The sequence below is a fragment of the Gavia stellata genome, chromosome 3 (assembly GCF_030936135.1).
Source record: "Gavia stellata isolate bGavSte3 chromosome 3, bGavSte3.hap2, whole genome shotgun sequence".
In the NCBI taxonomy this organism is placed as follows: Eukaryota; Metazoa; Chordata; class Aves; order Gaviiformes; family Gaviidae; genus Gavia; species Gavia stellata.
The window spans coordinates 16,322,295-16,466,473 of NC_082596.1; the positions used below are offsets into that span (position 1 = coordinate 16,322,295).

Sequence of the window (144,179 nt, forward strand, 5' to 3'; positions counted from 1 at the left end):
CGCCGTGATCTCCACGCCCCGGGCATGCGCACTGGGGCTGGCCGGCGGGCCCCTGCAGTAGCGGCGCCCGCCGCGGCCTACCGGGAGGTGCAGAGCTGTGTGGCGCCGTCGAGGTACCCAGGCAGCTGCTCCCGGATCTGGATCTTGTTGCGGAGCGCGGCCTGGCAGAAGGTGCCGTCCAGCAGCACCTGGAAGGGCTCGCGGAAGTGGAAGTTGTGCTTGTAGAAGCCCATGTTCTTCTTGGCGTGCTTCTGCCGCGTCAGCTTCATCGCGGCGCCGCCGCCCGCCCGGAACGGCCGGCGGCTCCTCCGGAAGCTGCGCTAGGCCCGACCGCCGCCGCGGAGCGGGGCGGGGCCTGCAGCCGCCCCCCGCCCCCCCGAGGCCTGGGGGAGCTGGGGCTTAGGGGAGCGCGCCGGGTGGTGGCGGCTGCCTGCCCCTCCTGGCGAGGCCTGGGGTTACGCTCTCCCTGAGGGCAGTGCCAGGCGCTGCCCGTGCCAGGCTCCCGTGTGCCTTGTCGGCCAGGCTGGCGTGCGCCGTGCGGTGCCTCCGGTGGGCGACCGGGGCGGGGGAGGGGATGACTCTGCTGCCTGCCCGCCGTGCATGAGGCCTGCAGGGGGTCCCACTCACCCGTCTAGTACTTCACACTGGTTACCTGACAACTAGTTCATTACCCTGCGTTTTGCGGTGCTATGCAAATGGCTCCTGCCATTTGCTGAGATCAGAAATACACAAGGTATTTTTTTTCCTAACTCAGGATAATGATTTAATTACAATTACTGTCCTAGAGGCTTCTTCATCAGCGCAGCTGAATCATCCATCAGCATAGTTTCTTTAGCAAGGTTTATTCAATGCCTGCTTTTATTGTTTGCCTGTATTAGGTACATCAACTTAAGTTCTATATGCACAAAGTTCACAGTGAATTGAATATATTCTACAGATTAATACTCCTTTTTTTCCATGTCAAATAGAAAATTGAATTTCACTGTAGTCCGAGGAAATAGCTGCCATTCAGAAAGCTAGATTGCACAAACTCCTCCCTGTTCGTCAGAAAACCTGAGCACACCAGACATCTGGCAGTTAAGAAACTGAACTTAATGCCTGTATTTTAGGCAGGCAAAGGGTTGTGATATCTTAACATCATCAAAATGATAATTAGAGACATCTGTCTCACTGTGCAGGTACAACGGCAGTCATCTTTCTGCCAGGGACAACTGTATTGCAAGCAAAATTTGCAGCTACCTGCCAGTTAGCCCCCTGTAATCAGTCAGACTGCTCTAAGGTCATTTAAGCAAATACCCACCTGCCATATTGGTCTTTTTGCTCCCAAATAGACATGGGAAACATCTGCTTCCGAGCAAGTTAGTTAATGTTAAGAGAAACTGCATAATAATGCATTCAATTACTATTCTAGAAATTGAAATGTTTAAATGGGAAGATATTTTAAAGTGGCTACAGGTTGAAAAATGGGAAGGACTGGTGACTGAGAGTATTTTCCATGGGATACGACTGTGCTGTTGACAGTATTTTGCTGTCATTAAATCCTTCTTTCCAGCTGTCTTCAGGGCACAGTTGCGTGTGCTCATGAGTATCATGGACGTATAAGGATACATGCCTTATTCTATGAACTAAGTAATAAGTTGAATTCATTGGTCTTTATAAAACTTCAGTCCTGTGGCCAACATATTCCCATACTGGAGTGGTGTCTCAATTCCTCTATCTAACTTCATAGTTTCATTATTTAAATAATTAGACAAAAACACTCGGCAAGACTCCAAAGCAAGACCTTATTAGATGATTTTTTCTTTTTTCTTTTTTTTTTTTTTAGATTAACTGCCCAAAGACAGGCAGTTATTCCTTATTAAGAACACTGCCAGCATGTCTCACAGTGGAACTGCCAGCTAGAATGTGGCATCTGCAATGGTAACAGCTGCTATTACAGAATGGAGTTAAAAAGGAGAAACAAGTAAATGAGAGCTTGAACTAGTCATCATTTTGAACTAAAAGCAAAGTAAGATATAATCCAGAGTGGGGTGTTAAATACCGTTGTGATGAGATACTCCTTCACTATTCATGTGGTAAATAGTATCATCACAGACAAGTTGTAATGCAATTGGTATGGTAAAATACTTTTGGAAGGCTGGCTAGCAGGCAAAACAACAGCACAGACTTCTTCATTGTGCACAAGATAGCATTAATTGTATGATAAATTACTTGCAGTACCATTCTGTAAATTGTATTTCACTTCCATGCAATTCTTTTAAAGTTTCTTTCTAATAAATTTTAAATGTTAAAAGTAATGTCTGTAAGAATACTGTAGCAGTGCAGAGAAGTATAATTTTTTCAACATTTTCTTTGATGTTTTGATAGTATTTTACATGTAATAAAATTCACCATTTTCCTTTTAAGTTCAGTTATTTTACTATTCCCATGAGCAATCTGTAGAATGGATTTTTTTAAAAATAAGCCTAAGGAACTTATGGGAGCTGCTGAATCCAGTGGTGTCTGAGACCTGTGGGTTGCTGCTTCTGGATGGTGAAGTCCATCCATGTACACTTTTTGGACCTGGGAGGGGTCTTAGGCTCACACATATCCTGGACAAGCGTATGTACGCACAAACACACACAGAGGACATATATAATGTAAGTACAGACAGTGAAGTGGACCGCTGCCTGGTCACATGTGAGCCCCCCTCCTCCTCATTTTCCTACCTGTCCCCCTAGATCCACCCTGATCTTTCCTTTCCCTGCCTTTGGCCAATTCTGTGAACATCCCATAGTAAGTTTTGCATAATCCCACAAGCCCCTGCTGATATCCCATAAAAAGTTTTGCAGTCCCCCCCATACACCCCTTAAAATATGTTGTAAAACTCCTGATAATCATGTTTCCCCCATCTTAGCAGTGGCAAAGCTCAGGTTGATCGTCTTCAGGGTGGCTTCCTCGGTAGCTCCTTTAATGGCCTGAAAAGTTCTGCTCTTCACTGTTTTCTTTGTTACCACCTGCTCATTCGGCAATTTTTGTGTGTCTGTGTGTGTTTAATATATCACTTTCCTCCTTATTTCTTACTTCTTTTGTACTGAACAATCCTTAACCAGATGACTTAATGAACCAAATGCTCTCACGTTCTACATACCCTTACAGAAACTGTCTGTAGCACAGCAAAGCTTGTCATAAAGCTCAGAGGAAGATACCTTTTTGAAATTACTTGCTATTATATCTTGAATTGAGAAGTTTTATCAGTTATCTGGCTGCACCACTAAAAGACTTTGAGGGCTTTTTTTTAAGTGACCATTTTATCAAAGAACTAACAAACCACTTGCAGTATCAGTAGATTGCCTACCAGCAGTATCATTGTGGAAGTGAACCTGAGGAGGAGAGTGGAAGGTGTTGAAGCACTACCTTTGTTAACTTGTTTTTCCAAAGACAGGAAACAGAATTCAAAATGAGGAACTTCTTTTTCTGAAACACAAGTTCCTGATCGCTGCCGGACAGGATACTAGGGTACAGTTCTGATCTAACAAAACACTTCCTGTGACTTTATCAATAATATTAATGCCTTGGGGGTAAATATACAGTATTTAGGAAAATAAGGTGTCACACTGAAGGAGACCTTCTGTATAAACAAAGTAAGTTCATACTAAACTCACCAAAGCTGAGCAATGATAGGCGTCGTAGGAAACTCGGCTTTACCCGTTGCACTGCACACAAAACTTGCTTCAGCAGACTATCAGCTCTTTGCAGAGAAGACCATATCTTGGCGTATATGAGTTCAGCTGTTTTTGAGATGCTAGCTAAAGCAGCAGTAGAATTAAATAACATGAAATTGCTGTGACATGGATTACTTGAAGTGAAAGCTGTTCTTTATCGAAAGAGCTTTGATGTTGGCCTAATAAAGATTTTCCTTAATAGCTGGCACTTGGCAAATGCTTGTAGCTTGGCGAGAAAAAGATCTCAGCCCCGATTCTCCCAAACTTGTCCTGTGTCAGACCTTTTTAATCTGAATGTGTTGCTTTTGGGCAGATGTTGTGCTCTGTGGTTATCTGCAATAAGTCTTAGCACCAGACATGCTTAAATATAAAAAATTAACTGATTTACAAAAAAGAAAAGGGTAGGGTTTTCAATTACAGGATTGTAATACATAAACACAGGACAGTAAAACATTATTGGAGTGTGTCTGAAAAAAATTTCCTAGGTGTATTTTAGAATTTTTCTAAGGTATATATAGGCCACAGAATAAGATTCAGCAGCATTTAATATGCTAAATTATATTTGTCAGGATGTTTATTATTCATTGCTGGCTCCTCCTTTCATTGTCTTGAGGCTGGTTTTGAGCTTTTGAATTTTAGCCTTCCTCATATACATTCACCTTTTACAGTACCTATTTTTCTGTTATCTCATGGGAATGCAGCATCTGGATTTATAATAAACATGGCTGTGACAAGACCTGTTTTTTCATTATGGATTGGTACAAACTCAGCAGATGAGAATTTTGTATCTGGTAAAGCTTTCTGCACCTTTCTGGCTGTATTGTTACCAGACTCCTTAGTTAGAAAATTACTTCAGGTTTAAATACCATAACTGCTCATCACAGTATGTCCCACGTTAACTATCTTTTAAATTGTGTATCATAAGAAGCACACATTTAATGTAGAGGTTACAGTATTTAGTTTCACTACATACTGGTGGCTTCCATGGGTGAGAAATAGAATACAATGAATATCTATACAGGCTTTTAAGTGTCTGCTTATAGTAGCAAATACTTTGAGAATGCTCTGGAGAGCAAAGATTTTGCAGGCAACTTCAGCTTTCTTAGTAGAGCTGAAAGAAATTATAGGGCTGAAAATAATCAGTGGGATTCTTGACAGCTTCTCAAATGTTATACCAGCTTTTCTCTGTTTTTTGACCTTGAGCTAAATTCACATGAACGATGAACAAAATCAAATCTTTTGTCTTTCGTCTTTCTGAATAGACGCACTTCACCAATACACATCATTTAGTTTATGCAGCATTTTTGGTTGATGCAGCCCTGTAAGATGTACATGTTAAACAACTGGTTTCATGCTGCTGTAATCCTTTGAGAGCAGCCTTTCCTCTCTGCACTGTTCCTTGAGATCTGCACTGTTAGTTGCCATTCTGCACCACATGTGACAGACTGCAGTATTGGTCCCTCTATATTCGCAGAGCTTGTAGAAGCACTTAAGAGTGATGTAAAAGTGCCATAATCTAGAAAAAAAGGAAGTCTTCGTGGAGTACCCAGGACTGGAATTGTAACTTTGGGGAGTGGGAAGAACACAGAAGGCAGGAAGATCACAGAATCACTAAGGTTGGAAAAGACCTGTAAGATCATCAAGTCCAACCATCAACTAACACCACCATGCCCACTAAACCATGTCCCGCAATGCCACATCCACACTTCCTTGAACATCTCCAGTGGGGGTGACTCCGCCACTTCCCTGGGCAGCTTATTCCAGTGTCTCACCACTCTCTCAGTAAAGACATTTTTCCTAATATCCAGTCTAAACCTCCCCTGGCGCAACTTGAGGCCATTTCCTCTTGTCCTATGACTTGTCACTTGGGAGAAGAGGCCAACACCCACCTCTCCTCAACCTCCTTTCAGCTTCCTCTTCTCCAGTTCCCTCAGCCGCTCCTCATCAGACTTGTGCTCCAGACCCCTCACCAGCTTCGTTGCCCTTCTCTGGACACGCTCCAGCACCTCAATGTCCTTCTTGTAGTGAGGGGCCCAAAATGGAACATTGCCGAACACTGATTATGTGATAGCTGATGTGCTAGGTAGATAGAAGGGGAAGAATGGAGTGATGCTTTACATCTTGTCTCCTATTGTGCCTGTGAAATTATCCATTGCTTCATTTTGAGCAGAACATCCCTCTCCCCCTTTCAGTATTTCTGGTAGAAAGTAAATATATCAGGCCCATTTTAGTTCTTTTAAACAACTACATGGTTTTACTTTGGAGATTACAGGAAGATGGAAGACATAAAACATCCTGGATTTTTGGTGTGCTTACTTCCATTTGTTTCCTCATTTCTTGTTCTCCTTAAAGAAGGTTGTTATCTTCAGCATGTGATAGCTTGCGTGTCATGAAGAATCAGAAGGTGATTATGAAGATGAGGCAGAACAAATTGACATCAAGAGAGAAATTACGTGGGAAGCCTATCTCAGCCAAGAAATTAACTTTATGGCCAAAATTCTGATTTGTGCAAGAGAATTCAGTTCTGTTGCCTGAGATACAACACGTCTCTTTTCACCCTTTCATTGATTTCAGGGAGAAATCAGTTAACTGGGAACAGAGAAGTGGAATCTTTACATTGTGGTGATAAATGATATATACTCTCTATGCTTACATAATTTTCTAACTTGATACTATAGCAAGAGTCTGGCTCTGCTTAGAAACACATAATAATTTTGTGCAAGTAACTTTTCTTTGTTTTACAGGCCAAAAGTAGCACTTAAAGTGTCTCAGTCTTTTTATCAAATACATTTTCCAATAGGCAATTTCATTGTTAATTCCTATGTCACTTTTTTGTTCCTCTTACTTGTACGCTAACGGTTTTGAGGTGCTATATTAAATGATCCATTAATAATAAAAAATAGCTATGAACACCTGGAATGTAAAAAGAGTAGATAAGAATAGAAGGCAACTGAAAACATTTATTGGAAAACAGTTATTGAAAAAAGCAGAGAAACAGTTGAGCAGTGAAAAAAAAAAAAACTTTCCCAAGAAAAGAGCTTATACTTTTTAAATGTTTCCTTAATGCGCAGAAATATCTTACTGTGCTAGGGTCCACGATAGCTGCTCCATTTTTTTTTTACAGTAATGCTTTTACATTTAGTCAAGCAAATACTAAAAGGTTGCTTGTCTAAGAGCATGGCTGAAACCATGCATGGCCTCTGAAACCTCCATTCTTACAGAAAAAAAATTGAATTTTCAAAGCTCACATTCTGGTCCTGTAGTTCCTTTATTGCATTTGATATTTGTCCCTCGGGGTTTCTATGCTGTTGCAGCTCCCACCTTTGCCATTTTTCTATCACTCCTGCACCTTATTACTTTCCATTTCCTATTTCAAATAAAAAAAATCCAATAAACCCAATTTCTTCACTTCAATTCTCTTGAAGAAAATTAGAAAAAATTGTGGAATGGACTTCAGTATTTGCACCAATAACTTCTAAAATCACAATTAGCCTCATGACAAATACTAGTACTTAAAAATTCTTTGGCACAAAATGCCCATGCAGTTACGTAGCCTGATTAATTTTCACATTGATCTCCTCTTTGGAAAGTAGTAAGCATTGGATGAATATCTGACGCTTCAGAAGATCATTATTTATCAGTGAAACAGAATGTTGTAGATGCTGTAGAAATAAGTGTGCAAAGGGTCTGACTTCAGTGACTTGCATCTGGTGAAGCGATCAGTAGTATCTGAACAAAGTGGGTGTAGAGTGCTACCTTATTTGTCAGGGAGAACCTTTGTTAACATCGGTTGATATGCCAGGGGTTATTTAATTTCCTTTAGACTTAAAACGCTGTGGTCAGCAGAACACAAACGTCTGAAACTCCTGAATTACACAGGATTTATACACAATGCTGCTTTCTGAAGCTGTAGTCGGTATTTGAAATTGCCTGCATATGGCATGCAGCATACTGAATATAACTGTAGTTATACAGAATCATTAAGATTGGAAAAGACCTATAAGATCATCAGGTCCAACCATCAACCCAACACCACCATGCCCGCTAGACCATATCCAGCAGTGCTCGGTCTACATGTTTTTTGAATACCTCCAGCGATGGTGACTCCACCACCTGCCTGGGCAGCCTGTTCCAATGCTTGACAACCCTTTCAGTGGAGAAGTTTTTCCTAATACCCAATCTAAACCTCCCCTGATGCAACTTGAGGCCATTTCCTCTTGTCCTATCACTTGTCAGTTGGGAGAAGAGACCAACACCCACCTCTCTGCAACCCCCTTTCAGGTAGTTGTAGAGAGCGATAAGGTCTCCCCTCAGCGTCCTCTTCTCCAGACTGAACAACCCCAGGTCTCTCAACCACTCCTCCTAAGACTTGTGTTCCAGACCCCTCACCAGCTTCGTCGCCCTTCTCTGGACATGCTCCAGCACCTCAATGTCCTTCTTGTAGTGAGGGGCCCAAAACTGAACACAGTATTCGAGGTGCGGCCTCACCAGCGCCAAGTACAGGGGCACGATCACCTCCCTGCTCCTGCGGGCTACACAATTTCTGATACAGGCCTTGTATAACACGTAGTTATAGAAGCATGCACTTGGCAAAACTGCATCTACTGGAGAGACCTGAGGGTCCCTGTTATATCTTCTTCTGACCCCCCTTTTTTTTTTTTTTTGAAACAAAGGAAAGAAAAGAATGAGCATTTAAGAGATCTTGTCTGTCCCATGGCTTCCGAAACTCGATTCACAAGTCTTCTTGCCTTCCTTCTGTTTTCTCCGCACCCTGTAGAGAGGGGAGTGAGCAACAGGCTGGGTGGGTGTTGGCCGGGGTCAACCCACCTCAGATACCATTGACACAGAGGAACCTTCTCATCATAAGGATTTTCACTCTCCATGTGGGATATGCAAGTGGTATGTAAGTGAGAGGCTACTATCAAAACACATGTTGTGAATAAGAAAAGGAGCAGAGACCATGCCATATGTAGAATTACATGGAATAAGCTTTGTACTTGAATGTAGGGATTAAGTACAGCCTTATATTCACTACAGTTCTCCCAAATACAAGCCCTACTTTACAAAGAAAAGATGTCGGATACTTACTTCATTTTTAAGCAATGCACCTGCCTGCTAAAGCAGAGTAGGTAGGTTACATATAACGGCACACTGAAAAAGGTCAGCAATATATTCATATGGAGATGTGCCAGGTGCCTGTGTTTCTTGATGTTTGAAAGTTTAAGCCTGAATACCTCATCTGGTTGAGAACACTGAGCTATTCTGAACTTGAAACTTCTGTGAGAGTGCAATATATTACAAGGCAATTTTAAATCTATTAGGTGAATCCACAAAGTTTTGGAGGTTATTTTACTGGAAACAATTTCTTTTTGTAGGTAATTAATGTTGGTTTAGGCAACTGTAGTTATTAGTGCAACTTTGTATTTGGGGTGCTGCTGTGTCTCCGTGCAAGTACAGACTGCTGTATGTGTATCCTAAGTGATTCTTCCATAGTCCTCTGTACTCTGTGATAATGAAATTAAGGTGTTCATTATGCGTAGAAATATTTGGAATTGCTGAGTGGGTAGGAAGGAAAAACACAGCATCCAGACATGACCCATTTACTAAGTGGTAACAAGTCATTGCAGGTTAGCCAATCTCTGGTAGCTTCTCATGTGCATGGTCTTAGCCTGCAGCATACACAAATATAATTCAAGTTGGTTTTAGCCCTTAAGGTAAAGTCAGTCTGACAATTTGGAAGGGATTACATCTTTGAACCCTTAATCAGATAATTTCCATTTAGCAACACTAGTTCTGCTCATAGCATTGGTACGGCAGTGCTGTAGAGATAAATGACACATCTGAATTCTACCAAGGTTTTTACTTAAGCAGGACTGGGGAATAAAAGGGTTTTGTTTGATTCCAGCTGCCTTTTCATTTAGAGTATCATTTAAAAATGATTAATGGAGTTTGTGCACTACTTGAATTTTCTAAAATATTTTGTGATGGAAGTCTTCTGTTTTGTGGTTTTCCTGAGTAGCTTGGGCAATGTTACTAAAATTTTTCAGTCTGACATTGTTTTTATGACCTCCTTTTCAAGAATTCAGTATGTTCAATGGTGAAAATTTCTATGGCCTCTTGCCTGTGGTGATCTGCTGAGTTCTGTAAAGAAGAAAGCTGATATTTGTGTTTCATTTTTCATGTTAATCATAATTAACAAAATTGACTGAATTATTTTGGCAGTGCATTAAGTAACGTGAGCCCTATGCCAGTCCCTCAAACAGGACTATTTTGAGTGCCCACAGCAACCTCTTTGAACATGCTGATGTTCTGCGCTGTAGCTACTTGTTGGTTTGGGGTTTCTTTTCTTTTTCTTTTAAAATTACATTGAGTTTCTGTTCAAAAACTGATAGGCAGGAGTAATGTGTAACATTTGCCTTATCCCAGGAGTTTTCATTCCTTTTCAGATCCCTAGAGAATTTGCCAGTGGTAAAGCACTGTGCATTTACTGATGGCATGTTTTTTCTATTTAAATACCTTTCACCAGCATCTTTGAAGTAGCCCATGGATCTCCAGCAGTCCATGGACTGGAGTGGAAAACCACTATATTACCACAATACTGTTTCCTAATTTTGGTTTTCTTTAATTAAAGCTATTTGATAATATTTGTAAATTAAAACTGGATATACATGTGTATGTAACAGAAGATTGAAATATTAACTATAGAAAGTGAAATATTAATATGAATAAACATTAATATTGAATCAACCTCTAGGAAAACTTCAAAAGGCAATGCCAGTGGGAGTGCAACATTCAGTCATGGAAACCTGTGAAGGGTAGGACTCAAATTTGCAACACCTACGTGATGGTTGAGCTCATTGGCCACAGCATACTGCCTTGAAACTCTGGGTCGTTATTGCATCAGCCTCCCTACAAACCTATTTTTGAGAACAACGCCCTAATCCCGCTGCACATACACACTTCAGTCTCTTTGGAGCACAAGGCACATTTGATCTCAGTGATGCTGCAATTCTAAACTTCGCCCTTCATCTCCGTTTGAGATTTTTCCCAAAGGGAAATCTAAAGTGGGATTAATCACACCTAACTTTAGACATCTATCGTGAGGTGTTCTTAGCTAAGCGGAGTATCTAGGTCTCTTGTCAGTCAATGCAGATCTAGTCAGTGATATCAGTGGCATTTAGGTTTGGCTGGTGGGGATAATTATTATACTAGATTCTTTGCTTCAGTTTGTTCCAGCCCTGATGCAGGCAGCTGGTAGGGAATACTCTTGTGAAGTTAAGGCCATTTTATAGGAACAGGCAAATGCTGGGTCTGTGTCTGCTGGAAAATGCAGATACATCTTCATATTGGTGTTGGTAAATATGTTCCCCTCCCCCAGTTAGAAATTAGTGTCAACTACATTGTTGAAAAGGTTAATGGTAAATTTTTATGAGGTCACATATCTGACATAGTGTCTGGACAGCTTTGGGGTGTTTGGTGTGTCTACCTTTCACAGCCCACTCCATTTTTCTGAAGAATGTGTAGGGTTTGAAATACTTTGAAAAACAGACAAACAAACATGAGCAGCAAAGAAAAAACAGCAGTTAACTTTTAATACAACACTTAAAGCCCTTCTTGGGAAGCACATGAGAAGTTGATAGTTCAGGGTTTGTATCTAATGTTAAGATTTTCTATCCCCTCTCAGTGCACTGATGACTATTCACCCTCAGGACAGATACTCACCTACCTAACTCCATAGCAGTCTTCTTTTTTAAAGCTAAAATCCAAAGCTTTCAGATCTATTCTCTCTTGGAAGTGCTTCTCCCTCGATATCAAGCTGGTTTATTAGGTGTAAAAGCTCCCCATGAGCAGAGCCTCCCTCAGCCTTGCTGGGAACCCTCACTGCAGCCCACTGGCTGCCCCACGTCTGGCCCAGTGGCATAGCTGTAACTTTACGTGACCGCTAGCATCAGAATCACCCAAGGAAGCCATGGAAGTGCGCAGCCTGAGGTTCCCAGGTTGTCAGAGACGGTTTGCCAGGCACCAGAAAGGCCTCCTCGGCCCCTCTCCCGTCCTATGCCGGGTGAGTTGGGATGGCCACCGGCGCCTTGCTCAAGGCATAGGGTTTCTCCTGCTCCAGATGCGCCTGGGACCACCGTGCCGGCTAGCGAGGCCGAGCGAGGGCCGGTCCGCCCGGCCCGGAGCCGAGGGGTAGCGCCGCCACCGCACCGCCGCCGCAGCTCCCCGCCGCGGCCCCGCGCATGCGCCTCCCTCCGTCGAGTTTCCGCCCGGAGCCGTCTCCCTGCGCGCCGCCGCGGCCTCGCCGCCGCTTCCGGTGTTTCGTTTTTCTCTTTCCGGCCGGTGCGAGGGCAAAGATGGCGTCGCGCAAGGAAGGCTCTGGGGCTGCCGGCAGCGGCTTCGGCGCCTCGAAAGGCAAAGGCAAGGCCGCCGCCACAGGCGACTCGGCCGTCAAGCAAGTGCAGATCGACGGGCTGGTGAGCGGAGGGGCCGGGGCCGCCGCTGGCGGAGGGGCGGGCGGGCGGCTGCGGCCGCGTGGAGCCGCCGGCGGGGCTGGCCCCGTCTGTGGGGTGGTGCCGTGGCCGGGGTGCAGTGTCTGTGCCGGGGCCGGGGTTGCCGTGGCGCCCCGAGGGGCAGGAACGGTTTCATTCTCTTCCCGAACTTCCTAACTCGCGGCCAGGCTCCCCGTGTGCTCATCCCTGGGGAGGGGAGCGACTCCCTCCCTTGTGTAAGTGAAGGCCGGGACAGGGCAGGAATTAATTACTCTTAAGTGTTCCCTTTGCTCCTTCAGCTTCGCTGCCCTTCTGCCCGGGTTTTCTGTTTCCACCTTTTGTAGCTCAGATTGTTGAAAACTACACAGGTATAAGAGATGGTGAGCAAGCACGGTGGGTTTTTCCCTTATCCGTTGTGCTTTTTGCCTTCTCTGTTAGGACTGCTAATGCTTATTGTGTTTTATTAATAAGAAAGAAAAGAAAACTATGGATTGAAGGGGTTTGGAAGAAAATGAAGCCATCCTAATAGAGGCGATCCTTGCAGACCTTAAGTGGAAGAGTGTCTACTGAAGTTGGTTCTTGGCTTTGCTGCTGGATGTTTTTGTGTCAGTTCATGTCTAATACAATTGATATTACTCACAATGACATAAAGTGGGGAAAAAATTAGTTACTTAAACTTCTTAAGGATAGAAGCATTGTTTGTATTTCACTATCTTTCCCAAGTGTCACCAGAACACTGCACAGCTGAAGTGTGAAGGAGAATCAGTATACTGGTAATGAGAAGGAAGATCGTAATTTTGGGGCAAGCTTCAAAGCCTACTTGGCATTTATTAGTGATAGTCCCCAGTCATTATCCTGGAGTTATGCAGTAAATGTTTGGGAAGAGGAAGAATAACTTATTTGCATATAGTGGCTCTTATGAAAGAGAAAATTTGAATTAATTAGAGTATTTCGCAGTATTCTGTTCAACTGCCTGCATATCTGTGGCTTTGGTGCACATAGCATTTTCAAGGAGCAGTGAAAACAGACCAGTCATGAAATGTAGCCCTAAAAATATAGCAACTGACACACTGCTGCTGTTGCAAGCAGGCTAGAGTCAGATGGACAGTGGAGTGTGTGTGGCTTTTTATTAGCAAGTTTGAGGGAACAATGAAAACGGGAATAGTTAAGAGCAGGATACAGGTTGACACTTCTAATTCCATTTCTGTCAGTGTTTACACTGTTTTATCAGTTTTGGACTTAGTAACTATTAAATTTGATTTTTTTTGTTCCTGCTTTAATGAAATAAAAGAGAACAGATGTTTCAAAACTCTTCTTTATCAGATGTGCAATCTACTTTGTGTACTACTGTTCATCCAAATCAACGGTGAGTGGTCCTGCTGGTCTGCTTCTGACAGTCCAAGAAACGCGTATGATTACTTTTAGCTTTATGCTTTTGGTTTTTCCTTGTCCTTGTGTATTCTGATACAGCACAGTGGTGCCTCTTGCACGGAGTCTGTACGGTGGAAGGTGGCTTACTGAAAACGGTGGAAAGCTTTCCCATTTCCAGTTGCAGAAGACATCTCTCAATGGATCTTACACAAACCGTTCTCAGTACAATAACAGTGTGGTTCACAAACTTCCATGACACCTGTGTTGAAGAGAAGTGTTGGCATAAATTTGCTTGCTTTGTAAACAAAGTGGCTCCCATTGCGAGTCCTTTAGAATGTCTTACTGAAATTTTGCTAAAACACTTTTAATATCTTACTGATTTAAATGTCTCATTGTTGCTCTCACAAAGTAGTGAGACTTCATCAGACATCTTGATGATGACCAGGATGATTAAGTGTGAAAACTGGGGACAGATTTTGGTAGGTGTCAGGGAAGTTAGCAATCTCTTTCTTTCCATTGGTGCCTCATCTCTTGGCAGTGGCATAAGTAATCCTTTCAACTGGGACTGCTTTGAAAGCAAAGGCGTGCTATATAGGTTGCTTTTGGGTCTGTGTATGTGAAATAGAAGATGCGTCAGTCTTCTGTATATGTGAGAACGTGAAAATACTTTTAGAAAGCTTGTTATTTCAGAGGAACAGTGAAGTAAAGGAAAATAATGTTAGTAATGAAGAGAAGTTCTAAATGTCAGTATGTTACCTTAAAACATAATACATGATGCAGCAATACCTACTTTTCTGGCCTCCATTTAAATTTGGTACAAGTAGAGCATCCTGTAGTTAACTTCTTTCTTATTTTAACCTGATTAATTCTTTATTTCATTATGTGATGGTGTAATTTGGATTTAGATCGAGTGCAATTTTGTTTCAGGTAACACAATAGTAAATTAAAAAGCACTGCCATGACAGTAGTAAAAGCTAACAATGAAACCTTAACTAATAAGATAGGCTAAATCTGCATAACTTCTTAAAATGTTAGTACTATTAGAATATTCCACAAAAATAATAGCACCAAAATTTAGGAAGATTGAGGGAGAACTGTGTCAGATTGTAGACACTCGATAACTTGATTGAAGTACCTGAATGCTTGTTTGTAAAATGCTTCTGAAATTACATGTGAACATAGATTTCCAATCTTCACAGTTTGACGGAAAGGAGAGGAAAAATACAAGTCTGTACCCTTTTCTATCAGCTTTTCTGCTAGATGGTTACGGTCTTAGTCATCTAATGATACATATGGCTAGTCACCGTATCAGCATGATAATGAGATTCCAAGTATTTTTATTCTGTTTTTGATAGCTTGAATGTGGTTTTGTTTTCCAGTTCATTTTTGAAAGATCTGTAGCAGACAGAAATTATCTATACATACAGATATATTGGAATGTCTCTTGTAAGGCATGATAAGCAAAGGTGGGTGGTATTCTTCATCCAGCTCAGGAATACAAGGAATGACTGCAATATCAAAGAAAATTGACTCTATCCAGTTGCTTTTACAACACAGAAAAAGACACTGATTGCATGTGGGTTCTGAGCCACCAATGTTGAGGACCTTTGTTAAATAAGGCATCTTTGAGGTCATCTTCTGAATAATTGAATGCAATGGGTATTGCAGTTTAGACTATGTGGTGAATAGAAATACAAGATTTCTGTTATTCTTTTAAGACTATATTGTGATTTGCTTTGGGTTTACTTAGTAATAAAGATTAGTATTGGCAGCCTATGCTTGTTCTACAGATCGCTGTGTTTAGTTTATCCCTAGTGAGTGGGTATGTGTAGTCTGTAGAAGAATTTGTACAACTGTAAGGGATAACATGGGTTTGGTTGCATATTATGGAAAGTCCTAATATGTCACTGATTTATGCTGTTATAAAGTGCTTGTGCCGATTCAGCTTGTGTTGGTTCAGCGAACAAAGCATCCCATGCATTTGAGTTTTTACATTGAGCTTTTGTTGATACAGCAGTGTGTCAGAAAAATTGTATGCTTAATGAATAAACATATAGTGAAAGCAGTTTCCAAATGTGGAGGGTTGACCTTGGCTGGATGCCAGGTGCCCACCAAAGCTGCTCTATGGCTCCCCTTCCTCAGCTGGACAGGGGAGAGAAAATGTAAGGAAAGGCTCGTGGGTTGAGATAAGGGCAGGGAGATCACTCCCCAATTACTGTCACAGGCAAAACAGACTCGACTTCGGGGAAATTAGTTTAATTTATTACCAATCAAATCAGAGTAGGGTAATGAGAAATAAAACTAAATCTTAAAAACACTTTTACCCCCCACCCCTCCTTTCTTCCCAGGTTTAACTCACTCCCGAATTCTCTACCTCCTCCTCCCCAGCGGTGCAGGGGGACGGGGAGTAGGGGTTGCGGTCAGTTCATCACACTTTGTCTCTACCACTCCTTCCTCCTCAGGGTGAGGGCTCCTCACACTCTTCCCCTGCTCCAGAGTCGGTCCCTCCCACGGGATACTGTCCTCCACAAACTTCTCCACTGTGAGTCCTTCCCACTGGCTGCAGTTCTTCACAAAATTCTCCAGCATGGGCCCTTTCCATGGGGTGCAGTCCCTCAGGAACAGACTGCTCCATAGTGTGTTCCCCCACAGAGTCACAAGTCCTGCCAGCAAACCTGCTCCAGTGTGGGCTCCTCTCTCCACAGGGTCACAGGTCCTCCCAGGAGCTTGCTCCAGCGCATGCTTCCCACAGGGTCACAGCCTCCTTTGGGCATCCACCTGCTCCAGCGTGGGGTACTCCACAGGCTGCAGGTGGATATCTGCTCCACCATTAACCTCCACAGGCTGCAGGTGGATATCTGCTCCACCATAGACCTCCATGGGCTGCAGGGGCACAGCCTGCCTCACCATGGTCTTCACCACGGGCTGCACCTGGAGCACCTCCTCCCCCTCCTTCTTCACTGACCTTGGTGTCTGCAGAGTTGGTTCTCTCACGTATTCTCGCTCCTCTCTTCTCCGGCTGCTGTTGCGCAGCAACTTTCTCCCCTTCTTAACTCTGTTATCCCAGAGGCGCTACCACCGTTGCTGATGGGCTCGGCCTTGGCCAGCAGTGGGTCCGTCTTGGAGCCAGCTGGCATTGGCTCTGTCGGACATAGGGGAAACTTCCTTCTAGCAGCTTCTCACAGAAGCCACCCCTGTAGCCTCCTTGGCTACCAAAACCTTGCCATGCAAACCCAATACACTAACGTAGGTGGTCTAGTCTTGTTCTTTGCAAGAAATGTTAGAAATCACAGGGTAAAAAATGCCTCCTAAACCTCTTATTTACAATGTGCTTTTTCTTTCAGGAGATACAAACCTTTGTAAGGCTTTATGTACTAAGTTTTTGACTATCCTGAGAAAAAGATGGGAAGATGAGTGCAATACATCACATTCGGTTGTCTTCACTTCCTATTGTGGAAATTTCAACAGTGTAATTTGGATAGAGATTCCATCGTGTTCTCTCCACTCAAGTAGCCTAAAGAAAACTTGTGCTCACAGTAGTAGTGGTCATGTGCAGAGGATATTTCTGTCCTTTTTTTTTTGTAGGGGTGTTTGGCGTTCTATATGGCTATAGTTAAGTAGCCTTTTCATATTTCTACTTTTTTGGAGAGATTAGCATTTATCTGATCACTCAAACTTGTGATGATTATGATTACAAAGAGGTCTATGAATAATCTTAAATACCTTCTGGAGTTCTTAGAAACAGTAATTGTAAATTTTGTCCTGCATGTCCATTTGCAATAATCACAGAAGAACAAATGTTGCTTTTAATGCAAGAAGTGGAAAAACCCTGTGACTGGCTTTCTGCAGCTTGGTTTGCAGTAGTCTTTTGGATGTAAGTAGAGCTCACACCTTCTTAAAGCTGTTTCTCCATTTGGAGTACTGTAAGCTTTTTTACCTTGGGTAAATTGAATTTTTAGAATGTGGCTGAGCTTATTCAAATAGTCTCTTTACTCTGCTCAGCTATATACTTGCATGGGGTCCTTAAGAACTTAATTAGTCAAGAGAGCTGTCTTTCTTAAGTTTAGTAAAATCGCCAGCAACTTTGGAAGTATAGGTGGAAGAACTTAAGTATGAACATGGACGTCATATAAGTTTTAATTCTCCGGGGAACTAGACTAGTAATGCCATTGGCTCAGTGTCTTGTACCATTGGAACCTGTGTATCTGATGCGGTCACCTCAAGCTGTTTTGTAGTTGTGTTTTAAGAGATACAGGATTAAGATCACCTTATGATCATCTTTTGCCATTTGAGAACATGACAGAACTCAGTCATGAAGACTAAAAATTACTTTTTTTTATTATTAGTTCTGGGACTTCCGCATACTCTCACCTGCCTGGTGGTAAATCAGGGCAGCTAGTTCCAGATGTACCAGCTGCATTCACAGTTGATTGCAACTCTGTTTGTCACTTAGAGATTGGAAGAGGTATGGTTGTGACCAGACATCTAGGATGTCTTGTCCCTTGTAGATAATAAAATTTTGTCTCTGTTCACCTTTTCATTGAATGAAAGAATATATAATGTGCTTTTTCTAAGCTTCACATATGGAGGAGAAAGCTCTGGGGTGTGTGTGTGAGGGATACATGGAAGGAAAGAATACCCCTTTTTCCTGCTGAATGGAAAAGTAGCAAGAGATACAAGTGTTGTAATGTGTAGCTTTTACTACACTTGCTGGAGGTCCTTCTGATTTTTTTGTGTAGATAGTGGAGTCCAGGTATGTAACAGAACCATGTTACAGCTTGAACACGTACATATTTCTGACCAAATTCATGGGTCTAGTTTAGACTAGCTTGTGCAGGACTTTGTGAGCCACTTCTTCAATGCTTATAAGCTTGCTAGATTTTCATTTTCACAGTTGAGAGAACTCAAAAGCCACTCTCAGGATCTTCCCCCAAAGGGGTAATAATTATTGCACACTGTCGGAAATAAATGTGAAGCAGTGCCGTAATTTGCTTACCTTTCTCTTTTTTTGCAAGACGTGTTAGTGGACTTTTGTTTGTTTTATTTCTAGAAATTCTTTAGTGGGGGTGAACTTTTTGGAATTCAGCTGCTGAAATAATCAGATTTGGTTCACTGACCTTATATTCTTTTTCTTCAGTAAGGTAAGGTACAATAAATTTCAAACAGAAAGCTGATGGATTTTAGAACATTAGCAGTAGTTATTCATCTGAATGGAAAGAAATTTTCAGGTTAGCTGAATAGACGTGGCAGTTTCACCTACCTGTGCAGCCAAGTGACCTTCTGTGTTAATCTGCAAATAAAGATACTTGTGCCTTGTTTCTTGCAAGAAAGCAAGGAAGGTTTAGGTTGCTGAATGATTGCATTTAGTGATGTCAAAATGAAGAATAAAATCCATAAATTTGCTGTGAACTTTTACAAGGCTGTTGTACCTACACTTATTCGTCTGAGTAGTCTGAATTTGTGAAGTCTGAGTAGTCTGAATTTGTGAAGTTGGGTATAAGTATTAAGATCAGTTTTGCAGAAACAAGGAAAATTAAGTCTGAAGTTCAAACTTCAATTGCATACCTAAAACTTTTGTAGCTGTCTCTAAAAATCACATATCTTCTGGGAGTGTGGTTGGTGATGCTGTATTGTTGATTTATACAGATAGCTATATTGAAAATAACCTTTTTATGGAATCATATGAACAACTGTTTCAGGTTTTTTCATATCTTGGTGTTTGTTTCCTTAAAGCTAATAAACATCATCTTTCCTCTTTTTCATTCTTTGTCCTGTACTTATTTGGGATCTGCATTACACCATGGAGATAATGTAACAAAAAAAAAAATAATTCTGTTTTTGTTCGGTGTTATGGCTGTGTCATGAAACAGTACTCTGTTGTACAGGGTTTCAGATATAAACCCACTTGTGGAATATTGCTGTTTTCTTCAGAATGCTGTTATTTTCTTGTCTTCTAGTGGAAAATTTGAAATGAGAGGGGGTGAAAAGGAAATGCTGTGTTAATTTTGTGCTTATTGGATTAATGATAAAGGTACTTGGATTTCTTGCATCTGCAATTCTAAATAAGAGCCATTAGAATAATAGAAGAGAGTGTAATGAGCAAACCTGATTAGTTGCATTTCCTGGTATTTATTACCTCTTAAATTGTAAGTTTTTTTCTGAAATTACTGTTCTACTGATGCATTTTTTTATTTGGCCTTTTTTACATATGTGCTAGGCTCTAGCCTTTAACTGTATGAGCGTCAGCTGTTTGCTCTATAGTACCTTTGCATCCTTTCTCTCACACAACAAAGTGAGTAAATGAGGCAAAGAGGACAGAGAAACTCTGGTACTAAAGTAACTGTGCTGTAACCATGAGAGCAGATGGAGTAAGTTAGTTTGTTGTAGTTAAAAAGTCTTGTCTTCCAGTTTGCTGCATTATTACAATGTAAGTTTGCAGGGCAACCTTGTTTCATGTTTGTGGTAACTCTTCAGCATTTGCTTTTCCAATATTAGTGTAGTTTTCAGCAAAGTAATCATATGTATGATAACATTATTTAGGCTCAGTATTACAGTGCTTTACTGGAGGTAGCAGGTTGATGGCTGTTTGTGAGACTTCGGTTGTTTTTCTTCATTTACAGGCTGGTTTTCCATTGTTACGTAGCTTCATCTTGTAAACTTGTACTCTTGGGTAAGCTTATTCCTGGGATACACAAAAGTTTAATTTTGTATAAGGAAGCAGCATGCAGTTTCTCCAGTTTTTGAATTGTCTACTGTTGGAAGTACCAGGAAATGGTGTAGTCCTAATAAGAGATTCTGAATTTCCATCAAAGCTTGGAGACTTTTCTAGAATGCTTTTGTAGTGAAACTTCTAACCCTACTCAACTGTCTAAGATTGTACTTAGCAAAGGGCTCCTCTGCATATTTCTGCAGTTCTTGCCATTTTAGTGGTGATACCAGGCAAGACATAAAACTGTAAAAGCAGAGATGAATTTGTCTATCACTCGGAAACGTAAGATCAGATCGGATGAGTAACGTTTTTACCGGATGAGTGCGAAAGCTTATGTAATATGGAAATTGAACTAATATTCAAAAACAGTTACTCCATGTGGTGGGCTGTGGGTCCTGTCTGACCACTAGCATGCAGATAATGGATATATGGAAACTTCTTCTGGGAAAATAACAGCTGTGGGTTGGGAGATGGGGATCTTTTAGCAAGGCAAGTGTGCTGGCTGCTAGGCCAAATAAGTGGTTTTTATTAATCAAGTTTGCCTTCACAGTAGTCACAAGGAAGTTTGTTGTTATTGGGAAGCTGTTTCATTCTTTGCAAATCCTCTGCATGAGGATATTATAGGAAGGAGAGTAAAAGTAAAGGAAAATAATTCCTTATTTGACTAAATTCTTAAGCACCAATATATTTTTTTTTTCTTTTTTAAATCCTAACCTCTTGAATTTATGTGTGCATTCAGAAAATTGTATCCAGTAATGCTTTTGGAGAACACAGTGTTGACAGGCTGAATAAGGTTTTCTTACACATTACTCTTGCACAAGAATATAACTGCAGCCTTAAGAACATGCTAAAGTATTAATATGCACGTTGCTCTTTTTATTTCATTAATGGGAATGATGTTTCCTTTTTTATTAAACCACTGTATATGAATTCTTTTTACACTTATGCCCATCGCACAGAGATTTTACATATTGTAGAAAGTAGCAAAAAGTTATGTGTGCTTCTCAAAACAGCTATAGGTTTCTAGTCCTTTATCTTCATAGCTGCTAATGTGGAAAACCTTAATACTAGTAACAAATTGCCATTCTGTAGTTAATGGATATTGCTAGAGCTTTCAACAGAAGCCTTTATGGATAGCAATGGGTGAGGCATACCTGAATCTTTAGGCCATCAAACTCTGAGATGAGGGTTAGAGGCCAAGATTATCTTCTAATGCCAGGTAATATTTGTCTGAGCTGCTTAATTCTATGAAGTCTTTGAATATATATTTAGGTGCATGTTTTAAAGTTTGTGTAGAACTTAAGCTAAACCTTAAGATATCCTTGTCAATTTATTTAAATTAAATATAAACATACATTCACCAAAACATAAATATGTCAAGAAAATGGTTAGAAATTGTAGGCCTGTCTGCACTTCTATTTGCACCAGTGTGGCTATAGTGTGGATGTTTCTCTGGTGTTAGATATGACTGATTTACTTAAAAGATTGTTAGTGTAAGCTTCATTACATCATCCTTGATCCAGTGGTGATGTAGTGTGCCTAATGATTTGTATTCTCATCTATGGTATGTAGAGGGTTTTTTATTACTTTTTTTAACATAGATAAAAGCTTGTGAGTCTACCTTTTTAAAACAATTACCAGTCATTTTTGTCCTAAACGTATGTGATATCATATCCCCAGCTGTTGATAGGGAAGGCCTAGTTAGCTTCTTGTGTGAGAAGCTCTTTAGGATGGTTTGTCTGATCATAGTAAATAAAACAAAATGATATTGTGTTTATTGAAAATCAGTTTTTGATACTTATCTTGTACGTGTTCTTTTAAGCACTTTTTTGTTTTTAAATGATAGATTTTGACCATCTTGGGAGGAAAACAATCTATTTCTGTAGTATGTGAGTACCTCTCATCTAAAGTTGGTAATAACAGTGAAGCCTATATTGAACTGCCTAAAAACCTTTGACGTTTTCTCAAGTTGTGAAGATTGTGCTTTTCCTAGCTTTTCTTATGGTTTCTTCCCCTATCCTTTACCCTTTTTGAAGACTTGGCAAAAATGCCCAGACTGTGTGTTCTGCTTACTGTTCGCAGTACAGTTTCTTGACATTGCAGAGCTGTAGAATGGGATTTTAGGATATAACGTCCTTCAGGCTGTATTATGTTTTATGTGTCCTCCAAAAGAGTTTGAATGGAATTTTAAGTTGAAGTTTAATTTCTTTGACTTTTCCTTGTCCTGTTTCCCTAAAAACTTAGATCAGATTAAGCTGACACTGAGAGTTAGTGTGTGAATTGAATACTAGCTTGATGTGCTCCTGGATACCTTGAACCACGGAGAAGACATAAGCATTTTGTATTATTTGGGTGATATCTATATACTTTTGATTAATCTTCAGGGACAATGAGTTGCATGGGTATAACCCAGAGGGGAACTTCTGACACACAGTCCGTGCTTACATGCAGAAGAGAAAGCATTGATGTGTATTAGCAATTTGAAAGGGGAAGAACCTCCTTGGAATATAAGACTTCACTGGCACTTCACTAAGCCTGAAAAATGGGAAGTTCTGAGACATCACACTGCATTGGCTTTCTCACCCCTTCTTCCCCCGTCTGGCTTCAGCAGGACAGTTTATAGCACTCTGTGGAAAATGTCCCACAGTGTCTGACTTACTGGATTTTATGAGTTAGCTTTGTCTGTTACCAGAGTAATAGTGGTACAAATCAAAGTTGTAGAGAGTTGAATGAACTGTGCCAAGAATATTACCTGGTTTCTGTGTTCTTTATGCCTCTTTTTACCTTGGCATGTTTCTATTTAAAGCAAAATTAAAAAGATCCATTTGTTGGTTTTTCTTTTTTTGTTGTTTTGCTAACCTAGGGTTCCTTCAGTTCTGGGTCTATGAGTGGTTTCTTCTAGCATGGAAGACTTTTTTTAATTTTTTCTTAAATTATAAACTCTTGTTCTTTCTATTGATTTCATTCTTAAATATAGACACTATCCTTTTGAGATTTCTTAACCTGAAACAGGTAAAGTTCCCACATCGTGGTGGTCTGAGGATTAAAATTTCAGTGTGTCTTGTTAATGGATAGCAGGTATACTTGCTAACAGAGCACAAAATAAATGATTTGTAGGAGTCCATTGGTGCACCCAGCATGTACTAAGTGTCATGGTAAGCATACTCTAGTGAGGCATTTAAAATTAGAACATCTGGTATCAATTCATACCGTGAAACTAGTGTGCTGACAAAAGGAGTTAATCTAAATGTGGAGGTGGTATAAGTGTGTTGAGCAGTGTTACACTTCAAGACTTGAAAGGGAAAATATTATTTCAAAACAGCCTTTTTTTGCTGTGTGCAAAGAGAAGTAATGTGTTGCCCTTTATACTACTGTCATTAACAGTTAAACTTCTCATTATTTTTTTGTTCCTGTTATGTCTGTATCAAACTGGTCTCTTGCCTTGTAATTATGTATGCATAGATGTTGAAACCAGTAAGTCATGCTCTTGTGATACCTGTTTGGCTGTGTTAATACTAAGGAAGAGAATATTTCCACCAAATATCTTTCAAATAATTTACTACATTTTAGTGATTAAAATGTTATTTCAGAAACAAATGAGATAATAAGCATTACCTTTGTGTCTTATTTAGGTGTTAAATTTGATTCAGGTATCTACGAGTGGGGAGGTGACAATTGCTGGCTTTGTTGCTGAGACAATGCATTATGTCCTCTTGCACACTGAAACATTGTTAAATATTCTCCTTTGGTTTTCAGTTTATCATAACAAATTTAGACCTTTGCACCTGACCTGCAGCATGGTATAGTTGAGGGAAACACACAAGATACAGCAGGCCACTGGCAGAAAAACAGCAGGTACAGATACTGAAAGGCCCTTTGTGGTATGTATAAAATGAACATCTTTTATGCCCTATTATGGCTTCAGACTTTTTCTTCTACCTTTCAGATAAATCTTACAGACCTTATGAGAGGCCTTGTAAGAAGAGGAACAAGGCTTTAGTTGTTTCTAGTCTTTGAAAGAAGATAATGTATTTTCACCTTATTGTTGCTGTAGTCCTTTTTTATTAATCTTTCTTTGCCAGAGACATTTTTTGGATATGACTACTTTGTGTGTTATTTTTCCATATTTACACACATGCTCAAAATACATTCTCAATGATGGTACAGTTTTGAGCATGCTGTTCTTTCATATTTTTTTAATCTTCAGGCAGTGTTAAGATTGCAGAGATGTGGTACCTGCTTTAACAACAATCCTTACCAGTTACATTATGTTACTGCATGTTAAATGGTATCATCTTAATAGAAAGTAAATACATTGTTGATTTAATAAACTGGAAAATTTCATGCCTGTGTAGTAAGAATTCTTGTTAGTATTTTGTAAGATTATCCGATAGTCTAAAATCAAGAATGCAAAACAAAGACAATGTGACTGGTTTAACTTTGATAATGTCTTTTGTAACACGCATACACAAGGTTATTTAGGCATAAATGTGGAAATATTCTTGAATGACTTGTATGTGGATGCTTATTTAAGATAAGCATTTCATTCACTTTTTTTTTTGCTTAATCTAATTTTAAAGTTAATAGAGAGGCTTATTTACTCACTAGAGTTTGAAGATGCATCTGAATTTTGCTGTGTGCATGGAATAACAGGCTGATTCTCTTTTATAGATATTTGGTCTTTTACTGGAAAAGGAGGGTTAGGATGTTGCTTTGAGCATATAAAGCTTGTCAGTCTCTGCTTTTGTTCTGCTTAAATATTGTATCCTGTTTTGCAGTCCATTTGCTGCACATCCTCCCTGTTCCATGGAGCCCCATATCTGTGCAATAGCCAATATACATACCTATTTGTGTTAAGCAAGTGTCGTGCCCATTTGGTGTTTAGGATCGTAGTTGGAGGTGTAAGTTACCACTTGTCAATATTTGTTTTTTTAATGCATACCGGAGGAAAATAAGCAATCTCATTGACAAAATTCTTCATTAACATAGGGATGAGTTTTGAGCACTTAAGATTCAGGTTTTTTTTTACTATTACATTATTATCAGTGCAAAAAATTAACTGTCTTAAAGCTCTTTAAACTTTAGTTGACATATCGGGTACTTACTGCAGCCATCATATAATGTTTTGGGAACAATCTGAAAGGCATACTGCCTTATCCATTGGCACTCCCAGTGATAAAATTAGAATGATTGTTTTTAATCTCACTGTCACAGTAGCATTTATTAGAAATGGAGCCCTTCTGGAAGTGGTTTTCACATGGCCGTGTTCAGATGGTGATGCAAAGGCAAGTCTTAGCTCTGTTTAAAAGATGGGGATGCTGAAGCTTACCAGCAATAACTGACTTTCATGTTTTCCCTCAATTCTATACTTTAAGTCAGCAGGAAAACTGAGACTCAGACCAGGCTTGGTTCTCTGGATTGCACTACCTGTTACTAGGAGGATCTGTCTCTGTTGCAGCCCCTTAGCGCATAACCAAGCATTTGCCAGAAAGGATAAGTGCTTGAATGTGGAAAAAATTGTTGCACAAAACATTATAAATTATTAAAATGACATTGAAGTCATGTCCAGTAGGGATTTTCCTGGTTACTTGGAAGCATCTGTTGAATGCATATGGAAGTCATGATTTTAAGACACACCCTTAAATAGCATATATATTCCAGTTCTGTTGTGCAGGGTATGGTCTTTGAAAAAGATCAGTAGTTGCAGATCAGACCCCACTCCCTCCTCCCCATCTAGTTCTGCCCTATTTTACTAATTTTTGAAGGTCAAATAGATATGGGTAACTGTCTTGCAGTTTTTCTTCAGCTTCAAAGTGATAAGAGTTTGGCACAATCTGATTTAAAAATAGGCTGTTAAATAAAATATGCTACTGCTGCTTTCGGCTGTCATCCCTAAATCTTTCTATAGGAAGCTGCTAGAAGTTGATGCTGAAGAGAAAACCTTTTACTTGCAGATAAACTACTAGCTCAATGAGCAATATGAGTATTTGAACAACGGTGATTCACTAATGCACAAAACATACGTATCGACTGTGTGTTGAAGTGTAAGGCTCTAGTGTATCTAGCGGAAAATGTTGAAATTGTGCCTGCCTTTACTGCTTCTATATAATTTCCATATGTTGTGCTCTAAAGGAGTATGATCATCAGCTTTCATTCTTGAAATGAAGGTTAGGTATTGAATTCATTAAAAATAATAAATATAAATTGTATTGGCAATTTCTGTAAAATTGCCTAAAGTACTAAATGTTTTCAGAGGATTTGAGTTTGGTGAGATTTGTGAAATAGGAGAAATAATACACTAAGTAGTCCTGGGGAAATGTTCCATCCCACTTGTAACTAGCAGAATTTTGGATGTTAATGTTATTACAGCCCTATCGCTGCCTCCTAACAGTGTGCTAATAACATCTAATGCCCTGCTGCTTGTACGATTGAAGTCCTGGGGCTGCCTTATAGAAATGTTTCTACAAGGAAGTGATTCTGCAGTGCCTATGGCCCTGATGGTTTCCATGGGAATGAGCATGAATCCATGTACTGTGAAATGTGTTATGAAACTTTGTATTGCGGAGAAATACATTATACCAGTGTGTGAACAGGGCAATGGAGAATTTAAATGCATAAGTGTAATTGTGCTTTTTTACTTATGTTGAGGCAGTATTTAAAGTGTACTAATGGCTTGTGAAGAACCATGGAGATGGTTGCTAACCTGAACTGTTGTGCAGTTTAAAAAAACCCAAATGAACATGTAGTGGGACAAAAATCAGGAAGAGATTGGTCTATTTGGTAAAGCACACCTTGATTAACATTTGATATTTTTCTATGTTTTAATAAATTTTCTTTTCTCCACTGTTTAATGACTTTTTGCTTCGGTGCACTGCGGTTTGTGTTTAACTTCTTCCCTTTGCAAGAACAAGCAGCTCGCTTGGACATGAGTAAATAAATGACTTAAATAGATGTTTCATGGTACCTAGAAGACGTTAGTTGCTTAACATGTTCCTGACAGAGTCAAGGGAAACCACAGCCTATGAAAAACCAACAGGCCTCTAACCAAAACCCAGTAATCTCCCCTTCTAATGTTATATTTGTACAGAAACAGGCTTAGTGTCTGTACTGTTTCAGTTCTTAAGGCTAAATTCCACCTACCTATTTATGTCAGTAGCAAAATCTTTTTCATTTCATATTTAGGTAAGATATTTACCAGTTTTAGTTCTAGGTATTAACTAATGGTTTGTTTCATGTTCTGTGTCTGCTTTTATATAAAATCAGTGATTTTTATAATTTGGAGTAGCTTTTTTTAATAGGCTTTATGTTTTTTTAAAATCCTTACAGTTTTTGAAGTGTCCCAGTAATAGAATGAGTGAGAAGCTAACCCATGTGTACAGCAGCTGGGTGTGTTTCCAGTAAATACAACAACGTATGTGTCAATCACTTGGCAGTGTCCGTAGTGAGGCTAGACTTGCACTCTGTGAATGACAACCTTCGCTGGAAGACTGGGACTGTTGGGAGGTGCAGGAAGGCTGTATCACTGTAGAGGAAGGCCCTGTTCTTGTTAGGCTGGGTTTCCCTCTTGCTTGAAGGGAAGTTCTAGAGCTCTTGAATTGCAGCAGTTTGGAAGTAGTTCCTCTTAAAAAGAGAAATACCAAAACAACTGAAAGAGTGGATACTTAATAAGTGTTTTATAGGGGGCGTTACCTGGCAGTGGTTTAAGCTTTGCATTCAGTTTGCGTTGAACGTATTGCTGAGATACACATAATCTGTGTAACAGTTACAGAAACTGAAAAATGAACTGAATGTCTACTTTTTCTAGACTGAGCTTCAGGGTAAGCAAGGTGCAGCTTTTCCAGCCATGCCCCAAAGAGTGCACATAACCAGTTAACATTCAGCAAGGAGCGATAAAATGCTTCTCAGCCTGTTACTGGCTTCGAGTTGTGCTTTGAGTCAGCAGTGTACTGAGATAAAGAGGCAAGGTATATTCTGTCTAGCTTAATGCTATTTATGGATGTTATTGCCGCCTTTGTCCTGTTGGAAAAAAAAAACCCAACACAGGAAAGTGTTGAGTTAGATGGCTATAAGGACCTTATGAGGCAGGAGGTAATATGGAAAACCATCGAGATCCCTGTAATTACAGGGTGATATAGTTCCTAAACCAAGTAAGGTGACAGAAAGTACTGATGTTAAATCAATAATCTGTTATGATTTGGGTAGTTTTCTTTAGTCTAACGTACGTATTGTGGAGCTGCACTCCTTTTTGAAGATTACTGATGTTCCCTTTTGTAGTTAAATTATCTGAAATCTTGAGGTTTACAAACTAAGCAGGTGGTATGGTACCAACTGATGTAAAAAGTCACCCAGGGAAAAAAAAGCTTTGGATGCTTTTTATATGCTTCCTACTACTCAAAAGTATTCAAATAGTAGAGGAGCATGTAACATTCCCCCCCTGCCCCCCCCCCCCCCCCCCAAAAAAAAAAAAAAAAACCAAAAAAGCCCTACAGTTCAAGATGGAGTATTCTGCATTCAGTTTAACATGGATTTCCAAAACTATTTGGTACTGAGGACCTACATGAGACAAAACCAACAGAATCCTATGATTTATAATTTCTGTGTGAAAATATATGTACTATCCCCTGCTTGAGGACCACCTCGGATCAATATGCATTGTTCATAATAGTTGAATTCAGGCTCAGCTCCAGGAAACTTCCACACTCATGTCCAAAAGAGATTTTGATATTTGTACCTGATTGAGTTGGTATGAAATGGCATGCATCATTCTGTTATGCCTCCCATATAATTACTGGTTTTAAGCCCCAAATTTCTGTCAAGTTCAGAAATAAGATTTTAACATCTGGTGTTTATTAGCTGTTGAGTGACGTAAAATGTAAGCTTACTATTCCAAGAACTGTATTTTCAAAGGCTGTGTAAATGTTGGTGTTAGGGCTCTAGCCAGTCAAGATAAAGGTAGAACACTGTGGGGCATTTGAGGCCTTCTGTCCAAAGGACGATTATTATATTTCTTCGAACAGTGCGGGCTAAGACTTGTTATTTCTGAACTTGATGTTCAGAAATAACATTTTTTTTAAGTTACCTTGGTTTTCAGGTCTACTCAGTCTGTCCTTTTGACCGTAGATTTTGAACGATATGTTCAGATTAAGTATCTTTCTGATTACTTGTCCGGGAATTAAAATGCCTTTTTTTTCTGGCCACCAATCATAGGATTGAAGATATCTGTCAAAACAATTAGCTTAAGATGTTGAAGGTCTGAATGGAAAATAATAATTTTTTTTTTTTTTTTTTACTTCTCCTATGATAAAATTGGTCTAACAGTTGTAAGAGCTTTTATTACAAAGTTAAGCATGAGGGAGAAAAGAACAAATGCTTAGACATCGATCATGTCAGGAATGCTCAAAAAATCAGCAGTGTTAAATAAGAGAATCTAAAAAAATTAAAAAATCTCTCCAGATGATATAGAATATGCATTTAAGTGAATTCAGGGTTTGATTTTCAGTAGAGATTGTCATATTTCTCAAGATTACTATAACATGGAAAATTCAGTTTCACCTCTAATATTCAGTTCATCTCATGGCATGACTTCATATCCAACACCTAAAAGATTAGAGTATCAACCTGTTGATTTTGTGCTTTTGATGCGGTATCTGTCAGATAGTGCTTTCTAGAACATGTTTCTGTGGACTGCACTGATTAAGTTGGAATTTTTTATTTGTGTATGTAAACATCTGTCTCCTTAATCATCTGGAGGAGTTATGTGTATTAGACATATATTTTCTTACTCTTAACCGTTGCAGTGGTATCTTTAATTTTGCTTTAGAGTTCCTTTTCTCCTGGCAGGAAAGTTGAGAGACTTTGTTACCATCTTATCAAGTGGTGCTATAGCCAGGAGACAAATCAGCTCAAGGCAAGTTTTTGCTTGGTCAGCTTCCAGACCTTGTCTTACTTATCTGTAGCGTGTTTAAAAAAACAAAACAAAAAAAAGCAGCAAAAAAAAACCCCACCCAAAAAACCCACAACCAAACCCCAACAAAAAAACCCCAACAAAAAATAACAACAAAAAACTAAACAAAAAAACCCCACCCTCATCTGGAACTATTAAAAAAAATGTTAAAATTGCCCATGTTTCGCTCTATCTTGCTCTAATTTTCTCTTTTTTTTTTTTTCCAAGTCCTTGTTTAAAACCAAAGCCATTCCGTGCTTACCTGAGGATTTCAGAACTCTTTAATTAAATTTAATTTCTGTGTGGGTAGTTGGTTAAGTTTCAGTACAACGCAGGTTGTAGATTTGCTTTTGGTGTAGTGCCTGCTGGGGAAGCAGGCAGGGCCACTAAATTAGTGTAAAATTCAGTATGTCTTCATTTGGATATTATTAAACACGTGAACTAACTATTTTTCCGGAGGTGCCACATATGCATTTAATGTGTGTCAGGTAGATGTCTTAATTTTAGGCATCTCTGATTTTAGCACAATTCAAACTCAATTACATGTGTTGTTTCTAGTCATGATAGTTGAGATCTATCCATTTACAAAAATAGATTAATGATTCTCTCTTGAACTTTTGTCTATGCTAGGATTTTAAGTAAAATTGCTCATACTGTAATGCTTAAATGTAAAAGTTCATGGTTTGAGTTTTAAGAATTCATATGGAGAAGGTTCCATATGTGATACGGATGTATTCAAAATGTATCAGACACTATTAGCGGTAATAGCTTTAAAGACTCTTTTGCCAAGCTAAATATTGATCACAGTTTCACTAGTGTTAAATATTGAGAGGATGTGGGTGTTGTGGCACCTTCCACATTTGATGCCCACATTTGAAAACAGCTACATAACACAGCGTTATTTACACTCTCTCTCCCTCCTCTCCCCAGATGCTGGCAATTGGTGCTGGTGGTTCTGCCGACAGAGCTTTCTTGGGTGGGAAAAAATGTTAAGCATTCAAAAAGATTTAAATACTTGATTTAAGACTGTAAATCAGCTTGTTACATCGTGTATCCAGTGGGCTAACAGAAGCGCTCTCTTGTTTGATACTGCATCTATAAGACACAGCACAGGTACTGGAAATCTGGTTTCAACGTGGTGACTTTCAGCTCTCTGGAACACATTCATAAATGAATCTCCAGGGCTTTGATTTGCTGTTGTCTCTCTTTAGGGAAATACAGAAATGTGCATCTTGGTATATTCATGTCCTTAGAGCGGAATCTTCCCAGGACCCTCCAAAGGCTTACGATACTTCAGCTGACGGTTCGTGTTATAGGTATTTCTGTAATGAGATACAAACTTTTGAAATTAACAACTGTGATGTCAGGATGTAGCCATAGTTAAAATTTGGCATTATACTCCTACAGCTAAAATATGTATCTTTGAAGTTTTTAATAGTTTTAGAATGGTTCTTTTTTGTAGTATGACTTCATTGTTAATGTTTTGAGCAGTGCTTTGAAGATTTGAAGATTAGAAGCACTGCTGAACTGCAAGCTTTTTTTTTTTGTTAATTGAGGATTAATGACCATTAAAATCTGAGAAGTGGCTACTCCAAATGATTAAATTGCTTTGGTATTTTGAACACTAAATTTACAAGGCTAAGGGACTCTTGAGTTTTATTTAGTAGTTATTTGTATATCCTTTTCTAAAGAGTCTTTCTGTACCTAAATATTTCTTACATACTAATTGTATTTACTAAATCAAGCTGCATACAGTTATTGACTTGTGTGTTCAGAGGTATCAGAATTTAGAAGTCTGATTTTTTAATTTTTTCTTTTAACAGTAAGTCAAATTACTTGATACATTTTCTGGTTGAGTACATAGCCTTTCCTGGTTGGCCAGCTGCATTACTTAAATAACAGTAACAGTTGTAATGTGGTTTGGTTACTCTTAATTTCACATAGCAGTGGTACAGCAGTGAAGGGTCTAAGGGTATTTAAAAACAATTATAGTTTGTACAAAGAGGCAACATCTCTTATTAGATTAATAGGTGGATAGGAATTGTAAATAGCGTTTGGAAAGTGAATCAGCATTAGATGAAAGATGGGTTATACTGGTGTTCGTTTAGATTCCTCTAGGATATTTTTTCTGTGTCATTTGGAAAAATTGATTTGTATGTCTCAGTGTGTTGTGTTACTTGCATTATTTATATTAACACTTCTTACATTTGTTTTCAAACCAATAAAACTATTCAGATTCTGTTCAGATGCTTCATAAACATAACATCTTTTTTTAGGAAATGTCTAGATACAAGTTAGTGTTAATTTTTTTTTGTGTGTGTGGTTTACTCAATATGAAGTATTGGTTTGCGCAGTCAAATTGGGAAATGTCATGGCATTGTCATTTGTGTAGTGATCAGCTCTTCCTGCTGTATCTAGACTAGCAAACAAATGGAAACGACATTTTTAATGTTTGAAACTGGTCTTGTTATCACTAGAGAAAAAGTTCTACTTTACATTTGAAGGTCTGTTTTTAGTATTGAAACACAAGTTCCAGTGCGTGTTTCCCTCTTGGTCATATGGTAGTATTTTGATGGCAGGTTTTTCAATCCAAGTTTAAGAGCCTGCTATACTAAGACTTGTGTCTTATGTGCTATAAAACTCTCCAGAACAAAGAACAAAATGAAAACAAGAATCATGTGTCATTGGATGCATTTCTCAGACTTGTTCATTTATCTTTTTATAAATGATTTCGGTAGCTAATGCATTTTCCAGTGCAGTCATAAACCTGAACTTTTGCAGCTTGCTAATGGGTGTGAAATTTAGAGTAGTGAGTTCATGACCTTCTCTGCTACCTTTCTCAGACTCCGTTAGAAAACAAGCTTGTAGGTAGGCCTAAACTGGGGTCTGTAGCTCCCTGGATAATACCTGCTGTGGTCTTCAGGCTGGAGATGGAAAACTGCAGACTTGTGTATGTTATTACTTCATTGTGTACTGGTGTATTTGGTTAGCATTTGAGTTTTGAACTCCTAGTTTTATCTCCCTGAAAAATCATTGATACTCGATGACAGCCCACGTTCTTTTCATTTGCGGCTGCTTTCTGTGAGCAATTATCATCAGAAATGCTGCGATTAAAATTGGCATCGTATCACACATGCTCCTGGAATGGAATCAACAGGCAAACAGGATTCACTGTAACAGGGACAGTCAGTGTGCATAGAAGACTCAAGAGCAAATGAGGAGAGAAATACTGAAAAAGGTGAAGCTTACAAGTCTATAAAGATGTTGAGAATAGTTATGCAGTATGCAGAGACCATGCTGTGCTCTAATCTGTCTAGTTAGTTATGGATTCCTTGAGTGTAGAAGACAGAGCTTATGGCAAAAACATGATAAACTTTAACTTCACACTAAATGGAAGTAGAGTGTTATTTATATGCTGGCTCTGTGGTAGAAGGCATCCATTTTCTACATCTAGGCGATCTCGAACTGGTGTTTGCTGTACTGCTTTCAGAATTGTTAAATTCTACTTTGCTGCCCGCTGATCTTAATTTCCTTACTGCTTTCCCATGAAATGAGATTTGTATAGTCAAAGTATCTCTTTATCTCTCTGCTTTGTAGACCTGTTTTAACAAATTGGATAAAAAGGTATGGCCTCAAAGGACTTGAGGGACAGATGTAAATGTGTATTGGGGTGAAACACTGTTATCTAACTGTGATTGAGAGGCTTCAGTGGGAGTGTATCTGGATGCAAGAGAAAGCAGAAGTGAGTGGTGTTGTGAATAAACAAAGAATCAGTGGCTGTTAGTCCTGTTTGATACTTATATCCAACTTAGTTGGAAAAAGGTATTTTCCATTCTCCTTCCACCTCACAAGCAGGCTGTATATGAAGCTCTTGTTTACCCATTTTACCCCAGGAAGGCAATGTCTTTGTAAAGAATTTCTTCTCTAGTCACCTTTTTCTTCCATTTAACCTATATTGTGGCACTTCAATTCATTAAAGGTGTTTTTAAAATTGTGACATAAAGTTCTGCTAAACAGCCAAGGAGAAAGCTAGGGGCAAATATATGTTTCTGATGTGTAAATATGAGCTTAACTTTTTGGTTTTTTTTCCCCCTGTAGAATGTTCACTAAATACCAGTATTTGTACAAAATCTGTTCTCGGGGTGGTTGAGCTGAAATCCATTACACTAGTCTGTTTGCCAACAGACATTAAAGTACTATTGCTTTAACGACAACATAGTCATCAGACATTTTCTGGTGCATTTTGCTTGGATGGATTAGGAGTTAGTGAAATCAAACTCACTTGTGCAGGACAAAGTATAAGTTCTTTCAAGTCTGTGATTATGGTTAGTGTCTTATCTTGTTCTGGTTCTTGTTAAGGATAAAATTTTACTTAAGTGGCAAATGATTGACGATTTTTGAATGTTTTTTTTCATACTGTTCCAATTTACAGTATCAACTCATAAGAATTATTGATCGTGGAATTCAGATTTAGGGAAGGAAGTAAGAATTACATTATTAAAAATAGGATGAGTAATTTGTGCTCCTTTGTTTCTTTCTTTTATAATTTATTATTCTTAAATATCATATGACATATCATTTACAAAATATAAATTACATTTTCATCTGAAGTAAAACTGCAATTTGATGCATTTTGTGCCTTTTAAAAATTTCCTACCAGTTTCTGCATAGTTACTTTCAAGGTGTTTTGATAGTTTCTTATGCAATGTTTCCCTTAGGAGGGAGCTTATTGTCCCTACAAGATAGCTTTTAACAGTTACAGCAACAATGCAAAGTAAAAAAGATTAATATTTCATTTTAGAAGGGTGTTTCAGAAAATTGGTTTAGAACTGCATTTTGACCGTTCATTTAATGGTCTTTTTTTTCATTCTCTTGTAATATTAGGATGGCCTCCAGTTCTTATATTAAAATTGCTGGTGTTCAAGCCAGTAGCTCACTTTGGTTTGCAGCTCCAATTTATGCAACACTTCAACAATTTAAAAATTCTAAATGTATAGTTTGAGGACAAAAAACCCATTGCCTAATACGATTTTCATGTCTTTGTGTTCTAGGTTGTGTTAAAGATCATTAAACATTACCAAGAAGAAGGACAGGGGAATGAAGTCGTCCAGGGAGTGCTGCTGGGTCTTGTGGTGGATGACAGACTTGAAATCACAAATTGCTTCCCTTTCCCTCAGCATACAGAAGATGATGCAGACTTCGATGAAGGTAATGGTTATAGTTTTGCAAAACTTGAGGTAAAAAAAAATAATAAATCCATATGTGCAAAAAAGGATTTTTATATTTTCCTCCACAGTGACAGGAAGTTTGTATGTGATCAAAGAGTGTTTTTATTTGACTTGAGGTATTAATGGGTTACTTGCACTGCTATCCTGCATATCCAACTGAAATCTTGTCTATGTAAGGAAAGTTATAGGGATAAGTACTGTATTATATGGACGCACTTATTTTAGAGTAAGACTGTCCACACAGGAAGTTACATAAGTTTCCAGTCTAATTCATATAGACTCCAAAGCTTTTCATGAAAACGGCTGTGTATTATGTGTATGTATAGATACATGTACATATAGAATCACAGAATGACACAGAATCACTAAGGTTGGAAAAGACCTGTAAGATCATCAAGTCCAACCTTTAAAAAAAAAAAAAAAAAAAAAAAAACCAAAACACCACAAAAAACAAACCACAACACACCAAAAACCAACCCACCCAACACCATACAGCACCCTGCCCATCAAGCCACATCCCACAATGCCACATCCACATGCTCCTTGAATACCTCCAGGGAGAGTGACTCTACCACCTCCCTGGGCAGTCTGTTCCAATGTTTCACTACTCTCTCAGTAAAGAAATTTTTCCTAATATCTAGCCTGAACCTCCCCTGGCGCAACTTGAGGGCATTTCCTCTTGTCCTGTCACTAGTCACTTGGGAGAAGAGACCAGCACCCACCTCTCTGCAACCCCCTTTCAGGTAGTTGTAGAGAGCGATGAGGTCTCCCCTCAGCCTCCTCTTCTCCAGGCTAAACAACCCCAGCTCCCTCAGCCGCTCCTCATAAGACTTGTGTTCCAGACCCCTCACCAGCTTCGTTGCCCTTCTCTGGACACGCTCCAGCACCTCAATTATGTATGTAATCAGGCATATAGATTGCCTCTCTGTATATTTATTTTTATGTGTTAAGTACTCCTTGAAAGCCTGGAGAGTGGAGATTTGTAAGTTTAAGAGGCACTGGTTAACTTGAAATCTGGGTGATATTTTTGCTTCTCCAAGTGACCTAGAAGTAGCATCAGTGGTTTCTATCTATCTTGGTGTTTCCTTGCTGGTCCTAGTAATATTTCGTTACTGCCACTGTAAGTCAGTATAATTGGCTTGACAGAGAATGGTATAAAAGCTATAAAGTAAACTTGAAAGTCTTCAAATTCTAACCTTGGTTATATACGTATGTGTGCGTGTGTGTTCAATGATACTAGCAGAAAATCTTCTTTGTTAGGGCTTAAAGAGAGACGGTTTAACTTCAAGAGTAACTAAAGAGGCGATATAGTCAAAGTAGTTGTGGTTGGAAGCTTGATTCTATCTAATTTTGATAACTCAGTATGAGCGAGATTAAAGTATAAACTGCTTTTTCTTGCTTATAATGAGTTTGGTTATTAATAAATTAATATTTTATCTTATTATAAAAGAATCTTAGACTCTGCCTTTAAAACAGATCATTTTAAGAATTCTTCACAACTTGGTAAGGTTTCTTAGCTGATTATTGCTTCTGTTGTGGGATTATAGAATTTGCTATATATATTAAAAAAAAAAGCAAAACACAAGGGAATCTTAATTCCTGCATTAATATGGTGCTTGAGTCATAACTATATTTTATTAAAGCCTAAAAGATGTTTTAAAGATACCTTCTCTTCTGGAGCTCTTCAAAGGATGAGAGTAATCTAAATTTTTAATTGGAGCCCATGCTTCAGTTTTTCCTGTAGAAAATGGCTGAAGTATTCCCATGTAGCTGATAGGCTAGCAAGGAGTGAAATAAATTTCTTAGTTTCCAAGATGGATTCATCTCACCATGTGATGACTACCATGCTGAAGCTGTAAGCCTGTGATCTTGTGTGCAAGGTTCAACTGTTTCTGCTTGGGAGAAACTTTATTCCAAGAAAGTGACTCCTGTTACCAGTCTTTCTTTTTCCCCTTTTAGCAAGTAGGCAATAACCCTGGCATTAAGTAAGGTGCCAAAGGCAATGCTTGTGGAGCTTCCCTCACCTGGGTGTCTTAGCTTGTCAACCTTCTGTTACGATGCTGCAGGCAAACTAGCCAGAATGGAGAGCGAACCTATCACAGTGACACTGGTGCATGCCTCTAGCAGCGATAGGGAATTTTCAGCCAGGTCAGGGGAGCTTGCCTGTGCTGAATCATAGACTCGTTTAGGTTGGAAAAGACCTTTAAGATCATCGAGTCCAACCATAAACCTAACACTGCCAAGTCCACCACTAAACCATGTCCCTAAGTGCCCTGTCTACATGTCTTTTAAATACCTCCAGAGATGGTGACTCCACCACCTCCCTGGGCAGTCTGTTCCAATGCTTGATAACCCTTTCAGTGAAGAAATTTTTCCTAATACCCAGTTGAAACCTCCCCTGGTGCTACTTGACGCCATTTCCTCTTGTCTTTTCATTTGTTGCTAGGGAGAAGAGACCAACACCCCCCTTGCTACAACCTCCTTTCAGGTAGTTGAACCCTATAAGCCAACCTCAAGAGCCATTTTGTATTGGTTTTCATCTTCCCTCGCCTCTACCGTATGGGTCACAGAGAGATTCTCTCTGTATTCTTCTCAGTGAAATACAGTTAGATAGACTGAACTATTCAGGAAACGCACAGCGCTCATGTTCCTTCTGCATTCCCTTTACCTGGGGCCTGTTCGAGCCCTTTGACCTATGTGGTAGAGGCTAGGGAAGACGAAAACCCAAACAAAATGGCTTTTAAGGTTGCCAGCTGAGTGCTAGGTACCTTTTTAGGCTCTATTTAGAGTTGTCTTCTGTCTTGCCAGTGTGAAAAACAATAACGTTTTATAAATACTCCTTGTTTGTTTTCCCTGGAATTACATTTCTCTATGCAAGCATCGTGCCAGGTTTTCAAAAGATTCTTTTTTCTTCTAGATACAGATACTCCAGCAGAGAAATCTCTTGTTATGTGCCAGAACCTTAAAATACAGGATGCTAAAAATCAAACCGAACATAGCACCTCCCTCCTCCTAAGACCTGTATGTTACATCAGTATCACAACTGGCTTTTTGTATTTGCACAAATTCAGGCTCAGAGATACGAAGGAAAGGGTCTTGGCGCTTCAGTGCCTGCATCACCCAGAATGATACTTAACATTGTTCTTTTTGGTCAGAAAAACGTTATGTTGTCTTTTCTTCTTGCTTAGTGTGTATATATATATTTTTTTTTTCTTTAATTCCACCACCCCCACCACCCCAATTCTGGAATAGGAACAATTCTATTGAGATTCCAAGTTTCTGGGCCTGCAGAAAGCATTTCTTAGTGGACTTTGGTCATACTTGATCTTGTGTTAATTTAGGGACTGTTGCGCTGGCTGAAGGGCCACGCTACCCCAGCCACCCTTCTCGTGAGGGGAGGAAATGGGGAGCAACGATGGGGCAGTTATCTGTTGGCAAAATCCTTATCTGCTATGCCTAGAATTGAATGAATACACCCCAAAAATCATTTCTTCTATGTTATTTTGCAGGAGCTCTAGGAGCAGGTCACCTGAAAAATACTCTTTTGCCTTGTGGTCTCGAGGTGATCGTCGTTAAGAGAATTGAGCTTATGTACAGGAGGGTGGTATTTGAGCAAAAAACCTGTTAGATAATTGGAAAGAGACATTTAAGCTAATGTTTTCCTTTTTTAGACTGAGCAAATCTAATAAAACCCACATTTTTGAGGGTGCTAAGGAAATATCCTTAATTTGAACTTGAAATAGGTATGCATGACATTTAAGAATAAGTTTGATAAAAGATGTATTTCTAACTTCTTAAGAACAGCCGTTTCTTCAGATACGCTTAGATATGCTTTTGTTACGGTGCCATTTTGTCTCTTGCTGCTAATGCCTGAGATAGTATTAAGTTTTGACTATTTGCTGCAACAGAATTCCTTCAAAGATGAAAATTTTGATTTTTAAAAAAAAACCACCCATACTTGTTCTTTTAGTGCAAGAACATTTTTAATGCAGTTTGAATTGGACTATTTCTGGAAACTACAGAAAACATGAGGTTTTTTCAGCTTTGAGTAATTCTTATTACAAATCTGGGAGGATTATCTACCATTTATGAATCCACAGGTGTTTTTCATCTTAGAAAGTTTCTCCTGCAGTGTTGTCTTCCTATGATTCTTTTTACAAAGTGTAATTTTTTTGTAAGATTTTCCTGTCAGGGAAGTCTTAAACACTTAGGTTGGCCTGCTGCAGCACAAGATTTTTGGAGGGGGTGGGAGGGTTCAACCCAGCTCTCTGTTGGAAATCTGTAGGTGAAGTTTAGTTGATGATGTGTGAGCTAATGGAGGAAAACTGCAGAGCAGGGGTATGTTGTTGAGTCTTCAGCAAAAGATGCTTCAACACGAATGTTTGATATATTGGGGATGCACTCTGGACTTTTGCTCAGGCATTTACTTTTCAGATAACGGTGTTTCCTTATTACTAGTGCACTTAAATCCTCGTAGGTATTGAATTTACTTTTCAAAACACAGATCTTTAATTTTAAGAAGATACTTCCAGTTATCTACATGTACAACCCCTATTCCTGTGCCTCCCCCTCCTCCCCATCCTCCACTGATGGATTCAACTCTTGTTTAGGGAAAATCAGATTTCTGCTGTAAGGATTTTTGACGTAGGCGTTTCTGTGAAATGATGCAGTACTCCAGCTTGTCTTTGTGAGGGTAGTTTTCTGAGAATTTTTTTCACTTTAGGGCACTTCCAAGCTTTTGTCTGAACATAGTTTTCCTTTCTTTCAGTTAAGGTTTACAAAAAACATGTAATGCATGAGGTGTATTTTCTTCCTAAGAAATAAATGTATTATTCTTGACTATAAATCATGTCTCTAAGCGACATGTTAAGTTCAATCATTTGCACTTCATTGTTTTTATGTTCAGTGCTATTCATTAAGTAGCTCTTCTCCCTGTTTAAAGGAAATTTATATTCCTGTCATGGAAAGCAACAGTTAAAAATGTAGCATACATCTTGTAATTCATTACAGATCTTGTGAGACATTATTTTGATAAGGTATCTCGAAACATATTTTATTTCAACCTGGTATGTTTTAGTACCTTACTTACAAAGCTGAGATAATAAATTAGAGTGCTGTATTAATTGTGCCAATAGAAACTTCGAGACAGTCATACATCAAAATAAGTTCTAGAAGGTTGTAACTTTTTCTTGTCTTATAACTATGTAGAGTTTTCATTAGATTCCCTCTGAAATGCTATGGATGAAAAGGTGATGCCACCTTCTCATCCCCGCGCTCTCCCCCCCCCCCCGCCCCTCCAATTTTTACTTTCTTACCTTGAGAAGGTTAATTTTGTTTTTCAGTTTTCATGTTAGAAGTATCTAGATGATTAAAGTTTCTAATACCTGTATTTTTCTGTGCTGTAGGTTGTATCTAATTGTATCATCAGTCGGTAACAACTAGAAGTAACATAGTGCAACATTTCCACAAAAACACTCACCGTTTTCTTTGTTTGTGGCTTCTATTTTTAGCCTCAAATGAATGCAGTTGAAGATGGAGAAACATGTCATAGGTCCTATATAGTACTTTCTCAGGGTTTTAATCGGCCAGGGGTAGCAGCAGTTCATGCTGCTGAGCCTTACCTCCAGTGTTGCCAGTACAGTGACCTGTGATACGTGATCCTTGCATAAGCAGAGGGCTATAGGCAGCTAAAAGGAACATGCTTAGAAAAGTTAATTTAAGATAAAGCAATGAACTGAATGTGTGCTTTTTGAACTGTTGTGTACTGCAGTGAGATTGAAGTGAGTATTGGCTGTGTTAAGGCCCCTCCTGTTTTACTGGAGGACTTGTTCTTGAGGTTGCATTTCTTGAAGAGAAGCCTGTGGTCTGCTACGCTGGTTTGACATTATAGGGGCTTCAAGACCAAAGTCACATGAGTTTTTTTACGCTTTCCAGCATACTATATCTCAGTGCATACGTGTAGTGGTGTTTGGTGGACTGTTTTTGGCTTTTAAAAAAGCATCTTGATAAAAAAGGCTACTGTCTTCTAGAGTTACATTTTTTTTCTTTTATTAAGTTAATAGTGTAGTTCCACAAACAGCCTTGTGAGTACAACTGTGGAGAGGTAGTATGAACCCCTAAGATGCTTGAAACCCCTGTATGGTCATACCAGAATCTCCCAGACAGTACGTAAATACCTGTAGAGACCAAATGGACTCTGTGACGGTTGATTTCTTTTGCTAGTGTTGCTGTTATTAAATCACAGCCCCCTAACTGTGTTGATTCATCTCCTTTCTGTAAAGGCTTCTGTCAAGGCTAAATTTTGTCAGTTTTTCCTGTGAAAAAAACTTCCACTTATTCCCATTTTAAGTCTGCTAGTATTATAACTCAAAGGTTTATCATTGTAGGCATATCTTTTATTTCTCTTATATTGTTGCAGGACAGAACTTGAGCATGCTGTAACTGCTCTGAATAGGTGGATGCAATTTTAGCTGACAAATTTTTTTCCTGTTTTTTTTTGTTTAGGTTTATTCTCTTTAGGTATAACAGTTGTCAAAAGTAGAGAAGGTCATATGTATTGTCTTTTACTGTAAGAAAATTGAATGCTTATGAAATGCAGAAATACGGTTATATGAAATTTAAGGTTTGTTTCGCTAAGGACAGGAACAGATGACCCAAAACCTCCCAAATCACAGCCTTGGTTCTGGTTCCAGTTGTAGTCCATTTATCTGAATTCCTCAACCGTGTTTTTCATAAGTTTCTGTAGTAATTTAGGAAGAAAGCTATACTGTTTAAATGTTGACTTTTCAATTACTAAGTGCTGGCAAAAGCCCATCAGGTTTGTGCATGCATTTATGAAGTTTCACTTTGTGCTGTATGTAAAAAGGATACTGAATTTTAAGTTGGATTTTTTTCTTTATCATTTGCATGTAAAAAAATTAATGAAATAGTCTGTAGATTAGGCAAGGATTAATTTGTATAAGGAATTCAGAGGATTATGATAGAGGGTGGATGGTCAGTTGTTAAACATACAAAACAGTCTTATCTAGTCTTCCATATTTTGCCTTTTTAGCGGCTTGCCAGAACTGATATTGGAATATACTGATTGACAGAGAGGTTGGTTATTAGGGTGCTTAATTGTCACGTAATAAGACGTATCACATAATCAAGGTTCTTTAATAAAGCTGCTGATCACACCTGAGTTATTTTGTACTTTATGTGTCACCAGTGCGAGTTCTTAAATTGTTTCCTAAAAGGAAACTAATATTGACACTGTTCGTATAATTGTAATGGTTCAGTGGAGTAGCAGGCGTGCAGCGTGTTAAATGTTTTGCCTAAGTTTTCCTACTGTGCAGACTCATCTCTGCTGGAGGCTTTTGTCTTTATTGGGCAAAGAAGAAGAAACTCAGATAAAAGGCTACTTTTCAGGGCACAGTCTAAAGGCGCTGTGCGTGCGGATACGTGGACTTGTCTATATCGGATAAAGCCATGTACCCCAAAGTGTGTTTTTGTAATATGAAGTCCGAAGACAAAGTGCCTTTAATTATCTTAAATACAGCAGAGAAAGGTGAAGAGTACATGTGCGTATCCTCCTCTCCATTTTAAAGCTCTTTCAACTCAGGCTGAGGACCGAGAGCAGTGTGACAGCAGGCGGTCTCGGTGGAGCCCCCGTTAGAGGGCGCTCGTACCCAGCGCATAAGTCCCCGCTCTGGGCTGCTTTCTGAGCCAGACCTGGGGCTTGCAGACAGAAGAGGGCTAAAAATTGTTTTCATCTGATAAGGTTTATGTAATCTTTGATACAACTGAATTCCCAAAATACGGTACAAAGTGCATTGAATTAAATACAGCCCTACTGACTCAATGTTTTTTCCTTTCTTAAATCGGCCTAAATGTGCTGCGTGTTCTAAGGAACTATACAAATTGGTAGAACTTGATTCAGAGACTTCTGTGTGTTTATATGTATCCTAAAAGCAGAACAGGAGCCTTCTTGTTTTGCAGGTTCTCTTCTTCACTTCCCAATTCTACCACACGTAACTAGGGAAGAGGAGATAGCAGTTGTGATGGATCTTCTTAGACAGCTTATTTAAGTAGGTTTACACTGCTGGACTGTGTAGACTTAAAAACTGCATATAAACTATTCCTTTTCTGATAGTATTGCATGAAATTCCTGAAATGCTTTGTTTATTGCATTTCTGGATTTTCAAGTTGATTTTTACTGTAGAGGCAATGCTTTAAAGTGGTAGGTAAATCCTTTTGTTCAATGTCTAATTTTGAATCAAAAAAGAGAAATAATTTTGCTCTTTAAAGCACCAGGCATATTAAAGTTTTATTTAAATCCAGTTCCATTAAGATTTTGCTGCAAAAGAACTTACTGTAATTTGCTTTTAAATGCAGAAATGCTGTACTATCTTTTATCTTTTTTTTAAGAAAACATATTTTGTGGCATTTTTTCTTGAGTAATTTTAAACATAAAAACCTTGTAGCTGCCTAGATTCTGAAAAATTCAGTCATAGTTTGTTTGGGGTTGGTTTTTTTTTTTTAGTAATCCATGATTGCAATGGATATTAACATATCTAATAAACTTTCATGCTGAACTTTACTGAAAATTACATGTAAGAATAATCATTTAGTAATCCTAAAAATGAAGTTAGAGAAGCATCTATTTTAAGTGATAGGTAGTTTGCTGCATGTAACTATCTTTTATAGCAGCATTAGAATGAAGCTGGAAGACTGTATACAGCTCAGTTTTGCATTCAAACATTTCACTATATGCAAGTTTTGAACTTGAAGCTAGGAGATTTTTACTTCATAGTTTGCGTTCTGTCTTAACTGTATTTATTTATAATCATGATGTATGATCATTTAGTTTGCTATCTGGATATTTCATACAGTTTTGTAACACTTGCAGAAATGAATTGATTTTTATGTAATCAGCAATATGAAAGCCCAATTTATTTTTTTATTTTCTGCAATTTAGGTACAATATTACAAGTAAGCTATTCTGAATTTGATTTTTTTTTTGCTAATATAATCAGCTCAACTCTGACTAAAGACATTAAAGTGCACAGAAGAGAATAACCAATTAAATAATAAAAGAATATTCAGAGGTTTAATATCTGTTTTTTTTTATTTCAGGCATCAATCTGTGAATTTTATACCTATATTATAGTTTGTGATAGTGATTTGAGAACATTAAGTCTTATGCTTACTGTTTATTAGGGGAAAGAAAGTGTACAGGTTATCTACCCTGAGTACTCAAAAGTTTTTAAAACTATTTTTGAGTTACAAAGAACCCGAAGGTTATTATTTGATTTTTACAGATTCGTTTAATAATTTATTTGTTCAGGTTTGGGAAATATGCAAGAACTCTGAAATATGAAAATGTTTTATATTCCCCCACACTTTAAATCACATAGATGCAAATGACCTCATGTTTATATTTTATCATTAACTTGCGGAAATACTACAGTAAACAATATCTAACGTGCTAGTTCCTATTAAAAGCAGACATTCCCAAGTAATTTTTTTAGCTGCTCTACTACAGATTAGTTTATGAAACAATATTGCTGTGAACATATGGCAAAGGTGAAGCTTGCTGGATTTTTTTCCCCCCAGATGTACTCTATCATTTACTAAACGTTTGAATTTTGCTGTACCACAATTCAGGAAAAAAGACGGGATATAACCATTTGTATTTTAAAGACAGAGATGGTTTTCAGGCAATTGCTAGAACAAACAATAGACATCCTGGTAGATCCTGTATTCGTCTTACCCAACTGAGGTAGGTGCCTTCTTGGGTGCTTAAAGATTAGAAAAGCAGAAGCTTTAGTCTACCTCTGTGTTTGGAGGAAGTAGAGCTTCACCCAGAAGGAAGCCCAGACCATGTAAAGACGGTGTTCTCAATTCTGGTAAAAACTTTCTACTTCTTCATCCTTGTATACGAGTCTTCAGTCTTAGACTGCGTGCTACAGGAGTGGACACTTCCATTGGGCTGCCTGGATCGGTCACTCTGTGCTTTTTGTGTGTTTTGTTTTGGTCTGTAGCATGTCCTTTCTTAAGAGACCGATTGCTTGTGGTCTCTGTGTTCCCCTGTAGCTTTGGCCAGGTATTTTGACTCTATGCTCATTTGTTCTTTTGGTAATACTTCTCCCAGTGTGACGGGACCAAGAGGAAGAGAGTGCTCTTTTAACACCTTCTTATTACCTCTTTCCATTCCCCCTCCTTTCCTTTTTTGCTAATGCAAGTATTTAGCCATTTCCTTCCCTGAAGAATGCTGCAATAAACTTGAGGGAGCTGAAGAAAAGCATGGCAAAAGGAACAAATCCCACGTGCTAATATTTTATTCTGAGAGCCAAATGAAGGAAATTACTATAGTTCTATTGAACAACAATTCAAATCAATGCATCTGGGTGAAAAATAATAGAAACTGATGGAAATAAGAACTAGTAGTAAATTAAGAAAAATATTTTTGGTTCTTGTTTCTCGCTCCGTAATATTTTACAGATTTCTCAACTGCATAATCTGGAAAAATTATGTGGGATTTTTCTCTTCTAGAAAAAAATTATACATGCTCGATGTATAGAACAGATTAAACCCAGTTCGCACCTTTTGGTTTATAGCATTTATATTTGTTTTATTGATGGAAAGACAGAGATGCATTACTGGCCCAAGGTTCAGTACTGAATATCGAATTGAATACTTGAGGAACAGACTTGAAATCTGTTTTGCTAACAGGAAACCTACTGCAGCAGTGGAGTTGAAGGGATAAGAAATTGATTCGCAAAGATTACTAAACTTAAAAGATTTTTCAAGAGAAATAAGTCTTTGATAGAAAAGAGAAAAATCCTTAGTAGACTTTAACTTTAGATCTGTATTTTAGCATTATATATTTATGAGTAATAGATGTTGTTAAATCCAGTAGTGCAGTCAAAAATATATGGAGAAACTGAAAAAGCTCAAACTGAGCAAATCTTGCATTTTTCTGCAGTTAGATGAGCCAGTGTATAGAGTCTTAATAACGGCAAAACTTAAGGAAATAAAAACTTCTTTAAAGCTCTACTGAAAATGAGCAGGGTGTGTGTGCATAGCTGCACATGTAGTAGTGTATAGTAGTTTAAATTTATATAATTCCTTATTGACTGTATCTACAAAATGTATTTATTGCAGGTAAGGTTGTTCTCACCCATCTAACTTCAAGGCATTTACTATATTTTGGTTTGTGGTGTGTTGGTCGAAGTTGCTTTAGTATGCAGCTTGTCTTTTGTTTCACTGTTTGCTGAATACACAGTTTGATTTCTTTTATTGGATTACATGCTTCAGTTCAGCGTAAATTCATGCAGTAGAAAAATACACATTAAAATAGAATGTTTACTCTTCAATAAAATACTCATACGTTTTTGTAGGCTTAGTGTGATAAATCCTCGATGCACATATTTATAGCCAACATTCAGCATTGTGGAGTGTTAGTCAATAACAGAAATGGAAAGATTTCTTAAAACTTTTTTAGAAAACAAGACAGGCATGTTCTTTGTGTGATATATTTAGGTCATAAGGGACATCTGCTAAGGATAATTTTTTAACACTTGCTAACACTCCTAATATAATATGGTCTATTCATCAGTCATATTGTTCCTGACTTGGCTAGTGTGGATTTTAGTGATTCCCGATGTGCGTTCAGACTCTCTTAATTGCTAGTTTCTTGTTGTTCTATCTTATTGTTTTGTAGGACAATGCATAAGCAGGCACAGAATAGTCAAAATGGTTTCCCTGGCCATATTAGGCACCTAACAGAGACATATTTGCTGTGCAATGTGTGCATGTTTTTGCAAGTGGAAGTCTCACTGAAACAAAATAAATCTTAATGGGGAAATAATTCAACAAGATTTGAATGCACTATTCAATGTGTGTGTGTATATTTATTAAAATATATTTGTATTTATACATGTGGATATATATTTTTATATATATAAAAACCTAATCCATGTGATATATCTTGGAGCTTTTACGGCGTGCATTTATGCAGCAGAGAAATTACAGGGGTAAGTTGGAGAGGCACTACAGACACTGAACGTCAGGATTTTAGAGTTCTCGATAAAATGTTATATAGTGCCAGTTCTGTGCCTTTGGTTTAGAAAGAAAAGCTGGTTCAGAGATATTTGCAGTATAACTGAGATCTAATCTTTTACATTCTCAGGAAGTCAGATTTTCACTGGGCTGTAAGGCGTTTGACTGCTGAAGAGGTGCATGTAACGCTCCTCGAACTAGCACATGCGAGGCAGATAGTAAGATGGGCAACGTTAGGCTTCATTGTTTGAGGAGAGAGGTGTTATGGAGGGTTTTATGTTTTGATATTGGTGAAACAGGAAAACTGACCAGCTGAAGTCTGGCAAAATTACTGAAATGGGTATTTGCAATTTGACTTCCACATGTAGATGAAAGTAGGGTGATTTTTTTTTTCTTTTACCCCTAGCATGTTTGTTTTATTGGTTGTTTGGGGTTTTTTGTTATTGTTGGGGTTTTTTTTTTTGCTTTTGGATAATTGTTCTAATCATTAAGTGTTTTATCTTAATGCACTTTGTGCAACTCTGAACTGCTTGTGATAGTGAAAGAAAAAAAAAAAGTAGAAATTGTAGCTTTTGCAGCAGGTTGGGGGAAGCTTTCTATACAGCTTACTCCAACTGCTGAATCTTGTTTAAACCGAAGTCTTATCCCTCTAATCAGTTTTGGGAGGAAACAAAAAGACTTTATTTGCTAGATTTGTTACTCTCATTTTTACTCAGTTGTCTTAGCCAAGCACGATAGACGATCTTTAAAATCCTGTGTAGCTGCAAAACATGAAAATAGGTTTGTTTGGTTTTTTCCCTAATTCTTTAAGTGATTTTTAGTTCCTCTCTAACAAAGCATGTTCAGGAAAATTGGTTTGGGCTATTAAAGCAATACCAATAATCAGGAATAAATCAGTTTGTGGCTGTTAAGTCAGTTGTTGAGTACAGTTGAAAGACCATAGTCTAGGCAAAAGTTGATTTCATTCAGAGTTTAAATCTTCAATTAAGCCATAAAGCTACAGAATTTTATCGGACTTCATAGTTGTTCTCCACATTAAATAGTTGAAAATTTGATTCATCTATGCACTGTTGGTTAAAACAGTTTGGCAAAAGCTTTATGTAAACTGGTTTACTTAAAGTATACTTTATGAAATGCATGGTTTAAGCATAGAGCTGTTGATTTTCTCTGGCTGCAGCCTGGGAGAAAGGAATGAGGGAAGACTGTTTGAGAAGGGAATTGAAGATGCTGTTGTAAGGATGCTGTTTGGACACTGGGTGCCACTCCTGGTACACAATGAGGCTCGAAAGCCTTTCTCATGCAGTGGAACAACAAGCACTCTTAAAAATGGAGGTCTTTGTTACTCAGGAAATTCTGAAGGTCTTCATCCCCTGAGCCAAGTGGCTCCGTTGAAAAACATATCCTTGAGTCCTACAAGGAGTAACTAAAGCTACGAGGGCAGGATTTATTTATTTATTTATTTATTTATTTTGATTCTACTGAGGATGATTTTCTAGACTTGGTGTGTTGCTCTCTAGTTACGTAGCTCTCATCATGTACAAGAAGGACAAGGTCGCAGAACCAAGTATTCAGGAACTAGACCAAACACGCCAATTCTCCTCAGGTGTAGGAAGAATAATTTCAAAACAAAAAAAAAAGGAATGAAATGTCTCCTTGGAAGGTTTTTTTTTTTCTTCTTTCTTTTGGTCATGTGCTTGTTAGAATAGTACAGTGTCAAAAATCATTGTGTTACTGATGGACAACTAGATGAAAAGACAGTTGAGAAACAGTTTGAGATTGATCGATTTACAGAAACTGGAATTGGAGGCATATACTGATGGTTTCCAGTAGGCACCAACTGCTCAAGATAAGAGGAATGCCAAGGAGACGGAGTGAGGAGTTGGGAGTAAGAAGTGTTTAGATGTAAACTGGAACAAGGTCAGTGCTGCCATCCTGAAAGCTGCATTGCTTTCAAACTGGGAAGCACAATGTGACTTGTGCTTTACTGTGCTCATGCCTGGAGGCATCAGCTGGCTCTGGATGTCCTAAACGTTGTACAAACACATAGCTGCTCGAACATTTTAGAAACGGCACAGGAATTTAGGTGTCCAGGTCTTAATGGCTTTCAGTGGAATATTGGCATCTCTACCTGGCTAATTTGGAAACTGAAATTTCAGTTATAACTGAAAGGCAAATGGGGGCTTGGAAGGCTAAATGCCATAGCATTTTAAAAATGTTAGACTTATAAACCTGATTTCCACGCAAAAATTTTATCCACTCTTTTGTTTGAAAAGGAATTGAAATAGTGGGTCAGAAATTTAAAATGTGCTTGAAGGCGGGGGGAAAGCAAGACGCTGCTTGAAATAATGAATGTCAGGGTGAGGGATGACAGAGTTCCTTGTAAAATTCTACTTTGATGCAGTGGTGTAGAATTAAAAACAAATAGTCCCTCCATCCTCAAATGTAAAAATTTGAGCTTTTGGTTTTACTTTTTAAAATGACATTTGAAAATGGGTTGCTCTTATTCACAGTGCTATGCTTCACATTCTATGAAATTTGACTTAATCTTCCAAGCCACTTTTCTTATAATGATGTTTCAAGTGAAAAATTAGTTAATGTTTTTGGATGCATAAAGCACAAAGTTAAAATAAAGAATAAATGTCAAACTTTTTTTTGTCTGCTTGCTGTCAGCGCTTATACTCCTTTTAAAGGTAGAGACAAAATACTGACTGTGTTTTTAATTGAAACTTGCAGGTTAAGTCTCTTAAAGTTGCCATTAAATTTTTGGGGCTTTCCAGGATAAAAACATTGACCCACAGAAAACTATGGCAAACATGAGTCATTTGATATCTCCTTTTTAATTAGCTAAGCTTTATGTAGATAGTGAATAATACAAACCCACATTGGTTTCTGTGGTTTTGCCAACTGTGGCAAAAAGCCTGACTCTTAAAATAAATATTTTTTAACTTTTTTTTTTTTTTTTTAAATTAGACCTTCTTATCAAAAGGCAGCAGATTCATTTCTGGCTCTGCTTATGTAAGAACTGGCAACAAACCTTCTTTTGTTGTCACCTGGAAATCTATTAAATGGGCCACTTGAACTAATGAGTATGGCATATGATAAGCTAGAGCCACCTGGGTTTTATTAGGCTACTTGTTGCTTTGATCACAACCTTATTTAAAGAGTTGTCTGTTTATAGTGTCAATGTTCTTTCTCATCGTTGTCATTTAGATTTTAATCTGACACAATACAAAGAGGGATTGCAAAAGCCAAGACAGTACTCGAATCAGAAATTGGTATGGGAGAGATGCTAGTTCAACTTGTCAACCTTGGAACAAAAGCACCTGTTAAATAAGACCTGTAATCTGAAAGTAGAGCAGTAGATGATCTTCAGCGGATGTGGGACACACCTGTGTAACGCCATGGAGAGCAACGGTAGTAACTCACGCTTGCTGGGAGCAGACAGAGGAATTCACACGGAGCAGTGCTCTGCCATCCCGGTGGAGGGATCAGGGTGAGCATCAATAAGGATGTGTGTATGTTGGCATGTTGCAGCTGTGTCCCTTAGGAGCTAGTGTCACGAGTAAGCACAGCTGCAGCGCCATGTGCACAGCTCTGCATTGCACTGTGCAACAGCCGGTTCTGGTCCAGCTTCGGGTTCCCAGCATTGCCCTCTGTACGATGCAGACATGCTCCTTATGATTTTCCTTTGCTTTCCCTTTATGCATTTAAGTGGCACTTTAACATGAAAGAAGGGACACTTAGGTCCGTCCTCTGATCCTGCTCATTATCTAGTAAGATAATAAAATCTCATCGATCTTAAGGACTTGAATATGGAAAGTATCTGTCTTTATTCTTTCTCTTAATACAATTTTGATGTGTCCAAAGAAGAGCAACCAAGCTGGTTAAGGGTCTGGAGCACAAGTCCTGTGAGGAGCGGCTGAGGGAACTGGGGTTGTTCAGTCTGGAGAAGAGGAGGCTGAGAGGAGACCTTATCACTCTCTACAACTACCTGAAAGGAGGTTGTAGCAAGGGGGGTGTCAGTCTCTTCTCCCAAGTAAGAAGTGATAGGACAAGAGGAAACAGCCTCAAGTTGCGCCAGGGGAGGTTTAGATTGGATATTAGGAAAAACTTCTTTACTGAGGGAGTGGTGAGACACTGGAATAAGCTGCCCAGGGAAGTGGTGGAGTCACCATCACTGGTGACGGGGCGCTGAGGGATATGGTTTAGTGGTGGACTTAGCAGTGTTAGGTTTATGGGTGGACTTGATGATCTTAAAGGTCGTTTCCGACCTAAATGAGTCTCTGATGGAGTTTTGCAGAGATGAAGTAAAACTGTCACTATATACAAAATGTCTAGGTTGTAACTCTTTGAGGCTTTGCCGATTGGCAGGGCTAGGAGAACTGCTTGTCTGATAGGGTCTGTGTATTTGTTTTGGTCGTGGATACTTAAGTATATTTTTCAGCCTCTAACAATACTACTTTTTTTAGTATTTAACAGAATGACAGCTAATGTTTAATAATAAGGATGACAATAGTTACCAATTAGGATTTTCTTTGTTTCTCTTGTGTGTTTTGGAGTTCTTCAGAGTAGACAGAGTGAAGGGACATTTGATTAAGTCTCCTTTAAGAAAAAGGCTTCTGCAAAAGAAGAAAACCACTTTTTTCTTCTGTGTCCAAGATAGCTGCAAGAAGCAGCACTGGGTTTAATTTTTATCAAGGGAGGGTTGGGTGAGTCACTAGGTTAGGTGAGGAGAAGCACTGTAAGGGTAGTGGTACGCTATGTCAGGTTGAGGGGAAGTCTGGGGAGGTCTCAAAGGATACGTTAGCCAAACGCTCGCTACAAACAATATGTAATGGGAGGAAACAGCTATCAAATGACTTTGTACTGTATCCCTATGATTTTGATATCCTATTTATCCTGAATTTTAAAGAGACTTTTAAATTACCAAAATCTATGCATTTCCACATCTATAATATGATCAACTTCTGTGATAACATTTTCCATACACCCCCCCATCCCCCACCCCCAACCCCATACATGGAATGTTTTCATTTGTGAAGGGATTGATGTGAAGGTGGTTTTATTTCACTGAAAATACTTAGGGTTATGAAATGGAAAACTGGAATTTATATGAAAACATCTCAAACATTGTAGTTTCAAGTATTTCAGAATAGTATAAAGGAGAAATAATGTTTTACTTTTCATTATTGGGTGTTTTACTCAGTTGTATGCATTGCAGTTTTTCTGCTTTTGACACAGAGGAAGGTAGTTGATGTGAACATGGCAAGCAGAGTGTAATGTCCAAATGTCTTTGAGATCCAGTATGTGCTAAAATGAGAACATGTCATTTGGGGGGATGGGTGTGAAACAGGGCAAATCACAGAATGACAGGGGTTGGAAGGGACCTCTGGAGATCATCTAGTCCAACCCCTCCACCAGAGCAGGTTCACCTAGAGCAGATTGCACAGGAATGCATCCAGGCAAGTTTGGAATATCTCCAGAGAAGGAGACTCCACAACCCCTCTGGGCAGCTTATTCCAGTGCTCTGCCACCCTCAAAGGAAAGAAGTTCCTCCTCATGTTTAGATGGAACTTCCTATGACCAAGTTTGTGCCCATTAGCTCTTGTCACGTTACTGGGCACCACTGAAAAAAGACTGGCCCCATCCTCCTGGCGCCCACCCCTTAAGTACTTATGAGCACTAATAAGATCCCCCCTCAGTCTTCTCTTCTCCAGACTAAAAAGACCCCAGTCCCTCAGCCTTTCCTCATAAGAAAGATGTTCCAGTCCCCTAATCATCTTTGTAGCCCTTTGCTGTACCCTTTCCAGCAGTTCCCTGTCCTTCTTGAACCGGGGAGCCCAGAACTGGGCACAGTATCCAGATGCGGCCTCATCAGGGCAGAGTCGAGTCCCCACTTTTGATCCTCCCCACTTTTGATTATCTTTTTTTCCAGATTACATTCAAAAGTTAAAGCCGCCTTATATTTTTTTTCATGTAAAATTTAGTTTTTCCTTGATATTTTTTATGAATTTGAGTGTAAAATTTTAAGTTCATTAAATATAGGCAAGCAAATGTTTCATTAATCCATGCTTTCTCTTTCAGAACAAATAAAGTTTAATCATGAAGCTAAATATTTACATATTTTGAATGTTGACATTTTTTGCATTCAAAGAAATGCTATGGTCTTAGTTAAAATAGCAGCAGGTCTGTATCTTCAGGTCATATGCGTGCAGTGTATATATACCCTTCTTACCTATTTCACATCTCCCTTCTTCAGAAGTTCTCATTGTTGTGTCACTGTCCTTCAACTCACCTCAAAGCTTAAGCAAACCTCTTCAAACGTGTCCACAGGAGATGCTGAACTGACTTGTATGGACCTAAGTCCTGTAGCTCCTGCCTAGTTATGCTTCTGCGATTAGCAAGGGCTTTGGCTGGTTTGTAGTTAGTGCTGCTGCGTGGTCCTCAGTGGGCAGAGGTCCTGCTCGCACGGTTTGTTACAGAGAGATCTGTAGCCGAGCCCTCGCTTGTACATGCATGAACTGGAAAGTGCCATATAAATGGGTATAGATCTGTGACTGCCTGTGGTTATCTGGACTTAGCCCATGTATTTAAGCGACTTCCACATATCTTGCACAATGAGTGTATTTCTATCTGGATCAGTTCTCAAATGTGGTACTACACTTAATGTTTAAAAAGGTATTGGCCAAAGAAAGCAAACGGTAGTGGTCAATTTTTATATTCAAGTGTCAGAGCGTAATATTAATGTATACTCCCAATCTCCATTAACTCTTTAAGTTAGCTGAACTAGTGACACAACTTCCACAATACTCTTTCTGCCAAATATGTGTGTTTAAGTATGGAAACCAGTTGATCAAATTATTTGTTTATTGTAAATTTGGATAAAAATTGTGGTAGTTACTTTTAACAGCACACTTTTGTATAAGCTGTTCTTAGGAAATGTACTGCTGAATTCTGGGCCTTCAGCTCAGGTAGACGTTTTTGTTTTCCTTTCCTAGTAAGGTCTTGCAGATCTTTGGCTCAGATAAAGGCCCATCCCCGTTTTTTTGAAGATTACAGGAAATTGTTACAGGAATAATACAACTTCTACTCTCATGAAAGATCACTGTCATATCTTGATAAAAATGAGATCATCATTCCGGTTTTACCAAGAAATGGCTAAATTTCTAAAAAGAAAATTGTAGATGTGGTTGAGTAACTAAAGCTTTCACTAAAGTTACTTACTAATTGTATTTTGTCTATAAATTCATTCAAACTCTTAGAAGTTAACAAAAAACCGCACTTTTGTTATGTAGGAATAGAATTAATATGTCGTGACATGAACAGCGTAATTGATCAGGTGCTTTTAAAACTTCAGCAGTCTTTTAATTTAAAAAGTATTAAATACTTAGAAGTGCATTTGGTATTTTTCTTCCCAGAATACTTCTCTTCTCCAGTCAGGACTTCTGTAAATGTATATGCAGGCTTCTTTTTGTCTCTGTATAGCAGAAAGGTGTACAGTGCACTGAACATCTATAAAACGCTATTGCTGTTGGCTCTGTGAAAAGGGAAAAATATTCAAAAGAAACTTGGAAGAAAAGAATGGAAAGGGACTTCAGTTTCAGGCCTGGGGAACTGCAAAGCACTTCTGAGCTGCTGGAAGAAAAAAAAAAAAAAAGAGGCTTTGTTTATACTGGTAAATCATAACTAGAAGCTATAGTGAATGCAGAACTAAAGTGGATATAGCCAGTGTTGTGTAACTTTGATCATCATTATGGTTTGTTTTGCATTTCCTTCGTAGTGTCCCACCAGGCTGTCTTTGAATTGGCTTTGTTGTCATCATGTCATCCACACGTGCAGACTCAGAAACTGCTGTTCTTCTGTCCTATCTGGAACCTTGCAAATGCTGTATTTTCTTTAACTTTCTGAAGTGCTTTGCTTTTTCTTCCATCTTCTGTATGGAATATCACTTTATGGTAAATTCATTTTTACTGTCACCTCTTTTCTAAAGTCTCTCTCATCTCCCATTCAGATTATGGCATTAGGGTAACAGCTGATTTATGACTATTTTGGTCTCTCTTCTTGATCTTTCTCTTGCCTTCCCCTAGCTTGTCCTGTTAACATAGAGCAGATCTGCCCTTGCTTGCACTGCTGCTCTTTTTCCCCTGCACTTCCTGCTTTGAAACCTTTTCTCTACTTGATCCTCTGACCTGCAGACCAGGCTGATAAAAGCGCCATCTCTTTGCTGCACCGTCCTTTTTGCTACGTCTGCTGGATCCATAGCACCAGTGAATCATGACTGTGACTTTTCCAGTGTTTATGTTACTGCATGCTCCGAAGTTAAGATTGTTCTATTAATTTAGAGGGAAATCTTTATCTAATATATTATTTAAATAACATTATGATGAATGAAGTGTAAGCATTAAAACTGGTTATAGACCCAAAACGTGCAGTTTTGAAAAGTATGTAATTAAAAGTTAAACTTACAAAGATGGACAGTGATCCTGTTGCTCCTCCTACGCTGCAGCTTTTATGCAAGTTAGATGATATCTGGCAGCATATCTATTACATGCAGCTAACAGAAGTTTCATGGACCTGATAGTACTGCAGCCAAAAACGCGGTGTCTGTATGCAGCTCGCAGGCTGTGTGTTTGGGCAGTCTACCTGAAGCTGCAGATGTCTTGAACCAAATGCCCTGTTTTATGCAAGAAAGTGTAGGTAGCTGAACCACAAAAGTGCACTGTGTCTAAGATGTCTGCTGCGGGGAACCTAGCCAACGTATGTAGTAGAGAGTTTAAATGGTTGTAAAGCTGCCAACACTAGGTAGAAGGTGGGATAAGAGAATGATTTGTACCTGGAGTGTGAGATTAATACCCTGCACTTGCATAGCACCTTTCATTTGAGGATCTTGGCATACTTTATGATCAGTTAATTGCCTCATAACCTCTCTGTGAGGTAAACTATCACTACTTTACAGTAAAAGAAACTGATGCATAGAAGAATTTAAGTAACTTCTTTGGGATGCCTGGGTAGTTGCGGGAGAAACCTGTGAAGTTTGCTAATTTTGGAATGTCTAACATCACAACACTTAATTTCCCTAAACAAAAGGCAATAACTGATTCTTGCTCTTTCTTGCTCCTCCAGCTCTTCAGTTGTGTGGGTTCCTTTCCTGTGTTTTTTTTTTTCCCCTGTGGTCCTTTGAACTGTCGTCTTACAGGTGGCAGCTATAGCGAACTGTTGGAAAGGGAAATGAAGTGCTCTTTTAACTGTGAGTTATAAGCACTGCAACTTGTCTGTCTTTTTTAGAAATTGAAGAGCAGAGTTTTACCATGAAAAGCATTGAAGTCTTTTGACTTTCTTCCCATTCTCCATAACATACAGCTGTCTTAAAGCTTCTCGCTTTGTTCCCTATTGTTCTTGTCACTTAGAGAAATCATAGACCAGTAATCCTGTAGTGCCCGAGTTACCATGCTCATTTGCTAAATGTGTGTATTGCTGGTGGTGGACTAGCAATCCTGAGCTAGACATTACTAACTAGTAATGCTCAGGTTAAGGCATGACTTTGTTAGAACTTAGAAGCGTTAAATGAAATTGCATTTCTGTTTTAGTGTATGAACGCACCTCTCTGAGGCCCAAAGAAAACTTTCACAGTTAGTTTATTCCTAATTGGCCTTTTTTCACATTAGGAATAAGATAATCAGAGCTATCTCTTTAATTGTTTCAACCATGTCTGTATAAAATTCCTGCTTGTCTATACTGGTTATAAAGACAGGAGTAAGTACAATTTAATAGGTGCCGTGACAGGGTACATCGGGTATTTGGTTGAAGAAGTGTTGGAATATGAATATTGAATTTATCTTTTAGGGAAACAGTGCTACAGGCTGCACCCTTCCTAGTAGTATATATAAAAAGCTATCTTTAGAAAGGCGACTGAGAGTAGTAATTCTTAAGATAGAAAAGTACTTCAAATATTTTTGGAACTATGACAATTTATATTCTGGTTTGAAGTACATATGGATAAAAATGGACACTGCCTACACCGCCCCCCCCCCCCCCCCCCCCCCCCCCCCCAAACTTCATGAAGCGCGATTTCCTTATTACATGTACCAGTTCTTGTTAGTAGTGACTTTCTTCTGGTTTTAAGACACTGGACAGTGAGAGGTGGTGAAAGAAAGCTGGTATTAGCCATGTGCTCAATAAGCAAACCACATTTTTTGACCTCGGCTTTGGAGAAGAAAAAGAAAAAAGTAAACAGGACTTTCCCTTAAGATACTGCAGACTTGACAAGACTGATAATTGGTTTTAATCTTTCATTTCAGCTGCTGTTGCCTCATAAGATAAAGTATTTTTTCTTCTGCTTCTTAATAGGCAATAATGCATCTCATGCTGCAAGGCAAAATCATAAGGTCAAGTAGTCAAGATAGACTGAATTTTTGTTATTTACATATTTTTTTGCCCCAAACCTACTTGTTTAATTGTTCTACTTCTCTGATCTGCATCTCATTTAGCAAAGCTATACAGTCTCCTTCCTTAAAATAAGAGCCACTAGAGCGGAACATAACTTAACTAGTTTTTTAAAGAGAGATCTTTTGAAACAGTTGTACAAAGCTTGTCTTTTAGACAATTTTAGAAACTTTTTAGGTGGCACAAGGATGACTGTTGTGATGGGAAAGATAATGGATTGTTTCCAGGGAGGAAACTTACTGGTTTTGAGTTCAAAAGCCAACAAGTTGAGTGGTTTTGAGCTAGATGCATCTGTTGATGCTGTTTTTAAAAATGATGCTTTTACTCCTGTAATGTATTGCATACATGTAATATTAACCAGCTCACTCTAGCTTATCATCCTAACTCCAAGAAAGTTAATTAGGGTCATATTAAGTATGTTACAAATTACAGAGGTTCATACTGGTAATGTTCAAACTTGCATGATAGATAGCTGAGCAGAATTAATCCCTTGTCTTTTAAGTATACCTGCAAACCTTCTGACCATGGCTGTTTTCTTCTAGTGTTTAATGGGACTTGTTCTGCGTTTGGGATGTAATTAAAGAGCAGGCATTACTGGAGTACCTGTTGCTGTAGCCTCAGTAAAGTTATGGTCGTCTTGAAGAAAAGGAACCACTTTTGGTTGCTTTTCTCTTCTGTGTAGTACAAAATGCATGGTGTTGCGGAGGTTTTATTCATTAATGTGCTCCTTCTGTGTGGGGTTTCTCTCCGGGCTGACTTGCATGCGTTTTTCATTGTTGAAATGGTACTGATGCATCGCCCATTTTCAGTGCTCAGTTAATTTGTCACACAGAAGATAACTGACTCTGCTGGCCATAAAATTTGTTTTATTGCCAATACATTTAAACACTTCTGATTAACTTTTATTGGGGTCGTTTTATTAAATTTTATGCCTGCGAGTATCATGCTGAGGTAAAGATTGCTACTTCAGATGCCACAAATTTTATTAAATTGTTATCTGAGATAATGGTGGTTCTTTGTTCCTGGCCTGGACATCAAGTTGATTTGGAATCTGGCAAAAGAACATGTTGTTTCCTTCTTTTCAATTGGTATCATGCTAAGTAGTAGGGCCTCCCAAATGTTTTACACAATTATTTTAAAAAATGCAGAGAACCCCAGAAATCTGAAGAGACTTCTTTTAAAAGCTTGGATGGCTCATTTGAAGGACAGATTTATTTGGTTTGCCTCTTCTACAAAAGAGTTCACAAAATAATGATGCCCAAGAAAACATACCTAGTTGCAGGTAGTTTTATTGTCTTTACAGAAAATAATCTAGCTGACCTATTTGAAACATATATTTGCTGTTTCCCTTCACAGTGGGTTAGAAATGAAGTTTTTAGTATTTAATGGTTCAGCCCTGGAGGAGATTTTTTTTTTTAACTGAACTGGCTACTTTTAGTGCAAGTTAATTAGATTTTACTCCCAAGAAGAACAAGACAGTAGCAGTCTCGCTGCAGCTCAATATTGATTTGAAGATTACATTTTATTAATTTATAGTTTAAAAATAAATACATTTTCATTATTTAAGAAACATTACTGTTAGAAGTAGATGTTCTTATTTTTATTGATAATACATACTTTTTATATAACGTAATGGAAGCTATATGATTCTATAGCATGAAGACTTTATATGGTAATTAATTGATATCTTAGCAGTCAAATAGCATTACAAGTCCATTTTTCTGAGGAATAGAGACATGCCAAACAGTTATATACTGGGACTTGAACAGGCCAAGTAGGTTATTAATTTTAAGTAGTAAATGGGCTGCTAGGTAATGTTTACCTACAGTTTAATACTGGGAAACAGAATGTCTTTAATAGGCTTTTGGAGAAAATTTTAGATGGATTAGGCCTGGTCCTCAGTGGTAAATAGAAAGGCAAAGAAGGATTGGCAAAACATATCGAAGAGTAATGCTAAGAGAAATGCAGAAGATGATAGCTTACTACTTTTATGTTTACAAGATGATAATTTACTACTTTTGTATTTACTCAGTGAGAGTTGCATAAGTAAACAGGCAAAGCTTAAGCAGCAGGGACAATGGAAAGCAATAGGGACATTAAATTGGCTAAGCGAGAGATCACAGCAGTAAGAAGAGGAGAGTTTATACATGAAGAAATAATGTATTTACTGTGGTGTGAGTTGTAATTTGGTGTTACTGGGGGTGAAATGGTGATGGGAAGTAGAAGTTGTAAGGCAGAGTATTGGTCTGTCTTTTTGAGCATAATCTCTCTTTTCATAAAGATAAGGCTAAAGTGGGTAAGTTTATTTCCTACATCTTAAAAATTGAAGGATTTGATTCAATGCATGAAAACAGTGTTTGAGAAATTTGATGAACTGTGTGGTAAGTGATTATTTTACCTCCACAAGAGACCCTGAGGACCTGCAAGTTTTTGACACCAAGAGAAATGTGTAATTCTTTAAAATAACTCCTGCTGCTAACCTAAGTAAAGAGAGAATTTTTGTATAAAAACCTAATATATGTGTTGCCTTAGTCATGCCAGAAATGCAGATATGGTGTTTCATGTAGGCTTTACTGTGGCTCCCAGTAAGGCAATCACTGAACATCTGAGAGCAATGAATGTATTTGACCATAAATTCACCATAAGTTATGCTTTGGATGAGAAAAGGATGGTAATCTTTTGCTTTGTGTCACCTAATCTGATTTTCAATTCTTGAGTTACATAATCTCTACAAAATCAAAATGCGGGCATCTGTTCTAAAACATTTGGTGATTTCTTTTTAATAGTAATTTCTATTTTCAGTTTGTGTCTTCTGTTGGAAAAGGGGTTTTTTATTTTTTTTTTCTCAGGCTTTCATGGACTAATCCTCTTCCTTCATATTAAACCAGGGCTTTCCATTTCTAAAAATGAAGGACATAGCTGTGAAATGTCTAATTTCTTGAGCATTAAGTAGTTCTTCATGTGAAGAGCTAAAGCATCCCAGCCCCCTCCTGTTTTTTTCAGAGGAACATGCTTTGTATGCTTTTTAAAAATTACTAAAAATCCATTATCATTGTGTGCTCTTTCTTGGTAGACTGTATTTCATGATAAACGCATATAAGGTACAGATTATAAAAACTTAGCGTACTGTGTAGATGTTACGGAAGGTGATCCATCTACATGCTAGGAAAGATGTTTGCTTCTACTCAACAAAACCAGATTATTTTCTTAAGCAAGAGAGCTGTTTATACAAAATATTGTCACTTTAGGATACGTACGAAGTTAATGACTAGATGAATCTGTTTGAGGTGCCATCAGATGGTGGTATGCGTTTTTGGCACACTATACTTACTAGTATTCTGATGTTTCAGGCCAGATCTTATTTTAAACATAATTTATCTGCAAACTGGGCATGTAAATAGTGCTCCCGCCCGCCCGAAACACACTTTTTAAAAATTTTGTCCAAGATGTTTAATGTGTCGTTGTAAAACCAACTAGAGAACAAGACCTCAACAGATATGAGAGTCACAGTATTTGAAGTTTGCTGTCTGCTGTTTTTTGTAGGAATATTTTTATTTTCTTTACAAGTAAGAAGAAAATAAATTGTAGTAAATTACTGTAGCTGGATGGCCTTCATGAAAGTTGAAAAAGAAAGAAAAACAGCTGACCTGCTAATAGATTGTATAATTTCTTACTGACAAAAAGGATACTTCATAGCTATTAAGAGACAGTGGACAATATTATAACCAGCTAGAGGAAAATGGGTTGTAAGTCATTCCAAAATAAATAAAGCTTGTGGTTCTTACTGTGATACTGAAGGGGAGGGGGGGAGAGTGGGGAGTAAAATCTTTAGAAATATTTTAACATGTTGTTTTTCTAAGTGTAATTAATTAATGACTCCTAAGTTTTTTTTCCATGTAATTTGTATAAGTCGATTATGACTAATGGGGGGAAAAAAAAAAACCAACAGTTTTTTTGTTATTTTGTGTAAAATTCCACAAAAGATGATGAACGAAGTATGGTAACTGCACTGTTCCTTGCAGTGGACAGATTGAAGCAGGGTTTTTAAGCATTTCTTTAGACTAAGACAGCTACCTACCCAGCTCTGAAAATTTTACTAGTCTCAGTAACTGAGGGAAAGGGCACTGACAAATTGAGTTGACCCTAATGTAGTCACACTCAACACTTAACACTGTGGACAGAAGGGATCCTACTGTTTTTCAGACTCCTTTTTTGACTTTTTAAAATTACATTAAAATAACGTGTAGGTTTTTCTGGTACTTCTAGTCTTTTGGGTGTCTTGATAGCTATAGCTGCTTGGAAGTGGTGGGCAATTGCAGACAAAGGGAGCGGTTTACAAAGGTGGAGGAAGGATGGGGTAGTAGCTTGTGAATGTCCCTTGACAATATCTCAGAGGTCAAATTTATTCTATTGAGCCAGATCTCCCCAGGCTCGCTTTTCATTTATGAGAGGGAGAAACTCAAAGAGAGTAGCTAATTTGGTGGCAGGGAAGATCTCAACTGACATTTCACCCCAGAATGAGAAGGTGTGTATCCGTGATCTGGCCATAATAAAGGCACATCACTGAACGGAATTAAGCAACAACAGTAAAAACAAATATTTAAAGCAGTGCATAACTAACCTATAAATTTTGAAAGTATTTACTGAAGGAGATTATAATTTTTCACTCCAAGTTTATAAGGCAGTACTATGTTACATCCTCACAGAAACATGCAAGTGAAGAGAGGATAAGGTGAGATATCTTGAATTTTACTAGAGACAGGAGTTATTTTTCAAGGTATAACAAACTTTCAGTGTAACACCATTTGTTTTAAAATAAGGTACTAGTTTTTAATCAAGTTTTTCCTGGGCTTTAGCTGATACATTGTGATTGGTTTTTTTTTGGTTTTTTTTTTTTTTTTTTTTGCAAAACCTCTCATGAGTTCTTTGTTTAAGCATGTTTTAAACTGTATCTGCACTTAATGTTCTGGTGAGATGGAGGGGACTCTATCTGTGAGTGTGTTTTTTTAAATTATATACTGAAACAGTTTTTAAAAAATATTCTACTGTTTGTGTCCTTCTGGTACCTCTGCCTTCCTAGTATCCAGTTTAATGAACTGTTTCAGTTCCAACACAAGAATGTTCTCTCTGCTGTTTCTTGCTTGCCTAAAAGCTGGGTGTCTCAGGTGATTTCTTTTTTTAGTCATTCATAAACTGCTTACTAATTTTTCATCGAATTCAGTCTTTTTCCTGTAAATTACACTGAAGTGACTCAGAAGTTGTAAATGAGTACTTCAGTTCCTAAGTGTATAGGAATGTGTCCTCCTCCCTGCAACATCCATTCAGTGGTGTAGCAGTTAAAACCTGTATTAGAAAGGTGGGCCCAAAGGGGTTGCTATACATTTGTTCATTTGTGTTAAGATACTTGTCAAACCAAAATGTGGTCACGTTGCATTTGTGCAATGCCCCAACTGACATGTTTCCCTGCTTGGAAGTGTTAGCAACTTGAGCATGGGTATAAAAATAGACCTGATAAATTAATAGACTTTTATCAAGCTTTCTTAAGCATCCTGACAGAGGAGTGGTTTCTCAAAGAATAATGAGAAGGATTTGCAGCTGGTTTTGGACAACTCTTCATAAGCAAAAAGGGCAGTGTCTGTGCTTTTCTTCATAACTTTACCTTTTCACAGTATTTCAGCTAATGGGGATGGGTATAGGGACTGTGGGAATAGCAAAAAGGAAATGAGCCTTTCTGTCAGTAATGAATGAGAATTTACATGCAGAAAATGGAAAGACAGTCAAAGGTCTTAAAAGTGGAGAGATCAACTTGCATTTTTGTAATTGTAACACCTCTTCCCTTCCACCACAGTCGTCTTAATACTCTATTAGAGCATATTAAAGTGGTTGTATAGGAGAACCGTCTGTATCAGCTTTGTGAATTGATATGAAGAAAGTATTAGCATACTGGTCAAAGCCAAAGGAAAGCAAATGTCGAATTTATAATCAAGAAAATATCATCAAGAGACTGGGTCATTTAATTGTCCATTTGTTGTTCCTGTACATAGGAATGTCACTGTTTTAAGTTGTGAATGACTTCTCTAAAGGATGGTTCTAGGATAGAACTTGAGAGGATCCCACGTACTGTCTGTAAGCAGTAGATTTAGTGAGCTTCATGTATCGATAAAAGCAGATATATTCAAAGGTGGGATTTTTCATGTAAAGTAAAGCTTGCTTGGATTGACAAGAAAATGAGCCATAGGGAATGTCAAACTAAGGAGGAAGGCCAACTGGGAAGAAGAAAATCTACTGGCTAGTTTTTATCAGCTGTCCTATTTAGAGAAGAAATTGAGAGGTTTTGAGAAATGGGGAAAAGGTGATTCAGACTGTTGGCGTAAAGACTGAGCTGGTGAAGTAGCATTTGTTTAATAGGAAGATGCTCAAAGAAGCATGCTCTTTTCTTTAGAAAGGGCATGGAGGTGTTATCTGGTGCTATGGGAAAACTCATGCTGTCGTGATGTAATCTGAAGGATCAAACTCAATTTGGGGACTTGATCCTGCATTTGCTGCAAAATTAAACATATGCTTCAATCCTAATTGTTCTGCTATTTTACCAGTCTCCCAAGAATAGAAATTTCTATTCTGTCTTTCTCACAAGAAATGCAATTCATAGTTGGAGTTTGAATAATATTCTTTGTGATTGATCTTGTCTGTATAGAATTCTGCAGAGGGGACGACATTTTATTTCATGGTTCCTGTCTTGACTTATTTCATGTAGATGTTAATTGGTCATAGAGTGAAATACAATGTGTACCATTATTTCCTCTGCATAATTTGATCCCACTCGACCTGCCGACAGCACCACAAATCTGTGTGTATGGGGGGAGTAGTTTGCATGCACTGCAGGATGGGGAGAAGAATGCAGAATAACTTAAAGCAAGATGGGTCAACATTTCCAAGCCCTGTAACTCTACTTGGCTATATAACTTTTCATAGGAACTATTTCCTAATAATCTAATTTTATATAAAAATACTCAAATCAGTAATTCTAACTCCAGGCAGCCAGGAGACCTTGAGTATTAACCAGGTCTTCTACTGCATGTATTTCTATTTCAAACCGTTTGAAGCTTTCCTTTATCATTAGAGTACTTTCTGTATTGACACACACTACCCCCAAAATATCTGTTTCAGTTGACAAAGCAAATGCCTAACCTTTACACAGCTTTTTACACAGAAGACTTTTTTTTTAAAGAAAAGATTTATTCTCTTGGAATTCTGACACTCCTTTTTAATCATTTGCTGCATAAATCTTGTATCCGTACGTAGGGCACTCTGAGTACGGATTTGTCCTCCTTCACATTCTAAATTTTAGTGAATTAAAGTTTCTAGTTAATGTCACAGGGCTCTTGCTTTGAGTTTTACAATCTTTTTTCAGTTTCTCATATGTAAAAAACACAGTAAGGCTGTACATATGTATTATTTGATAAAGTAATCCAGAACTTACAGAATTTAAGTAATTTTAATGTTGTTTAAGTTTCTTTCTTGTGATTCTCCTAATTAGTTATAGCTGTTGTTAGAGCATGCATTACTAGGAGCAGACCATTTCGTTTCACTGCCATTTCTGAAGCAAAGGATCGTTGTTACAGGGAGACCTTTGTAGGTAGTGTTTAATTTAAATATGTTCTTACAACAGTCTCTTGGCTGTTAAATTTTGTAATTCAAGCATCTGTCATTTAGAGCTCACTCCCTGGCAAAGCATATCTTAGGTAGCAGGCATTTATTTATATTGTGGCCTGGAACCAGCACTGTATTGGTTAAGTTGGATGGTTTCAAGAATGGTAAATTAACCATAACATGTGATCTACCCCTTCTTTGTTATTTTAGTAGGACAGTGTTTTTGATGATGTATTTAAAAAGATAAATTGATTGGGTGTTTCTAGTTATGATACTGTTCATTCTAGAAGGAGTGTTTTGTTGTCTGCAGGTGAACTTTCATAATACATGTAATCTAATCTAACAGCCAAGGGATGGGAGGGGTCCCGACTGTTCCTCTGTGCGCTTGGCTGCATGTTCCTGCCTCCTCCCTTGCGTAGGATCTAGTGATTGCATGACCACAAAGTGAGTCAGATCTGAGTTTGTAGATCCGCTGGAGAGTGAATCCAACAAGTTGATGCAGCTCACATAGCTGGAGGAAGAGGAAGAATGAGTAGGGACCACCCATTTCAGCAGTGATTCGGGGTAAAAGATTGAGTGCAATGTGAAACAATATCATTTTTGTTCCCGTCTTATTTACTTTGTTGTCTGTTAACATAGCAGAGAGTTTATTTTATCATAAAATGATCAAGAGCTGTAAACATTATTGGGGTGACTTGTTTTACTCTTCGCTAAATATCTAGATAACATGTCAGCTACAGTAATTCTGAAATAAGCCTGAGCAAAATATTATCTGTATCACAGCTTTAGACTTACTTGTCAAATCATGTAGAAATGCCAAGTAACTGTTGTGTTCCTCATTAAGGGAAGAACTAAATTTGAGCTCACAAAGACAGGTTAGCTGAATATTTATCTTTAAATGATACCTTGATTGAGATTCCTCCAAACTTCTCTATGTGGACAAGGTTGTGTAAACAGATAATGATTTATAGACCCTAGCATACAAATTTCATAAGACTGTTCATGTCACAGTAATCTTTTGGTCATTTGTACTGGTTTGGTTGGGGTTTTTTGGGGGGAGTTTTGCTTGGTTTTTTTTGTTTGGGTTTCTTTTTTTGTGTGTGTGTGCCCCCCCCCCCCCCCCCCCCAGCTGTTTTGAGTTATGAAAAGCTTTTGCATCACACTTATCTTCAAAGTATTTCAAAGTTACATTGCAAGGTAGACTATTTGCAACAGTTACTTGGAACAGAAGTTGAAGTCTACTTGCTTTTTTCTTAAAACCGAGCAAACACAAGTGCCCCCTCCACCTCTTGGTTTTCATTGTGTCAGAGGTGGTCCCTTTCTTTATCCATTCTTCTCCTGGAAGCTTTCATCACTTTTCTGCAGCGTGTCAAGGAGCAGAACGCAAGCCTAGTATCAACACCTAATAATTTGGTATGCTTGCTATCGCAATTCTATTTCTACGTGATAGATTCTTGGTATTGTGCGTGATTTATATCATGACACTACTCGCTTAACCACATTTTCCATGGCCTGTTCTTAATCTCTGTTTTCCCTAGTTGACCACATTACATTCATTTGTTCCCTGTTTTTGTCTCATGTCTTGCATTATGTACATGTAAAACATCTTTGATTATTATAATAAAGGCTATTATGCAAAGGTAAGTGGGGGGAAAGGGCCCCGTACCGAGAGAGTTCTCTGCAACACGGTTTGTGTTAACGTGTGGTCTATTCGGTGGAAAAGTTTCAGTGTTCCTGTGATGGCATTAAATATTCTAATCACTTTCAGTTCTACTATGAAATTTTTATCCAGGAAAAATAAGTTTGGGCCTGGATATCACCTCTTCATCTTCTAAGTTTGATATAACCAAATGCCCACTAGGGTATTTATTCTTCTGATTTTTGTCCCAGGTTTGATGTTAGAATTGTTTAGTGACCAAGCTCTATTTCCACTGTCAGTAATGTTCCTACCATTTATAACACTGTGTAAAATCTAGTCTCTCTTTCATCAGTACTAATGGAAGTGAATGATAGTATGAGGTGATGGAAACATTTTATTTCCTAAACACTTCTCAGTTTGCCGTTGATTTCAGTTACTCTGGATGACTGATCTTTCACAGCTGTTGCAAAATGTAAGTGGGTTTTTTCCCTGCTGTGCAGATATCTGCCTTTTTCTAAACTCTCTGTGGCACAAAAGGGTCTTTTTAAAATGTCACAAATACAAAGCAATTTATGTTGGCATTAGATGTAAACATTTTGCTGACATTGTTTATGGAAGAAATTGAAAGTTTAGGAGTGAATGAGTAAAAAAATATAAATATTGAGCAACCTTCTTCTAGAAACAGGAATGCGAGTTACACAGAGTTTGTTCATGAGAAAGTATCTTACATTCAGTTTTATCAGTTACTGCTTGAAAATACTTGGGGCTTCACTTCTATATAATTACAGGAACTATGCCTTTTCTGTCTACTCTTGGTTTTTTACAAATAAGTTTTGTCAAATTTAATGACATGTGGATGAATTAATTGTTGTAAGTTTGCTTGTGGTCTAAGACTAGTGAAAGCTATATATATGTATGTATATGTAGTTTTATCTAGAGATACATACACATATATATGTGTGTGTGTATATAAATATGCCGAGATAGACGGTAGCATATGCATAAAACTGCCTAAACCTCCCTGTGATATAAAATAATAGGAAAGGTTTTAAATGAGATAACTTTACTTTTAGAAATTATTTTCCACTGAGGGTTAGCACTGGACATTAATGCATACATATGGAAGCACAATGTTGATTCAGATGGAGGAGGAAATATCAATTTAGATTGAGGAATGTGTTCCCTATAATCCTCCCTGTTCTCAGTTATTCTTATAGAGCTTTGCATAGAGCTTGTAGCTATGGTGCGGGAATACTAACTTCAGTAGCAGATGTGAGCCTGAAGCTTATTACATGTTTCACCAGATGTTTCATTTATCTTTAGGGCAACCTTCTGGTTTGTTTTTTATATCAAACACTGTGAGAAATCAAAATTCAGGACGTATTTTAAACATGTTATGGGTATTTGGAGATAAAGGAACCCTTTTATAACCTGAAGAAGCATTGTAATGTCTCATATTAAATATATTTTTCTTTTAAACTATATTTCAACAAGATAATTTATAATTTCATGTATTGATCCAATTTGATTTACACTAAGCTTGCTTGTAAAGATAATATAACCCTAAACTGAGCAGGTTTTGTTTGTTTATGTAAGCTCATTGTCTGCTTTTATATTTCTTTATTAATAGTTTGTGTGATTTAATATCTTTGTTAATATCTTTGTTTAATATCTTCTGGTTGAAGAAGCCTCAGCATTTCTGGTAATAATTGTGAATCTCAAGAAGAGATCTGTCAGAGGGGGTGATTCAGTTGTGGGAGGAAATTGATCTTTGGGACACTTCTGTGGCTCGCTGTCTTTGTCTTTGCACAGCGGCCATCGTCTCTGTGCAGGATAGGAGGTCACAAATTCAGTTTCTGTGTTCCTGCACCTGATTACATGCTTAAAAGCATGCGCTATCCTTGCCACGTTTGAGTTACAAGATTGCCTTAAAGCTGGTGTGTGTTTGCTATCTGTTAACAAAAATTTTAGTACTTGTGACTCACGGTTCAGGAGTGTAACAAAACCACATTTTGGAAAGTTTTACCAGTGAAAATTGTAGGGGACAGCAAGTGAAATGTCTATAAAGTCTGTTTAGTGATTTTGTTCATCGAGCACTTTTAATGGTGTTGCTCATCAGGCACTGTCTCTTCCTTCTGTCTTTTGTTTCATCACTGTATTGGTTCCATGAAAAAGAAATACCCCGTTCACAAGCTTAACAAAAAACCAGAGTGAATTGTTAGTCAACTTCATCTAGAAGGTAAATAGGAACCAAGTAAACACTTGAATCTGACTCTGTTCTGTAGATCTGAATATTACACTTGAGTTCTGGAGAAAAATTGTCAGACTTTGCAAATTCCAGCAAAAATCGAGTACAATTCTTGCACTTGAAATGCAGCAGTGGAAAACAAGTTCTTTATTGCTCTTGTCCTTGAAAGGAGAAGTAAGAGAGATAGTAATTTTAAAACCACTTTGGATCAAGAGTTTGTGAACTCTTGTGTATCATGGAACAGGTCTTAACAAAGACTATTCTGTGTACATACTCTTCTGTTTGTGGATCTCTCCTTTGTGGCTGTGCAAATGTCTCTCCCCTTTGGGACTTAATTACATAGCCTCCTTGTAACAGCTACAATTGCTTACATAAAAAGTAATATCGGGAGAGTATTTAATATATTTATAGCTTTTAAAACAACAGCTGGCTACCAGAGCCAGTGTGATGTGATCAGCAATTGCTCTCCAAAACAGAATTTGGAAGTCTATTTTAAAAGCTAATTGGCATATCTTTAAGTCCAGGGTAGTATTTCTATTCCTCCTCATGCTTCCAAAGTAATGCTTAAGAAAGAAGGCCTTGAGGACAGACTTTCATTGCCACATGGCCTTGTGGGGGTGGAGGAATAGAGAAGAGAGAAAAGCCTGGGCTCCACGTCTCCTTTAAAAGATGACAGTGGAACAGGGAAAGTTTCAGTTGTGTTGGGGTGATCGTATAGCTAATTTAGTGAGTTGCCTAAAAATCTCACTGAAATGATCTCTGTCCATTGCAGAAATGGTATAGTTTACCGTGCTGGGTTGTGCCGAGTCCCTAGTGGAAGTCTGGATTTGTGAAATCATTGTGGATTCAGCTCTCCTATGCTGAGGTTTTGGTCGTGCAATTGTCAGTTTGTCGAGTGTTTCTAATTCACAGGACTCCGGCGAGGCCATTTTTCATGTGGAATCTTCTCTTCCACCCACTGAAGGAGTGGGCCACGGTTTCCAAGACCACTCAGCTCTAAGTGTAAAAACTCAAGAAAGTTTATTTGTAGAAAAAGTGTCTTAGACTCTTAAGCTAAACAGTAACTGAAATGATTTACTATGCAGAAGAAAATCTTTTTTATTATGCTACCAACCAACATAATCTGGTTGGTGTTTTATGGCTGAGGGCTCTGCACGCACACCACAAGCTCTGTGTCTATGCGGATACATTAATGCTCTCTAATAAGCAACGCTGTGGCTCACGGTTTTCCTTAAAGAAAGAAGGATTTTTTTAAACTTTTTTTTCCAGTCCCCTTGAGTATATTCTTACAAAAAAATATGGGGGAGGTGTTGGAAACACAAACTGCAGTTTTTAAGTAGTTGTTTGGAGACTCTGAGAACGGTATAAACATCTTTCTTCTAAGGTAGAGAAAACTTTTGACAAAGTTTGCAGTATTTCCTGCTGCCACCTGATACTATGATTGTGATACATAAAAACAAAATAAATTGGGAAGTTTAAAATAATTACGTTAAGTAAAAAGAAATTGAGCTTATTCTTACTGAATTATCACATTTCCAGATACCTCAAAGTTGCCACTGTTCAGCTCATTAAGCTTTTATTATTATGAACTGTTTTCTGATATGTGTGTATATCTGTGACACACGTACATTTTTGGTTTTCAGTGAAATACTTTGGAAAATAGCATTCTTTGCAATATCTTGCAGAGAAAGGATCTTCAGCTGCTCATCTAGATTTTATTCTGGTTATATTATTATTATTATTGTTGTTGTTATTATTGTTGTTTATTATTATTATTAGTATTCAATAGAATTTACTGACTTTGCTGTTGATGGCTGCAACAGTATTCCTCAATATCCTTGATTTAAATGCAATTTTAAACATAGGAGATCATGGGCAGTGTACTAAGATGCTTTTTAATTTGTATTTCTTTCTGCCATGTTTCCCCATCTGTTGAACAAAATGAATTCTCTAGGCCTCTCTTTTCAAGTCCTCTTGACATTGTAGTTCAGTGTTATTCAGTCCTTGGCTTTGTTTCCTTTCTGTCCTTTGACAGTTCTGTATTTTCGTGTTTGCCTACCTTATTGAACTGCAGTTGCAAATCTAAGCACAGTTTGTGAAACAAAATATTTTCGGACTGGCTTACCCATGTTAATTTTTTGAAACCGTTTCTATTGCATTTTTGACATTCAATGAGAGTGGCTAAAATAAATATAGTCTGTGGCTGTTAACCAAAGATTTTGTACCTATTGTGACTAGTGTCTTGTTTGCATTTGAAAAAGTATTTAGGCTGAATCCTTTGAGAATTATATAGTGCTCTGCATAATTGCTTTTAACGTTTTCAGTAACTAACAAAAAGATGAATGCATAATGAAAATAACTGCTTTTGAAACACAAAAAGTCGCCTTTGAAATTTTCACACTATAGTTGGTTGTTTCTAAAAGCCTGTATTTTACTCAAACCAAACTTTGATTACTTAGATAACCATTATTTTTCTTTAGTATGTAGCAGAACTTTTGGGATCTTGGCCCCTTTAAAAAAAAAAAAATTGTGAACAATAATATTTTGTGTGACTTGAATTAAGGTTTGGTATTTTTTTGGTTATTTTTTTCTTTACCATGTTATTAAGCCATCTTTTCCAGTCATAGAATCACTGAATAGCTGAAGTTGGAAGGGATGTCTAGAGGTCCCTTGTTCTATCCCCCTGCTCAAAGCAGGGTCAACTAGAACAGGTTGCTTAGGGCTTTGTACATTTGGGGCTTGATCATCTGCAAGGTTGGAGGCTCCACAGCTTCTCTGGACAACCTGAGGCTTTGAAAAATAAAATAAAATAAAAATAAAAAGAAGTATTTTGTCTTTATGTTTAAATTGAATTTCCTATGCCCATCACCTCTAATCCTCTCACTGGGTGCCACTGAGAAGAGTCTAGTTCTTCCTTCTTGATATCCCTGCCCCTCCCTGCTTGAGTATTTATGCACATGGATAAGATCCCCCTGAGCCTTCTCTTCTCCAGAGCTGAACAGCCCCAGCTCTGTCAGCCTCTCCTCTTACGACAGATGTTTCCAGTCCCCAGTCATCTTCATGGCCTGTCCCTGAACTCTCTCCAGTAAGTCCATGTCTCTCTTGTACTGGGGAGCCCAGCACTGGACACAGCACCTCAGGTGTGTCCCACCAGTGCCCCTTGACCTGCTGGCACTGCTCTGCCTAAGGCAGCCCAGGAGGCTGTTGGCCGCCTTTGCTGCAGGGGCTCATTGCTGGCTCATGGTCAACTTGGTGTCCACCAGGACCCCCAGGGCCTTTTCTGAAGAGTTTCTTTCCAGCCAGATGTCAGCACAAACCTCTGGTGTATCAACCACTCCTCCTGGTTTTGTATCATTGGAAACTTGCTGAGGGTGCACTTTGACCCATCATCCAGGTCATTGATGAGATGACACAAGAGTATTGGACCCAGTATAGGCCCCTGGGGCACACCACTGGTGACTGGCTTCCGGACGAACATTGTGCTGCTGATCCTGCATGCCCCATCATCACTGTGTCTTTTATCTGAAGTGTGTTTGGGTAGTATTAATCTTGATGAATTCTTTTTCTCCATCTATAATTTAGGTTTGTAAATATAATTTAGTTATGAAGACATTTTGTCAGTCAGTGAAATATAGGTACCATCAAGTGATTCAGTGATTCATCTTTTCCTCAAATGGGGCTGTTTTGCTTTGAGGCTGTCTTCAGAGTAAATGCTGAATGCTGTCCCAAGGGTTTATAATCTTCAGAGAAGAAGCAGAAATTGAAAGAATTGACTTGTCCAGCCCGCATCAGGGAGTCCTTCAGCTGAGTGAGCAGTAGATCCACAGCCTCCAGTCTCCAGCTCCAGTGTACTGCACATTACACTGCTTTTTCTCTTACTCGTTAGCGAATTGATTGCAGTGGATCTGTCCCCCTGCTTCCCAACTTGTTTCCCATGTACAAAACCTACTTTAAGTTTATAACTTCCTCCTTGGCACAGAGCACTCTTTCTGCCTGTTTAAACAGGGTGTGAGTTTAGTTCTTGGCTACTTTAAAAGAACAAGCCACACTTAGATATGAAAGTTGCAAGTGCTATGTTGCTGAAATATTAGCTTTGGCTTGCAGAATCCTGCCATATGATGTTACAAGCCCTAGAAAGGGGCGAAACTCACCCTGACTCTGTCTTGTGTAGCTTGATCTAAAAGCCACAAACTTGATTTCTACATTTAATATTGTTAAACTGTTTTGTTTAAATTATTTGATATCTTCTCCATTTGAACATAGTGCATGATCTCAAGTTGTTAAATGCCAGAGGCTGCCTGTGAGAAGGCATGACTGTCGTTCACCTCAAATATCTACCTACTCCTGTTTTTATTGTTCCTCTTGCTGTGCTATGGAAAAGAGTTTCTGAAGCTGGCCTGCTTTCATTGTTTCTTTGCGGGCACATTGAAGAAGTTATACTAACAACAGGCGTTGCTAAGTGTTAGCCTGGGCTTTAGAAACTCTGCTGAGTAATACCAATGATAATGCCATTCAGTAGATACCTTGTAGTGTCATAGCTCCTAACTGCAGCACTAACACACAATGAAATGGAGATTTCTGTTTTGAGTTACCTTGGTCTGAATTCCCGAACTGTCAGGTTATTATCTGGGCAGCAGTGTGAAATCATAAGCTGGAATTTTTTTTTTTTTGAGGGGTAGAGATGAACCTTGTAGTACTGCGAACAAGCACATGTTGTCAGGCTTCTGTGTCGTCTTTGTTGCCAAGAAGTTGCCTTTCCATTACTTATTGTTGAACTTGCTTTACAACATCCTTTTTTCATGTATATAAAAGTATGGTCATGTGCTTTAACATTTACCATGGTATCCACCTTGATTCTTGGTTAAATGCATATTTAGATACAGGGAGTGTGTGTATTCTCTCTCTCCCCCTTCACCCCCCATATATGTGTGTGTATATGTACATATACATACACACATAAGTGAAAACAAGGAAGCAGTAAGTGATGATGAGAAATCTGATTTCCTTGGGAATAAAATGGGACTTGTAATAGCTAACTCTTCAGGTTGTCCAAGACAAAGTTGGAAGTTTGATATAGAAATATTTTTGGGATTTGGAGAATGTTAATGCATCAGCACAGTTGGGCTGGATCTGTCTTGGCCAGTTGAAATGTCGTTTAGTTGTACCAGGTTTTACTTTCTTCACATCCGTGTGGAAATCCTCTGAAGACTAAACAATGCTTGTTTAAGTATTTCAGTAGATTCTTGTGTATTAAAACAAGGATGGGTGTTCCCCTCCTCTCACCTCACCCCAAGTGTGGCATGCTAAATTGTATTTTTCTTTCCCAGATTAAGGAGCAAGTATTCTGGTAGAAAGGTAGTGGGAACTGGAAAAAAATTACTTTCATGGTTCTTGTGTTAAAATAGTGTGGTTGCTGCCAGTGAGCCTTTCAAAACTCTACCTGCTGGCTTTCCATGGCACCTGTGTTGTAAGTTGCTAACCCTGTGTTAAAGCATCATATTGGAGTTCTTTAGAAATCTGTATTGTCATGCCTGAAACCATATGCTTTTAAAATGTTAAGTACCTTAATACTGTTTCACTAATTAAATGTTGCATATGCTACTTAATCGATAGCTATTGTGGCAGCAGTCATGTAAGGAAACAGTACAATGATGTAGTAGTGATGTTCTTGAACATCTCTGTGTTGGAATTGGCATAAAAACAAGGTTTCACCTAGTGAAGCATAACATACTTCCTCAACTGATTAGCTCCAAAATTCTTAACACATTGGTTTTTCTCTCACTTTGGCGCTTAGCTGTATGGGATGAGATGTGTTGAAAATTTGGATTCCATCAGTTCTGAATGACAATTTTCTGGTCAGAATGTCATGTGTCTCATCACCGTAAGCTCTTGCTGCCTGTTAGCATCAGTTGCTGCTAAATAACTTTTTGCATCTCCAATACCCTGCTAATGCTATCGCCTGTCATGTTGACATTTACAGAATATTACTTGGCTTCAGGAATCGAAGGAGGCTGGTTTTCACATGCTGGAAGGGACTGCCTCTATGAGAATTTGATTTAACCTGCTGTTTCTTGGTGCAGCCAGCAGTTTCCAAAACAATTGTGCCATGGCTATTGGCAGAGAGGACTTAATAAAAAGGCATAGGTTTTCATGAAATGTGAAAGTATCTTGTCATCTAATTGCAATAATTTGAGTCTTTCAGGCAGATTCTTTCACAAGGTTTGAACCACTGGTCCTACTCTTCCTCCAAAATGGAATATTTTTCTTCATGCTCCCTAGAAAATGTTAATCAGGGTCTTCTACTCTTGCACCCACCTACAATCAGTTTCCTTCGTACTGTTTCACAAACTCTAAACTATCCTAAGAGAGAATTGAGAACAGCTCTTGGTAACCAACATGCTACTATAAAATACTAGTGTAATGCATATCCCTTATGACAGGCTCTTATTAGGCATCAGCCGAGTATGGATCCACAGCCTCCACATGTGCAACACAGGCCTTTCACTTAATCTACAGAAATGTTTAGGTGGAGGGGTTGTTTAGTTATCCTTTCAGAAACTTGCATGTTAAGAATTTTTTGTGTTAGCACTAGGATAATAAAAGCTGATTTTTCCCTCTCTTTTAAAGAGTTGCCCAGTGATAATAAGTGATGTCTGTCTCCTGTGTAGTGGTTGGATCTGTAGCTCAAGAACCAAACCAGCAGGGAACCCGTCACTCTGATCTTTCTGTCTGCAAGCTAAAGAAGGGTAGTACAGCAGAGGTCCCAATGAAGCTACTGTTGGTTGGAGCTTTCATATGGTTAATCACTGCTCTCTAAGCTAGTTGGATGGGATGTCCCAGTCTTTCTTTGTGTCATGGACAGTTAAATGGCTACCTGCTCAATGGGAATGTGTTACGGAGAGGCATCAGGTGGTGTTTTAAGAGTGTTGTAAGAGGTATATTGAAAGGTCCTTGTGACATTGTGTTCATCTAGGTATTATACAAAGCTTCTAGTTATTGCTTTAAATGAGGGGTGAGAGTTAAGTGCTATTCTTACTGAAAAGAAACAAGTTAATACGGCATTTCACTGCTTTTTGATCAGGGAGTAACAGCACCTGGGCTAGATAAAACTGGTAGACTTTGTAAAACTGACGTGAATTTTGGGGGTTGTGTGGGGTCCTCCTTTCTTCCTTAAAGGAGCAGTAGATGTTAACTGCTTCAAGCCTTCCTGGTGCACAGGGAGATCTTGCTCTGCACAAATGGGCCCCCGATGGAAGAAGCTGTAAGCCTCAGGCTGAAGACACGCTCGTCTTTTTTTTTTTACCAAGTGCACTTAACACATTTGAGAGCTAGATACTTGGGTAATTTTGATTCAAAAGACATGTGTTTATGGGGGTAGCTACCATGTTGTTCTTCTGTTTTGCCAAAATTAGAACTTTCCTTGACTGATTCTCCCTGCCAGATGTTTCACAGCGTTATCCCTACATGATGGGCTGATGGAGGTCACAGAAAACAAGTAGCTTGTGTAACTTTCAACTGAAGAAATGGTCTGTAGCAATGATTTTTCATTTCATGAATCCTGATTTACTGTAAGGACAATTCAGGAAAATTGTTGTAAGGGGGCTGTGTCTGCTTCAGTGTTTGGACCACATTTGTGAGCTTGAAACTTAAGAACAACGTGAGAGACTCTTCAAAACAGACGTGGATATTTAATACCATGGCTTCAGAAAACCACTTGCTTCATTGTATCTAGTAAGACAAGATGGGTGTTTTGGCTTTAAGTAAGCTGTTGAAGATGTCCCTCCTCTACCCCCTCCCCTTTGAATTTTTGCAATGCAAACACTAAGACTAGTACAAGATACCCAAACTTTGAAGCTTTACAAAAAAGAAAAATATTTTTCTGCTTTTCAAGGTGAGATGGGGGATATAAAAATCCCCAAACCCCTTATGTGAAGTCATTATTTTTTTTCTTCACTTATTGAAAAGTTATTAACAAAATGAGACTGACTTTCTTGTGATGCATACTGTATTACATTACTGATTTTTTCAAAGTGCTCAGTTGTTTCCATTTCAGTGTCTGTCCCCATTCTGTTTTCAAATTGTTGAATATGAAAATCTGTGTTAAATTAAAAAAGTAAAAATGACCATGTAATTCATTAATCTTTAAAGATTTCGAAATTTTTTCCAGATAATTTAATAACCTCTCTGAGCATTTATGTAATATAAAATTTCATAAAAATACATTCATCTGTTTGACATTTATGTAGGAAAGGAATTAGATTTTCATCACACATTTTTGTGTTAGTGTGTGCTTAATTGCTTTGTAACTCGTAGCACTAAGGTAGTTGATAATATTTTGTAAAGAAAGAGCTTTTACCTGTTAATGTAGCCTCACGAGTAAACAAGCAAAAATCAATGGCCAGTAAAGAAACTTAAGGAAATCTTACTAAACTTTTTAAAGTTTATTTTGTTTTTTTAAAGGAGGTGCTTAGTCAGATATGAGGTTACTCTAATATACAGTTGATTTTTGACCATGCTGATTCCTTTTCATGCCTTTAATCTACTTTGTATTTTAGTGGCTAGAATGATACTCGTTGGACAAAAATTGTATAAGTAAAGGCTTCAAGGTGCTGAAGTTCATGGGAATGCATTCCTAATAGAAAACATTTGATACTTTCATTAGGCATTTGATGTTTATTAGGAAATGAGATAGCATCTTCTTGCTCTTTTACAAGGAAAGCAAGAATTAAGTTGCCCAGACGGCATTTTTAGTAGTATAATTTACTGCTGTCATGACATGTAGGCTGGCTGAAAATTTTCTTCTTGATAAAGATTTTAATCTTGTATCAAATACATCTTCAGTCAACAAAAAAATAGTAGTGTAGTAAGCTAAATGGATGCTTAGATATGGATAATGTTTACTTGCCATATAGGAGGAGATTTGAGTGGTGAGTGTTTGTAAGATACTGTGAAGATGGAGCTTTCTATATAAATGCCAAGAAAACTACTCCAAATATATGGCAGAAAACCTTCAAAATACGTTGCATTTTCTTCTGGCAGTTGCTTCTTGAGGATCATTGTCAACAAAACAGTGAAATTATATTGCTTGATTTCAACTTTAATTTCAAGATGCTAGTTTAAAATGGATTTCTGAATTAAAAAATGCTTTTAGAAAACGTAAGTGTTTTAATATTTCTGGAAGATAGTATTATAATGCTTTTATCCTTTGGAATAATGTTGCATACCTTAGAAGACAATTTTGCAAGTTATCTTTACAGTCCTGCCCATCTTTAGACTATTCTTGAGGCTCGGGTGTGTTTATTTAAAAGCAGTACAAGTTTCCCTTGTCTTGAGTTGCGCAGAGAATTGTGTGGTCAATGAGATTTATTTAATTTGTCCAAAGGCTTATCTGAATGTTTGCTCATGTGTTAATAAAATGATATGATAGCTTGATTGGTTCAGTTGCCTCCTAATTCAGTGGTTATGTGCTTAGACCAGAGCCCCAAGCTTGCTGTCAGAAAACACTGGGTGGGTGCCAGCACATGTGCAGGAAGTGGTATGCTTCCATTTGCTGCTTTCCCATTGTCCCGTCACGCACATCCCCGTGTTCCCCATTCCTTTTTTTACTCCTTTTCTCTGAAAACTTGTCCTCATCCTCCTTTATACCCACCAGCGGCAGAGCTACCCTTTCCGACCTTGCCTGGCTTTTGTAGAGGGTATGCCCTTGTGCTGGCCTGTGTCTTGGAGCCACCTCTGTAAAGCAACAAGGTAGTGATGGGCAGTTACTGCCTGCATTGGTGTGGTGTCCCACGCGCCGGGACAGTTACCTCAGCCCATACTGCCAAGCCTCTAGTCTTTAATTCTGGTGGAGAATATGCATGGGCAACTGCTGTCTAAACTGGTAATAAATAGCACTCTGGACATACATGCGTACATCTTGGGTAAGTATCTCCAGACAGAAGCACCCCAAACATGTTGTTTTATTTTTATTATGTTCCTGTTACTTTTCACTGTTCACCTCCTGATTGTGATACCTCCTCTGGGTGTCCCATACTTTTTCTGTAGAGCACAATAAATATCACACTACAGTGCTGTAGTAAAACTAACATTGAACTGTGATCAAGGTTACAAATGAATGAGTTCACTGAGCATACACAATTAATAGTTACTTTAGAGTTATCCCTCTTCTGTTTCTCCCCTTCTTTCTTATAAAATGAAGGACTTCTTGCTTTAGAAAGCATTAAGATACAAGCAAAGCCTCAGTTGCTGTAATGGGCATCTACTCATGGAAGATGGTTGGGCTTGCTCTTAATAGAGCAGTAGCATTGGTGGCATAGATGGAGGTGATTGCTACAGGTTGCTTTCAATTTATCCTGTAGTCTATAAAGAAAGTGCACATTTCTAAAGCATGCTTTTCAGATGGTGTACAGTTTTTCCACCACAGTTGCTAACTTATTAAAATATAACAATTACTTAAGAAAAACTTAATCCATTTTGGACAAATATGTCCTGCCTTTTTTTCATCCTTGAATTTAGCAATTAAAATGTAGTTGAATTAAGTCTTTTGACTCACTTTTGTTTTTGTGGTCTTATGATTGACTATGACCCTTGGACTTTTGCCTATTTTCAGGTGATTTTTTTTCCCATCCAGCTACTCATAGGCCCTGGTCTGCTTAGCTTCCAAGTTTAGAGGAGATCAGGTGCTTTCAGCCCAGTATAGCAAAAGTGCATAAAATAAAGTACTGCTTTGTAACCCTGACTTGATATTTCAGAGGAGGAAATGAATATTATTGAGGAAGGCAATATTTACTTTTAATTTTTTTCTCCCTGAATAGGAGAATTGTTGAGTTACTGAGCTTGTGCATTTGTCTTGGGAGAAGTGTGTGGGGGTTGGATATAGATAAAAATCTACAAATATGTGCATGCATATGTGTTGCACACTTAAGCTTAAGAAATACATTTCAGCAGTATCTAAAGGCTTTTTCAGATAAAACATTGCCTTTGCCAGAATTAACTGTGAATTCTTGTTTCTCTTTGCCCATCTTTTTTATTTGTATTTTTTAACCAGAATACGTTGGTTGTGGTACTAATTATATTCGTATCTTCACAACTGGAATTGTTATCAATAGATGCAGTCATTGTGATTCATAGTTTTTCAGACAATTAATTGAGATTGTGTGTGGAGGGAAATGAATTAATCTGTTGTCTCCATAATTCTCTGTGCTTAATTAAATTAAATAAATCAATTTTCCTTCTTTTCAAATGCATACGCTGGTTCCTTGAACTAGCATCTGCTAACTTGTTTTAGTCATTGAAGATACTGTCTGAAGCATACATGTGGTTTGGCAAAGCTTAATATGTATAGAAAAAACAGAATTTTTTATGCTGCTAAAAAGTACCATGTAGTGTATAGCACTTGTTCAGTACGCATGCTACCACATGGTAGCACTTCAAAAGAGACAAATTATTGCCTTAAAAATACTATCCACATTAGTAGTGGTGCTATAAAAGGAATATTTTAGCTGTTTTTCAATTTAGTTTGACCAGAATAACCAAAATTTGCCACGTTCATGTTGCCAGTTAAATTCAGAGAAGTGTTAGTGCAGAGGCTGGATCCTGTTTCTTCTGATGGACTTTTGTGTCCTTTGGAAAGTATGCCCAGTCTTGAGTAAATTTTAGTTAGCGACAACCCTAAGTTTTAGTTCATCTGTCTTCTGGATGCCCAGATTCTGCGGGAAACAATATTAATCCTCAGATACTCTAGAGTGTCTTTTTGAGGGGGCTGTTGTGGGTGAGGGAGCAGTAAAGGTCTACCTCGTGCTTGAATCAGTGACCTGCCCTCGTGAAGACACGAGTAACTTCTGCTGTTTCAGTTCATAGTTTAAGGACAAATTCTTGAAATGCGAGTCAAGACAAACACTTCATTGTGAAATCCAGACTGAAGGCTATGCAGATGTTAGTGGTTCGTAGCATAGAGTTGGTTGTTACCTCCTTTGGTAGTACTGCCTGTGCCCAGTGTACGCTGCAGTGAGCTGGGTGAGCAGCAATGTAAAACCAGTCTACGGCACGTGATACCGGATACGAAGCTCTTCCACTTTGGTGGGGCTTGGCTTGTTAGGAGGCATGTTGGTTGCTGCCCTTAAAACCAGATTTCTTAAGGCGTATCAACTTAAAATATGTTTTGGAAATTAAGGCCTCGAGCATCTGAGGTGCTGTCAAATGCATTGCCTCCAGGCCACCTTTGATCAGGGGTTCACATGTCATAATATTTACCAGCAGTCTGAATGTGTCCAGGCTGAAATGCATCTCATCTAATGGTAACGATAACTAAGGACTTAAATTTTGGCAACACGTACATTGATATGTGACCTCCTGAGAGCTGGATTTTAATGAATTGTTTATAAAGAAATAAAAATAATGCAATTTGAGCGATAAGTAAACTTGCATCGTGTATCAGGTTGCTACAAGAACACTTGTTTTGGAAGCATTTTAGAAATAAGCTGTTATTTCAAGAAGGATGTGAATTTGCCAGTTGTTTGTAAACTCTGCTGTCTCAGATTTGTTTGCATTTTAAAATCGTCACATGGACCTCTTCTTCCATTTTTCAGTGCCTCAGTTGATTTGACCTATTCTTAAATTAGGTTTCCAAATAGTGAAGCTATTGACTGAGCGTATTTTAAGGTATTTAGAGAATGTGGCTGACTTGTCCCATTGTTGAACAGGTCATCACATTAGTGTTCAGTTCTTGGCCTTGTCTCTGATTTATTATATAATTTTGGGTATGTTATTTTCTTATTGGTAAGGTAGGGTATACACCTCCTATATATTAAAGCCCAGATAAAGTTTCCAATGTTGCCAGTACTTTTTAGAAAAGGGAAAAGTGTTTACATAATTGTAGTGTTTTCTTTAATCTTTTACAAGTTTGTTAAAATGTAGTTGAATTCAGGGGAAAAAACACCCGCCAACCTCCTGTAATAGGGTTTACTGTTTTCAGTCAAGGGATTTTGTTAGTACAAATTCACACGAGTCAGTCATATTCAAGCAAAACACCCACACTGTATAGTTTTGCACTTCTGCTTTAGACAAACTATAGTAACACTTTCTAGCTCCATTAACCCCCTCCCCCCACAATTTGTTTGCAACCTAACAAAAAAATTGCCCTTTTAGAGGAAGGATGTTTTTTCTAATAATAGCAAAAGAGAGAATCTTCTGTTAAAAAAAATAGAATCCACCCCAGAGAGGTGCTCAGGAGATGCACTATGGCTCAGGAGACGAGGGCTGTGCGTTCTCAATGCAAGAAACACGCTGGGAAGTGCAAGCATGACTGTTGGCTTTCCTCATCATAAGGGCACTCCTGAATAAATAATTTGCTTAAAAATATAGGTACACTGTTTAAAAGTGGAGCATCCTGATCTGGCTGTTCCCCTGCCCTTTTCCTTGCTCACCTCAGTTCTGGGCAGTCTCAGACTTAGTGGCACTTTTTAGTGGCACCTTTGTGGCGTGGTTTGGGAAGGACTATGACTTGAAACAGTGAGCTCCTTGATAGAAGTGCATGACAGTCCCAATTCCTAGCAGATTGAGGACTGGGTAGAAGGAGAGAGCTCTTGCCTAGTCTGTGCTAAACTTCTAGGTAAAAAGATGATGTTCTGTAGATTGGGCAAAAGATGTAAAGAAACAGTTGTAACGATATCAACAAAAGCAACTTGGGGGCTGTTATGCATTTGTGCAAGTTGGCAGCTTGTTGGAGCTATCTAGCTACTAATACATGTTATAAAATATATATGTTTGGTTAAAAGAGTTTCCATTTCTCCCTGGTGGGGGCTGCATCATGTTTTAATTTCTGCAGTTGTTTTCCCAAGGCAGAGATGTTAGCTATTGATGCTTTATTGGTTCTTTGAGATTTTTCCGCTATTGCCTTCATTATCATCTAACTGCTAACAGTCATGAGAGGAGGAGTTGCTGCCTTGAAATCTGCATGGTTTTCAGTGAGTCCTCCTTCTTCTAGACGATATCACTTACATTTATGTTCAGCTACATATTGCTGGTTATACTGTGTTTAAGAAAAGAAGTTGTCCTGGAACTTGATTACCTCTCAGATGAACACTTCTAAGAGTATGATATACCTTTACTCAAGTTTGTAGAAGACCTGGATGTTTTCTTAGGGTATTCTCTCTCTTTAACATGACACCTCTTAAAGGAGAAATTATCTGAACGGGTCAACCACATGATTTCATAGGAATCTATATATAAGTATCTTTTTCCCATCATGACATGACCACCTCTACTTTGACAGTGTCCTTGATTACAAGAGAATCACCGCTGCAAGGATCAGTGTAGCTCAGCTATCTAAAAATGGACATTCTGCTTCATTCTCAAAAAAATGTTTTATCTCTTTCAGCTGCTTTTGAAAATCTCTTTCAGGTTTTTCCTTTTTATGACTTCATTGGGCTAGAAAGGATCTAACATTAATTTCATGTTTTAGCATGTTGTAGCACATCATGGCAAAAACAAGTCTTACTTGCTTTCCACACAGATGTATCTTTGAAAAGATTCTTTTAACCAAAATGGTTTATTCTAGCTACATTTAATAAATGGATCATACGCTTTTTCAATTCAAAATCGTGGTCACAGCAGGAGTCTTTTAGTTTGTTCCAGGGGAGGTCTGTGTTCTTTATGTTTTAATTGTAAAATTTAGAAACTTAACATCTTCCTCCGAAAAAAAACCCAACAAAACCTTTAAGGACTGAGCTTCTTTGACAAGCTAGATCTTAGCTTTGCTTTTGTGAGAAACATTGAGATGTTACCTGCTAAAGCGTCGGGGCTGGTGTGTAAGGAGTATGCTTGAAACTGGCCACTATTTCTGGAAGTTGTGCAATGAAAGCGGGATTAAAATTTGTTTTGACCTGGAAATGGGGAAGGTTTTCATACTGACTTTAAAATAGCTGTTTGATCAGTTCTACGGGCTGTCTGTCCTGAAGAGTATAGTGGCATCTTTAGATTTGCCTTGGTTTAGAGACAGCTAAATGGTGCAGGCCTTTGCTTTGCTTGCAGTGTGTTATGGGATTTCGGACTGTAGCCTGGATGGCTTTGCTGTGTTAGTTTTGGGGTGCTGCATTATCGTGGTGTCCTGGATGAAACAAAAATTGCAAGTCATTTCTATTAAGATATTATGAAATAGAATGCAAGCACCAACATATGCTCATGGAAAAAGTCTGCAAGGGTTTCATGTAAGTGTACATAGGTTACTTTAAAAATACAGTCAGTAAGATATGGCAATTTAATGAAAGGGGCTAGCAGACTGCAGAATGTGCTGTAAGGGTGATAGGTTGGAAAAATATTTGTCCAATCTTGAAAAATGTCTTCTTGTATCTTTAAAGAATATTGTTGGATATTTTTTTCCCTCTTGAAAGGATATGAAGTGGGGTCTGAAAACGTAACACATTCTGTCCTCTAATTAATTTGTGTTGCTTTCTTTTATAATGAATATCATCTTTTCATCTGCACAAGGAGAAACCTTGAAAAAGATTAACAAAAATGAATGCATAGGAGGGGGTTGGTTTTTATCTTTGTATATTTTGCAGCTGCAAACAAAAATTAAGGATTGCGTAGTGCTGTTGCATTTGATTTCCTATCAGTAGGCTGTGAGTGTTGGTTCATCTGATAATCACACTGAAATCTGTTTCCCTAAATTGAACCAGCAGGCACAGTGTCTGTCTGTTTAAAAGGTCTGATGAGTGATAAGGTGTGTTGATCTGCTCGATGGGATTATGTTAAACATTCCTGAATAGAATTCTGTTCCATCAAGGCAATCTGTTTGAATGAAGCATTTAGTAGAAACAGAATTTATGCGTTGGTACCATGAAACATTACAGCTGTTGGTGTAAAAAGCCTAACCAAAAATGTTCTCTACTGTCTAAGGTAACTTACTGTAGATAAATATGTGTGTGTATTATGTATAATATATACATACATGCATACTTCTGCATTTATATACATCTAAAAAGAAGAAATAGTGTTGAAAGTTTTGATTGCATTTATCTTCAATTTATCTGACAACTATAGCTCGTCCTCCAAACTCTAATACTGAAAATGTAGTCTTATGTTGTGAAAAAGACGTCGTTTATCTTGTTTCATATACTCATTAAATAATTCACCTTTTGATTCCAAAATTTCTCTAATTTCAGACAGTATTACAACTTAAATCACAGTATTGCTTTGTTACTAAATGGTAAAATGTTACTGCTTAATGAAACCCAGTATCAGAATTTCTTTTTTAATGAATGAGCAAGGTAATGCACACTGTAAATGACGTGTAACAGTTTGTTGATCACTTTAGCAATTAACTGCAGCTGAAAAAAGTCTGCCTACTCAGGCTGGTCTTACTCTCATTCTCTGAGGAAGCTCTGGATTTTAATGAAGACAGTCCAGCAGTGAATAAACAAACTTCTACGCAGCTGCAAAACCAAAAATAAAATAAAATACAACTTACTCATTTACTATCAAGCGCTCTCTCGAAATAGTACAGATTGTGTAAGTTTACTTTTTAAACCTCCTTTTTATTTAACCTAGTTCAATACCAGATGGAAATGATGCGAAGCCTTCGCCACGTAAACATTGATCATCTTCACGTTGGCTGGTACCAGTCCACATACTATGGCTCTTTTGTCACTCGTGCCCTCCTGGACTCCCAGTTCAGTTACCAGCACGCAATTGAGGAGTCTGTAGTTCTCATTTACGGTTAGTATGAGGTTTCCTTTATTATTCTTTTCCCCTCTTAATATTATTACTACTATTTTTGTATTCTGTCTTTTGCCTGTAAGAGTAGCCTGGCAGGCCTTTTCGAGTAAATACCAACCCTGTGTCTACGGCAGCCTCAGCAGCAGCTAAGTCTAGACAGGGTTTCCTTCTTTCTGTTTATTTTTCTTGCTATCAGAGCCCTGATGTGTACGTTTTGGAATGCTGGAGTAGCTGCTTCATTTTTATTCCTTCATCTCCCCTCCCTCGTCGAAGGGGCTGGTGGAACCCGACCAGATGTCTAACAAACCCCGCTTGCTAGCGTGTCTGGCTCTGTACGTGACTGACCAATCATCGCACGAATTGCCAGGGGTTTTTTTATACCTCTGACAGAAGCATACAAAACCTGGACTGTTTCTTAGCACAAAGATTTTTTTCTTTTCTGCCTATTTAATGGTGTTTCCTCAAGCTCTCCAGACCAGATGTTCTGTGCTGTATCAGAACCGTAGGCAATTTAACAGCTTTATAGCCTCCCCCTCCCCAAACACTCACAGTTTGCCATATCTGGCAGACTTGCATATAGTTTCCAGCTGAGAAGTAAATGTAACGTCCTGAGTATCTGTCAGAAAAAATACTAATGAATACGATCAATCTTATGAGCTGCCCCAAAATTGTTTCAGTATGTTAACAATTGGATTACAGTAAAGAACAAGTTGTTAAAGTATACTTATATTGGCTGGAAACATTGCATCATCAGACCTTGATGAATTTTCCACTTGTTTCAGTCTATTTTGGTTTTCACTTTATCACCGATTGCTAGAAGTTTTACTGTGTTAAGTTTCAGACAACATGAATGTTAACACAGCTTTTATCCTCACGTTGGCATGCTTTAGCCGTTATCATGCTGCAAGTGTTAAGCTTCTTTGTCCTAGGAATGTAACAGTTTGTTTAGAAAATTTCCCTCTAAATTCAGTAGAGTATATCAAGGCAAAACTAATCTTTTTATATACCGTTTACATTGTTATGCACGAAGCAGCAGGGCAACTTGATCTGAATTAGCTTATTGCTACTCTAAAATTACAATTTTTTTTTTATAAAATGTAGTTTAATGAATATTTTAATTTACTGCATAATGACTGGAGGGAAAATCTTTATTTAAATGAGGTAGCTTTTACATAAGTTCTGTTGATAGTTCATATGAAAGAAAAGAAAATGTGAATTAGATCTTTAATGGGGAAATAATGTTGTGAGTAGAACGGGTCTAGATCCCCCCCATGTTCTCAAAGTTAAGTTTATTAATTAGCTTCACTGTTTATAGTTGGATGTATTTTACATTTTAGTACAATAGATTTACTTCTGCTATAGTGTCTTTTCTGTGTTGGTTGTCTTAACTTTTTTTAGTAGGACTACTTAGTTATTTTCCTCCTGTTTATGTCATTCAGATACTTAAAAAAAAAAAAAAAGGCAATCTGCGGTTACTAATAATATGCTTCCTCCATTTTTAATTACAGATCCTATTAAGACTGCCCAAGGGTCTTTGTCACTAAAGGCATATAGGCTGACTCCCAAACTGATGGAAGTTTGCAAAGAAAAAGACTTCTCTCCAGAAGCGTAAGTAACTTAAAAGAATGTTTTCTCATAGGTTTTGCTGGATTATTTGGGAGGCAGAAGGGTACGTGGGATGATGAAATACTGTATTTTAAAATCTCATGTAATAGTGCATGCTGGGGAAACTGGATATATATGGGTAGCGGTAGACATACACTGATACAATGGGCTGAGAAGGCATGCAAGTCTGTCTTTAGCCATCTAAATAAGGGCTGAAGTGGTGGAACTTGAACTGATTTTGGAGATGGTCAGTGGGCTGGCTGTAAGGACCACGGCGAAGATAGCTGTATCTGGGAACAGAGTCAAAAATATAAAAAAAGAAATGGAGAAGCGGAAATAGCTGGTCTGTCTTTAAGCTCTTTTTTTCCAGAAGGAAAATTGAACAGGTATTCTGGAATAGCTGTTCTTCTGTATTTATTCCACATTAACTCCCCCATGTGGACACGATCTTCTGGAGTAAAGTAGGGTAATTATTCTGTTTCAAAAGGTTAGCTGCTTGTAATAGATGTAGGCCTTACCTGTCATCTTTTTCCTCGAACAGCTTGGTGTTCAATGGCAAAAGCACTTGTTAAACTTTCTTTGTTGAGGAAAGACTGAATAATTTCATTGCTTGGTGTCTAAACATAACATTTGCATGATGAACAAACAAATCTCTGCTTAGTCAGAAAAAAAAGGGGGGGGGGGGGAGGGGGGAAGAGGCGGGGAAGGTAAAAAGCAAAAGTTTTTATTCCAAAATCCAATATGCGTACAAAGAAGTTAAGGATGTGTTTCCTTAGAAACTTAGAGATCATGCCTTTTATTTCCAGATTTTATGAATGGTATTACAGTCTATTTTATTATAAAGCAATCACAATAGTTTTAATATGTATACTGTAAAAAAAAAAAAAAGCTGAAAATTTGTATTTTAATATTCACCATGGAATTTAATTATTCCAAAACATGCACTATTTTGTCAATCTAATTTTTGGTCACTAAAAATTTTAGTTATTCAGCTATTGGTGAAATTGTTTTTCATTGTAGTAGTTATGATTTTAAAGGTATTTCAGTGTCATGTGGTAACTAACTGTTCACTTCTATTTAAGAAACCCTGATGGCAGGGAAATCAGTAAAATATTTTGGAAGGGGCAGAGTTAATCCTGTCAGTACAGTCTTTTGCTGGAGGCTTTTTCATATAAGTAATGTATTAGCAAGCAAACCGTCTGCTTGACTTCTGAGAGTTTTTCCTAGAGCAGCTTTTCCTAGTCTTTGTAAACGTGAGGTTTTGCCATGCAAATGCTCTCTTACAAAAACTTGACTCTTGTTTGATTGTGGAACTGTGAAAATCAAGAGTTTTTACAAAATTGCCAATTGTTGTAGGAGCAACAATTCAACAAAAAGAACAAGAGAGTTACTGGTTATATTAATAAATATTTTTTAACTTTTTTCACAGCTTGAAGAAAGCAAGTATTGCTTATGAAAATATGTTTGAAGAAGTACCCATTGTAATTAAGAATTCATACCTGATCAATGTGATGTTGTGGGAACTGGAAAAGAAGTCTGCAGTAGCCGATAGACATGAATTGCTCAGTCTGGCTAGCAGGTAAGTACTTGTTACAATAATGGATGTATTTTTATTCGCTTTCCCAAACCACAGTTTAACACCTTGGGTGAAATCCCAGTCTCATTACAGTCCATAGAAGCTTTGCCTTGACTTTTAATGGGGTTAAGACTTTACCCTTCATGTTCTTTTGCTGAAGGAAAAACTCTATGGTAAAACTGTAGCATTAGATTCAAGGACTAGATTCAGGATCCGCATATACCTGTACTGCTTGAACTGTATAATCTTTTCAGTAGCGTATTTTTCTATAAGAAAATACTGGCATTCAGAAAATTCAGGCAAATAGATCTGGAAATAAAAATTGTTTTTGTTAAATATTCCTTAAGTAATTCTATAAATTATTTTAATAAAATGTAAATAGCATTTGTTCTACTTTGATAGCAGGATGCATTTGAAAATAAAATAATAAAGGCTCTATCTGAGAAACTGGCAAAAATGCTCAGACTGATTGTTGTGACAGCGAGCATTCATGATGTCAGAAATTGTTTAAGAGTTTCTAGAATGATCTTCTCATAACTAAGAATAACTTTTTGTTCTTGTAGCACTTTGCCCTAAAAATACATTTATGATAACAAAGTAGGCATGACCTCTAGCAGTATGATCAAAAATTTGGTGGTGCTTAAATCTTACACAACACAGTACAGTTAATTGTATTATTATGGGGCTGACCAAGATAACCAGATACACAACATGATGCAGTATCTTGTTGCATGTGTTCACTACTAGGTTTTTGGGGTGTAACACTTTCTTTTTACATCAAGGTATTGTCTGCCAAGATTCTGAACCCCTCTGACAACCAAGTTAGCTGAATACTAGTGGCCTCTCATCTTCTTCCCCCCCCCTTTTTTTTTTGCCCTTCTCATCATGCAAGGCTGTTGTTAATGGATCCATATTGCTGCTAGTAGTCCATATGTTGCCTGAGTTAGCAGAAATTTTCCACTCTATTTTCTTTACTTGAGCTTATGTGGATGTATTGAGGGATCTGATAGCTTTTGGAGAAACTGGTCAAGAGAGAACAGGTATAGTGTTGAATTTCCAGATTTTGCAATGGATACTTAGTAAATAATTTTATCCAGTAAAGTTGTGACTTTGCACCTTGGAATTAATGAAGTGAATAATTTTTGCCGAGATGTTCAGTCTGCTTGACTTTGCAGGCTTTCTGTCAGTCTCTTTCCTTGGTCAAAGATCACAAAGCTTCCACAAACCTTTTACCATCTGAGGAGAGGGTGGGCACTGGATGTAAGAGATGACTGTGATTCCTCATGAGCTCTACCACTTTACTGTGAAAAGGAGGACTGTGCTGAGGATACAGCAGGTTTCCAGGTAACCTGACAGCATTGCCCTTGATTGTTTCTGCAGGTTTGCTCCTGTAAAAAGGGTTGGGATTACCCAGCACCTTGCATCCTAGCATGGACTGGTGCTAGTCACGTGATACAATTCTGGAAATAGAAATTAATTTGAACAGATCACAAACCACAGTTGAAGTTTTACATCAGCCTTACATCTTACGTAGTAACTGTTCCATACCACTGCCCTGACTCAAGATAAAAGATAAGAACCGTACAAATTAGTTTTCTTTCTGGAATGATGGTGTTAATAGCCTGGTTCAAGACAGGCTTTTGTGTTGGTCCTCATATCAGTAAACGGGATGAGAAGTGAACAAGAAAAACATGTGCCCAAAAGAAAAAGGAAACTTCATAATTTGTGTTTAGGAATACTTCAAACAGGAAAAAAAGGGATAATCTTTTTCTTTCCAATGGGTGTTTTCCTGAAGCGGTGCAGCGCTGTTCTTGATGATGACACAGGTGAAACTGGATTCTTGTTAAACCTGGTTAAAAGTGCCTTTTCAATTAAGTGTGTTTCTTTGAACTTAGCCAGTTACTATCCTATATACTGGCAGCAATTTCTTGAGCTTATTGACATCTAGAATTTCCCACTAATGGGGAATTAATTCAAGAGATTCATCAGTTTTCAGAGGTATTTCTGAATTATGTCTCCTGAACTGACTTTCCTGGCAGCATACTTCTGGCTCACCTGGTCTATTTGAGAAACTTAAGGTGCTTAGTTTGGTTTGAAGGAGAAAAAGTTTTGGAAATTACGCCAGTGGGTTTATTTGGAGGTTTTTGTATTTGTCTCTTTTCAATATTTGATAGCTGCTTTTAGTTACCAGGCAGGTTACATTCAGTGATATCTTACGTTGGTATAACTCAGCATCTGGCAAATTAAAACATTTTAATGCTCATTTATTCAAGGTAGGGTGATTTGTACTGCCTGCTGAAATATTTAACTAGTTTTTACTTGAGTTCAACTAGAAGATTTCTCTGTCAAAGAATATATTGCCCGAAGTAGGGGAGTTCAAACTCCCACTCTTCTGGAGTTTTATTTTCACTTTGCATTTCCTTATTTTTGCCTTTGAATAGTTGTGGCTAAAACATTTCAGATATCAACTTTTAATTTTGGTGCATATCCTCCTCACTTAACTTTTCTGTTGTAGAATTAGTTGGCAATAACTTTAAGGCTACCTTTTTTTTTTTTTTAGGTTTGGGATTTGTTGAGCTTTTTTGGGGTTTTTTTTGGTCCTTTGGGAGCACCCCGAACTTTTTTTTTTATCTTCTGAAGCAATGGTTTTGGCAATGAAATTATTTACCCATAGATCTTCTCCTCTGGAGAGTTTGTTTCATCAAGATTCTCACATGTTCAGCCACCCACCTAGTCTGAGTTTGAAGCTGTACCTATTTGAGGTATTTTGTCTGCACCTTAATGTCTTTCTCCTTTTGAAGTACATTTGTGATAATTGTATAGAGTAGTTTACTTTTTTGGGCATAAATTTATGTTTCTCTTGTGAAATCTGAATAGACTAATACTCTAGGGAAAGAAGTTGAAGGCAGAATAGCACAAGGCTAGCAAGTAATAGCAAGTAAAGGTCTTTTGCTCAAACTGTTATCCTCCTGCTACCCTTAAGGACCAAAATGTCTTGAAGACCTTGGAGTACTGCCAGTCTTTTGATAGAGAGTCAAGAATTAAAATCCTGTCAGATAATGTTCCAGATCTTCAAAGAAATAATTACAACCAACTTTCCCATTCTCATCCATCTCTTCCCTATTCTATTGATGATCTAGTTTAAATTAAAAAAAGCTTTTTTGTGGTCTAGCTTCATAATAGGGTTGTTCTATAATATCTCAATTTGTCTCAAGCAATTTTTCTAATAGTGTGCGTCAGTAGAGGCAAACATGTGCTGAACATTTACTGCAGTAACATCTACTTGGCAGATATATTTTTCAAACATCAGATGCAGTATTTTTGCAAAAGTGACATAAGGAGGGTTACTTTGACTTTTGAAAACAATATTAACCTTTATACATTGTACTGCTTATTCAGAAATCTCAATGTGCTTAACGGATTATTAAGACAATTATGAAAATCTCTAATTTGCACATGGGGGGAAGCTGACACAGAGAGGGTAAATGTGTTGCCCAAAGGCACACATCAAAGTTGGAGTAGAAAAGGGAATGGAGCTCAAGACTCCTGACTTACATATCTCATTCAAACAAAATCCTCTTAAAAAGAGCACAGGTTGAACTCAGGCTGAAATGCTGAGATGTAAACAAGTTCTGCTAAGTGGTGGGAATGTTCCTTAGAAATATTTAATCAAAAAGATGTGCTTTGCCCAGCAGTACCTTGCTAATCCACTCAAAGCTGTTCCCAGTAGGAGGGGAAATGCTGCACAGGGTGGCACCTTTGCCAAAAAACTGAGACTCTGAGAGGGGCCTCAGTAGAGCTGATGGGAAGTGGAAAAACCGAGCGGCAGATACAGCATTTTCTCACGCTTCCTTTTGCTGCTCCCTGTTCTCATCTTCCTTAGCCAGGGTGCAAGCGAAATAAAATGAAATAAATGAGGGGGTCCATTTATGGTGATTGTAGGCAAGTTTAGGGGACCACCTTTATTGGACACCTCCAGCTTCAGAATTATTATACGCAAAAATTAGGTGCCTGGGTACAGCACAGGGATTCAGATCTGGGAGGCTGGGCGCCTCTGCTCCCTCCCGGGCCAGCACAGGTAGGTGGGCTTCTCCAGAAGTGCGAGCGGAGGCCCATGAGCTGCATGTAGAGACAATTAAAACTAATGAGCAGGACATGGGAAGCTGAGAATGATATGAATTGCTGTCTCTCTTTGAAGCTTTGGTGTCTGACTCGAGGCTGCATTTTGGGTGTTTCAGACCTTTAGTGAGTGGGTGTCTGGAGTCCTTTCCTGATTAAAGATGCTGAAGTAAATGTGGGCTTCATGTGTAGTTCCCCATTATGAATCCTACAGAAGCGGAGCCAGTTTGAGGTTCCAGCCCCAGCTGCTCACATCATTCCTCCCCACTACCCCCATTTCATCTCTACACCCCTCCCACCCTCAAAGATTTTTTTTATTCCCTCATCTGTTTCAGAATATGGCTGTACAAATAGCTTTGTGGAATAGTCTGGTGGAAAAAGTCAGGCTCGCACTCTTCCCTTCCAGCCTTTCCCTCAGCCTCCCTAAAAAAAAAAAGAAACCCCAACAGAGGGTGTTTTTGCATTTACAGTAGACTATTTCACTGAAAGAGTTTGAAGTGTGCCCACGCAAACAGCTGAATCCATACAGCTGAGAGTGCTGTAATCCATGGGCAAAGAGGGAGGGAGAGGCAGGAAGATGCTGATGCTGGAACCTCTTAAACTGGCTTTGCTGGTAACAGCAAACTGCACCTTTGGTCTCCTTAAAATATATCTGCAAAGGGAGGCTCTGTTGGTATGAGCATTCCCTCAGGAAGAGGGAGGCTTGCATTCCGGTCTCTTAGCCAGATCCGTATCCTAACAGGATGCCCTTGTGTAGTGAGTGGTTCGTGAATTTAGTTAATGTATAGTTGTTGCTTTCTCCTTCTGTGGATGCTTGGCCATAACACTGCCAAATGCAAGGCTCACCAGCGGGAAGAACAAGACAGAAAGGACCGTGACCGTTACCTGTAGATTAGGCTACTTGATCACAGGTTTCTTCTTCTCACCTTCAGAATTATTTGACCTTTGTATTTGATCATTGTTAAACAAGGGATCAGAAGTAATCCATGTGTCACAGACTTGATTTCATATCTGCGCTTTTGGGTGAAGAATTATACCCCTTCAAGTACCTGTTACAGCAAAAATGCACAGCACGAGGAATTGCTTTGCAAGCTATGCTTTCTAGTCTGTTTTTTCTCTAAACAGACTTTGACAGTTTCCCTTTGACAGTTTGTATGTGTTTGTCTTTTTTTGGTATCTTTGATTATGTCATCTCAGCTACACAGATAAGTCTCAAATGATAAATTTCTGCAAGTTTTACAGGTCACTCACTACAGGTGAGTGATCCTAATAACAATTCTGGTGAAGGAGTACTCTCACATTAGATTATTTCTTCACTAGATGTGTAAGATTTCACAACAGATACTTTTTGACTGTCATAACTGCGGGAGAAGCTCCATTCTGTTTTTTTCCCCTTTTATTATCTATATTTCTTCCCAAAAAAGAACACGATCCCCATGTGTGGATTATCTGATGCTTAGTATGATAGCAGTTCTGCAGCTGATATTTTTCTCCCACGAAGATTCACTGATGCCTGAGGTGTGGTGGTCTCCTGGTGCTATCTTAAGATGGAGCTATGTCTTTCAGTTCAATTCAAGAGTGTGCTCAGATCATCACCACTGGGTGATGTCAGACATGACTCTTTTCAGATGAAACTAAACTGAAAATAGGCTTTAGGAGGATACCTACTGTGCTTCAGCCACTAATGGGCTTTCAGATCACTGGACCATGTCAGAACTAGTGATAAGAAGCCCCTCTGAAACACATGTAACATGGACTGCTGTTTTGCTTTATGGATCTGTTCCTGTTGGTCTACACTACTCACTAATCTAAATGTAAACTTGGTTTAATTGACTCTTCCGCTGAATCAGTTGACTGAAATGCATCCATTGAAAATGCAGTTTCTTTATTAGTGATGCCCTCAGAACAACAACAAATGCAAGTGCTGAGCTCCGCTTTGTCTACATTTGACTATCACAGAGCCTTGTAGGAAAGTGAGTCTCGATGGGAGATGGGAGCAGCATTTACTGGCACCCCTTTTTTAAAAAAAAAAAAAAATAAAATTATTTTTAATTTTTTTTAGTTGCATTGACACGTAGGGGGCATTTAGGTACCTATCAGTGTGATCTTTGAGATCTGCTGTAGGGGAGTGCACAAGGTAAGGAGGTGCCTAAAAGAGCTTTTGGGCTAATTAACTGTATGATGAGTCTTATGGGCTGGAGCAATGCAATTTAACTGCCTAAATCTCACCAGAATAAACTTCAGCTGAATAAAACTTGCTTAAACATCGTATATATACATTTTTACAAATTACTTCCTATTGGTCTTTCTATTTTTTTAAGAGATGGAACAAAAAAGGGTATCAACCACGTGAGAGCTGAGGAAAAAGCTGGTCCTGTATTTGCAGCATACTTATCACTTCATATCTCAGTTCACATCTGTTTAAGTTATCTGTTTTTAGCTTTTTGTTTCCCTGGCAATGAGAGCAAACACTATATTACTGCAACTTCTAACAATAACTCTCTGTTTCTGTATTCTGTTGTACTAAGCTGGTCCCAAAGAGATTCACATAAAATCATTCTTTGTAACCAGCTATATTTCATATGGACACTATCTGTAAAATAATTATGTATTCCTGATGTCCGCATACCCTACAAGGCTATTAATGTGTACCTACATAGGCATTCCTGATAATATCCAGTTCTAACACTAACTCTGTATAATATAAACTCTATAAAAAACTAAAAATATGCACACCCCTAGCCATGGCAATATTCCACAGTTCTAAATATCACGTGCTTGAAATGTTCAACCAAAAAAACCCCAAGAAGTTTAAAAATAATTATTATAGTGGCGCCTTTCTTGCTGCTGTGTAGCTGAAGTCCTCCTCACCATCTCTCACAACTGAGATTTAAAACTCTGGCTTGTAAATAAATTGTGGTCTGAAGTTACTGATACAGCCCTTTGTTCAGTGAGTCGGCAGCTCAGCTAGTGAAATAGCTGTCTTAGTACTCAGCGATAAGGGTGTCTAGCTATGTTCTCAGCAGGTATTCTCTAGTGCCTCAGTATGTTACCAACTTCTGTCTCCAGCTATGAGTTCTATGGATTTGGGGAATAATTTACACTTAAGAAGGAAGGGATGTGCATAGTGTTATGTATGTAGTTCCCTTTTCACTTTATGTCTGTCTCTTCCAGTTAGTTTCCCTGGTCCATAGGCTGTAGGATGGTGGGAATGCATTGGAAAAAGCTGAAACGATCTCAGATAACATGAAGAAGTAGTGAGTGAAGGATATGATTCTGACATAGAAGTGCACCAAACTTTTTATTTGAAAGAAACTCTAATGAATAGTAGTGGATTTCAGTTAAGAAGGAGAAGGATGGTGTTTAACTTTTTGAGTCATTGGTCTTCAGCCAAGTAGGACTGGGTAATGCTTAGACCAGAGCCAACAAACTAGCTTCTGATCAAAGGGATCAATAGAGAGCAGTAAGTATCCTTCTTTTACTGGACTACCTTGTAAACACAATTTAGGATGAATACTGTCTCCATGGGCACTGACCTAAAAACTTCCAAAACTTTAACTTGGAAGCTATACCTTAAGTTGAACATTCCTGCAAAATACTGAATCCATTGCTAAAAATGGTTACAATAAAAGTTGTTTAACAGACTGCGTTTGTCTGGCCAAGGCAGTAGATCGCATAACTGGAACTGGACGCGCCCAGCCTAGCTGCTTCCATGTTGCCTATGGTATGGAATGTGGAGCTGGCTGGACTGGACTCAACACTCCCTCTCAACAGCTAAGATCAAGCAACGTCTGCTGAACTTCCAGGCGTGGTTTGATAGACTAGTTAATGAGATGGAGTTCTGAAGAATATTTAACTATCCCTGTAGAGGGGTAGTTAAATATTTGTGAAAAAGCTAGAAGTAACTTGAAACCAAACTCTTTGAACACATCTCCTGGAATGTTGTTCGGGGTTGCATGTCACAAAAGCATTGGACGTTTTCTTTTAAACGTTTGACCTGCATCTGTAATATCAGTAAATTCACGCAAGGCATTGTTTTTTTCATAACTATGACGTATCCTGCAAAGACTAAAACACTTAAATATGGTATTTGCAACGTGGCAAAGAAGCTAGAGGAGGAGATGCTATGTAAAGTATCATCAAATAAATATATGAACAAAGATAACCAGGAACTTAAAAATTTGCAAACTGTGCCATTAGTGCAGAAATGCTGGTCAAGTGACTTGAAATGAATTTTAAGTTTTAAATATTTTTTTTTAAATAAATTTAATCTTTCATGAATGTTCTTGTGTTTCAGTAATCATCTAGGGAAGAGTCTGCAGCTGCTGATGGACAGAGTGGATGAGATGAGCCAAGACATTGTTAAATACAATACCTACCTGAGGAATGTAAGCAAACAGCAGCAGCAGAAGCACCAGGTTGGTAACATGGAAAACCTGAATGAGAGGATTTTTTTCCACAAAATATGTTTTGGGTGCTGTTATCTAAGACAGATGAATTTGGATCTAAGCAAGATAAAATTCTTACAGAATCATACCCATTAAGCAGATGTATAAAATGTGCTAGTCAGTGGAGAATTATCAAATGGATTCACTTCTGCTGACATGTAGTGTGGATTGGTCTTTCTTTGCTATTTTACATGTTTGTTAGTGATTTATGATAAAACAAAATTATTGATAAATAATGCTGTGGATACAGGGATTAGAGGTTTAGTATTTTCAGCTCTTTCATTTAATTTACAAGTGAATTGTTCCAAAACAAACCACGTTTTAATACCATCACATGTAGTCATGCATCTAGAAATAAAGGAACATAGTCCATATTTAAAAGACTGTTCTCTGATTGGAAATCACATTTTAGTCGTGTTTTGTATTAGTAGATAGTGATACTGATCAGGTGATGCTGACTTTTAATTCCTGGTGCCAAAGGGCCTCTTCAAAATCCAAAATAGGCTGATTAGAGAATACTGAGTATGGAGACTGGCTCTCGCTGGCCCTGCTTGAGCAGAGGGGTTGGACAAGGTGACCTCAGAGGTCTCTTCCAACCTCCACTGTTCTGTGATTTGGAGATGGTATTACTTTATTTGCTGTTGCTGCATTTGATAAAGCAATACTGTGTCTAATTATAGAAGAATGCTGGTAAATTGGAAAAAAGCACTATGAGAATGATTTAAAAGCCTGGAAAGCAGATCTCTGTGAATGCAATTCACTTCATGTGATAAATTAACGGTGACTTGCTTACTCAAGAAGTACCTGCATGAGAAATAAATTTGATCTCTTTAATCTAGCAGACAGAGATATGACAAGATTCAATATCGGCCAACTGAAAATGGGCCAGGCCACTTTAAAGATGAAATATTGCAGGTATTGCTACACAAAGTAGCTAATTATTAAAAAGAGCACCTGTGGTTCATGTGAAATGCTTCATCACTGACTATTTTAAAATCAAAAATTTTTTTTTTCTCTTTTTTTACTCAAGTAAAGTGTAGCTTGAACAGGGAGTACTTTAGGGAAGCAGCACGTGATCAGTGGTCTCTCCTGGCTTTGTAATTCTTGAGGACATAGAAGCCATGCATGTTATCTTCAGAAAATTTATTTTCCTTTGCTGCCTAACTTGAATAGAAATATGGCATCTGCTTCAAAGGTTTTTGTTAGTAACAAGAGGATCTATTTATTTTGAAAAGCAGAGCAAAGTAGGTTCCATGGTGTCTCACTTCATTTCTTTACTAACTATAGCTGCTTTAGTAGTGGTTCGTTGCAGCATAGTTAGTGGTCTTAACTTCATTTTTAAAATGGAGCAATTGTGATTAAGAGCAAGCCGTTTCAATAGAGAATAATAGGCAGACTGCTGAGAAGTGAATGGGGTAATGCAAAGAAAGAAGAAACTACATGCAATTCACATACAAATATGGGCATTTAAGATTTTATTTTTAACATTGTCCAAAAACATGTATTTGTCACTACTACTGGAAAAAAAATTACTTCATTTGAGTCATTTGAGTATGCCACCAAGTATGAACTGTTTCCAGACTCTTATGCACAGATACGTTTAAGTTAGACAAAACACCCTGTACACTCTGGCCTGTTTATTTTAAAGATTTTTGTGTTCAACGTGAGGGTTTCAATAGACAAACCTTACAACTAATTTCTGGCTGTGACATACAGTACGAAATCTGACATACGTGTTTTTGAATGTGTGTACTTCTGCAAGAACAAGTGTTTACCCAATAGCTGAAGAAATGGTCTGCCTTAATTTTTATAAAGGTTGAGTAATCTACATGGCAAAGGGAAGCACTGAAAAAAAATCTGTTTTTTTTTAATAGCAGAATAATTTCTATAAACTGCTACTCTAACTTATCCTCTGATATCCCACAAAGAAATGGCATCGAACTGGCAGAATATCTAAATAACTGGAATGGAGAAATGGACCATTATGCTTTGTTTCAGCCACCGCTTTGTTCTCAGTTTAGTGTTAATATTTTTTGCCTTAAAATACCTTGTTTAATCAAGTTCTCTTCCCCTTTCACATTAATATTGTTTTGACCTTTAACTTGCGTAAAATTGAGTATTTCTGGTTTGTATAACTATTTGAGGTAATGGCTTCTCACACCTGTATATTCCAGCCTTGTTTTCCTTTTTTTGCCTGGGGAAATGGAGGACTTTATCTACCATGCTGTATTCTTTCCATCAGATACAGTATCTATGAAAAAAATTTAAAAATTAACCCCATCACCTCAGTACCACATGATTTTCCACTTATTTAAGGTGCCAACTTGGGGCGGTAAATGCTTGTTACCAGTGAGTTGAAATAAACTGTGAATTGCATTTGCATTATTTGAAATAAACTGAATTGCATGAGTAAGTATAATTTTTAAAACATACTTGCTGGTTAGGTAAAGAGCATCTGAAAAGAAAAACTTGCTGCTTTGGAAGTTCTGTTGCATTCTGTTTCTGTTGCTTTATTTTCAGTACCAGCAGAGACGTCAGCAAGAAAATATACAGCGTCAAAGCCGAGGAGAAGCCCCTCTTCCTGAGGAGGACATCAATAAACTTTTTAAACCACCACAGCCACCTCCAAGAATGGAGTCACTCCTTATTGCCGGTAATGTTCTAGCAGCCTCTTCAACTCATCTTTTCATATATGAATGTTAGCTTGGGAAAAGGTGCAGTTGTTACCTTAGAAAGCATCTTAATTTTTCGTTACCTTTACCAGTATGGTGTGATATTTTGGCATTGGTAGTATTCCAAATAGTGTCCTTCATTTGGTCAAAGGCAGTGGTTTCAACCTGTGATCTACAGCCCTAAGTGTCTGAAGTAATTAAAAAAAAAAAAAAAAAAAGTAGCTAAGAAAAACAACCTTATTTCTATTAGGCAGTCCATGCCTCTGTTGGAAGTAAGCTTCCACACATAGAAGAATGTTAAACCATCTAGGTAAGTAACAGAGGCATGTTACCCATGCAGATATGAACATACATAATTTTTTGAAAGCAAGCCTCTGTGTTTAACTGGAATGGCTGCATAAACCTTTAAACTTGATGTATGGAGGCTTTCTCCCTTTATTTCTCATTTTGCCATGGTACCTAGCTCCTGCTTGACCATCTGTGCCTCCTGGGTTGATGGGAAAGGGCAGGAGCAGCAGCTAGAGCCTCTTCCTCGCTCCATTCTGAGAGGGTGAAATGGGAATTTAAAGGAGAGCTGGAGAAATGCCCCATGGAGCAGGCTTTCTGCATGAACGGGTGTAGCGACAACTGCAGTCAATAAGCTGGTCCCTGCACCCATATCCCAGCTCCTGCCTCAACTCCAGAAGTTAGGGAGCTGTATGGACAAGAGGCAGGAATAAGCTGTTTGGCCTGGAACTACTGATTCAGAGCAGAGCAGCTGTCTTCAGCCCTAAATTACTGATAACATCCCTAGGTGTTGAACTGGCTGTTGCAGCAGCTGAGAAGATTTTACTTTTAATTTCACACAGAATTGGGATAATTTCTTTGATTTCTACAGCCAGAGTTTTAGGGAGACTATCCCCATCTTCCTGAACCCCAAGGTGAATGAAAATGTAAATGGGAACCAAGCATGCCTATAGATCCCACCAGCGCAATTTCTTCAGTCTACTGGTATGCTGCAGCATGTAGCCGCAGTTTGATACAAAAGTCAGTGCCTGTCCTGTGCCTCCTGGAAGGGTGAAAATATCTGGGACCTCGCAATGGCAACAGAGAGCAGAAAACCTAGATGCCCTGCTAAGTAATCTAAATTTGGAAAATGTCATGAGAAAGCAAATTCTTTAACTAGCAGGCTTTTTGGATCAGTTAGCTATCACCTTGTTTTGTAGTGAGAGAAAATTAAACCAAAGTCCCGGTAATTTAGTAGATAGAAAAGAGTGCTTTGACATTAAAAAAAAAAGTGAATTTGAACTACCAGTCTTAAATTTTGGAGTTACCAAGAGATTATTATTTTAATATTAATACTGTTTCACACTGCTAGTAAGTGCTGCTTTTGGAAGAAATAATGTTCTTGATTTATTATTCCTTCCAGAGTCTTTCAAAAAACGTATTGTTTCGATAGTTTTTACCAGTTAACGAAGCCTAGCAGCATTAAAGTATTTAAACATTCAGCTTTAGCATAGCTTAAAAATGCAACAGACATGTGTATGTGTGTACACGTGCGTTTTATGAAAGCGATAGCTTCGGATGAATCATCTCTTGTAAGAGGAGGAATTGAAAACTATTATACTTAAAGGAAAAAACAGTTTTCAACCAAAGCACACTCTCTGTTTGTTCTTTTACCATAGTCAGGGGAAGAATTGAAAGCATCCACTTCAACTTAGATGAAGTAAAGTTTGTGGATAAAGAATAAAACTTAGCTCTTCTGTCTCTGAGGCATTTAAAAACTTTTCAAATAGAGCATTAAATTGAGAGTTTATTGGTCTTCTAAACAGTCTTAATTTTGATTAAACTGGCTTCATGTTTTGCTGTTCCTAGCTAACAAGGGAAATAACTTGTAGCAGTGCATGTATAAAAATGTTTTGATGGGCATGTTTGATTTGTAAAGCACTGACAAGTCTTCATACCCTGATGATTTTTGAACGAGCTAATAAAGCGAAATATTAGGTGGAAAAAAAGGCTAGCAAAATGTCAGACAGGAGTACCACAACTTTCAATCTGCTACTGAAAAATATTTGTTACAAAAATTTTAATAGGGACAGCAGATTCATAAGAACAGAACTGAAATTCAGTCTTGTAGTATTTTTAGAGCAACTAAATTGAACAATTAATGTGATTAAGCTTCCAATACAGCAGCAAGAATTGTTTATTCTTTTTATTGTCTTTTCAGAAATTGTACGTATTAAATTGTGGGAAAATTAAGCTTTTTTTGAGCATAGCAGTTTACCTATTCTGCTAATTTAGTTTCTTCTTTTTCCCAAACCTCTTTGGGAATACTGAAAATGTAAAATTCCTAAGTGTAGAGTAGTTGAGCTGTCTTGGTTGCTTCTCTGTATAAATCCTGAATGATTCATGCACATTTGGCTTTTTCAAAATGGTGTTCTAGGATGTCTTTCTGAACTTCAAAACTGACAAGGGTTTACTCTTCTTTCCTATTCACAGGTCAAATTAATACCTACTGCCAGAATATTAAAGAGTTCAATGCACAAAACCTGGGCAAGCTTTTCATGGCTCAGGCTCTCCAAGATTACAACAACTGAAGAAACTTTGCTGTAGCCCTCAACAGGAAAAGTTATTTACAGTTTTATACTGTTCATGATCCTCTTGAAAAGGTAGTATATTGGGAAAAGAGTCTTGTAAAACAGAGTCACCTTGGTTTGTGTAGAATTCTCCTGTAAGAAAAATAAAGGCAAATTTTAACGATATTTTAGTATTTCCTTATTTGTTGGCCCTATTGGACTGGAATTTTCTGTGGTCACTCAGGTTTTCTAAATGTTTGGCAGTTATTCATGTTCAGTCATAGCAAATAATACAGGTTTTATTTAACTTGGAATCTGAAATAAAAACAAATTATTACCAATGTTCAGTATAGCTGACTTCACGGAAGAAATTTAAGATTTCCCAGTTCTGGTTGAGAACTTACAATCATAATGTGCTAGTCACTTGGAGCAGTTGCTCATTTTTATTTTAATCTGTTTGGACGATCTGGTGCGATGGACCTTCCACATCACAAATATTTCATAGGCTTCACATTCAGAACATACAAAACTAGTGTTAATGTGGAGAGTGATCCCCACCACATCATGCTAAGCTGTGTTCCCATTTTCTGTTGCCGCCACCAACTGGATTGAAATCCAGTGAAGCTACTGAAGTCTTCATGACAGAAACTGTAGAAGCAGCTAACCTGGAGCAGCTAGTGTGGTGTAAATGGACACTATACCTACTCTGCATTAACTTTGCCATCTGTATGTGCCTTTATTCCTGAACTCTGGCTACTTAGCTTTTTAACAAGGATGTTAATTTAAAGGTTTAATACGTGGCAACTCACACATGTTACTGTCATTGATTTCTTTTTTTTTCTTGAGGTTTTTTTCTTGCATGTTATTGTGTGATGAGTTCTGAGAGCCTAAAATGGCTGAAAGAGCGTGGTTTGGTCTTTTGAAATAAATAACGTCCTCTAAATATGGACCTCTAGCGTGGAATATTTCAGCCTCTAAGGTGAATGTTTTGGAAAGTCAGAAGTGTGTGAAAACTGGGGGTTAGGCTAAGAACTTATTCTTTTCCAGTCTAAACTATAGTGATTGCAGTATTTATGTAAATATGGATGCAAGTTTTATTCAACCCTCACATATCTGGCAAATTGCCAATCTGATCTTCTGCCTTGGAAACTTTGGGCACCTTTGTGTTAGCTTTCATACAGTGAACTTCTCTGAAATCAAAGATTAGTTAAGTATCCTGCTACAGTGCCGCATGATTGAGTTTCATTTCCTATACAAATAATATTCAAACCGTATTCATTTTCTACTTTTCTGAAGGACCAAAATAACCACCAGGGAACAGAAGTAGGAGCAGAAAATTAGACTAAGATGAGACGTTTGAGATAGAAAAAACAATCTTCTGGGTAACTGGGAATAGAAGACTGACTCTGTAGTGACTGTATATAGAAGGAAGCAGCAGTGACATTACACATACTAGAAGGTCTGCAAAGGAGGTGTTAGCAAAATAAATACTTGGAATAGGTTAAAAACAAGCTGTGTGTTTTGAATTACTTCTTTAAGATTGAGGATGTAAATGCGAGAAAGAGGGCAGTAATATTCTACTGTGCTGGAGTTTAAGAAGACCGGTGAATTTTATATAGCTAGATCAAATGTGCTAAATGTCAATTAAAGTCTGTGAAGAAATATGGAAGACTTCAGTAGAGATTTGTGGCTTCTAAAGGTATGGATCTGAGTCAGACAGGGGAATGAGATACAGAAGTAGGTGAGGTGTGAATAGACTTTGGAGATGATTTGACTATTCTGTTCTGAATTACACTTTGGTCTTCTGTCATGGTGGAAATAATTAGAGGAAGCCTCCCTGAGCGAGGGAGGTGGAGTCAGTTGAAGCTCTTTGTCTATAAATGAGAATCAACAGCTGTGGAGATTAGGAATTAAAAGGGATGGGGCTGTATCTCCATGCTGGGTTTGGTGTGAGCTTTCCCCATTATTTCTGTATTCCTGGAACTTTGCTTTAACATGTTCTCTTCCTAATATGAGTGAGCTGGCAACTCATTCACCGTAAGACATGTCCTTTCCATTTCTAATTATCATAGCAGTACCTATTTTTTTCTTCCTCCTTCCTTGGCTGTGGAAGGCTTTTCTGTATACTAATAAAAATGTAGTGACATTAAGTCTTTTTAAAAATCACCTCTAAAGAAGTTAGAATTTCTTTTCAGTCAGCGAGCCTATTGTCATTGCAGAGGCAAGCAAGGCCTCTGCCCCACGGTTCTGTCTCCATCATGTGTCCACAGGTAACACATATGCACACAGGAGAAAAAATGTCCATGTAAGGGAAAACCTTCCCTGCAGTCATTAGTTACACACATAGTCCACATCTAGCCATTGTCTCTCCTGTCATGCTCCTTAGCCATGCAGATCTGCATTGAGATAACTGTTTTGTAATTGTTTTTTATTTGTGCAGAACTATAATCCTTGTAAGAGGAAATGTTATTTCGGAATCCACCTCTAATTGGCATGAGTCTTACAGGCAAGTCTTGTAAGCTAGATGTTGTGCAAGTCTTTCAAAAGTGAGGTTTGAAAGGAGAGAAAAGGGGACATTTATTTTAGTTTTGATGCTGAAGAAAAACAGTGTTTCTTCTAGTTGGTCGATAACTTGGGATCTTCACCAGTATAGCTCCAATTTTGCTGTGACATTTACTGCCTCTGTTCCACTGCTACTTGTAAAATGCTCTAACTGTACTGATAATTTGAGCCGATGTGGGATGTGAAGTGCCATCTCCCTTAATCGTAGCACTAGCTTGGTCACAGCACCATGACTGCCTACTCACAGGAGGGTGTGGTCCTCTCTCCCAACTCCCTTTTCATGTGTAGACAAAACATAAGGGCTTTGGTGTAAGGTGGGGTGGATGCAACTTGGTGTTGAATAAATAGTTAGAAAGTTAGTGCTCCTATATTTCAAGGTAACACTCTCACTGAGGAGTTACAGTAATGGATGGTGCATGCTCCTACTCAGTCACAACACAAAGTGGAATAGGTTCATCTCTGAGCCTTTCTAACAGTCTGAAATGTGTCTGGTTATACTGACAGCCCTGAGGTTATCTTCAGGACAGGCAATAGGAAGGGATGCTAAACTTTGGACCATCTACTTGCTTAACTAAAAAAATAAGTGTAATTCCTCAGATATGGTTAACTGCCACAGTTGTTGTCAGAGACTAACCCTTAACTTTAATATTTAAGGAAAATGAAACTAAATGGTAGAGCTTTTCTGTAATCCACACATACTTGGCATGCTCTCATCTCGACATCAAGATACAGTGTGCTATTTCCATTCTCCTTTTGGTGTTCTCAAAGTTGGACCAAACGTTCTGCTGCTGACAGCCCACATGGAGGAAGCCTGGGGTGCTTTTCCCCCCTTCGGCACAGGTAATCATATAATTTTCCTTCTCAGCTCCACACAATGTTCCCCCAAATACTTAAACATTTTAGAGGCTGAATTTCTACTCCTCTGCATCCTGTCAAAGTTTGGACTTCAGTGCGGAGCTGAACAGTGTGAGTGTCAGGTACTGCCAGGTGAGGTTGGGTAGCATTTGTGCAGATGTAAACAACTGCGCAGAGTACAGACTAGAGGAGGTCTGAGTGAGGTTGCAGATGTCCTTTTTGGTGCTAACAAAGATGTTGGATGGGATTGGCAGTGGCAACCAATAACACTTGTAAAGAACGTTTGACGTCTTTGTGTTTATGCTCTTCATGCTTTGCAAATTCCTGAGCCGAGTCATTCATTAATCTTCTTGTTAGTCGGTCTTGCCTGATTTTTTTGCCTTCTCATAAATCTGATATGACAAATCACTGGTGACAGTCTGAGACATCTTTAAGAAGCAAGCACTATTTAATGGTTCTTACTTGATAGTCGAAGGACTCCTGGTGCTCAGTTAAGAAGTCGTTAGGAGCTGGTGATGCAAATAATACCACCAGCCGAAATATGTGCAATGTGTGCAGTAAGAGGAATCGAATTGCTCACTGTAGAGCTGCTTCTCATCCAGTTTGCCAGCCCTGGGGTGAAAGATATGTCCCTAGTGATTTTCCATGCCTCTGCATTTTCTTCCCCTGGATTTTATACTTTCTTTTCATTTTCTTCAGTTTTTGCCTACAGCTTGTTGATTTTTAAGCAAAAAGAGCGTGCTGTTCTAAATCCAATGCCTTCTGACATTATGTGCTTTACTTTTCCCTGAATTCCTCTGGAAAACTTTGTCTGCAACTGGAAAGATGTTTTCTAAATTTTGTGAGCTGAACATTGAGTTCATGGTGGAAGCTTCGCTTGCTCAGGTGTCAGGTATGGCCCTGACTTTCTCGTGCCCCTGGTCTTCAGCTGCAGGGGTCTGAATGCATGGGCACTGCTCCTTGGGACTAGTCCAGAGGGAGTGATTCAGAAGGTTTTCATACCAACTTTACAACTGGAAAGAGGTTTACACAAAGTTGGGCCTATGTTTTGTTTTTTGATCTTTTAATTGACGGACCAGATTGCTACTGACACAACTTATCCTATGCTGAGCGGTAGTGGATTGCACAGAGCTGAAGAAGATGTCTTTAAAAACAGCAGCTTTGGCAAAAGGCTCGTTAGTGAGAGAAAAGTTAATGTCTTATTTCAATTAAAGCAAACATTTATATGCGGGGAAGAATGGCCAGATCCATTTTACAATGATATTAAAAGGCATTAGGGTGTCAGTAAAATAAACAAGGAAGGGTAGCAATGTATTTATCCAGCAGAAACACAGCTAAAGACTTCAAAATCTTTATAAGATGAAAAGAATGTGTGCAATGAGGATTTCCGTTCTGGTTTAAATGATTAATTTATTCATCTGTCACCATTACTGGGGATGGTGTTCCGTAAATATCGTACAATACATCAAGATTTTGATCTTTTTTTTTTTTCTGGATTTGAGCAATGCAAATTTAGTCTTATATGAAAAAAAGCATTCCGTTCTCATCACTCAGTGTGTGATTTCATCTTTTATTTCTCAGTAAAACTGATGGAGTGGGAGTCATATCCAACAGGTTAGAAAGGCGATTGAAGGATTCAGGGGTTTCATCCCACATGCAGTGTTTGCTTGCTTGCATATCCTGACTTTTGAAAACAAATCACTGAAGGATTTAAAGTAGTTTTTGTCTGTCACAGAATTGGTTCATTTTTTTGTTCCCAAATCTTTCACTTGGCTTCTTTAACATTAGTAAATTTAATTATTAGCTTGCAGATTGCATCTAAGGCAGGAAAACATACAACTGGAATGCACCAGTGGCAACAGGCTTGCCTTTTTCAAGCTGTGGTAATAAATATGCCTGAAAGTGAAGTCTAATAATGACCAATTTATGTATTTTAGGAGAAGTAGAAAGCAATATGACGATCAAGAGACTGGTCTGTCTTACAACAGATTGCAACACATGAGCAGGTTCTGCTTTGGACTAAATGTGTATCTTCAACACTGATAATTTTTTTTTTTTACCTTACCTTAAGCAAAAACTGTGGTCATATTAATTGCTGTAACATTTAACATGACACAGTAGTCAAGCAAATCCGTTGTTACTAGCTATAGAAAAACTAGTTCCAGAAGGATTAGCAATTATGAGCTTCAACGATATTAACAACTTGTTTACATGGACTACAAGGTCATATTCAATTTAACCATTTTTAACGTGACTCCTGAAGTCATGTTGTAGGACTATCTAGGTTTCTAGTACAATTAGGCTTTCAATCAGGGGTAAAACGCAAGAATTTTCTGTTTACACAAGAACACTTTCTACAGTTATATATGTGAGCACAAGCAGTCATGGACTTGGTTTCTTGTGGCTTTTTGGTCTTTTTAGTTCAACCACAAATAGCTGTTCACAATGACTCCTACACATAACTGCCACATTATATCTTCAGCTCCCTCCAGGAGTTTCTTACTCTCCCTCTTCTGCACGGGTGCTGCTCCAGCACTCTGCCTCGGCTGCCTGGCTCCTGGCAGGCCATGCATGTGGCTCTCCATCGCTGCCTGCTCCCAGCCCCTCTTGGGCTGCGTGCCGTGCAGGTCTGCTCTCAGCACCTCAGCCCACCGATCTGTCATCTCGTTGAACTTGGCCAATGAGTTTAGAAGTTATCAGAGTGGCATTTAAACAACAGCGTAACTGCGTAAGTCCTGTTTCTTTAGAAAAGCTCAACATAACTCTTTACTTACACTGATATCAACAGCTGTGCATAGCGTGCTCTATGTGTGACGAGGAAGCTGTACCGATCTGGGTTCACATGGACCACCAGCATCCGTCCTGGGGTGGGTAACGCAGATTGCAGTTGAACAACCTACTTGGAAATTAAAAACTCTCCCATTCACTACTTGATTTTCACAAGACTTCAATGAATCTTTAATGAATCCCCACTCTGAAAGGAAAATCTTCTACGTGAGGAGGTTAGCCAGACATTTTAATGCTATGTATCTGTAGAAAGGAAATAAGGTGATTTATGAGAAGGAAAGAGGCTTCTGAAATGAGCACTAAACCAGTTACATGGTCATGAAGTGACTGGATTGTGGCTGTCTGCAAATTACATGCGCTGGCATAAAAGTCAAATCCTATCGCATTTGTTGCTGTGTGAATATTTCTTAAGTCATAAGATTTTCATTAGAACACAACATTATTAGAAGAGACTCCTTTTGTATATTTATGCTATTTTTCAGCTATCTTAAAATAAGTTACTAAAGTGGTATGAATCGGGCATCTATCTGAAATTTCTCATCCCCTTTGTAGGCGGCTGCTGCTTCCTCTCTTGGGATAACCGAAGCTTTGCTTTTTCTCCTACAGAATGTAGGAGGGCTTTCCTCACTGAAAGAGGTGAAAGGGGACTAAGGCTATGGGCTGAGCAGTCCCAAAGGAGGAAACCACCAGGCTTGGAGAGAAGAAGCTTGTCCCTGTCTTGTGACTCACTAGCCACAAGCTCTCCTGTCACCCTCTCTGCCCACCACCCCGGCGATAGCTGTGAACTCGCCACTCCTGTTACTGGAGTGTAAGTAGCGATGTTGGTAGATGTAGGTGAATAATTTCCGTATGTAAACGGCAGCTCTTCCTGACAGGAAACACATGAGCTGCTTCGTACTTCACAACAGCCTGGCAATGTAGACATGAACCTTGTGGGGAATCCTGTGTCTGAACCTGGATTCAGTAGATCTGGATAAAGGCCATGAGCAGGTCCTTGAATCCCAGCGCTGCTCTCCTCCATTGCAATAAGCAGCGATTCTGTCTCTTGTATTTTCAGAAGGTAAGCTCCTTAAGACAGATGCCATGTCTCACATATGCATTTAAAGTGCTTGATGTGCTCAATCCAGCCCATGCTCAGCAGGTCCTTGATATCATTTGGAGAATCTAAGTTTAATTGCCTGATTATTACATCTTATGGAGAAAATAGTACATGATTAGGCCATTAAAAGGTTGTATGCTGAGTAACTGGATGAAGATTGCACTGACAGTTCAAGTTTTTCCTGTCTCTTGAGGGCTCAAATTTCCAAAATTTGTAAAGTTTAGTAAAGCAGATCTTATCATATGAATCGGTGTAGACTGCCGTCCCGGCTGTATTATGAGGCTGCATTGGAAAGGCAGTTATGCTCTCTCAGAGCTAAGAGAGTGGCAAGCAGCAGCACAATGCAATTACCTGCTATATGTACCTGACAACAGAGAGGTGTTAACAGGTTTCTTTTGCTCCTTGCCAAACAGCAAAGCAGTGCTTAGGCCAAAATGTGTAGATGTGATGAACACTCCTAGCCTTGTAACCCTACCAGCCAGACAAGGCTGTTCTGCCTAGCCTGTTCTTAGCACCTGCTTTTAATTTCTTATGTCTCTTAATTCAGTAATTGGCTCATCACGTTATTTATTTTCAGCCATACTCTGTGCTCTTTTTCAGCCTTCCTCCTTGGTTGGTTTTTGAATTTTCAGCAGGGTGATGATCAAAACTCTTGTTTAACTTTATGGAAGCACCAGAGCTTTTCATGTGAAACTGTAGTTTTTCTCTCTTTTTTTTTTAAATTTCTTTTCTGTAACCTCAGTCTTGGAAATAGCTGAATCCCTTGAGCAAAAGCTTCCCAAAAAAGATCCTATTAGTCAGACAGCTAACATCAGGAATGTTTAGCCTGAATTGTTCAAAGTTATCCTGAAGCGGAGTATTACAATGGAAAATGTTAAGTAGCCTCTGCATAAATGTGGCTACTTGTGCTGCCATTAATAACCTTGGCCTTGTAGAGAATGTTCTTGTGCTAGCTAAATTAAATCAACCAGTTTCTCCATCTTTAATGTCTATCAGATTTAAGAATTCTGGGTTTAAGCCTGCTGCCACTAAAGCTGATGCTAAAACTGTTGGATTCTGTGTGAATATGGACTTTTCAGGAATGATGTCAGAATTTTGTGCTGTTGAAATCTGTGAGTATTAAGAATACAAGAATATGAACATTACAATGCAAAACTAAAGTGGACAGCTTTCAAACCAGACTTACGTGTGAACAAGAATGTGTATGGCATTTCAGCCAGTTTTAACGTTAGCTTGTAAAAATCTTTAAGTATACTAAGAACATAGGAGTCCCCGTGGCTTCTGGTAAGATTACAATTTTAATATTGTAGAAAAAAAAATTGTGTGATAAAGGGTTCAATTCCGTTTTTCTGAATGCTTCATATATCTGAAGAATTACAGCTCTCAGGAGAGCATAATACAATATCTAAAGTCATATCGGTATTTAATGTTTTATCATCGTAGTTCTGTTTGCAGCCTCTGCACCTTATTCCATCACCCTCAGATATACTGTGGAGTTATTCAGATTTAAATAGCTTTTACAACTCACTGGCAAGAAAGCCATTCCAAGAATATTGTCTGCATTTCTTGCTAAAAAACCTGATAATATAAGCTGCTGCCCTTTTCAACTTGTGTTCGTTGCCTGGTGCCACTATTAAATAGCAGGTAAACAAGCAGCATCCCAGGGTCTCAGCTGGCATATTGCCGCTCGGGTATAGTCATATGTCCTGTACTCCTAAATACAGGTGAGAAATTTACAGATTTAAAGTACTGAGCTATGTTGTCCTATATTTTTTTTATGTGCTGGGCAATTTTTTGTCTCCATGAAAGTCTAGATTATCTTCAGCGCTCTTTCATGTTGGTTTCTAGTTCCCAGAGTTTTTTTTCAGAACTAAATACTGCCGTGCCAGGACATGGACCAGGCCACAGCCGGTTTGGGGAGCACATGGTTCAGTGGGATGAGATAACCCACCTTGCTGGACTGCTGTGATAGCCCAACTAGCTGGAGTATTTTTGCACTGCTCTGCCATGTGCAGTATAGACAGCCTTCAGTTTGAGATCCCTGCAGGCAAATTAGGCTGTATTTGTGAGCTGAGCCACTCTGCTCAGCCTGTGCTTCATTCCCCACAACGTGCCAGGGAGTAGAGAGGGAGGCAAGAGGTTTTGGTATGTCTAGGGTGGGAAGCCTGTGCCTCCTCCTCCCCAATTTGAAAGCGAGAGGTGGCGGTGACTGAAATCAAGAATTTTCCTGACCACACCTGGAGAGCAGGAGCCTATTCCTGGCAGAGGAGAGCTGATGCCCCAGAAAATGTACAGGGATAGGAGTAACATCTAGCCTAAAAAAGACAGACTATCCACACACTCATATCCGTAGTACAGAGAATTCACAGCGAGTGCTCATACTTGATCATCCTGCAAAGTGATCAGATCAGCTACAAATGAGCATCTCTCTTTTGGAGTGCTCTACTGAGCTAAACAGGAGAACCTCTCTGAAGCTTGTTCGTGGCTGATTTTAATAGCAGCAGTCTCATCTTGGTGTGTGGGGCTTTAATAGTGCACGTCCCATTAGTGCTAATGGAGTTACGCACCTGAAGTCCTGTGTATAGAGATGAGACTATAAATCTAGGGGGTTACAACCTCATTAAAGTTGTTTATTTCATGTGTAATAGCCCTTTTGCCACCGGGATACCTTAATTCATTACTTTATTTGTCCCTTTGAATGAAGTCTCTTCACCTCAAGATCATAACTGACTCTTTTGTGCCATGCCCTGAAATGACCACTCATACTTTTCTCCATCGCTATTGCTCAGCATGGCAAAAAAAGCCAGGACCCATCTCCCGAGACTTACTGGGAGCCTGATACAGAGAAATATTTTTCTTTTTTAATGTTTTAGGCCTCACCAATTTCTGTATTGTTTTTCATTATAAGCGCTAGAAACTTCTGCTAGGCAATGCTGTTTCTCAGCACAATTTACCATTGCTTTTGGAAATCCAGCTGTACTCAGCACTTCCCCATGGGCAGCAAGCGTGGTGGGAAGCAGGGTGCAGCAGCAGCCGGGCTCACGCTGGAGGAGGTGTGTGTGCACATCGAGGAACGAGCTGCTGGGGCACTTGGGGACAAAGCTCTTAAATATGAGCAGGGGAAAGAGCAAAGAAGGGAAAGCCAGGGGAGGACTGGGGCCGGCAGAACCGAAGAGAGCTCCCTGTGCTGAAGAGCAAGCGCCAACAACTGATGGGACAAAAAGACGAGTTTCCCCAAGTGTCAAAATTTGGGCTCAGGTCAGGCAGTCTATGAAAGAGGGTGGTTTGTGAAGGGATGGCATGTGCTGATGGCAAGCAGTCTACAAGGGGCACTGGGCAGAGGAGATGTCTGCTCTGGTCCCATGGCAGAAGAAACCTCTGACAAATAGGTACCTCATCTCTTCTATCCATCTTATGAAGACGGCTACCTTGGTCTTCTGCTGTCTTGTGGTCTTTTCAGCCCTGAATCCTGTTTGTCTCTGAAGGGCAATACATACAGGCATAACAGGGCCTTTTCTAATCCATCACAAATAGCAGATGGCAAAAAAAGAGGGTGTTTTATTCTAGTGGCCTTTGTTTTGAACTGTCTTTTTTTTCAGCAAGGGTGATTATGTCCATACTGGTCATGAAAAGCTTTGCCACCTTTGAGCCAAGACTTTCTACAGTAGTTAACAAGCCGAGTGCCCATCACAGGTTGTCTTAAAAAGTCTGGTTTGCTAAAGACATGAAGTGAAGTCTGAACTCTGTAAAGGCGGTATAACAAGGTTAATGGTTATTTGAGAATATTGGTCTTTTCTGGCATGGAAGGGTTGAAAAACCTGCTTTAGGCCCATGTTTCTACATTTGGATTTTCATGAGTGTTGTGCTTTTGGCAGGGGACATGGAGGTTACAGGGAGGACGGGGGGGGAAGCAAGCGCCTGCACTTTGGCCAGCCTGATATGTCGGAGGCCAGTGGAGATAGGGGTGCAGGGGCCAGCTCGGAAACAGGTTATGTTTCAAAAGCACAGGTAGGAAGGTAATCATTTAGAGGATAAGCAAAGGGTGGATCATTTAGGATAGTCTTTTGGCGGGGGAGAGGAAAGGGGAGGAATGAGAAAGGCACAGAGCTATTTACTTGCCCTAGCAAATTAACTGACTTGAAGAAATGTCCATATGTGAGGAAGACATTAAAGGCAGATGCAAATGTGGATTTTCATATTGTTGAGTGGGAGGAGTGCTGCATGGAGGAAGCTGAAACTAGGTGGAAAAATCACGAATGTGAACAGACTGGAGCCAGTGATGAGCAGCCTGCTGCAAGCAGTTGGACAATGTTGGTAAGCTGGGAAGAGAAAGTAGAGATTTGAACAGAGGCGATGCTAAATCGAAATTAAATTGGTGGAACAGGAAACTTTTTCCCAGGTAGTAGTTATTTAGTTCACAGATGACACTTTCTTCTGGAGAATTGGAATGTGTCCTTGCCAGTTAGGTCTGCAAAACCAGAGCCCAACCCTTTCACCAAGGCCGCTGTGTTCATCGCGTCACCCAGCACCGTCCTGCGTTGTCCAGTGATTGCTGTTTCTGTTCATATGTGCGAGTCTCTGAATAAGCTTTAATGGCATTGCAGAGCTTCCACTTCACTTCTGCACTCGATTTTCAATATGCATGTCACTGAGTTAATTCGCAAGGGTAGTTATGGTTTGAAGCACCTCATTTGGAGATGGATTCAGATGAGACAGCAGCAGGTATTGAGTTCTGTGTTGTGCATTGAAATAATAACCAAAATGGAACTTTACCTTGTTCTTTCCATTTCCATTTTATTTTCTTATTCATTTAAGTGAGTAATTAAGATGCAGGTTGCCCTCAAGTGCCTGATTCACCTGAGGGTGCATGGCACCCTGGGCAACTGCACTCAGAGAAGCCACCTTAGAGGTGTTTTAAATTCATTTAAAGACTTGGTTATTTAAGCCAGCTCTGAGATTTCAGGTGTACTGAATGTTTTTGTCTGCTCCACTGTGGTAAAGTTATGGCTGCCATGGGCACACGTTTAAGCTACAGCATCATGAAGTCAGCTAGTGTCCAGGCACAGATCTCCCTCTCCCCATCCATAACTGAGACTGTCACTTCTCAACCATCCCACGGTGCCCAACTGGCAAGGCAAGCAGCTAAGCTGGCCTTGCAGTCATTCAATTTGTGCAAGCCTAGAGAGAGAGTGAGGACACTTCAGTCGAGGACTCTTCAGTGAAACTGCTGGCTCTACCCCTTTTGTGATAATCACAGACATTTATCTATTAAAAGAAACAAATTCAGACACTGTCAGTTTGTACCAACTTTTTGTTCTTCCAGGCTGATGTGGTTTGTTGTTCTAGAGCTGTGCAGTTTTTTGTTGTTTTTAAGGGCTTTTTATTTTTGACCAAATCAGCACAAAGTAATGGTGGCAGTAAAAATCAGGCCATTTTATTTTAACATCTGACTTTGAGTTGTGTTTGACATTGGAAGGGAATAAATAAGGACATTCTGTTGTTTTCCTGTGAAATGAGATTTTTTTTTTTTTTTCCTGGGCATTTAGGTGTGTACTGTGCTCTGCAGAAAGTGCATCCCACAGTTCCTCACAAAACTTTCCTAATTGTGGGCTGGGTAGGATAAATGTTTAGCAATTGACTTGGCAGGGGAAGTGTTGCCGGGAGCTACCACCCAGGGAGCACTCCACCACCTACTTCTTGACTAGATCCAGCAGTACTGGTACCACCAAGATCCTGGCTGCCATGCCACACTGGTTGCTGGCCTGGGCAAGCTCTTTGATGAGGCCACACAAGCTGGCTTTAACCTAGAGGCTACCACCTGCAAAGGGCTCATGTGTATCACTGGCCCATGGCACGATTCATCTCAGCTGGCTTCTGCTGCCTGTGTTGGACCTGATCATCTGGGTGCCTCTCAGTGAAGTGTGCGATGGTCGGGGGACCAGATGTCAGCACCTACTTTTGAACGAGATGTTTGTACCCTGAACTCTGCTGGCTACAGAGGAGGCACAGGGTTACCTGCTCGGGTGTAGACAGACCTTCAGTCAAATGAATATAGCCTCTGGTACCTCCAACAAGATCATGTTATGGTTGAGGGTCCAACCTGGTTTGTCCTGGCTCACCCGTATCTTCTGTATGCCCTTTATGTGTAGATGAGATCCATCTCCTCATCCTGGGCACGTGCTACTCTGAATTTCCACCTGGAAATGGGAACAGAGCAAGTGCGCGTGCACGGAGTGTCCTCACTGAGCTGTGCCACCCTCAGCTGCATCTACCAGCAGATGCTTTGTGTGTGCGCTCCTGTGTGCTCAGAAAATCAAGTCCCCACTGATAATCAAGCTTTGAAATATGGTACATGCCTGTCCTAGGGAGCGAATCGTGTTGGTTACATGAAGTGTATCATGTTGCCGGCTTTGTCGATATTTTTGTATAGCTACAAATATTTTCTATCAAGTTTTATTAAGTGAGACCCACATACTTCTTCCAGCTGTGACCGTGTGGTCTGTTCCTACATAGCTGTTCACCACGCCCTTGCTCAGCAACACTTCACAGTCATGCTGTGGTGCAGATGAAGAATTTGGGTTTGAAGCTGGCAATCTGATTCCCATTAAAGCTGTATGGAAATTTGCCACACACCTGCCTAGGAAGCTGGAATAAATAATTCAGTGCTGCGCAGTGATACCTAATGGCAAGCAGATAACTTGAATAACCTTGTACTGGGTTAAGCTCCTCAGTGCTCTGTCCCTTCATGACAAGAGAAGGAAAAATACCCAAGACAGACGTGGGGAGGTTAAAAAGGGCTGTGGACTTTCTCTCTCTTGGAATGAGCTTTCAGCCCTTCCGAAAGGAAGAGACTGACATCTGGTACAGCTGAGGAATGCAGCGACAAGAGCAAACTGAGACAGAGTAATGCTCGCTGGGGATAGTCAGCAGCAACGAGAATGCAACCGAGTTAATTGCTACATGTTAATAACCATACAAGGCAGAAAAAAGAGCGTGTAAATCCTTGTGTCTGACTCCCATTTTCAGAAATACCTTTGGACTTTAGGAGCAAGTGTCATAAGTAGAATTTAGACCCTTCATTGCATGGATCACTTTTGCAAGGAAGGCCACCTTCATTACATACATCTATTAACCATTAACTGTGGGAGCAACTCTCCTACAAGCATGACTGATTTGCCCTCACTTGGTTGCAGCTACAGAAAGTTGTTTTGAAAGCTAGGCATGCAGGAGCTGTGGGCAGAAACTTCTAGGTTTAGGTCCTGTGCTGCTTAGGAAGTCAGTAGGTCGTATTGGTTTCCTAGTGCTTTCTCACTTTTTTGCAATCTGCATGCCTATGGACACCTAGTGATTAATATCTGGACTTAGAGCAAGTGTCATCAGATCTAACTGCTGTTGCTTCATTTTGTGTTTTATAGCTCTAAAAGATTAGGCATCTCGCATGAGAGGTGAAGCCATCATGTTTTTCTTTCGGAGTTCATGAGCTAAGCTATGAGAAAACAATCTTAACAAATACTGGTTTACATCTAAAAAACTTGATTTGCATAAAATCATATTAACTTTTTGTCTGCAACATCTTTTAATTATCATTGTTTCTTATTTTTGAAAGCAAAATAAACCCTGCCTCAAGGCTGTTGGTGATCTGTAAGTTACACTGGAGACAATACATCTAATTCAGCAAGAGTGATGCACTAAATCTAATACACTGCGCAGCCTGTTAAAAAAGATAATCTAATCTTGCTAAAAATATGAATAGATTAAGAATGTAGTAACTTTAACAATTGAAGTCTGTGACTCTGGGCTCATGGGCTTCAATGACAGCTCTCTCCCTCCTGCCCTGTTGCCAAGCCTACAACTGCATCCAAGGCACAGCAGATAGCTTATGTTGTTATCACTAGAAGCTAAAACTGTATCAGCTGCATAGAGACACCTGTTGATCCTCTACAACCCTTTTACCTACAGACTTGCCATCACAGGCCTGGTCTTGAATAGGGGGGAAAAAAAAATATGTTGGCTGGCATCAGGTATGCCAACCCAAGCTGAAGAGGTGCCTCGCTGCAGACCTGGTTGCCCTACCCCAGCGGAGGTGGGCTCCCGTCCCCCTGCACTGCCCCAGGCCCCTTGTGGGGAGCGACCCCCTGGGAAGAAGAATAAACTGTAGCTACAAAAATAGCCTTGCTTTCAAAGCAAGCAGGAGAATAGCTGTAGATGCAGACAGGGAGAATATTTGCTGCACAGGAAGGTGTCATTCTCTTGCGCTGTAAACTCTCTGGGCTGATGTAAATAATATCAGTGAATTAAACAGAAGTGGTTTCTACTATTATATAGTTATTATAATTATTTCCAAGTTGTATGGCAAAGAGATTTTTCTGGCATGTCTGTGCTCAGAGGGAAACTGTAGGTACGTCTGTGTGCTCAATTTCAGCATTTAATCTTGGGACAAGTAGGGTAACAAATAGTCTCTCAATGACATTACAGTATATTGTGTTTACGATGTCAAACTAAGGCCATTCTGATTTTTGACTTCTATAAAACACCCCATATACTGTACTAGGAAATAGTCACTTTCTTACATATGATGTGCCAGGTTGGTATAGTGAGACAGTTTTGGTACATTTCCAACGAAACTAGACTTCTGGGATTTTTTATTTCATTCCGCCCAATGCAATCTGATCTACTGTGGGTCCCATGTGAAGTCAGTTTATGTACCTTTGGCCACACAACCCCACTTGATTACTAGCTGACTTTCTTGGCTCTTAGAAAAAGTTCCAGGCAATTGTTTGATGTTAGCCCCAAACAAGGAGGAGCAGGGAGCTTGCTGGTCCTGGTTCGGCACAAAAATGGTGGGGAAAAAAAAGCACATCTTTTCTTTAAATGAAGGGTCATGTAAAAAAACATAAAAAATCCCTGAACTACATTTTTCTTCTGTCTGAGCAATTATAAAATGTTGGTTTCTTTATTGGGGAGAAACAACATTCTCATACCTCTAATTGCAGACTGGAACAGATCTTGAAAAATGTGCTTTACTAATAAAATCTATCAATCAGCTAAACATGCATACCCAATAACTCCTAGCAGGTCATGCTAACTGCTCACAGAAATACTGTGGGGCCTGTAGTACCTGAAAATATTTTTTGTATGTTATTATTTCTCAATCTTTTTTTCATTTGGTGATGTCAGGATGCCAAATGTATAAATAATGGGGTCCTTTCACCTTTTATTTAACTACTGGACGAGCTGCATCCCTTTGGTTGCAGCTGTACTTTAACTCCGTTGCACTGGAGACCCTTCAGATGAGGCATTCCTTGCCCCGCTCCCAGGCAGGGGACGGTGGGTGGGTTGATGCCGCAGAGGGGAGATGAAGCAGCATCGCAGCTGAAGCGGTGACGCTGCCCAGCAGTCACCTCGGCACAGCGGGGTCCAGGCCTGCCCCCCACTAACGCTACTGACCAGGCCATTTGGGAGCAGGGTGGGGAAGAGTTTTGAGGAAATTTGACTCAAGATATAGGTTTTGCAGCTTGGACCTACTTCTGTTGCCGGCCAGGGAAAATCCTGATGGTAGTTTCTGCGTGATGGAGGGGGAGTGGGGAGGAGGTGGCACATTGCTGACTGCAGTGGGAGGAGGTGCAGGCTCTGGGAGCCGAAGTCACAGCTTTGCCCTATTTCACAGAAGCTAAATGAGCTCTTCTCAATCTTTCAAAATCAAAGGACCAACAAGCCTTTTTGTTCCGAGCACCAGCAGCCAGGGAGTGAATGGTGCCTGTGGGCAGGCGCTGACATAAGCACCTGCCAGCTGCGTGGGATGGCGTGTGTGTGTTTTGGTTTAGTTTCTTAATTATTTTTCTGCGATCAGTTCACAGACCACCTTCTGGTGCCTTATGGATTGTGGGTTGCCCACGGGCCCCACGGAGCAATGCTGAGCTGGATGACTGTTACTTACGAACTTAGGCTGCACCAGAGGCATTATAGATGAAGGATTTATGGGCTGTTACATATATTCCCTGAAATAATCGCCTCCGTCTCAAGTACTTTGATATTGATAAGTGACTGAGGTAGAATCTGTGTTTCTATCTAGTCCTATATGCCTTGTTTTGCAATTATCCACCTTCACTGAATAGATTCCTAGTATAAGCTTAAATTTAGCAATTATTTCTTTGCAATGATCTACATTAATTCAGCCATTGTGTCCAAGGGTTTAATTTAACGTGTGCACTTCAGTTGAAACATTAGAAACCTTCCAGCATCTGTAATAATTTTTGTGTATTAAATGAAGGAATTTTTTAATTTAACATTAAAAAAAATACACTTAAATAATACGGGCCAGCTTCAAGGTGGCTGCAGACAGGAAATTGGAAGGTGGATATTCTCTTTTTAGCCCATGTGAACATAAAAAAAAAGTTTCACAGGAGCTGGACTTTAAGCCCAGCTCAGCGTGGTCTTGGTTTGCTGAGCTTGCTGCTTCACAGGGAATGCGAGGTCCTTCCTGGGGACGGATGAAACTCTGGAAGGAGACTGGCAAGCACATCTGCGTGACTTTGTCCTGCGGAGAGCTGTGTACTGCTGCCGCCCTGTACCCCCGTTAGCTGGGGTCCTTCTGGGGGACTTTTGTTTCTGTTGCGTCAAGTCAGTGAGAGCCCGTGGATATTGGAGTCAGTAGGTGTTAGCTGGTGGTCACCAGCTTAAACTGAAAATCCTATCTTCCCCCGAGGAGGAGTTGGTAGATGCACTGGGGGTCTGGTAGAAGGATGCATGGCCAGGGCAGAGAGTGGGAAGTGCCCGATTTACATTACTGCATTAACTGCTGTTGATTCCTGTGACCTGCTGTGATTCTGGGGGTGCTGATTGACAGCCAGCTGACTATGAGCCAGCAGTGTGCCCAGGTGGCCAAGAAGGCCAACGCCATCCTGGCCTGTATCAGAAACAGTGTGGCCAGCAGGAGCAGGGAGGTGATCGTGCCCCTGTACTCGGCTCTGGTGAGGCCGCACCTCGAATCCTGTGTTCAGTTTCGAGGCCCTCCCTACAAGAAGGACATTGAGGTGCTGGAGCGTGTCCAGAGAAGGGCGACGAAGCTGGTGAGGGGTCTGGAGCATAAGTCTGATGAGGAGCGGCTGAGGGAACTGGGGTTGTTCAGTCTGGAGAAGAGGAGGCTGAGGGGAGACCTTATTGCTCTCTACAACTACCTGAAAGGGGGTTGCAGAGAGGTGGGTGCTGGTCTGTTCTACCCAAGTGACTAGTGACAGGACAAGAGGAAATGGCCTCAAGTTTCACCAGGGGAGGTTTAGGCTGGATATTAGGAAAAATTTCTTTACTGAGAGAGTGACAAAGCATTGGAACAGGCTGCCCAGGGAGGTGGTGGAGTCACCATCACTGGAGGTGTTCAAGGAACGTGTGGACGTGGCATTGTGGCACATGGTTTAGTGGGCATGGTGGTGTTGGGTTGATGGTTGGACCTGATGATCTTACAGGTCTTTTCCAGCCTTAAAGCTTCTGTGATTCTGTGACCAAAGCCTCGGGCAAATGCTAAAAAAAAGCTGCTTTTGCCTCCAAAAGGCATCCTGTACCCATGTTTAATGCACAGCTCATGGCTTCATGCTGAGACCTGGCAGTCCCGTAGGGAGTGGGAACCCACCACTGCTGCATCCACCTCCATGTGGGGCAGTCCCTGGAGAACCAGAGGGTGTGGGTAGCCCAGGAAAGGTGGTTAATGATATGGTAATGATAATGAAAAGGCAAATCAATTATTATGTGTGAAAAGGGTAATTAGCGAGCAGGTTACTGCTTAGCAGCCAAGCTTTTAATCCGTTTGGTCAAGCCAATTTTTTCAGGAGTGGCTGATAGGCTGTAATACTTGATCTCTCGGGTACATACATCTCATTCTGTGGGTAGCTGGCTGAAGTGATAAATCTGGCTACGCTGCAGTAGAGCTTAACCCCGCTTGTGAATGGCCACTGTAAAAACATTTGGGGCATGTGCTGCATTTTAAACATTGATGTTGTGGCCGTTTTTGTTGCTGTTTCAAAACACTGGAAGAGACAAGGCAACAGGATTATATAGTTCTCTGGCTCTCTTTTGCTTGTTCTTAATCTTTAAGTGATTTTTTTTCAGTCATAAATAGCATTTTTTAAATTTTCTTTTAATTTTGTCTGCCGCTTTGGATGTCAGACCTGGTTTATATATTCAGTGTACACACACATTCCTTAAAATAGAAGGATCCTGCTATTTTTGCCTCAGGCACTTTGCAGCCCATTCCTGGCTATAGTAAAAGCAAATCTACCTGAAGAACAATACCCTTCTGCCCTGCCAAGTACATCACTTGCAGTGGAGTTGGTGCAGGCAGCATTGGACCTCTGTGCTTTCCTCATACCCTGCCTGTTCTGTAGCTAAGGAAAATGAAATCTTCCCTCACAGTTGAGTAATTAGGATTTTTTTGGCCAAAGGAGAGGATGAGGAGGGGAAACCTCCTCACCTGCCTTGTAGGAATGTGGACTCTCCTGTAGTCACTTGGAAAAGTGATGGTGCAGCAATTTTCTTGCGTGGCTCTTGATGCTGATACTTCTGCACTCACGGGAAATGACACTTTAATACAAAATGAAACCTGAGATTATTTTCTTTGAGAAAGGTGATTTTCTAAGCAATGCTTTAAATTTGTTGAAGAAAAGCTTGAGAGAAAAACTTCAACGCTCAAAACCCAAAAGGTGAACAAGAAGAAACCTACAGGGTATTACTATGAAGACAAACAAACAAGCCAACCAACCAACCCAACAAATAAAGACCGTCTGGCCTAGTCTCTGATCGGGACTGGCAGTGTGGTGCATGCCTGTCTGTCACACTGACGTTGTCAATACTCCCTCTGTTCCTCCTCCTCCCCCTTGTCTTCTAATTTTGTGAATGATATTTTTATAAATGCTTCTGCTTGGATGTGTTTGGTGTTGGTGAAGGGAGAGATCAGGAGAAATGCCATCATCTGATCCGCTCGGGGCTTGGTTGTGTTTTTCCGAGCATGTTTCTTGCTTGCCAGCCATGCTGCGTGCCTTCCTGATTGCCTCTGTTCTGGGTCAGTGGCTTGGGAGGGCGCCAGGTCCTCATAAGGCTGATCTGCTTGGTCAGGACACTTACAAATATGCCTTACATGAATCTAATTGTCCTCTGCCCCTTCAGACCTCCCAGGATGTCCCCTCCCCTGCTTTTTGGATTTCCCTTCATCATTTTCCATACCCCGTCTATCTCTTTCACTGCTAGAATGGCTCAAGACTGAGTTGGAAATGGAGATACTGTGGCTTTATTAAGAGGATCTGGTATTGTTATTTACTTTCCCCAAGGTTCCTATACTAATGGCCATCGCAGCTCATGTTTTATTTCAGTCTGACATTTGAAAATTCATTTAAGAATAACGGACTCTTAATTTCAAACTTTGCCTGAAAATATCCACAAGGCTTATGTTAGGAGTTGCCAAAACCAGTAGCCCCACAGAGGGGAGGCTGCTGCAACTCCACCTCCCCCAGCCTAGCCAGCAGCGACACTGAGCTTGTGTTCCCAGTAGGCACGTGAGTGCACACATACCTCTGTGCACAGCCTAAAAATAACACAAAGTATAGCAGATAGAAATACGCAAACACAGATAGCACGAATGACCTAATGCTGTCCCCTTCTCTGGCTCAGCAGGATGAAGGTCCATTAGTAGGAATATATAGATGCATATATCTACAAGGCGGATCTCTCCAGCAGCTGGGCTCAGACTGGGTCCTAGTCTCCCCAGCTGCTGGCACCTGCGCGTGTGAGGTCCCAAGGCCCCAGCCCCACTCCAGTTGATGCACTCAGACCCACTTGCACACACATGCACACAGAAGAGAGACCCCCACAACCATAAAAGAGTTAGAAATTGAGTTTATTATGAAGATAGGTCAGACTGTAGCATGGCCAGACAAACATATTGACCAAACTCCTTTTTATGTGCAGCTGGCCCCTTTGATGCCCTTTTCCCTCTATTTTCCCACATCTGTTCCTCCCCAAACCACATCAGTCCCTCCCTTTCCCAGCCTTTGGTTCCTCCCCTAAACATCCTATAGTAAGTCTCACACAATCCCAGCATGCTCTTCCCCTGCATCCCATAATAAGCCTTGTCCCTCAGGGCAGGTACCACGCACACACACCGCCCCCAATCTGTGCAATGCCCCAGAGAGCTGCCCCCATGGACTCATGGTGCTGGGTCTCACCCAGCCCATGGGCTGATGGTCTCCTGGGACAGCCCTGGCGGGGCTGGGACAGGGTTTTGTGTCTCTGACTGGGGCATTGGGGCTTCCCCAGTGCCTCTGTGCTCTTCTGTGTGAGCGGTGGTGAGCCTTTCATTGTATAACTTAAGAGGTTATTTCTGGAACGAGAAAGTGTCCAGAAACACCAGAGATTACCCCTTAGGGCAGTCACGACTTAGGCATGTTCAGAAATGCCTGCATGACTTAGCAGCCTTGTGTCCTTCCTTGATACTTAGGAACATAAAACTCATCAAAAAATTGTTGTTGTTCATTGTCCCAGGTTACTTCTGAACAGGGGGCCGAGGCCTTTCTCTGCAATATTTACTCCTGTTTTGAATAATATTGCACAAGCCACAGATTTTGTACTATGAAAACTGCTCCCAACATAACAATTTATAGTGAAACTGCAGCACATATTTTAGAAAGATAGAGACTTTAAGTCAGGACTGGATAAATACTGGGAAATGCATCATGCCATTTAGCAACTTGTTCCAACAGCAACTTTGTTCTAACAGACAGTGATTTGTCAAAATCCACTGTCTAAAACCTAATTGAAATGGGTTGCGCTGATTGACAGAGTTGTAGTCAACAACATTCAACATAGAAACAAGCAGGATATTTTCTTCCCTGTGTGCTTGTGAGATTAAAGAGCTCTCAAGGATCAGAAGATGTGTCTTTGTCTAAGGAACAGAGGCATCTGTGAATGGTAGGGGTGTAATTTCCTACCCACCTCCAATTACACTCTCTTGTGATCCATCTGTCTGGGAAGCTATCAGGTATTGTGTGTTATAATTACTGCTTGTTAAAAATATCATCTTTGTTGGAAGTTTAAAAAAGGAAATCTCAAAAGACCCTCAAAAAATGAAAGCAAAGCTACTGTTAGAAAAAAACTTTTAATGAGAAAGAGATTAAAAATGGGGACACTTTACACAAGGATTTGATTTGAAAAAAACCCAAACAACCCATGTAAAGCATTTCAATGATAAAAAAAGTGTACGTACTTATGAAAATTTTCTGTCAAGAAAGTGCATTAAAATGGTTAGATGAAGGTATCTCAGTGTAATTGTGGGGTTTCATCAATAGGTGCACTTTGCTTGTTCAGGTGCAAGACTGAACTCTGAGTTTGAACTTCAGGGTAACAGCCATGCTCAGCTCCCTTCATCGGGGAGCAAAGTGGTACATCTAGTTGACAGGAAAGATGGATGTATTTGCTGATGGGTTCTGGGTCTCCTTAAATACCTGTCTGATTTCCCCATAGAGCTGAATTTAGGCAGGTAGAGCAGGTGCCTCACAGCCCCAGTTTTCCCTTTGGCTAGGTGAGAGGGGACACTTCTAGCCCCTTCCAACCTACATACCTGGATTTCGTTCCCAAGAAAATAAAAGGCTGTGGCTGAGTTACGCATCTGGACCTGGAAGTTCTTCCTAGGCCCCTGTTATGGATATAGCCAGGACTCACACTCTGGAGGTCTCTGAAGGCACTTCATTTCCATAATGAATATATAAGGAATTAGGAAAACCATAGAATAAAGCATTTGAGGAGCCTTAATTAAGAGGATTTGATCCCACCTGGACCAATCTTCACCTCAGTGCTTCTGTGAACTGTTTAAGCAAGAAAGAGCATTATCAGGTAGCAGGGACTGAAAACTCGTGCATAATCCTAGTGATTGCAATGGCACAGCTCAGTATATATGCTGATTTAACAACAGAATTTGGCCTCTATTTATTGATGAAATTATGGCATTTTGGTACATATCCCTTTCTTTATCCTCAATCTGATATCACCATTTGCTTCCATGGGAGACTACATGTCCCCAGCCCAGCTGAACCATGTGTTTGAGAAAACCGATTCAGTTCACACTGTCTACTCTTCCCTGCTTATTCCTAGTTGATTCCTGCTTTCCTTTCTTGGTTCCTGGTCACCCAGATTAGGAATCAGTCATCTAGAGTTGCAGAATTACAACATTTGCTCGTGCCCTCTGTTACAGGAGCTGACCCATCTATACCAATAACAGCCTGAGAGGCCACCTAAATCCAGCTGGAATTGCTGCTTCCTGTGGTGGTACATGCCAAGGATGCTCACTGGGGCAAGCAAGCTCACTCCTCATGTCCAGGCATGTACAGACAGACTGGAAGATGTTGGGCTGATCTATACTGCACCAGTACAGTGGCTTGGATTTATGCAACAAAAACTGGGAGACAAGAAAGGAAAATGACCAACTGTGGTTCATGAACATGGACTAATTTTTATTTTGGAACTAAGGTCATAAGCCCCGATGTTGCATATCTTCAGCATGACACCTTCAATGAAGCCATACCAATTTCCATAGGCTAACGATGTACCTTAGTAACTGCATGGCTATTCCTTCCTCTGCAGAGGGTCAAAATAGGAGGGAGAAACTGGGGTGGATTCTCAGACCGCAGTTCAAATTGACTAGTCAGCATGAGGGAGAATAACCCTAAGCCTGCATAGGGAGAGAAAGAGTTAAAAGCCGGAATTCCACTTTGGACATCGAGGGGAATCATGACTTTTACTACATCATTCTGACCAGCAAGTATAGTAACAAACTGGGTGGATGAGGATCTCTCTCTGTTTGTAGAGACTGAAAATTATGGTATTTGCACAGCAATAAACTGCTGTGGGAATAAAAACAGCTCTCAGATGTTTACTGCTGGCAAACTGGGGGATCCTGAAAAAAACCATCACGTAAGGATTTATGTTTTGTGGTGGAGACACTGGCAGTAAAATATATTTTTAAAAAAGCTGGTATTCTTACCTGATACCATGGGCAAGCTCTGCTTCTTCATGGTTTCACCTCGCTGGACCGTATTTCTCACTCTCTACAGAGGCAGTACACTTTGCAGAATGAGAGCGTGACAACTTCTCTCTCATCCTTTGCCCTGGAGGCTTGTTAAAAGGAGGAAGAATAAGTACATCTGGAAAGTGACTGGCTGAACTACCCAGGACCCAAAGAATTGTGTGTGTGTGTGTTAAGGTACAGTTTGTGGGTTACTTTAACTAATATCTCAGATTGATCATCCCATGACGTTACAATTAGGTAACAAGAAAGGTACTCTACTTTTAGTCACAGCTCAGGTGTTGCCCCTGGGGATCCCTGTGCACTGAATGGACTGTTTTTCCTAAGGAAAGTCTATAATTAAAATACTCCCTAAGTTTTCCTGTATGTACCTTGAGTCCCTGGGGAACCTCCAGAGGCAACTGCCTGGCTATAAAACTCCTGGGATTTCCTCCACTGGGCCGTGCACATGTATTTCTTCCAGGGTCGTATGTGTTTTTTCCAGTAAAAAGCAGTCTGAGCTGGGGCTGTCAGGGGGATGGGATAAGGCAGACGGCCCTGCTGCCCTGTGGGGATTCTGGGCATGGCGTGGCCCATCGCCGCCAAGTCTTTCTGGCGGTCAGGGTGCCTGAGGAAGGGCTGCAAGACCTCCCTGTGGCAGTGTGTGGAAGCAGAGGGGGAATTTCTGTGTCCAGAAGGGAGCCAGCTTTGCATAAGGAAATAATCTTGTACGACAGTGTGATGAATTTGTGTGCATGTATATCCCTGCTCGCTGCTGGAGGCAGTCCAAGCTACGTGTCTGTGTGCCATAGGCCCTCCATGGCTCAGAGCAAACAGAGGATCCCTTCCAGCCTACGTGGTGGGGAACCGTCCTCTTGGCATGAGGCATCCCTGGGTCATGGGTTGTTTCCCAAGCTGGGCATTTCAGCTTAACAATCCTCAGGAAAGAGACTTTGATTTTCACTCTTTTATACTAGTGAAAGCTCTGGAAAAGGCATGGTTGATTTTGTGCTTTTTTGCTTAATCAATTTAATTTGGTAATGGCTTTATTGGTGAAAGCCCTCTTTTTCTGGTGCAACCCAGAGAACCTGCCCCTGCTGCTTTCCCCCAGCAAGCCCTCTCCCATGCAGGTAAGACCTGATGCGAAGGGGTGCTCAGGATCCAGCTGGTGCCCTCCACTCTTGCATGGAGGCGTCTGGCAGAAAACATCCATCTGCTTCGTCCAGGAATGAGAAGCAGGTTGTGGTGCATGAGGGTCACTGTGCCGGCAGCCATTCGCAGCAGTGGTGAAGCTGTCTGGTCCGTGTGAGCGGTGGGAGGAAAGCGTCTCCCCACCAGTGGAGCCAGCACAGGGCGGTGGGGCGGACTGAGCAATCTCTGTTCCCCCACACCGCGGCCACCCTGACCTCCCTCTTTCCCAGTAGTTACGTCAGAGCCTGTGCACTTTGCCAGTAGGTTTGATACGACTGACTAAAAGCACCATTTTCCTGGTAAAACAAACACAGACTCCTTTTTAAAAACACCTTTTGATACTTTATGAGCGGGGCTGGTATATGTAACCTATCAAGCCCAACATATGGCTTATTATGACATTTAGCTGATTAAAATAGTCTAGACATAAACTTGAGATTTCAGAAATGTTTAAGCTAAGTCCGAAATACATTTTAATGTACAGTAGATGTATACTGCAATTTGGGCCACCTGTGTCCCTGTAGGAATTATGGAGCAGGAAGTACTTTTGACTCAAGAAGTGTGTCTGAAAATTGAGGCTGTAAATTAACAACAGCTTGTCTATTAGATTATTTCACCCATAAAGGAGTCTGTATATTTCTAAATGCCTCATGATTTTCAATACCTTGCTGTTGTTACTTTTATTAAAGAAGGAGGTTGGCAACAGTCTGGGCTTCTAGGTCAAGGCACATTTTTAGAAAATCGTGGAATAAATAGCAACAGCCAGCCAGCCAGCCGGTGGTGAAGCATACCTGTGGCCACAAGAGGAGGAAACCCCAGGTTGGCCTGTTAGTGGACATGGTGGTGCCGGTGTCCCCTGGCATCCGGGAAACTCAGCCCGGCTCGCTGCAGACAACAGGTCTCCTCCTTGTTGGCCATTTCAAAGCTGAAGGCAGGGTGCTGTATGCACACCGCTGTTAGCCATCCCTGCAAAAGGCCACATAGTTTACCTCTTTGTCAGCTTCCTGGTCGCGCTGTATAACTTCACGTCATCATCTTACTTGCCTGCCTTTCTTCTTTATTTTTCCTCCCTTCCAAGAGTTTGGTCTATTTACGGTTGTTCAGCTGTCTCTGGAAAGGCCAGAATGGGAAACTAAGGGAAAGAAAAACAAGAGTCCAGCCACACGATCTGTCCCAAGATTCCCTGGAGTAGCTCTCAAAGGGGGGAGCAATGAATCCTGAAGGCTGTAGAGAGGGGGCTGTCTCAGCAGACTCCTCGCAAGAGGCACAAGAGTAAGGTCTGAACAGGGGTGAGAGCATCGGCAGCAGGGGGATAGGGCTGGGGCAGGGGGAGAAATATCTACAGGGAAATTTCCATGAGGAGGAAGTTATTGGACAGATTATGCATCCTAGCCCCCATAAATTGCTATATAATTCCCATTTTGCTGAGCAGTTCTGCCACATAAGTTAGGCCTAATGACTTGCACAGAGCATGAGAGAGTGGCCTACATGGGGGTGATTATTTTGGCAAAGAGCTATGTTATGTTCAGTCTGCTCATTATGGAGGGGGTTAGATACATTACCCCTCCGTGGCTCATCCTCAGGAGAGGTCTGTATCCCCTGCATGGACACCCCCACTCCCGCTGAATGGAATAAAGTGTTGGCTGAGGTACAGGATTCTATTACATGGACAAATGTTAGGCCCACAAGAAAAATGAAACCACGGGTGACAAATCATGGAAACTCTTGGTTCACATGGAGAGCACAGGGCTGTGGTTTGGTAGCTAGTACTCCCATGGTCTTGCAATGGCCCATCTGCAGGGTGGGTTGGTAGGCAACTGGCAGATGAAGGCAGTGGAGGATGTGTCCTTGCTCTGGATCTGGGCTAAGATACAAGTGTCTTTTGTCCAGCCAATGCTACCTGATGGTGGAACGGTCTTGCTCTGCCTGCAGAGAGGTCTCCCTGTCACATTAGAGCTAGTCGCAAATGTTCAGGCTGCCTGTAGCATGGATGCCCTGTCTAGCAGCCCTTCTGCAAGAGCACGCTGGGTGCAGAGCCCAGGTTATCTGAGGGTCTCCAGATGGAAACCTCTGCAAGCTGAGTCAAGGCAAACACACATGCACAAAACCGGAAAGTTCTCTGAATCTCCCCTCCTCTTCCCTCGTTTCTCCCTTTCGCAATCCCTTTGCCTTGTTGGCTTGGCGTTGTCCCCATCCCTGCTCTTCCAGGCTTGGTCCATCTGGCACGTTGATTGCTAAATCACTGGTGGGCAGGCTTGCCAGGACGCCTGGCTCCGGCTCACCGCCTGAAGGCCTCTCACTTGCCTTTTAATCCATGAATGAAAGCAAGCCAGGCTTTGCTGCAGGGTGCTTGGTGTGACTGTGTCAAGCTCGTAATGTAGTTTCTTCTTCGCACGTGCAGATTTGGGTCAAACAGGCCAGCACAGGCTGCAACCAGAGCCTACTTGCACCACAGCCCCAGTGGGGAGTGGGCAGCGAGCGGTGGCTGCTGGGTGGGTGAAGGACCCCCGTGCCGGCGGGTGAGGCTGGGGAGTGGGGCCGTGGCGGTGCCAGGGGAGAGGGTGCAGTTGTCACTCTGGATCAGCTTCTCCTGTCCCAGAACGCAGCATATTAAAGCAATTAAGAAAAGCTCTGCTCAGTGCGGGGATTTTGAGGGGAAATATGAATGTAAGGATACAGCATTCCTCGATCAGAGGGGAGAAATAGCAGAGGGTAAATTAAACACAGCTGGAATGAGCATAAGAAATAGATTAATTCCACGAGAAATTTTTTTTCTTTCCGTTCTTTACAAATTATAGGAGCTAGGAAAACTAGCACTTCTTAATTCCACTTGGTATGCAACCCTTTAATCCTCTTGCCTGTCAGCCAGCATGCATTGAATTCAAGTGCAAGCCATTCATCCCACAAAACCTTAAGTGGGGACACCTCTGGTCTCCCCTACGCCCCCAGCACATATCCTTCTCACCTCCCCTTGTGTTGCTGAGAGAACAAATACTGTAGACAGGGGAACACTGGAAAATATATCAGGAAATTATATTTGCTGGTATGTTGTGATACTGGTTCAGAGCAATGAACAGTTCTTGTTTGCAACAGCAACGTCAGGCTTTCCCCCCAATATGCTTGTCGGAGTGGGATCATCCCCTGGTTCTGAGGCTGCACAGCACCTGACACAACGGTGTGTTGGTCCATGGCACAATGAGGTCTTGGTCCATGGTTCAGATGTTTAGTTTAATGCAATATATATGGTAAATAATAGTGGGGTTTGTGGACTGGGGCTCACAAGCTGTTTCTCTTCTGGCAAGTGCTCAGCTCCTCCTGGTTTTGGGCATGTTATGGTAAGGTTGGGCAGGACCTGTGAAATCCTGAGCTTTGCCTGAATTTTCCTGAGTTATGGGGAAAGAGAGAAATCAGAGGAAACAGGAAAAAAAAAAATTCTATTGGTGCCAGTATTGCCGTACATTGCTCCCACTCCTGCTGGACCCTAAGTAAAGTGGCTGGGGAAACCCATCTGACCAATTGCTTCAGGACAGGGATCAGCTTCACATTAGTGCCTATAGGTCCTGGAGCATATGCTGAGAGGGTAGAGGAGTCCAGAGACCTGAGTCCAGAGATGTCGGTGGGAGGGAGCCGGTGCCCAGAGCTGCCCAAAGCTGCAGGAGTATGAAGCACGCTCCCCTGCCTTCTGCATGTGGGCACAGGTTGCTGCAGACCCCCGCAGCCTAGGGCACTCCCCGCACCAGGACTCACCAGCCCCCCAGCTCAGCTGGCTGCTGGCCCCCATCCTACCCCTCCATCCCTCCATCTTCTGGGGCCTTGCCTTTCCCGGGAAAGTCTGTCCTCAGGTTTGGGGCTGGGCTGTCAGATACCGCCCACCACCGAATGGCTTGGGAGGGCTCAGCCCCACAACTCTGCCTGTGGCACCCTCCCAGGGATGGCTGGGCTGCAGCAACTTTTGCTTAAAAAAGATGGAAGATAAAAGAGTCAGGAAGAGGATACTGCTGGGTGCTTATTGTGGGCACTGCAAAAGCAGGAAAGGGTTTGACAGAACAGATGAAGCCTGTTTCCATAACTTACAAATTGGTACATTAACCAGCACTGGACAAGAAATGCAAGTTATGGCTGGCACTTGGCTCTTACCTCATATAGCTGCCGGGTAAAAGCATAAAGGATAGCTTTGACTTTGAATCTCTTGGCTTCTCTTAACTTGTATTGCAGCCATAATATTAAGTAAATACATGTTTTCTTCTGGGAAGATATTTTCTTTTTTTATTTGGCAATGACAGTTTTTGTTGTTTTTTATTTAATAAAATAACATATGGTCATAAATTGCGTATCGTTTACCTCAACTATATGGATGACTTTGTTGGAACTTGTCCAGTCTTCAGTTACAGATATATTTAAGCAGGTTTAAAATACAGTATGTATTTAAAATGAGGTGAATAATCCTTGAGGCATTTTAAAAATGGTGTTTAAGCAAAGTCTGTTCATGGTATATTTTGGTATCTTCCCCCCCACCCCACAGTTAAGTATAATGTCTTCAGTGATGCACTCAGGCTATCATAAATGTTGAACTCAGAAGGTATGTACGGAGTCCCATGCAAGAGCACAGTGTGGATAAAATACCCTCTGGGAGGTCTGGGAGCCACATCTGCTTTTCCCAGCACTTCCAGGCAACTCCTGGGCTCTGCCGGGTTTCTGGAGCAGCATCCTTTGAGCTGTGCCAGGGCATCCAGGCACCCTCATGCTCTCTACGCTGCCCTCTTCATGCACACCTCTCCTGCTCCTTGTCCTCTGCCCTGGCCTTCCCATTGCTCTCCTCCCTTCCCTCCAGGGCCACTGCCTTGAGAGGGCCAGAGTCATTACACCATTCCCAAGCCAGCTGGCAAGCTGTTTTATATAGATGATATTTCCTAGCAGAAGGGCTCTAATGCCTTAAAGTATTTTTTTTTTTTTTTTTTTATATTAGCTGAGGAGTATAAAGAAGCCTTAAAGGAGGAGAAGAATGGAGACTACACTCCTGGAGTGAATGGATATAAATGTAATGTAATGCATACGCATCCCCTGGATGCAACTGCTGAATTTTGGCGCATTAGTCTCTGTCTCTCCCACTTCCCTGAAGACACTGATTTTGTTGCTTCCTGCTCAGTACGGTGAGGTGCAAAAAAACCTTCCAGAGCAATCAGAAGAAGATTTTGCAAGACCGGTGGGAAGCTTAAGGGATGTTCAAAGCATGCATTATAGACTTCAAACAAAGCTGTGCAGATAATTTAGGCTGCAGGACTGTAATTAGATAGAGGAAAATGTATGCTGTGATAAACCCAGATGCTGTTCTCATACCATGTGATTGATATGGTGGGCACAAGGCCAGGACCAGAAAAGGTCATAGCTGTGGTTAAAATACCGCCTTCTAAAATGTATCAGATCTGATGTGCTTTTTCAGGACGATGAAATGCTGGTTCAGATTCTCTTCTCGCCTCATTTGAGGAGGCCAGGGAAGATCTGTCCCAAACAGGTTGCTTGCTCCCCTTGCAAAACCTAGTCGGAGACTTTTCAATACCATCTCTGACTACAAGCTGTGCAAAATATGGGTAAGCAGAAGAGGTCCTGATGAGATGACCCATTTGCACCAGCGTAAATTCTGTATATTTTATACAAAGGAACCTTCTGTGGTGGCTAATATCATTGCCTGGTTCATATCGATGGCACTTCTATACTTTGGATCTTGCAACTCTTCATGACCTTTGTGATATAACAAGGAGACCTCTAAAAAGGTGGGGTATGTCCAATAATTAAGACATTGTATAATCTACACTCTTGTCAAGAATACGCAAAAACTCTATCCCTGGCAGGATTTTGATGTAAAATAAATGTAAGAGTCACAGTGAGATCACTGAGAGACATTAAATTTGAAGGTATTATTTCTCCAGTCAGACTTACAATCATTGCCAGGTTGTGGTAAAATAGATTAAAAAGAAAAGCTTGACATTTAGCATCAGAACTGAAAATGAAGCAGTCATGCTCTCGTCTTATCTCTGACATAGGCTTGCCTTGGCAAACTTGACGTGTCATCTAGTGTGTTGATGTCTTTTGCCATGTGTAAAATGGTGATATCTGTTCTGTTTCCCAAAGGGGCATGGGGGATGCATGTTTAGCAGATATAATATATATGTAAAATTTATATTTGGAAAAAATACACATTTAATTATATAAAAATTCAGTGATAAATCAGTGAATTAAAAAATCTGATTGCCAGGAAGGCATGGGCTGAGTGAGACCTGCAGACCTGTAGGTCAGCTGTGAAATGTGATGGTAGGACTTTATTTCTGGTTTTAAACTTTTTTTTTTCCCTCTTCTCTCATACTCTCATTTTTTTTTAAAAAAACTAAATTATATCTTAGGGTTTTGAAATAGCATCAAAGGCATAGCTGGAATGCTTATAAATAGCTGTATCTTTTCTTGAAGGTGTGGTGCCCAAGTTTATTTCAGGTTTTGAGGTAGGGAAGCGCTACAGGCCATGGGCTGCGGACGCTGCATGGGCCTGGCTCCCTGGCAAGGCCTGTATTTACCCTCCTCGCTCGCTCTTGTACCCAGAGCCTGCTCCTCCATGGCCACCCCGCTTGCTGTTTCGGCTCGCTGGTAGCCTGTGCTACCCACCCTCAGGGATGCCAGTGTATGTGCTGGCTTGTCCCAGTGCCTCCTGCATTTGCCATTCACCATTTGTCTCCCCAAACCCTCCCCTCCTTCCTCTCCTCACTCGTCGCTCTCGTTGGGCCCTCCCTTTCCCCTGGCTTTAGACACACAGGCAGAGCACAGTTCCCTCCCGCATGTCTCCTTAGGAAAGACCTAATAACGTGTCCCCTCCCTCTGTGCGGGTCTGAAGGCTCCATAACCACATCCCCAAGCACCGCTGCCGACAGGGCCACTGCCTCTGTGGCTGGCACACCGTCTCTGTGCCACACGCAAGCTTGCGGTGAGCTGCGAGCAGAGGGGAGACGTTGTGTCAGACAGCAGGGCAAAGCCTCTCCTTTGAAGAAAAGCACTGGAGAGCCATCCACGTTGATCTGCAGAAGGGCCTCAGACCCTCCCCACAGCCTGGGGGAAGGTGGCTCCCCAGGGACAGATCCAGAAGAGCTGCGGGATGGCATCTCACAGCGTGGCGACACAGGGGACGGGCTGCTGGGAGTAAAACTCAGCATTTCTTGGCTCAGGGTTCATGGAATGAACTGTAACCACCAGCCTATAAATGAGAACATCCAAACAAACAAACAGAAATAAGACCAAACGCAAAAAAAAGAAAAAAAAAAGAGATCCAGGATGCTGCTGCTTTGACTCTGGGCCCTGTCGTCTTCTAGGACTGATGAAGCGACTGGGTGGTTCTTCAGATTCCTGTGGTCTGAACACACACCCTAGTCATCACTGAGATGAGCTTGGAAAAAAACAGTAATGAAAGAGGGCTCTGATTTATTTCCTGATAAAATAACCTTTGCTCTCAAAGGCTAACATTTCAGCTCCAGCTTGCAGAGAATGATCTTTTATTTCCATCCATCAAAGCCTACATCTTGCTGAATATCCAGAGAGTATTCTTCACACACAGCCGTGTGTTGGCCAACGAAGGAAAATTACTACCTATAATTTTTTTTTTCTCTGAGGGAGGAGAAGAAGGAGGGGGGCTGAAGTATGTATTAAAGACTGGAATAATTATTATCCATTGCAACCCTGTGACTGAAGTATGAGGAAAATTGCTTAAAAGTACTGTGCGAGCCAAAGTTTTTCTTTGCAGTGTAAATAATCTGCGTTTTTTGAGGCATTTGATCTGAATCATCATCCAAATAATTCTTGTTTATTTTTGCCCAGGTAGACATTTTGAATGAGTATTCAGGGACTTTCTGCTCTGCCACTGTGTTAGATCTATACCAGTACATCATGTTTTTGTCCATTACAGGTGTCATTTTGGCGTGAGTTAAGAGCCTGCAATCTTGACTGAGACCGACAAGAGTAAAAGTTAAGATTTCCAATTCACATGGACAATTTCACCCCACATTGTGCTGCAAATGGCTACGGGGAACAGTCAGTGTAAGTGAGTTAAAAGCAAGGCAGATATTTATTTGCAATCAAAACATTAGCTGAGCTTGATACATGAAGAGCCAGAGGCACCTGCTCTGTAGAGGAACTGATTGAAATAATGTGTTGTTTTCTATAAAAGAGAGCCTGATTGATCTCTTTTTTCTGAAAGTATAACTTTTTTTATGTCAGTGGGCTGTACTCGGGTAGAACAGAATGGAGGGTCTTGCAGTGTTCATATGATCACCAGAACTAGCAGTGCTGAGCAGTGAGGCCCAATGCACGATGGGTCGGGGTTAACGTGGCCGAACGCCTGGGTACACCCTACCTGTGAGAGAACTGGCTGGGAGTGCCGGCTCAGATGGTAGCCCAGAGTAATGCCAGGGTTTCCCCTGCATTGTGATAATGGATGTGTGGAGCGTTTGGAGCCATCTGAGAAGGCACATTTCACATGTTTTGTGAGCCCTGAGTCTTTGATGGGTTGGCAAAACCACTCTGCCATGCGGGCTTGCTGGTGTTTACAAAGCTCTGTGAAGAGGTGGTGTTGCAGGAAGAAGTTTGTGTGGGTGTAGAAAGCAGCAAGGGACTGTTTCTCTGTGAAGGTGGGTAGAGGATGTCCATGGGTGTGTGCACTGTATGCCATCCAGTGTGTGGGAACAAATGTTTTTACTTAGAGATCAGCACACAGAAGTGAAAGGCAGAAGGAGCGCGGAGGCTATGACCCAAAGACTGTGGAATTCAGCAGGGACTTCCTTCTTTTCTAGGAGCTGAGCTCTGCTTTTTCCTGGGAGATCTTGTGCTATCACAAACTCACAGAGGAGGTCAACGAAGGATGGGATGAGGGGGATAGAAAAGACCTTTGCACAGATAAGTGGAGTGATGCTTCTGTAGGTCATTAGTAGGGACTAACACCCACCACTGCAGAAAGCACAAACTTATTTCCTTTGAGCTAAAAAGAGTAGCATTTCACAGTGGACAACTATTACAGAGATGCTTCCCATGAGGACCAGCCACTACAAAGAGAGGTGAGTGGAGTTACCTTGCAAACGGTGCAATAGGACTAAAGGTCAGCCTCCTGTCTGCGTGTCTCCAGCAGCAGTCAGTGGGAGTTTTAAGGGCTGAATATCCTCACAGCAGTCAGTTAAGACTTTGATAAGGCAAGTTAATGTTGGTTTGGTTTTATTATGAGACAATATAATAACGGAATGGGCCATCCAGCCACTAGCGTATCTACCTTGGCTATTCATGGCCCAAAACAGGAGCTGGAAAAAAATTGCAGGATACCAGTAAAGAGCCTTAATTCCCTCATTTTCAAGTGCTGGTGTTAAGGACCTACAGGATTATTCCCCAATTCTCAGCTAACCAGTCCTCCCAGCTCTTGCTGTAAGCAGTTTTCACATAGCCTGACTTTCCCTCTAAGTGTACCCTTCATCCACAAGGACCCCATAAAAAGTATTAGGCAAAGATTAAACATTATAAGCATATAACCAGCTCATAAAATGAGTTTTAAATGCTAAGCATGAAAGGGTGAACTTGCCTAAAGGGGCTGCTCACAGCTCCATTGGCTCAGGGAAACTTGTTCCTTGAGAGACATATTTATCACTATCGTTTATTTGTACTACAAGAGGCCCTGTGGGAGACTGGGGACTTCACTGTGTGAAGTGCAGCGCAGACATCCCATAGGAATCAATTCCCCCTGAATACTTTATATCAAAACTGGTAGGAGAGGCCTAGGCCAATAGTAAGGGATGGTTTTTCTACCCGCATTTCATGGCTGGGAAACAGGATCTGCAGGATGAAGGGCTTTTCCCAGTGCAAGGTGGTGGCCATGTAAAAGCAAAGGAGCTCAGCCCAACCCTACAGCATGTCCCACTTCAGACCCTTAGAAGGATCAGCCCCTGACCTGCCCTTACAGGTGATCAGTACAAGGCCTGAGGCCTCTGCACTGCTCCCACCTCATGCCTTCCTATGACAGACCCCTTTTATGATCAAGATCAAATGGGGTCAAGGTAGAATAAAGCTCCTGTAATATATTGTCCTTTCACAAGTGCAGCTGATGACCTAGCCATTAGCTGGAGAATCAAAAACGCTTTGTTGCTTGTGTGACTTACACAGCCAGAAAAGAAGAGGCCACAAAGAGGCTACAGGAAGAAGATGCGGTTTTGCATGGATGATTTGAGATCAAGGATGGTGGGGAAAAAAATCCAAAATGGAGATAGACCCATGTTTGTAGTCCTTAATAACTGACTTGATTTTTCAGGCCTGCCGAACATGTGAGAGCTTTCCCAGAATAATTTATTTTACACCCGACTCCTCAACAAATAGCCTTTATGTCTGTAGAGTTCACAACCAAAGAAGCATTGAAAATTGCACGTGCCAAAAGAAGAGTTAAATTTTGCATTAAATTCCAAGCCTTTCCTTTCCTCCAGGCTAGCTAACATTTCCTATCGTCATCCAACCAGAGTTTGTTTTCATGTCTCATTTTCTTTTTCTATTGATGTATTAGTCTGGTAGGCTGAGTTTTCTCAGAGGGTGGACTTTTGTGCAAGTTTCATTAAAAATATTTCACAATAACTCTCTAAAATGTGATCTGTGCTTTTGTGCTGATTGAAAATGGTACAGCAGCTTGTTAAAGCATATTCTTTTATATTCCATCAAAACAGATATGTTTTAAATGGAAATCTCAACTGTTATGTTTCTCTGCGGAGATTAAAGTGAGGTTTTTCAAACTGTCAATACAATCGCTTTGAGCCTGATTCTCTTGTCAGATGTACCTCAGTAAATAAAGAGAAATTCTTCTGAAATCAGTGGAATTATTCTGCTGAAAAACTTCAATGCATGATCTAGCGAGGGCCCTTGTTTTTATTATGTATCAGCCAGGCTGTCTGAGCTGTCCCAGAGCTGCCCGTTAGTTGCGTATATTTAACTAGAATATTAATGAAGGGAAAAGTCTAAGTATTTGCGGTTAATGTATTTCTTTAAAACTTCACAATAGGAAACAACATGTTTCACATTACCACTTACCTCCTCTAAGGCAAGAGTTGTTCCAACGGGTAGACTGTGTGAGAAATTATGTTACATACCACCACGGAGCCTCATGTATCTCTAAGCAATCTGAAATTCTTTAAATCTGCAAATCAAAATTCTGCTGTGTATTATAACAAGCTGTGCTGTGCCATACCATCTCCTCTCAAGTCACAGAAAGAGATGAATAATTCACTATGGTGTTTTTTAATTTCTAAAATAAATACTTTAGTGCTGTTCATTTTAATAGATATTGCAGAAGGCGACTGTTGTTTCAGAATGTTCTTATCATTGCATCAGAGTAAATACTTTGCACTTTTTGTCTCCCGAATTTGTGTTGTTTGGTTTTGGTTTCTGAAGCTGTCCAGAATCCTGAGATTTGTTACGCTTGCCTGCTGCCACGTCGCCTCAAGCGCTCATCTTTTTCTTTCCGTTGAATAAGCAGACTGGGGTCTGCTCAATACATGTATGGGAAATCTCCAAAAACACGTGCAGTAGGAAATGGTGTCATATATTCAGCTCCTGACTCTCCTCTCCTTGATTTAGCCTGGAACTGGAGGCCTCTTGTAATGCTAGAGAAAATTTTCACTGCTGGACTTTTCTCAGGAGCTGGATTGCTTATTCCGGCTTCTTGATTAACTCATAATTATGGTGATTATGCTCTGCTCATCCAAAATTCTCCTGTATAGGAGCTTAATTTAAAAACAGTTGGCTTTCCTCTCTTCTACCAACGTGCAGGTATTAGAACAAGACGCAGGTGCAAACTTTTGCTAAACCAAGCTTAAAGAAGGTGGGAAGTTCAAAGATGGTGCAAAGTCTCCTCTGTCCATTTCTCCTGGGTTATGTAAACAGCAGAGAACAAAGGCTTCAGGCTCATTATCTTTCTCCTGATCTCTTTACTGAGTAGATCTGGTTGGAAAACAGAATTTCTTTTCACGGGAAATTTGACTCTTCCAGATTTGTTTTTGTTGTCAATGAGAAAGTCAGTTCTTCATTTTCTCACAGACCATTCATTAAGGGGGGGGGGAAAAAAAGTAAAAAGAAGAATAATTAGGAAATGTCACGTTATTTTATTTTCATTATGGGAAATTTATTTTGTTTTGGTAATATGGAAATATTTTGTTTTGATATGCTGAAGATGTTTAGTTTTTCAGAAAAAAACAAGAAGAGAGACTGACTTCTTTCTTTCTGATTTCTTTGGAGATTGGCTTATTTGTCCAAATGAAATTTTTTGATTACAACAAAGACCAATTTTCCAAAGAAAACTGTTCTGTGGAAATGTTTATTAATCCCAACTTGCTTTTGCTGTTGCTGAATGCTGCTCAAAACGTATCATGGCTCCAGTTTTCAGCCAATGAGCGAATCAATCTCTATACACCTACCTAAGTGTGTGTATCTATGTTGTATGTGTACATACATGTATGCACAGGACCAACTTCTGCCCTCAGCTACATATGTAAATCCCAGTGGAGATTTCCATCAGTGTTGTGCATATATGAATGAAAGCAGAATTTGGCTCGGGATTTGTAATCAATATATAAGGCTTACTGAGTGATTTGAGATGCTTGGAGAAAGCTGTTACATAAATGTTAGTCATTATTATTTGTAATAATTACCTACAGCTGTAACTATGGCAAACCTCCATATAAAAACAGCTAGCCCCTGACATATGGCTTCTGTGCTTCAGCTCCAGATTCCACCAAAGTGCACAATAAACTCTTTCTTTAAAAGCATGTGCCTAAAGGGAACATGTAAACTCTGGCACACGATAGCAGCCATAACAACGAGGAGAGAATTATGCCATCCTTATTAGCAGCAGCAGTCTGACTTTTACAGAAAGGAATGGATGTTGGACTGTACCCTATCATGTGAAAAACATGCTCCTGAGATGCATTACAGCTATGGGCAATGTAGGCAGCAAATTAAATTCAGGTTGTAACTGGGTCAGGGATGAAGAACATTTTGTAACCATATTTTTCCAATGCAGCTGCAGATTAGCTGGATCCTTATTTTGGAGATGTCTTCATTCTCTTCAGTTTTACTTTTAAACTAAATAAACAATAGTTACAAAAAATCAAACCAAAACAACAGAACCCGCCCCCTGCAAAGATCCTCCCAAGACAAATAAAACCTTCCAAGTGTCCGTTTACCTTTTCTAGCTTTTCCCACTCCTGATATGGCCACTACATTGCTGTTGCAATTTAAAAGATGAAACACAGAAACTGTTGAGCAGCACACAATGCTGCTACTCAATAGTCTCAGGAGGAAGCAAGGAATATGCCATCTGACTACAACTGCTTGGGAATTTAGGCAAACAGCCTGTAATTGCCAAATTGATTTTGGCCAGGAGACCAGGGCTAACACCCACAATAAGTATAAAGTACCATGGGATCTTTAATGACCCCACTGCTTTGGACACAGTTTTACATTTATTTAATGCACATTTTATGTTTGTGAATAATATACTCCATAAAATATATACAGTCAGGAAATGCCAAACATTGCCAGTTTCCCAAAGGCAATTTCAGAGCTTGCAGAGAGCACTCTCAGGCCTCGATTCATGATCGTGTTAAACTTTGTTTGTATGAGGTAATCCAATATTTTATTCATTAAAATGCACCATGCACCTAAGAGGAATTAAACAAATGCTTTACTATGCACCAAAATTGTTCTTCCCCCTTCAATGAGGATTAAGCAGGAATAGTTCGTGGACCCCTGGACCTTGCGTGGTTGGGGAGGCTGCGGACACTGGCTCTGCTGGCTTTGCAGCAGTCCTCTGGATCTGCCGCCAGGTCCCTGCTGGCAAAGGCAGGGCAGAGAAGCCTGGAGAGGGCAGAGGAAAACTTGTGTAATGAGCTGCCCAGGCCTCTGACAGCCTTTGAGGTCCTCTTCACCTCTGGGGAGGAGCTTTTATCCAAAGACAGTGGGTGGAGATCCTGCCTTGCCTTAGGATGCTCTGAGGCTGGTAGTAGCTGAAGGTAAAGCGAGATGGTGGGTGCCACACCGAGGAGGAGAGACACGTAGCAGTCACCCAACACAGTGTAGCATTAGCTGATTAGTAACAAAATTGGGGAAATGTCTGCATTTCTGAATTCAGAGTGGCATCTTCTAGAGGCTGCTCAGCTTGGGGGTTAATCGCCACTGAGTAGCTATGATGAGAAATCAGGTTTTTCTCTATCTTTGGGCAAGCTATAATAGCCTTTTGTGTTATACTGATAGTAATTTTGCTTGGGTGCAAACAGACCAAGATTTTCAAAAATAGGTCACAAAACTTAGGCTCCAAGGAGTTTATATTTAGACACTTAACTCAGTGATTTGATTTATAAAAAAACGATCTGAGTGCCCAAGGTCTCCCAAAGTTGTCAGATCTGTAGCCAGGCAGACACAGAAAGCTATAATCAGGTCTGTGCAATTAGGCACATATTAGTAATTTTAAAGATTATGCTTCTATTCTGGTAATGACTGGGGTTTTAAACAGTCTTTTGTATTTTCCTTTTTTTTTTTTTTTTTAAGGAAAATGATGGTGATGGTATCCTGAAATCCAGATCAGGTATCTTTGGGAAAGACCACAGATTAGTTCACCTATAGCATCCTGATCTATATCCTGGTCAGCACAATGTGCAGCATCTGCAGTCAGTGTCAAAAGTAGATCTTCAGCTGCCTCTAAAGGTCCAACCTCCTATTGGTGCTGAGAGCTGCTCAGTCTGCACTCAGCAAATGGATCAGATATGACTGCAAACACCACGGATCTGAGAATAAGGTTTCATACTTCCATATCATTTTTCATGCATGAATTCCAGTGCTTCTAGAAAAATATTAGCAGAGAGAAAAGCTGTGCAATATTTTTGGGATACAAGCGATCGTTGTCCTGAGAGCCACACCACCATAGGTAACTTGAATTTTCTCTTTAAGGTTTATCTCCTAAAAATCTTTCTGAAGACTGAGAAATGAAAATGTCATCTTGTGGCTTCGATTAATATAAGTAAGGAAGGGTCTCTTTTTTCCCCCCTCTGGGGGGGTTACTGAGTCCAGGTTTTTCTTGTCAGGCCCATTGCTGGCACAGAGTAACTGTGGACTTTGAACACCATTTGTAGTTTTCAAGGATCACAGACTTGCAATAGCTGAGGTGCACTTCTGACGTGGATATGCCATTTGAAAGACATCTGTCCTGCAGAGCCACAATATCTGACCTTTCACTAAAGACTTTGTTGTCTGATAACAACTGCATGCAAACCAACCTGATACGCGCAAACGTGTGTGTGTCATCCATTTATGCTCGTGCTTTGCTATTGCTCTTTGCAGCCACTCCCTCTTCCTGCCCACCAAGTGCTGCGGGCTGCTGGAGGGAAGGGAACATTGCCAGTGCCTCCGTGGCCAGCCGCTGGAGCAACTCTCTGACGGA

General features: G+C 39.8%; 2 protein-coding genes across 2 annotated transcripts in view; one reads left to right on the forward strand and one right to left on the reverse strand.

Moving 5' to 3' along the window:
• Nucleotides 1–280, reverse strand: part of UTP23 (UTP23 small subunit processome component) — a 3,852-nt gene extending 3,572 nt beyond the window's left edge. Inside the window, exon 1 of the mRNA XM_059815605.1 lies at nucleotides 82–280. Within this exon, the coding sequence (XP_059671588.1) occupies nucleotides 82–269 (188 nt within the window). The 5' untranslated portion in view covers nucleotides 270–280. The remainder of the gene's footprint in view (nucleotides 1–81) is intronic.
• An 11,778-nt stretch (nucleotides 281–12,058) lies between these two features.
• EIF3H (eukaryotic translation initiation factor 3 subunit H) lies at nucleotides 12,059–103,343 on the forward strand. The gene is made up of 8 exons (XM_059815444.1): nucleotides 12,059–12,178; nucleotides 35,268–35,424; nucleotides 86,015–86,182; nucleotides 87,691–87,790; nucleotides 89,217–89,366; nucleotides 97,780–97,900; nucleotides 100,451–100,583; nucleotides 103,081–103,343. Exons 1-8 carry the CDS (start codon nucleotides 12,059–12,061, stop codon nucleotides 103,176–103,178), a joined length of 1,047 nt encoding a protein of 348 aa, XP_059671427.1. The 3' UTR covers nucleotides 103,179–103,343.
• The last annotated feature ends 40,836 nt before the right edge of the window (nucleotides 103,344–144,179 follow it).

What these genes read in the sequence shown, in the direction of transcription:
- EIF3H (XM_059815444.1), top strand. Translation starts at nt 12,059, where the DNA reads ATGGCGTCGCGCAAGGAAGGCTCTGGGGCTGCCGGCAGCGGCTTCGGC. An exon ending in TGATGCAGACTTCGATGAAG is followed by an intron (nt 35,425 to 86,014) that starts GTAATGGTTATA and finishes TATTTAACCTAG; the next exon opens with TTCAATACCAGATGGAAATG. An exon ending in AAAGACTTCTCTCCAGAAGC is followed by an intron (nt 87,791 to 89,216) that starts GTAAGTAACTTA and finishes CTTTTTTCACAG; the next exon opens with CTTGAAGAAAGCAAGTATTG.